The sequence below is a fragment of the Biomphalaria glabrata genome, chromosome 4, assembly GCF_947242115.1.
Source record: "Biomphalaria glabrata chromosome 4, xgBioGlab47.1, whole genome shotgun sequence".
NCBI classification, from domain to species: domain Eukaryota; kingdom Metazoa; phylum Mollusca; class Gastropoda; family Planorbidae; genus Biomphalaria; species Biomphalaria glabrata.
In genome coordinates, this window is record NC_074714.1 from 6,110,121 (window position 1) to 6,228,463 (window position 118,343).

Consider the following 118,343-nt stretch of genomic DNA (forward strand, 5'->3'; position numbering starts at 1 on the left):
CTGTAAGATTCGAGCCGGCCCAATATGGTTCAACGAGCAAGCAGTCAAAAAATATCTCCATCCGAAAGAGGCGAAAAAAAATGTAAAAAGCAGTACATCCCCTCCCCCCCCCAACCCAAAACAAAATGGACATGTTATCCAAATTACAAGCCGACAAGTTAGCTAGTTAAATATAAAAAAAAAGTACTATAAAAAAAAAACTATTCCTTCTTTGGTTGATTTTTTGTTTTGTTTTGGGAAGAGCGATTATTTTGCTCTTAACAACTACTGAAAGAAAAAAAAAAAAAAAAAAGAGGAGCATATTTACTCCACCCCTATGTCCCCTACCCCTCCTGATACAAAACAAAATCATGGTTACTCAGAAAATATAATATTCTAGTTTGGTCAAAAAGTTCCAGACTTGGAAACACAAAAAGTCAAAAGTCTAGACCAAAATACTGGATCTAGTTGGAGGTATTTTATAGAAGATTTTAGTTTGATCATGCAGGTCCAGGCTTAAAAACATTTAAAAACAAGATAGTAGTCTTGACAGATTTCTACATAAGACGGTGCGCAAAATGGCTATTTGTTTATTTAACATTTTAGCGAATGTATGCGGAAATTTCCAATGGCATGTGTTCAAGATCAGACCAAATTTAATTTTAAGATGATTATATTTTCAAAAATTATAACTTTAAACCTATAACTTTTCAATTGTGGTAAATTAGCTAGTAATTTTTACCCAAAAGCAACGCAAAAGCTATCAAATGTCTAGGGAAATCGTTAGAGCACATGTAAAATCCCAGAACCCATGTAAAAATTGGAGCTTGCGAAACATGCCTCTATTGCGCGTCTCTAGAGAAAGCTGACCACATCTTTCAAACTGCATGCTTTGTCTAGAAGTCCAAACAAGATAGGGCCCTACTGGCTCCAAATCACCAACACATCGACTGTAAGGAGAACTGCCTGATCTGGAAACTTCTGCGCAGTTCATCTCAAACACAGCTCTCTGAAACTCTGAACCCAATATCTTGATAATGAGAACCCAGAAGAAAGAGCGCGGTGATAGAAAATGTTTATGTTTTGGTTCAAATTAAAAAGACTAACTACAAATCGTTTTCGTAATGGTAAAGCTAATTCAAGTTGATATACAACTAGACCCTCCGGTAAGCAGGGTCTCACGTTTTCATGAATGGTAAGATCAAAGCCAGCTCTAATAATTGCGAAACGGATTGCACGGGGGCGATCTGGGTAGGAATAAGCATAATGTCAAAATTAAGATTTTGTATTAGAAAACATAAATTTTTATTAAATGAAAGCTGACAATGCCGTTTTGTTTTAAATTGCGAGTACTATTGGCGCCCCAAAATGACATTTTTGTCTATTTTTCTGAAGATTTTTATGAGTTTTTATGAATTATGGGTAACTTCAGGATATTTCCGTGACGTTTTTGTATATTTTGCCATTTCAGAAATTTCCAGGAAGCCCTGGAAACCCTGTTATTATATATAAGAGGCTGGTTAATTCAATAATTTACACATAGATTTAGCGCGTGGGCCTATGAAAGTGCGGGGCCCACTGCGGCCGCATAGGTTGCAGTGGCCTAAGGCCGGCCCTGGGTAAGATCACATCCAAGTATGCCTGGTCTATAAATTTCCGCTGAAAGCCTCACGGTCGATGACTCTTAGATCCAGACCAGGTGTTCGGCCACAGAAGAGAGCGGTGAATACATTAAAAGGACGAAACAAAGGTAGAGAGAGCGCTGGCTGATACGCCGTTCCGTGCAGACAACGGCCTTTTACATCTACAAATATATACAATTTCAACACTGCCACTTTGGACAGTGGCGGCCATCTTTGTGTCAAGTTGTCCAAAGCTAAGGGGCAGAATTCGAAATGAGGGGAACGTGTTTTAAATAGTTTGTTCCTCTATTTGATGACATTTCATCCTACTTTTTAACATATCCCGCCCCCCTGCTCCCACTAATGTGAGAGGAAGTCTTGCAAGCTAGTCTGTCTTGTCCTCATGTCTCCTCAAGCATCCCCAGTACCTAGTTCCCCCTCCCCCCCCCCCCCCCCCATTTAAACGTCTTGCGTTTGATGAATTAATCCTAGGATGAGGCTGTCTGACTGCGGCCCGCGGCTATTAATGTCGACGAAGTGTCAACTGCGGCGCGAAGACACGAGGTGTGCGAGCATTATTGCTTGTCAATCATGAGGGCGCTAGCGGAAGTTGACAGTGTCACGTGACGGGGTGTGGACAGTAGCGCCAAGCACCATTTTTTTTTTTGTTTTTTGTTGGCTACCCCTGATTGGTGGATGAGAAGAGAGCGTACACTCAGTTCTTTTGTTCTTTAAATTTAAAATATGTTGGCAAAAGACTGAGTTTACTTTAAACATACCACATAACTCTCCGTTAGTGTCTCTGTAGGTCTATAGTCCTCTTAATAAGTTTAAAACAACCCAAAAATGCCTTAAAAACAAACAAAACAAGGTTACAAAGACAGTTCGTGTGGAAAGACAAACTAAAAAATCGGCCCCCGAAGTGGTCCACCCAGGCAGGTAAAAAAGCAAGTTTATATCTTGTGTGGTGCCCCAACGGTCCAGCATACCAAGGGATAGGTGAAAGTGAAGGTAAAGTTCGATGTGAACCTGGCCTGATGTCATATAATGATTATCTAATTGATCTCATTGTTTTGTAAGGGGTCAATCTCTTATTCAAAGCCTCAAGAAATACAAATAAAAACATTTCCGTAAACAAAAAAAAAAAGTCCTTTAGTTGGGCCTATGTGTTCGATTACAGATGTGGACACTACAGTTCACGCGATAATATGAAAAACTACTTATTAATTGTTGTTTTAATTATGTTCCACTTTTATGCATACTAAATAGATTGTTCTCTTTAAAAAAAAAAGTAAACATTTTTTTTTTCAAATATATAGTTAGTACGAGAGAACTAATTAGACGTAGCAATACAATGGACCTCATTCACCGAAACGTACGGTCACGTGACAACCATCAACGATTCACTTATGTGTATAGATTAGTACTGGAAAGATGGGGAAGCAATGCGTTGCATTTGACTGTAATAATTATGAACATAAAAAAGATTGTAGAGAAAAAAATAAAAGTTTTCATCGTTTTCCTGTGAACAATCCAAAGCTCTGTTAAGAATGGGTTGTCAAACTGATGGGGAACAAACTTCACTGCAAGTGCACACTCTTTAATATGTTCAGAGCATTCAAAAAATCTAAAACCGTTAGCACAAATGTGTTGAAAATGTGGTATATAGCTATCTCCCTTACCACCTCCTGCGTTTGTTACTATTAATAGTGAATAGTTGTAAAAATGGTGTATTTTTATGAAAAAAACTGCTTGCATAGTTGATTTTAAAAATTTAATTTTTCATTCTGAGAAAAGAAAAAAATAGCTGTTGCATCAGAACTTTGAAAGGTCTTAAATATCATGATGTCGGATTTTCAATATCTTTTCCAGTTTACGAGATTTAAACGGGACGGATAGACAGACCACATAAAACTAATAGCTTCTATACCCCTTTTGGGGGCTGCTAAAAATCTTTTTTTTTAAAAAAAAAAAATAGCTTATCTAAGGGAAAGAACTCTACACTATATCTCTCAATAGTAGAGTATTTCTTCTTCAGTATCAAACAAAATTTATAATTACCACAAATCAATTGACTAATTGGTTATTTTAAAAATTGATTCATGTTAGATTCATTGTTAGCCTCAATAAATAATAGATGAAAGTTTCAACTTTAGCTGAGAATGGATGTGGGAGAAAGAACATGTTCAATTATCTAAGTGAACGAAACCCTACAATACAGGAATAATTTTCCTTGTTGATATCAAACAAAATAATTATCAGAAATTAATTGATAAAGTGGCTATTTTTTATGGATTAATGTCTTGTCTACGCTAATGAATAATTGTACAAAATTTCAATTTGACCCGAGAATGGGTGTGGGAGAAATAACGTGAACAAACTTTTAAAAATTCATTTCCCCTTTTCAGTACAAAAAAAAAAAATAATTACCATTAATCACTACTTAATTAATTGGTATTTTTTAACATCTGTTCGTATTTTGTTAGGGACAATAAATGATTTTGCAAAGTTTCAACTTCATCCGAAAATGGGAAGCAGGAGGAATGACCTAGAGTTCCCTCTCTTAGCAGACAGCTCCATCTACAGCGTGTGACACAGCTGAGTAATGATTTCTTGAGAAAGACAAGGTTATCCTTTCCAGAATCTAATAATATACAGTAAGAGTTGAATCATAAATACTTATATACTTATTTGCTTAAAAACAAAATTTAAATTTATGCTACATAAATCAGTGTAATGTTTATTCAAAAATATTGAAAAAAAAAACAAAAAAAAAAAAAAAACAACCAAAACCAATACACAAAACTTTTTAAAATTTTTTATTTTACACATGGGAAAGACTTTCAGTTAAAGAGAAGGGAGATAATGATGTCATTAAAGTTGTGACAAAGCATCAATGTCCAGAAGATGTAAGCAGTTCAACAAGACTCTATGGGCTGACCGCATTAGATACAACCTGGCATACATCACAGGAAGTAGATGCTCCTCATTACCCTGGAATACAATCAATGGCTTTGATGTTAATTTATACAAATATTTTTACAAAGCTTATATCAACTCAAACTATCTGTCTGGTATGAATTTTGTACACCTTATTTCTCCAACACCCATTCGCTGATCAAGTTGAAACTACACAATGTATTTGTTGTACCTAACAAAACATATATCAATAAAAAAATTTACCAATTAATTATTTTGTTTGGTATTAAAAAAAGGAAATAAATGCTGGTTACTGAGAGATGTGGCTGTATATATGGAAATTTGTAGTGATTACAAGGACTCTTTTCTTATATTAAGACAACACAACAGAAACATACACATCAATAGAAAAGACGCAATATAAAGAGTTCAATAAGCGACTACACATGACCTGTCACATGTGGGTGAATTATAATTGCATATGTATTTTTAAATATGCATAAAGATAACAAATTGTCTAGAGTGGCTCACTTGCATTAGTCAGTCTGACATTGATAGAAAGACTTAACATGAGTTTGGTGGTTTAACAACATAAACTATATTAAAAAATTGAACAGATAGTACTCACAGACAATATATGATATCTACTGTAATGGGCACTCAGACATTTACAAAAGGATTCCAAAAATTTTGTGATCTGAAAACAAGAATAAAAGAGATTTATTTTACTGAGCATTAATTGTTTGCTAAAATAATAGATGACTGACAGTAGAGAAAGAGACATCCTGACAGCTCAAAGACTATATATAAATAACACAGAATATTCCTACATTTTTGCAATAGGGTTTGTTGGACTAGTCCGTTTCGTTTCTTTGATTAAAAAGTATTGGGCCGGAAGTCGCTTTTTTCCCTATATATCTTTGTATTTTTCAGTTCTCTTTTTAAATTAAACTGACATTATTATGCTATAATTTTAAGTGTACCTGATAGAGAAAAAAATAAAATTCTGCACAAAAATACGGGTAGTTGGGATATAACCCGATAGAGGCTATAAAAAGAAAAGACCTGAAACTAGAGCGTGAAACTACACATTTACAGTACTTTATTTGATGAGTATTTTACCCAAGATCTGTGTTGTTTTTTTAGGACTAGCTTATTTCATGTACCCGGCATTTTCCAATACACAATTTCATACACAAAATAATTGTTGAAAAAAATTGTAGTGATTTTAAACTTTAAATGGTTACTTAAAAAGGTGTTACTCTAATCAATTTTGAATATCATTTTGTTATGAATGTCACTGTTTATTTTGTGTCTGTTCTAGTTTCTTAAATTTTTCTTGAGTAAAGGGGTCGTTTTTCTCCTAATGGGTATACCTGATTTCTCCAAGCAGCCTTTGTAAAATATTGATCCTAAATAATGCTATGTTTATAAATGAAAAATCGCATGGCTGCATTATGATGAATGTACGTGTTAGTTCAATATATTTTATATTACTAGGTAACTATAAATAACCGCATAAATAGTTTAATTTTTTTCTGTTAGATAAAGTCATATGGCAAATTTTTTTTTATATCCTAATTCTAAAAAGGAATAATAATAGAATTATGCAGTAAAAATAATCACTAAGTTTTTCTTTTAATAGTTTTGAAAGTCTAACTGAGTTTGTGTTTTTGCAGATGTACACAAGCTACACTATGAGTCAGTCCATCTCTTCTAATTGTTTAGAAATGAGTGTAAAAATGTAGGCTTCGATATTTTTAGCCTGAATTTAAGAAGTTACAAACTTCAAACAACTAATATATTGCCTCTTCCATAAAACTTTGTACTTAAAAAATAAATTTATCCAATGCTCGAAATCCTGCTTGTATACTTAGGCCCTATTTAAATCGATCTGGTATCAATGTATTAAGTAGCAATAACCCCGCAAAAAAAATAAATGAAAGAAGATTGAGATATAAATATATTTTTGTGACGGCACGCACCGGTACAGGGTACCGGCACCTTTTTTCAATGTCGGGAAAAATGATTACTTTTCTTGTAATTCAACGTTAATTGTTAATTTATTATTAGTTGAAAGTTAGGCAATCTATCACTGAGTGCCGGAGCATCTTTTTTATTTTTACAAAAAAAAAAAGCACTTTATATACTTTCAGCCGACATGCCGTATTATTAAAAACACCTCTATGTGAACTTCTCAATCATCTAGAGTCTTTGACAGTCATTATTTTAGACTAAATTTAAGTAGAGTCTAGATCTAGATTTAGTAGGCCTATTATTATATAAAAAAAAATCAGTCATTATAGACATCATTCGTAATTTTATTATTCGGTCTAGGCATTGAAAAGGAAATCTATTAATAAACTATAATAGATCTAAGTCTAAGTACTAACTTATTAAATTCTTCTTCTTCTTCATCGTTCTCATTGTTATGTTGGAGTGTTCATATGACTAGACCAATACATGAGATGAACTGCGCAGTGGTTTCCAAATCAGGGAGCTCTCCATATAGTTTTCTTTCTATTGGGGTGATTTGGGGCCAATGTCTTATACGGGCCTCTTGGTAGAGAGAGCAGTTTTGGAGGACGTGGTCGGCATTTTCTGGTGATACTCCACATGGGCAGATTTGACTGGTTCCAATTTTGAGCTTCCGGAACATGTGTTGTCGCATTCTGTTGTGTCCGGTCCTGAGTCGAAAGATTAGACGTTGGTCTTGTCGGGATAGCTTATAGTAAGCATCATCTTTCTTGTGATTTGGATGGGAGCTCGTCCATTTCTCATTTATTTTATCTACAATTAATTTCTTCATTTCTTCTGGATAGAGAGCAGAGTTTACTTGTGAGTTTGTTCTCCCACTCTTGGCGAGTGTGTCAGCCTTCTCATTTATTAAATAATTTATAAGTCATTATAAGTAGAAGTATTATAATGAATATTGTAGGCCTATAGATCTAGATTGACTAGATTATAGATAGATCTCTAGTTTAGTAGATTAAGTATAGAGTATAGAAAAGGTATTACATTATTATTAGATCTATGTCTTATGTCTATATCTAATAATCTAATAATTAAAAAACTTTAGTCTTTATTAATATCTAGACTTTTTTCTAATAAAAACTGACTATAGGCATAGCATAGGCTAGATTCGGCAATCTAGTCTCAAGATAGAATCTATACTATTATTAGATCTATTCTATTTTTATATATAGATCTAGACTAGAATTATATTATAGATCTAAATATACTAATGGAGAGATGATATGCGGTGTTAGCTAATAGCGTTGCACAAGAAACAAACCTGGGTTTTTTTAAACTCTAATACTTGGTATGTAATAGTAAAACAGCACCTACCTAAATAAATCGTAACTAGCAATCAAAAACCTATATTTATTGTAGTATATATAGGTCTGTGGTTGTATTTTATATAGCCTTCGTAACTTCTTCTATAGAGAAATGACTTTTGTAGTTTCTTTTACTGAAAATTGGGCTATTCGTGTCTGACACATAATTTTTATGTTCAGCAACAAACCCTATTACCAATTTGTCAATTTTTATTATCTAAATGCAATATTTATTAAAAGAAACCTTAAAAAATTCTAAAAAAGAAAAACATAAGTAAACAATGTGTCAGCAAAACCATCATCCAACTATTTTTTTTTTTTGCAAACCTTTAGGGGGCAATGTGGCGGAGTGGTGAAGCGCTTGGCTTCCGCACTCAGATATCTTGAGTTTGAAGCCTGGTGAAGACTGGGATTGATTCTGGATTTTCAGGATGCCTGGTAAGGGTACCTGAACAGTGACTTACACTGGGGAAGTAAAGGTGTTTTGTTGCTAAGCTGGTCACATGACACCCATATCAAACATCAGCCATAGAAATAGATGATCTTTACATTATAATCTCAAAAGGGTATCTTTATAACTTTTGGTATTACCTGTTTGCACTAGGCTAAAGCAGTTTGAATTACGATAGAAAGAAAGCAGTGAAAAAAGAAAAAAATATATGGATCCTTCAGTCTCGGAAGAGATGGATGCAAATAAATAGTGCTTGTGTAAAAATGAGAGCTTCGTCCAAAAAAAAAAAAAAAACAAGACACAAAAAAAAAAAAAAAAAGCATGTGAGCTACTTCTTTCTTCTAAAGAGTCAAAAATCCTAAGTTCCTCAAAAAACCTTGGAGATTCTTCAGAAAGAGCCAAGTTTAAAGACAAAGCTGGTGAGTGGATGTCCATTATGTTTTTGTCTTTGATGCAGAGATGCCTACATGCCAAAATGGAAATGTGTATTCCCAGACCTGTAAATGTGTATTTTGAGGGGCAAATGTGTATTTTCCTAAACATAAAGAAATATACTTAGGAAAGACTAAAACTCTTTCAAGCATGTGACATACAGGAAATGGAGACATCCTAAAGTTAAGACAGCATATAGTTTTATAAGGCAAATATTTTGTCAAAATAATGTCTCAAGTGTATTCCATATTCCATAATAGCGGCAACAGAAAATTCATTCAAAAGATTGGGAATTTTGTTACAAGTGAAATTAGACCTAAACCAGATGTAATGCTTCGCTTAGCTGGATCAGTGACATCTAATTCTATAAAAGTAAATTTGTTTATAGGCAATTTCTTTACAAGGTATCCAGACACTGGAAATATTTTATCTCATTTTGAAAGAAATCAGATTTTCTTCTTTCAGACCATTATTTGCAGAGTTTGTCAACATCTAAAATCACTAATAACAAACATTTTAAAGATTTTTTCCAGGCAAATAATCCTAATTAGTCATGGAACTAGTTTCTAATATAAAAGCTAACTTATTGAGTCTGCTGAATAGCTGTTCCTAATTAGTCATGGAACTTGTTTCTAATATAAAAGCAAAGTTATTGAGTCTGCTGAATAGCTATTGTAAGATAAAGCTATTTATTCTGGTTTTTGATGCTTGAAGTTGTTTTAGAAAACAAACAGACTTGACCTTATTTCATTATTTGAATTTAAATAAGGCCTTCATAAGTGATGGTACCTACTGGTCGCTAGTCACTATAACAGTAGTTTTAAATCTGCCACAGAAGATACGTTCTGCATCAGTTAGATTCCCTTCATCAAGCTAAGAGAGAGATTAAACTCAAGCAATGATTCTTCTATTAAAACCTCAACCCTTCTTACTTCCATCTCAAAAGAACTCTCTCCTGAATTTGGTGGTTTACAAATAAAAAAAAAAAAAAATGCATCTAGATCTAGAATAGATCTTGATTTGCAGGCATAGGGCTATTTTAAAGTTATTTTAACAATCCCATAGAATTGTAGGATCTATCATGAATGTGAAATACTTGATCTAGACTTATACAATGTTAGAACAGCCAAGTTTGTCCCTTTTTTAGATTTCATACAGGATAAGAAAAAAGATCAATAAATCTCTTTATAAAATGGCAGAAATAGCTGCTTTTGAGTAGATCTAGATCTTGAGCTACTAGACATAATAAATAGTCAAATCTATAATTAGATGTACTTTGATCTAGATTAGTTCTAAATCTAAGTCTAGTACACTAACACACCTGGTCACATCTAGATCTTAATGTAGACTTGGAATAATCTAGATCTACTTAGATCTACTATTTAGATTATAATTCTAAATCTAGATTTTGTAAGGGATGCATGTGTAATTAAATGTACTTGAAGTATTTCTAAATACCTTGATAATTCTAGGTGGGTGCGTACCTTGTAATGTGTATTACAGATGCGAGTCCAAACATGAACATCACGTTGCAAATAATGAAAAGGTAACAAACAGGATCAAAGGCTCAATGACCAAGTTCACCCCAGATGAAAATATAAACAATTCTTTAATACGGAATGGGCCACAGACGAGTCCGTCACTAACAATGATGTTAGCCATTTGAGAGCCTAGCAATAACTGATCTACAAGTCTACACTAATCTACACTAAACTAGGTGTCTAACAATTTACATACATTATAGTATAGGTGCCTGACATCGTAAAATATCTCTAGTTTTAGATCCAGTCTAGATGAATTAGAACAAATCAATTAATTCCCATTGAGTTTGAAAACGTATGCTTTATTTAGATCAGTAATATCTAGTAAACATTTAAATCTTCGCGTGTCAGCGCGTGAGAAAAAATAAAGTGATACTATCTCGTGGTAGATCTAATAAGAATAGTCCATTTCCAGTCATTAACGCACTGATCTATTGATGGGGAAATGCGTATTTTCAGATGATAAACCGTGCACGCCTATTGTATTTTCGTGTCCATTAGTGTATAAAATACGCAAGATGCATACTTGTAGGCAACTCTGTTGATGTCATTATGAAAATCTGAAAATGAGATAGCTAATACTTACTTTGTGGGTGTGTATTTTGGCTAAATATTTGCCATCCTTAGGGAACACAACTTCAACAGTCTGTTTTACAATGGTGGGAAACTCTGCTATAAATAGAAATACAAGTTCCCAATCTTCCTGTAAGAAAATATATTAAAGACTGTAGGACTCAAGATTATTTACTACTATATATACTAGAGTTTTTTTTAAAACTATACATTATTAAAAATAAATAAATAAATTTATATAAAATGTATTTAAGATGTATACAAGAACAAATGAAAATAAAAAACAACATTGTAATTAAAAAAAAAAAAAATTATTAAACATAATGTCGTGTTTCCACTTGATTTTTTTTTATTGTCTTTATAGGATAAACAATTTATTTGTAACTGGTTTTTGGGTGAAAGATGAATGTAATGGATACTATAAAGAGTGTCAAGAAACATACATGTCTGATTACAAATGAATCCTAAGAAAAGAAGGAATATATATATAAATAGAAACCCTGACATCTGGAGGCTTCGTCCGGGCAGCCAAACAAGATACTACCTTGACATATTTGAGTGGATTTAAGATAATCTGTATTATTTAACACCAGTGTATTAACCAGTGTACTATTAATACAGTATTATTATTGACATCTGAGGGCCCGTCCTATTTTTTCATCACCTGGAAGTCATTGAACTAGCCAGAGCCTGCAATTTTTTTTGTTCACTGGTTGACCTCTACACACGAGTGTGACTGTTACACACGGAAGTTATTGTGTTATCAAAGTCAGTAAGGTCTTGCTCCCAGTCCAGGAAGGTTGGACATTTACTTCCTGGACTGGTATTTATGCATTTAAATATTTATAAGTTGATGCACTGGTGTTCTGTGTATTACTATTTCATAAGAGTGATATAATTGTGTGCTTTATTAAGTATTAAAGTATTATCGATATTCATGAATATAAGGAGTTAGAGTTGATGTATATTAAGTGTTCCTATTTGATTTAAGCAAGTATTGATGAATTATAAATTGAGTAACCAAGAAAGTATCAAGCAAGTATTATTTAATATTCAAGAAACCCCTAGTGAGCCACAGGAACCAAGTCAAGAAACACAACAACACAAGAGACAAGCAGCATATATATAAATAAAACCCCTGACATCTGGGGGTTCATGGACTATGAAAAGATTTTACAATCACAAGCAAAATACAAAGTACCCCATCCCAGCAAATAATAGAATAAAACAAGCATCTAACCTCTTCTCTCAATAAAGCAAAATTCACTTCATCCACTGGTGGTAATGGGGGATAAAAACCTGTTGAAAAAAACTAGCACAGATAAACAAGAGTTGCCAAACATTTTATTTTTCCATATAATTAATTTATGTCCATATTTAAAAACAACAACAGTTGACCCAAAGTCATGAGCCTTAAATATCTTGAGAAGTGGAAAATGCAGTGCAACCTATGCGGTCGCCGTGGGCCCAGCGCTTTCATGGGCCCCGCCCTAATTCTATGTGTAATTATTAATTGAAAAATATATACGAAAAATTCCTGGAAATGGACTGCATTTATTAAAATCTCCTGAAAAATAGACAAAATTGTCATTTGTGGGTGTCATTCATTACGGAAAATGCCAATCCTATGCGAGATAAAAAAAAAAGGCATTGTCAGCTTTCCTGTAATAATCGGACGAATTTTCCCCTTAACCGGAAGTTCCAATATCTTATTTTCTTTCATAGTCACTGGCATATAAATATGCCATATGTTGCAAGTTTCGTAAAGTAAAGTTAACTTGATTGCAATTTTGTACTTAGTAAAGAATGAATAAAATGCAAAGTCGAATTTATTTTCTAATCCGAAATCTTAATTTTCACTTATTATCCTTATTCCCACCCAGACTATGCTCCGCGCAATCAGTTTCGCATAGGGCCCCGCAATTGTTAGGACCGGCCCTGCTGATGGCTCACAATGAACAGAACAACATCTAATACACAGACTGTACCTAGCATAAGACTGTACCTAGCATACGACTGGCACTCAACAGAGATGTGTGGACAGAGATGTTTTCAAAACCTGCAAATAAAATGACCAGTCTCTCTACCTGGATGTGAGATCATGCTGTTTACCTTTACTGACTTTTTCATTAAACTGATTCAATAGAGCTGCCACTCTGGCCGTGTTGTAGAGAATGAACGAACCAAGCCTGCTCTCTGCTGGTCTGTCAGTTTCAGCAACCTCTAGATGAAGCTAAGGGGGTAGAAGAAGAAATAGAACATAGAACTTCATTTGGCCAACACTGACAAAAACTTCATTTGACCAACACTGACAAGAACTTCATTTGACCAACACTGACAAGAACTTCATTTGACCAACACTGACAAGAACTTCATTTGACTGACACTGACAAAATTTATTTGACCAACACTGACAAGAACTTCATTTGACCAACACTGACAAGAATTTCATTTGACCAACACTGAAAAGAACTTCATTTGACCAACACTGACAAGAACTTCATTTGTCCAACACTGACAAGAATTTCATTTGACCAACACTGACAAGAACTTCATTTGACCAACACTGATGAAAACTTCATTTGACCAACACTCACAAGAACTTCATTTGACCAACACTGACAAAAACTAAATTTGACCAACACTGACAAGAATTTCATTTGACCAACACTGACAAGAACTTCATTTGACCAACACTGACAAAAACTTCATTTGACCAACACTGACGAGAACTTCATTTGACCAAGACTGACAAGAACTTCATTTGACCAACACTGACAAAAACTTAATTTGACCAACACTGACGAGAACTTCATTTGACCAAGACTGACAAGAACTTCATTTGACCAACACTGACAAGAATTTCATTTGACCAACACTGACAAGAATTTCATTTGACCAACACTGACAAGAACTTCATTTGACCAACACTGACAAGAATTTCATTTGACCAACACTGACAAGAACTTCATTTGACCAACACTGACAAAAACTTAATTTCACCAACACTGACGAGAAGTTCATTTGACCAAGACTGACAAGAACTTCATTTGACCAACACTGACAAAAACTTAATTTGACCAAAACTGACGAGAGCTTCATTTGACCAAGACTGACAAGAACTTCATTTGACCAACACTGACAAGAATTTCATTTGACCAACACTGACAAGAATTTCATTTGACCAACACTGACAAGAACTTCATTTGACCAACACTGACAAGAATTTCATTTAACCAACACTGACAAGAATTTCATTTGACCAACACTGACAAGAACTTCATTTGACCAACACTGACAAGAACTTCATTTGACCAACACTGACAAGAACTTCATTTGACCAACACTGACAAAAACTTAATTTGACCAACACTGACGAGAATTCATTTGACCAACACTGACAAGAACTTCATTTGACCAACACTGACAAGAATTTCATTTGACCAACACTGACAAGAACTTCATTTGACCAACACTGACAAGAACTTCATTTGACCAACACTGACAAGAACTTCATTTGACTGACACTGACAAAATTTATTTGACCAACACTGACAAGAACTTCATTTGACCAACACTGACAAGAATTTCATTTGACCAACACTGACAAGAACTTCATTTGACCAACACTGACAAGAACTTCATTTGTCCAACACTGACAAGAATTTCATTTGACCAACACTGACAAGAACTTCATTTGACCAACACTGATGAAAACTTCATTTGACCAACACTCACAAGAACTTCATTTGACCAACACTGACAAAAACTTAATTTGACCAACACTGACAAGAATTTCATTTGACCAACACTGACAAGAACTTCATTTGACCAACACTGACAAAAACTTCATTTGACCAACACTGACGAGAACTTCATTTGACCAAGACTGACAAGAACTTCATTTGACCAACACTGACAAAAACTTAATTTGACCAACACTGACGAGAACTTCATTTGACCAAGACTGACAAGAACTTCATTTGACCAACACTGACAAGAATTTCATTTGACCAACACTGACAAGAATTTCATTTGACCAACACTGACAAGAACTTCATTTGACCAACACTGACAAGAATTTCATTTGACCAACACTGACAAGAACTTCATTTGACCAACACTGACAAAAACTTAATTTCACCAACACTGACGAGAACTTCATTTGACCAAGACTGACAAGAACTTCATTTGACCAACACTGACAAAAACTTAATTTGACCAACACTGACGAGAACTTCATTTGACCAACACTGACGAGAACTTCATTTGACCAACACTGACAAAAACTTCATTTGACCAACACTGACAAGAATTTAATTTGACCAACACTAACAATAACTTCATATGACCAACACTGACAAGAACTTCTTTTGACCAACACTGACAAAAACTTCATTTGACCAACACTGACAAGAATTTAATTTGACCAACACTAACAATAACTTCATATGACCAACACTGACAAGAACTTCTTTTGACCAACAATGACAAGAACTTAATTTGACCAACACTGACAAGAATTTCATTTGACCAACACTGACAAGAACTTCATTAGACCAACACTGACAAAAACTTCATTTGACCAACACTGACAAGAACTTCATTTGACCAACACTGACAAGAATTTCATTTGACCAACACTGACTAAAACTTCATTTGACCAACACTGACAAAAACTTCATTTGACCAACACTGACGAGAACTTCATTTGACCAACACTGACAAGAACTTCTTTTGACCAACACTGACAAGAACTTCATTTGACCAACACTGACAAGTACTTCATTTGACCAACACTGACGAGAACTTCATTTGACCAACACTGACAAAAACTTCATTTGACCAACACTGACAAGAATTTAATTTGACCAACACTAACAATAACTTCATATGACCAACACTGACAAGAACTTCTTTTGACCAACAATGACAAGAACTTAATTTGACCAACACTGACAAGTACTTCATTTGACCAACACTGACAAAAACTTCATTTGACCTACACTGACAAAAACTTCATTTGACCAACACTGACAAGTACTTCATTTGACCAACAATGACAAAAACTTCATTTGACCAACACTGACGAAAACTTCATTTGACCAACACTAACAATAACTTCATTTGACCAACACTGACGAAAACTTAATTTGACCAACACTGACGAAAACTTAATTTGACCAACACTGACGAAAACTTAATTTGACCAACACTGACGAGAACTTCATTTGACCAACACTGACGAAAACTTAATTTGACCAACACTGACGAAAACTTAATTTGACCAACACTGACAAGAACTTCATTTGACCAACACTGACAAGAATTTCATTTGACCAACACTGACAAGAACTTCATTAGACCAACACTGACAAAAACTTCATTTGACCAACACTGACAAGAACTTCATTTGACCAACACTGACAAGAATTTCATTTGACCAACACTGACTAAAACTTCATTTGACCAACACTGACAAAAACTTCATTTGACCAACACTGACGAGAACTTCATTTGACCAACACTGACAAGAACTTCTTTTGACCAACACTGACAAGAACTTCATTTGACCAACACTGACAAAAACTTCATTTGACCAACACTGACAAGAATTTCATTTGACCAACACTAACAATAACTTCATTTGACCAACACTGACAAGAACTTCTTTTGACCAACAATGACAAGAACTTAATTTGACAAACACTGACAAGTACTTCATTTGACCAACACTGACAAAAACTTCATTTGACCAACACTGACAAAAACTTCATTTGACCAACACTGACAAGTACTTCATTTGACCAACAATGACAAAAACTTCATTTGACCAACACTGACAAAAACTTCATTTGACCAACACTAACAATAACTTCATTTGACCAACACTGACGAAAACTTAATTTGACCAACACTGACGAAAACTTAATTTGACCAACACTGACAAAAACTTAATTTGACCAACACTGACGAGAACTTCATTTGACCAACACTGACAAGAACTTCATTTGACCAACACTGACAAGAATTTCATTTGACCAACACTGACAAGAACTTCATTTGACCAACACTGACAAAAACTTCATTTGACCAACACTGACAAGAACTTCATTTGACCAGCACTAACAAGAACTTCATTTGACCAGCACTAACAAGAACTTCATTTGACCAGCACTAACAAGAATTTCATTTGACCAACACTGACAAGAACTTCATTTGACCAACACTGACAAGAACTTCATTTGACCAACACTGACAAGAACTTCATTTGACCAACACTGATGAAAACTTAATTTGACCAACACTGACGAGAACTTCATTTGACCAACACTGACAAGAACTTCATTTGACCAACACTGACAAGAACTTCATTTGACCAGCACTAACAAGAACTTCATTTGACCAACACTGACAAGAACTTCATTTGACCAACACCGACAGTTTCAGAGTGACCTCTAATACATCCTTACACTTACTTCATTATGAGAATCATTTCCCAGCAGATCAACTTTGATACTTGCGCTGGTTAACAAATTGACTCGTCTCACAATCTCTGAGGCTGGACAAAACAATGAAAATAAATAAACTAGCTGATTTCAATGTTTTTTTAGTACTTAAAGCTTCACAGAATAATAATTTGTTTTTAATGAAAAAAAAATCTAATTAGTCAACTCTCAAGTGATGTAACTCAATGAGATTTACAGAAAAAGTTCAAGATGAAAAAACCCGAAATTCAAAATCCCACTCTTCAACGAGATTCGAGCCTAGGACCCAGGGTTCGGAAGCCAAGTGCTTAACCACTCCACCACCAGGCCCATCAAAATGAAATAGTATTCAATAATCACATACCATCAATATCAGGACCATATCTCATCTCTGATGCTTCCTTCATTTGCTGGTAGCGTGCTCTGTAGAAACTTTGAGCAGAGTCTGGCACAGTCTTTCCTTTCTGAATGACAGACCCAACAACAATCTGACTCTAGAAGGAAAAAAAAATTATAGTCATGCATTTTTTGATGTACTGGTATTGGAAAAAAAGTAACTAAAAAAAGTAAACAATTTCCAAGGAAGTTACAAAGTTATTTTGTGTGAGTTTCTAATAAAAATGCTACTGAAACAAACAATATTTGCCTGTGATGTAGAGTTTCTCAAAATTTACCTATCAGTTACAAAGGCCCAATTGAAAAAAATAATAATTCTAAATAATATAAAACATTGTAACTGAATGCTTGCTTAGAAATAACAACAAAACATCTTGTTCTGTAATTGTACGTGCTATTTTGGCCTTAATGCAATTAGAGATGCCTTTCCATGATGAAATTAATACACTATTAACTAGCTACACAAACATACAAGATACTTCATGGCTATATGAAATATTAACCTCTGAAAAACTTTGATCAAGAAGTACTAATCTAATCAAACGAATCTGTTGCTGTCTGTAGGACTGACTTTGAGGCACAATATGCAGACATCCGCAGGTTATCTTGAGACAGAAAAAGTAAAAAATAAAAAAACTACATCAAAACGCATACTATAATTTCAACTTTTCACCAAAACAATAATTTGAAATGTTGATATGAACAATCTTATAATACTCCATAACTTAGCTTAAAGATGGTCCCAAGCCCAGATGAAAAATGAAGAGGGTTGGACATAGGGTTTGCTACTCTAACCTGTTGAAAAACTACACTGGGCACTGAAACAGCAAACAGCTAATCAACATCATCTCCAACAGGACTGTCACCATATTGGAACATGGATGCCAAGCAGATGGGCAAGACATGAAGACAGGTGGACAGACTCGTCCAGAATCAAGATGCAGAGAGGAAGCTGGTTGGTGACTTTTGCCGCAAATTGGGCCACAGGCAGAGATGAGATGAGGTTCTCCATAGATTAATTTGAAAAAGTTTACAAGAATAACTCTTACTTAACATAAGAGATTGGTACAATTTTTTTTGTACAATGATCAAGCTGATCAAGAGATGACATAGAGGCCAACATATGCAAAGCGCAAACAGGGATGTCTGGGTAGAACTTGGCACCACACTTTCATGGAGGACCTCAGAGCAGTGGACACTTGGTGGAAAGAGGCTTCAGACATTGCCAGTGACAGATCTGAATGGTGCAGGAGGATCTAATAGATCTATGCAAGTAAGTAAGTCTAAGTAAGTAAGTTAATCAACACAATGACCAACTGTCTTCAGTATCCCCAAACAAATATTAGGCAATGGGGTGGGGACATAGGACTGAGTCTCATACTTAGCAGCCTAATGAGCCAATTCTTGATGCAGGCTTAGTAATTAAGTGTACCCAAAGGCGACACACCAACCTTTCAAGAGAAAAAGGGAGCGGATCAGGGTACACTGGAAATATTAAGTATCATGATGTTTTTGTAAAAGGTTTTACATATTACGGATGTTCCTTAAGAGTTGAAGATAGTTTACTTCCTAGTCCAAACCTAACGCAGAACGGCAGAGGATGGGAGCGGGCAGGGTTTGAACCTGGGACCATTGATAAATTCAAATGACAGTCCAGCGCGCAAACACACGACCAGGCAGCCATCCATGATGATATGCAATACAAAAAATTATAATAACAGTAGCTCTGGGTGTGCTAAGATGTCCTAAAATCTTGAATTTAAAACTCCAGCATCCTTTAGGATTTTAAATTTCACCATGTTGTGCAGATAAGCATTCAAACATGACTTAGTCATATTTAGTTCACTTAAAATCAGGAAATAGAAAAAAACTTACTCATATTTAGTTCACTTAAAATCAGGAAATAGAAAAAAACTTAATCATATTTAGTTAACATAAATAGAAAACAAACAACAAAAATACATATTTACTTGTCCATGTGTTAAACTTGTTACGGCTTCACTTTCAATCAAAGCATCTTTTAAAAGAGGAGTAGGAGTTCCATCTTCAAAAACTGAGTTTAACAAACAAATACATTGAGCAAATAAATTAAAATAACTGATAGAATTATGTTTTAACTCTCTGCCCTTCTTACTCTTGTCATAAAAGATTAAATTAGTTAAAAATACTAACACATAAACACTTCATGGATATAATTTTTTCAAACAATAGCAATAATGAAATATTCCTAAATGTCTTGGAGTTGGTGACTTTAAGGTCTTTAGCATGCACATTAAACAATTATTTTTTTTTGGCTAACCCATTTTTGATTGTTGGTTCAATGCCACTATTAGAACCACATTAACTAAAACATTTCCAATTCAGACATTATTTCTCAAAAAAATATTAGAAATAAGAAATCTATCACTCTTATTCTCAAGCCAAATATCATTGACACTATGCTTGATCAATTCAGGGGAAACATTTGAGTCATCTTAATAAAATAATTACTGATATATACTTACTTTTTACTTTGTTGATATTTTTGCTATATCCATCTTTCCCTACCCGCAAATCTTTGTCGTAGATAATCCGCTTCAAGTTCAGCATCAAATTTTTAGATGATGCTTCATGTTGATCTGTGGCATTTGCCTGACAATCATCAGTGGAAACAGATGCATCTTCTGGTTCAATAGCCAGACGCTTTGACTCATCGGGGTCCAAGCTCAATTTTTTTAATGAATCCATAAATTGTGATGAGCTGGGAGGCTTACTGTTGATTTCAGTGGTGGCTGCTGGTGAACTGTCATCAGTACTATCAAGCAACTCTGTAATATCTAAGTCTCTGCTAATTTCTTCCACTTTATTTTTGTGTAGGACTGTATAGCTGAAGAAAACACAGCACAATTTTAGCCAGGAGAAAATAAGTAAATATATTGTAGTGTCGGGACATTTTTTAACAAGAAAAACATCAAAAATACTTTACAAAAAAAAAAGCTTTTTTTTTAGCATACTTGTATCAATTAGTTTGGCTCCGTCATGTAATTGAATTTGTAATAGATCTAGACTTACATAAAAAGTTGTATTCAAACTCATGGCTCAAGCCTTCTCAGGCCAACACAGTAACCACTCTGCTATTGAAGAGCTTATGAACACTTATCTATTATACTTATCCTTATACTATCCTATTGTTTTTATAGTCTCGTCCTATTTTTCATATTGTGTTCAGTAAGACTCAGACTACAACCTATAAAGGGGATTAAATCAGCTTATACCACCACTTCTGTTAATTGTGCAAAATTTCAGCTTAATCCAAGATTCGATGTGGGAGACAGAATTAACATGTACAGCCTTTTTACCAAACACACAGACAGGCTGGCATGAATGCATGCAGCCAGAGTGAGTTGATATAAGCTTTGAACAAATTAAAAATACTGTCAGAAATAATACAACATTGGGATTGGTGGACAAGTGACATAAAACTGCTAAGCTAACTGAGGGGACATAGGTTTGAAAAATGGACGTAGAGTAGGAATTATTTTTACAGGTTTTATTGGAGCTGAGTTGTGATTACTAAGCTCCTGAGGCAGCACTTTAACTTCTACAAAATACCCCCCCCATTTCTACTAAAGAGATTGGACCAGAGCATGCATGAACGGCATGCTGTATAAATATACAATAATAATAAAATAATATTTAGAAATACAAAAATTAAATGAACGAACAGGCCCTTTTCATAATCCACATAAAAACTTATTGATTACTATCTTTTCACAAATCAGTTCAGATAATGTAACCATAGAAATAATTATATCTATATTCTATATATGTGTTGTAAGTTAAAAAGATCAAACTGAGTGCTAGTTAGAACCTAAAAAAAAATCAGATCACTATGTGCAAACCAAAAAGTCAGTTAAATAAAAGTAAAACAAAGCATAAACACACGAGCACCTAACGTTAAAAATTACAGACATTCCTTCAAAAGAGATCAGATGTATATTATGTGGTTGGAACATGTAACATGTATTCTATATAAATATATAGCAGAGCTAAAGGTTGTAAGCATTCCTTAATGCATAGGAACACAAACTTTAACACTTGTATAATTAAAATTGCTGTTAAAAGTTTTGGCTTTTGTAAATCAAAATCAGAATTTTATCTGCTTCACTGTGAGCTTAAATCTAGCAGTTACTCAAATTAAAATAAATATAAAAACAAGATATTATAATCACAGATTATCCTTTTTTTTAATCAAGGGAATAAGAATAATCACAGAATAAAAAATATATTTTTTTTAAAATATATAGTGTGTAAGCAGACAAAAAGAAGAGAAAAATGAAGGGTGACTATATTTCACCTTAAACATCTCACCCGTTGGCTTCCAACAGTCGTATAACATGGCTCTGAACCACAAGGAGGCGAAGATCACTCAAAAACATAGAACAGCCCTTTAGCTTATTTGGTGCGTGAAGTAAAATATTTCTTCCAGATGGTGTTTGAAATCCATAAGCTGATCCTTGACAGCCAACCTTATGACATAAAAATCTCAAATAAAAAAATCAAAGTTAAAACCCATATATTTTGAAATTGTAAAATAGCCTCTTATAATTAGGAAAGTTCATTTAAAAAACAAATTATAAATGACTAAGTTAATGTGAAGTTATTAATTACTCAATATTTATATCACAATTAATATTAATAAATAATCTGTCCTTGTATATTGTGGAAATCATTTCTGTGTGAAATTCAAGAAAGTTTCTTTTCTAAAACTTACTTGAAATCAAATTTGCCAATGCTTATTTAAAATATAGATTGTAAATTTCAAGTCAATTTACATATAGTTATCTTAGGTAAAGAACTTCTGAATGGAACAATAAAAAAAAAAAAAAAAAAAACTTTTTTACAAACGTTTTTCTTTATGTTTTATCTGTTAAAATATTAATTTTATTTGTTTGCTTTATAATAGCACAAATAAAAGCTTAAAATATCAACAACAAAAAAAAAATGTGTTCTCTCACCTCACTGAAGACTGTTTTAAAAATCTTACTTCTGTCTAAATAAATAGCTAAGAAGCTAAACTCATCAAATTTGGCATTTTGAATACAATTTTTGTCAAAAGCAAGCATGGATATTAATGTTTCACGTATCTGTAGAAGAAAAATAAAACAATTCATTATTTGATAGATTTACTGGCAAGGTGGTCAGGTGGTAAAGCAATTGGTCTTCAAACCCCTTAATAAAGTTTTTAATTTAGGTGAAGAATGGGATTTTGAAATTCAGGAATTTTAGGACACCCCTTAGTGTACATAACTTTAATGTGGACCAGACATACTCATTTGGGAAGCAAAAGCAGTTGGTCATTAACCTTGTCACATGACACCCTTGATTACAGTAGGCCATAGAAGCAGATAATATGCTTTGCATCAATTGCTCATTATATTGCAAAGTCTGAAGGGGGAAAAGATCTTGTAACTTAATCATAGCATAATTTTAGTAAATGATTTCTCTACAATACATTGAAATACTGGAGAATTACTCATACGATTAAATAAATTAACAGTTAAACTAAGGAGTCATCATGTGTATTCAACATTTTTAACTACACCGTTTTACTGGCTATATGAGGTATACGGATAACTAAAGTAAATATGAGACAATGAAATGATAAAGTGCTAATGTCACTTATGTTGTATAAAACTAGTAATATTAAATTTAAATCCATTAGACTAGCTCTAGATGATTGATCTAGCTAGATTCTAGTCCTAGATCTAGATCTGAGAAATGAAGTAAAGTATGATTTAGACAAATTCAGATTCTAGATTCTAATATAGATCTTGACTAGAATCCATAGATCTAGATCTTATGAATTCTATTATAATTATTAATTTACAGTGTATGACAATCTAATTTATCTAGATGATAATGATGATTGATCATTGACTTTGATTGATCATTATCAAAAAGCATGATCTTATCTAGTCAGAAGTCTAGATCTCATCTAGAAGTTCTAGAGAATTATGGTTCTAGAATTAGATCTAGAAGATATTGACACTAATGATAATCTTATCTACATTATATATACCTAACCTACATGACTGTGACATAACTATCTTGTTTTCTTGTACTTATTATCCTATACTCCTAAGCGAGTGATTCTTGTATGTATGTATTATATATTTATATATATATAAATTTTATTTCAAAAACAGCTCTAACGATTTTCTTTAAAATTTCAAGGTATATTTAAATACACTAAAACATTTGTTTTCAAACAAGAACAACTTTTAATGAATCAATAGGGCTTATTAAACATTTGCGCACCATCTTATTGTAGATTGATTTATTATGGAATTATGGAAGAGAAAAATTTAAATTGAATTTGCCAATGTATGGCAATTGCATTATTAATGCAATATTAATGCCTGCACGTAACCATTTGAGACGTTACGTACAATGCAAAGACATTCTTCCAACCTAATAATAGCCCAATACTTTTAGGCAAAGAAAAAGACTCGACATGAGCTGGGGTTTTCTAGACTGTATCTTATCTTATGAAATAGGCAACAGACGTTAGGCCTACTTTAAAACAAAAGGGTATACCAAAAAAAGATCATTACGTCCTATGCGTGTTCTGTATGGTGACTTCTTCTCTTTTCTAATCGCCATGTACATTGTCATTTAGAACTAAAAGAACATGAAAGCAACTTTTTCGAATTGGGAGCCTTTACCAGTTTACCCGATCCTAAATAAGTACAAATAGATTCTATATTTCCTCGAAAAATTATCAAAAGAGCGAGGCTTGGTCACCTGGTAAGCCTGGTACTAAATTTAAATAACATATTGTTATATTAATAATTTAATTAGATCTATAAATTAATTTATTAATATATTATATTATATTATATATATTATAAATAAATCATTATAATATGTATAATGAATTTATAATAATGCCATTATTAATGCCCATATATATTATATATGATATGATTGAAATTGACATTATTGATATCTAGAATTAGATCTAGTGATCATCTAGTCATTCTAGTACTGAGTGTCTGAATAATTAGTACTAGATATAGATTTAATAGATGTACTAGGTCTAACTAGTCTAAGTGACTCTAAGTCACTCTAACTTCTAAGTCTAAGTCACTCTAAGACCTAAGACTAAGTCTAGACTTCTCTACTCTACAAACTCTATTCTAGACTCTTGATAATAGTTGATTAGTTAGTTACGTTCTAAAATTAAAAGTAAGTTAAGTAAGTTAAGAGTTAAGTTAAGACAGTTAAGTAAGTTAAGTTTAGTTAGTACCTCCGCTACTTGCAAGGGATTATCATTATCAAGTTGAACGCATCCAGCTGGAATAATGATGTCGCCTGACTTCAAGTCTCTTGTTTTCTTGCGTACAATGCCTGACTTAGATCTAATTTTATTAAGATCTAAAGCAAAGCTGTTTAAAACAGCAATAAAATTTAACTCAATGTTTTGCAAAATTTCTTGCGTTATGGAGGACGCCATATTGCTTGTTTATACCGGAAGTAGAATAAAAATTGATCTGTTGCTAACAATAAAACGAAAAAAAAATTCTACACAGGCTACAAATAAAAAAGGTATATTCTAGGTCTAGATCTAGATCTAGAATTATAGTCTACTCAGTCTACTGTCTAGAATCTAGTGAATAAGAAATGAAAGATTCTTTGGTACGCTCTAGCTCTAGATCTAGTTTAAAATCTGCGCAGCCCCAGCTGTGACCTAGATCTAGACTCTTCACTCTAATGATAGATCTAGATCTAGATAGATCTATTTAATTTTGGCAACTTTGCCTCATGATTAGATCTAGTCTACTACTTAGGACTACTACTAGAGTACTATTAGTAAAACAATCACAGTCAATGTCCTTTAAGTAACTTTAAGGGACTTAACGATCTCTTCCTTGAGATTTCATATTCTTCTCAATACTTTCCCCATGCTAAGCCATCAAATACTTCTACTGTAAGTGTTACTGAACATTGGAATGTTTTGTTTCCAAATCTTCAATTACTTCTAAGAACTGCCTTTGGTTAACACCCCTAGTTCTGATAAGTTTGGTTACTGAGATTAATAGGCAAATATGTATGATATTCAATGTAACTTTCCGCAAATGTTCCTGTTTAGAGTTTATGGTTGGGATATTTTTTCTTTAATTTATTAAAAACCTTTGTTTTTTCTCAAAGTACATGCTTCATCTTGTTCAAGACAACCCAACACTTTCAACACAATTCTTCATATTTTGAAATGTGCTTCTTTGTACTTTAATTTGACTGGTTAGTTTCCCCCCATGCATGTCTTCTTCTTGATTTCTCCCTCATCTACATTTAATTGCCATATGCTATCAATTTAACAGCTTCAACTTCATTCTTTCTCTTAGGACACATTGCTCATTATTACAGCTAGATAATCTATAATGTATAAAATTGAAATTGTTAAAACAAGACTAGATTATTATTATTATGCATTTTATGTTTATTAGCATCAGTGGATGGTTTATAATAAATATTATTAAAGAATAAAGTGTTTTCTTGTTTAAGTTTCAGTAACCACAAGCTGCATTCTTCGAACCATTTTTGCCATCAATAGTTTATCACAAAATGATGAAATCAAATGAAACAATTAATAAAACTGAACAGGTCGAATGGAAACAACAAGACCTTGACCTAGTGGCAGAAACGTTGGATATTAAATATCAAGTGAGCTGTATTTATAAAAGTTGAAATTTTGTGTTCTTGTTTACTCAAGTATTAGATAAAATCATTAATTTCTAAGCAAAAGAAATTAAAAGATTTTACTGTTTGATTGGCATCATATACAAAATTTATAAGAAAAAATTGAAGATTTTATTGTTTGATTTGCAGCATTATATGTAAAATTTATAAAAGCTTCTTGGAGCATATAAATAAGAATGTGTTACATGTATTGCTACATGTTTTAATATGTGAAAAGTATCATTGTCTGATTGAGTTTTGTTTTTTGTGTACCATTTTTACAACTTTGTTTAAGACAAATATCTTGTAATCAAATCACAATAAAGTAATCTTTTGTTATCTTATAAATCATAATGAGAGAGGAAAAATAAAAACTTACGTTCTGGTCAGGATATAAAACACTACTTTCTTTCAATCCTGCTGTGCATCTTCCTATTGAGTAGGAGTAACTGTTTAGTTAGTAAAGTAAAGTAGTAAAGTTCCCCTTTCAGATCTTGAGATCTATAGGGCAGAAAATGTAAAGGTCATGTTAATGTGGCCCACAGTTAACAAGGGTGTCATGTGGCCAGCACAACAACCAGCCCCCATACTTTTCTCTGACAAATGTCAGGCAGCCATTAGAGCTGGGTCTACTCAGAGGCATCCAAAGATCACAAAATTAAAAATTCCAGTCTTCACCAGGATTCGAACCTGGGCCCCCCGGTTCAGAAGCCATGCCTTTTACCCCTCACTGTTTACCTAGGTACAAAAGGTTATTATTCTATCTCTCTTAATAATTGTCAACCTATTTCAGCATAATTATTCTGAATAAGAAAAAAAAACCTTTGTCTCTTTCTTCTTTAATATCAGAATGTTGAAGGTAAAGCAATCTTTTATTTATTTAAACAAAATTTTTCATCTTGAAAACTATTTTGACATTTATTTAGGTTGAAGACAATTTGAGTGGAGGTCGAGCTTTGTTTAGTGCATCTATAACTCTGAAAAACAGATGCCCTGTGGTTCTGAGCAGTGCTGGAGATGGCTGCAAACACTGGACCATCTATTTTTCACACCTGCGTATGGTTGAACCAAACTACCTGCCAGCTGACAGCTGCGTCAATCTCGAGTACGCTGGTGTTTCTCTGTCCCACTTGAATGGAACTATATTTAAGCTGAGCCCGTTAAAAACGTTCAAACCGTTACAGGAAGGAGATTCTTTAACTTTTAAATTTAACGCTCAGCATTATTCTGCTGCCAGGTCAGATGTTTTGCCTAACTGGTACTTGCATGTTGAGGGCATGGAGCCCAGAATAATCAAAAGCACTCAAGGAGAGACTCTAGACTTTGTTGGTCCTTACGACACACCAATGAAGTATAAAAGGTTTGACTACATCCTGCCATCAGGGAAACAACGCTACGATGTATATCAGCCTTTTTCTCCAGAAGTAAGATTTTCTCGGTATCCTGAGATTAACATTGAACCCAGCCATCTGAAAACTGTCATCCCAACACCATTTCTTATGGAGTCTAAAGGCAGTGGGCTTGTTAATATATACGAAGGAGGCTGGAGGCTGAGTTCATCAAAAGAGTTCACCAATGAGGTCAAATATTTATCAGGTAATTATATTTTAGAAAGCTTACTTACTCCATCTGTCTGTTTGGTACAAATTGTGTACATGTATTTTATTCCATTACCCATTCTCAGATCAAGTTAAAACTTTGCACAATTATTCATTGTCCTTAACAAAACATGAATAAAAAAAAATTAACCCAATTATTAGTTAGTGGTAATTAGTTAATTTTGTTTGATGTAGATTAGGGAACTAAATCTGTAAGTATTGACCTGTGTCTGTATATGTACAGTTCTTTACTCTACATATGCTTTGTTTTTATTAAAATATTTTTTATTTATTAAATAACATACTATGTGATGGCACCAAGTTAAATAAAGTAATAAAAACAGGGGTTAAATATACAGATTTCAGGGAAAGTAGAGACTATACTCCCCTATACTACTATACTCTTTATGTTGTCTGTTGTATTTATGTGTATTTTTCTGTTGTGTTGTCTTTATATGAGAAAAGAGTCCTTGTAATCACAACAAATTTCCGTAAGGATCAATAAAGCAGTCTTAGTCTTATATATATGTGGCCCCCTTCTTCAGTAGCAAAGCAGTTTCTGAATCTACTTATTGACATGAGATGAAAGCCTTGTCATTAGCTATAGTCAGAAGGTAGTTGATCCGTTTCCCACTCTCAACACAGCTGATGTGTCCAAAGGAACAGCAGGCACTGATGCAGTTCTGGATCAGTGATGTTGCAGCAATGTGTGCAAGCCTAAGGGTCACCAGTTCCTGTTTTTTTCTCAGGGTTGACTGCCAAAACTTTTCCCATTGGCACCTTCTCCTAGGTGGGTAGCTAGCCAACAATCCCCCCCCCCCCTCCTGCCTGTAGCTTACAGATTTTGTTTAATCAGCATTACAATGAATGGGATGTGATATTCACTATCACCATACTGATTTATTTGTAAAATAACATAACTTTTTCTACTACTGTAAGAATAAGCCATATTTGCATCAATAAATTAAATGTTTTAGACTCACAGCAGAAGGAAAAAATCAAACAAACTAATGAATCGTTTTAAAACTTAGATCAATACTTATTGTACACCTCTTCTTGAAGATCTATTTTATGAAAGATGCTGTTCCAAAACATGTAATATCCTTCAAAGACAAATTCCACCTACTAGAAACAGTTACATCATATCTGGATGAAGTAGTCAGCTCTTTTCTTTTCCATTAAGACTAGAACAGAAAGATTTAAAAACTCCTTTATATTCCACTTTCAGCCAGGGTGTTTAAAGGTCATTTGTCGTCACAGAGAAGTACACAGAAGCCTAATTCACAAAGTGCTGGTTGTGTGTGTGTGTGTGTATGTTTTATATGTGAATGTTGTTCATTTTTGCGATTATATTGTTATTGTTATAGTAGTTTTGCCAAGGTGGACATTAGTAGTTAAGCTGAATTTCCTTTTTTTTTTGGACAAATAAAATTATCTTATTATCTTAAAAACATAATTAGTTCTATGATCAATCATCTCCAGACAGGCTAAACATTCCAATAAGCAATCATCTGATGAAAGACGAAGAGAATGAAACAGCAAAGGTTATAGCCCTTAAAAAATGTCATCTGAAGTCTGTGATAAATGAAACTTTGGATTCTGAAGCCTATGAGCTGGATGTTGATTCATCAAGTCAACACATTCAGGTCTGTTCTAAAAAAAATTATTGTCTTTTATAATCTAGACTTGTTTTCGTCTTGTCTTTCTTCTCTTAAATTTCTGAGATTCTGTATACTCCTTTGTTTTTTTATTTTATTTTTTTTTGTATTATCTATCTTAGTCTTAGCTTGTGTTAAATTTGAATTTAGAAGTCTGTACTGTTAATGCCTCTATATAAGGAGTTTATTTTTAATTGCAAATTAAATATAACCATAAAAACTAGTGTCGTCTTCTTGGGGGTAGCTTCCAAACAGAGAGGCCTCAGTTGGAATTCCTGTGAAGAATGGGCTTTTTAATATATCTGTTTTATGACACTCCTGACTCCACTCAACTCCATTGGGCACCTGACTGTTAATAAAAAGTAAAGGAATTTGGTTGTTGTGCTGGCGAAATGACACCGTCATTAACCTTTGACCACAGAAACAGAGAATGGCCTCTATATCATCTGCCCCATAGATCACTAAATATCTGAAATGGGTACTTTACTTACTTCACTTACATCCTCTTGAAAGCAGAGAAAGAAAATTAATCAATTTATTTCAAAAAATTAATCAGTTTAATTTCTGCTATTTAAATGGATATTATTTTACATAACTTCTTCTTCTTTTTCCGCATTCTCATTGTTATGTTGGAGCGTTCAGATGACTAGACCAATACATGAGATGAACTGCACAGTAGTTTCCAAATCAGGAAGCTCTCCATTTAGTTTTCTTTCTATTGGGGTGTTTTGGGGCCAGTGTCTTGTATGGGCCTCACATAAGAGCCTGAAGCTGTTGGACCTAATAACAGCCGACCGTAGGGATGTCACCTTCATCTGGGTCCCCTCCCATGTTGGCATTGAGGGAAACGAAGCCGCAGACAGAGAAGCAAAGAGAGCCCTAAATCATGCGGTGTCAGGAACCCTAATTCCCTACTCGGACCTGAGACAAAGTATTGCCTCTGCCACCTATCGAGAGTGGCAGAACCGATGGGAGGCTGAGACTCACAGTAAACTCAGGCAGATTGTGGCGGATGTCAGGTGGCGGCCCACATCTAAGGGTCTGACAAGGCGTGGTAGCACAACCATGTCCAGACTTAGGATTGGCCACATCTACATCACGCACTCTTTTGTACTGAAGAGAGAGGAGCCCCCACTTTGCGAGTACTGTGACTCTCGCCTCACCGTGGAACATATCCTCGTTGATTGCCACAGATACCAGGATGTCAGGGCGAAATATTTTAGAGCCACTAATCTAAAAACACTATTTAATAATGTCGACCCTGGGAAGGTACTGGGCTTTATTCGGGAAGTGGGGCTATCTACGAAGATCTGATTTCTGAATTTGTGAACATGCACTATTTACATTAGATTTTTACCAAATATTTAAATTTTTACTACCTTTACTATTTTAACTGTGAATAGACCTTGATTTTAATTATATGACTGTATAGAATCTGGCCCTTGTTGTTTAGAGAGAGAGTAGTCCTTAAGGGACTGCAGGCACGACATGGCCTAAATTGTGCCGATGTGCCTCAAATCAACAAACAAACAATTGTATGGGCCTCATGGTAAAGAGAACAGTTTTGAAGGACACGGTCAGCATTCTCTGGTGATACTCCACATCAGCATATTTCTTTGGTTCCAATTTTGAGCTTCCGGTACATATGTTGTCTCATTCTGTTGTGTCGGTCCTGAGTCGAAAGATTAGACGTTGATCTTGTCGGGATAGCTTATAATAGGCTTTACATGACTGTTTTTTCCTATAATCATCATGACTGAAGTGTGCCTAAAGTCTTATTAAAATCATAATTGGAAAAAAACATTTAATGAAATGTTTAATGCTACAACAGTTATACCACTTTATTGTTCAACATATTTAAAATCTAATTCAACGCAAGATAAATTCTAAATGTATGGCTTCACTCAATTTCAAGTTAAATCTTTGAATGTCTTCCAGATTACTGCTAGTACTTCTTCAGGTATATTTTATGGTGCCCAGACATTACTGAGCCTATGTGCAACCACAACTTACAAAGCTGAGGGAATATTCATGGACTGTCGCATAAGGGATGCCCCTCGATACGCTTATCGAGGCATGCATGTAGACGTTGCCCGCAACATGCATTCCAAGGAAGATATTTTTTCAATCTTAGACGTTATGGCCTTGTACAAGATGAACAAGTTTCACTTCCATTTGACAGATGATGAGGGCTGGAGACTAGAGATACCTGGCCTTGAAGAGTTAACAGAAGTAAGTTGATTTATTTACATTAGGGATCAAGTATAATACATTTCACTATCACCTATGAGAGGAATATGGGCCACCAACAAAATAAAATATTTCTCATTAAATTGATTTGATTATTTTTTAATTGGTGAAATTTAATTTAAATAGTAATTAGATCAATACCTATTTAACATATTTGTCTAGTTGAAACCTTTTGTTTCTCTGAAGAAAATTCTAGAGAAAACATCTGTAGAGGAATAGTTTTATAATATTATTATTTTCTAATATAGGCAATTTGAAAATTGTATTAATACTATTTAAGACATTTTAAAATCCATTGAAAACCATAAAAAAACTCATAATCTTTGTAAGAATGTTTGGCTTATAATGAGACGTCAACTATGGTTAGCTTTTAAACCATTTATATGGGTAATCAATTGTTTTAATTTATCAATCAAATAATTAGACTATTTTACTATTAAACATTCATTCTTGAAATTGTTAATTCTAGATTGGTTCTAAGAGAGGCCATGATCCTAATGAGGACACGTGTCTGCTGCCCTTGCTAGGTTCTGGGCCATTTCCCACTGGTCTGGGCTGTGGGTACTACACAGTGGATGACTACAAGGACATTTTACGCCATGCTGAAGCACGACACATTGAGGTGATTCCAGAAATAGACATGCCAGGTCACAGCCATGCAGCTGTCAGGGCCATGAGAGTGAGATACAACAAATTAATGGCTGAGGTAAGAGTTAGCTTCATTAATAGCATGCCTAGAAAATTAGAATTTAATTTGATCATTTCTTAGTGAAACAAAACTTGGTATTCTCCAATTTAAGAAGTTCTACTTTTAAGCACTTTAAGTCTATACTAAAACCATATCTTTTTGAGTGATTCTGATGCACATAAAATACATGTTTGAACTGAAATAAAATTAAATCTAATGGGAATGATTTGCTAATTATTTAAAAGTAGGCTGCTAAATTACTTTAAATTAATTTTGTTTTAATATCAAATTTAAAATTATTGGTTGGTTTCTGTTCTGCTCATTTTTAAAACTGTTATTATATTATTTCTCCTCCAGCAAAAAACAACAGAAGCAGAGCAGTACCTCTTGACAGACCCTAAAGAAACCAGCAATCACCAAGCTCTTTCTGTTCAGATGTTGGCTGAAAATTCCATGAACCCAGGACTGGAGTCTACCTTTACTTTCATTGATAAAGTAGTTCATTGTTTTTATAACCATACTTTCATTTTAAGATATTAAAAATGTCATTCGCTATGTTTTTTTAATTCACAGCTTCATTTTATGTAATCAAAGGCATCCACATTTAAGAATATATGGATTCCTGGTCTTGTGCTATGCACTCTGGACTGTTGTTTCAATGGTCCTGGGTTTGAACACTGCCATACTCTGACGTCCTGTGGGAGGTTTTGTGTTCACATCCGAATTAACATCCAAAACATGTAAAACAAACATACAAATGCTCTACATAGAGCTACATAAGACCTTGACTTGTTATGGTCAGATCCTTTGAGTTGTGAGCCACTAATCAAGAGAGTAAGGCAACTGTCTCTTGCAAGCTTGTGCCAATTATTGCTAACCCATAAATTATGGCATTGTTGTTTGATGTATCTGGTTGATGTGTATGCCTTAAGAATAGTATCAGTTGATGTCTGCCTCAAAACCTACACAATGTCAAATCTACCTAACAAAGAGGCTCTAGTTCAAATCCCATTGTAGGCCAGGAAATTTTCATTGAGATTTGACTGGAACTGAGTTGTGTTTGCAGAGTGTCCAAAGGCAGCATGGAAATCTTTTCTCAGATACCTCCCTCCTTCCACAAAGAAGATTGGACCATAGTGCGCTGAGCATAAAATTTGCATAAACAATGTAATATACAAAAGCAATTAAAAATACAAAATTATATACAGATACTTGATATCAATTAATAGTAAATCTTGCTAGTTATTGTACTTCCACACTAATTCAACTGCCTTGTATCATCAACCAATTTTTACCCATTTAAAATGTAAGGGGCTGATTTTTTTTCTTCAGATTAGCACTTAAAGGTCTTTTTTCGTTCTTCAGGTCATAAAGGAACTGGTAGAAATGCACAAAGACATTCAGCCCCTGAAAGTTTTCCACCTGGGGGGAGACGAGGTGGCCTATGAAGCGTGGGATGACTCCCCTGCATGCCTGGCACTTGTTGAATCAAAGAAGATCAGCTCCAAGGAAGATCTGATGGAATACTTTGTGTCCAGAGTGGCTGAGCTGGTGTATAAGCATGGACTAGAACTTGGAGTATGGCAGGATGGGATTGTATGTACTCATTGGCATATCTTATTTATGATATATATATGGTTTATGGCTTTGTTTTTAGATGGTGATCAGTGGAGGCTTGAATAAAAGGGCTGCCTAACATTAAGTGAAATGCAAAAAATAACAACCACAACCACACAGCTTGCTTTGCTTGATTGACTCCTGATTGAGTTCTAATAGTACTTTTAAGCCAAGTCTAAGCCCATAAGTAACATGTATATGTCACAAATATATCTCATCAAGAACATTGATCTAAACAACTTAAGAATAAGATAAATTATCGTGACAGGTTTCGTAAGATTCCTAATTTCACTGAATATTTAAGAATTTTTGTAAAATTACCTGCTACATTAGGTTTAATAGCAGCTGCTGGCAAAAGTTAAAAATTTTATTATTTGATATTAGGGATAGAAAAATCAGTTAATTGCCCAACAATTATGAAACTTGTGTCCATTTTTTTGCATGTATTAAACCTTGAGAGAAATCTATTGTTCATCTGAAAAGAAGGAATACATGATAAAATAATGTAGAGTTGATATTTACTGAAGATGTATTTTACACACAAATTATTTGGTTTAGATTATATATGTTTGTGTCCTGGAAGTGAATAACATATTTCTCTTTGTCTAAATTGTTCTGCAGATTGTCAAGAACAAAGATCCTTTTAAACTTGGCATTTTCCCTAACTCTAAAGTTCTGGTTCACTTTTGGAGAAACGTTTGGGAAACTGGCCAGGCTTTTGATGCTCACAAACTGGCAAATGAAGGCTATAAAGTAATTTTTATAATTACATTTATTAAAACTTCACGAAATATTTTTTTATGCATCTCATTTTTTTTTTATGCCAGTGGCGTAGCTAGAGATTTGGGGCTTGTCCTCTTTAGGGGCCCCTGCATTTTGACATTCGACATCATGCCATGAGATAATGGCATATATTTAATGTAAAAACAATTTTCAAACATTCATTTGGGGGCCCCACTCAAGTGGGGGCCCAGGGGGATTTTCGAATTTGGACCCCCACCCCCCTCCTTTTCCACCTTAGCTACGCTACTGATTTTTGCTCTTCTTTTCTTAAAAATTAATTATCTTTTATCCTAATACCCCAACACTTTCCTCCAGAAAGGTAACTAGTTTTTCATGGTGAGATTAAAAAGTTTATTTCATATGATAGAAATGATCTTTGTAAATATTTTTTAGATAAATACTAGGTTATGCTTATAAAGTAAGTAAAAAACAAATTTAAAAAAAACTTATTTTTTTCAAGATGCATGTTATTTAATATTTCATCGTCAACTTGATAGAAATAAAAATGTACTGAACTTAGCTTAAAGATTTGAAACGTAAATCTCATCACAGGTTGTGCTTGCTCCAGCCACACATCTTTACTTTGATCACCCTTACGAGCCTGATCCAGAAGAAAGAGGCTTGTTCTGGGCATGTCGGTACATTGACACTCACAAAGTCTTCCGCTTTGTGCCGGAAAACCTGCTGGCCAATGCAGATGTGAAGCTGACTGGGGAGAAGATTACCAAGCTAGATCTGGAACTTCTCAGGGAATCTGATGACTTCACAATATTAAAGAAACCTGAGAATATTATAGGTTTGTCCTAACCATCCTTTCTCCAATTGAAAGATTTATCTAAACTAAATTGTTATTATCTCTTTTATTAGAATTATTTATGAAAATTTCAACTACCGTAAATATATTACACAACTCCAGCTATGCAGTACAATGAACAAATATAATTTTTTTTAATCTGAAAATACATTGTTGTCAAGATATTGTAGGTCTAAAAATATGCAGCTTTTAATCTAGACTAGGTTATAAAATTTTTGAAATTATGGAATTATAAATAAGTGTGTTAAACGGCCATCATTAATTTAGGCTTTATACTCAGTTTATGCAATTTTAAATTTCTGTAAGGAGAAGGTGAAGGTAGCTACTTGTTATGGCTTTACATATATTAAACATAAATGAATAGCAGCACCAGGGACCAAGTTTTTAAATGAGAGAAAGTAGTGAATTAAATGCTGCGAAAATAAGGGACTGCGCCGACCAAGGCTCTGGACCAGAAGAATGTTTTTTAGGACATTCCGATGGTCTAGAGGTTAAGTTCACTAGTGAGTTATCGCTAGCCGGTGTTGTCGTTTCCAGGGTCACTGGTTTGATTATATTATATGGCTCCTTTTGTCTTGAAAGACAATGGATGCGCCCAGATGAGTCACTGGATTTGGTTTCGTCTTTAGGTGGGGCAGAATCTGGTGCAAATTGATTATATTATAGCTCTCCAAATTACTTGGACTGTAAAAATGTATTTAACTTATATGGCAACATCAAATAAATGGAAACATTTTGAGAACCTTTAGGCCAGTCATGCTATTCTTATTTTAATTAAGCTCTTGTACTTATCTATTACTTCTTTTAACCTCAGGATTGTCTATCTTGTATTATATACATCAGATAGTTTGAATGTAATAGTTTGAGGTTAAGATTGTTTTGTTTTGTAGGTGTCCAGGGTCAGATATGGACAGAGCTCGTCAGAACTCAGCAACAACTCCACCAGATGATCTTCCCCAGATTGATAGCCCTGGCAGAGAGAGCCTGGCACAAATCTCCTTGGGAGGCCTTGGATCCTAAAAAAGGGAAAGCCGCCCAGGAGAAGGAGTGGTCATCCTTTGCTCACACGTTAGGGCACAAAGAGCTGAACCGCCTGGAATCTCTTTGCATTCCTTATCATATCCCAGCACCAGGAGCCAGGTAGGAAAGTTGTTTATTTCAGTTTAAATATAAATCAGCACAGTGGCTACAAGTATACCTCAGTAAGACAAGGGTGAAATAATTTCTTTGCTTACCAAAAATATAAAAAAATATAATATAATGCTAAAAGAAATTTGGATCTAAGTATTCAGATTATAGTATACATAACAATGGGCACTACATATTGCAGCTGTGATTAGTTTTGTCTTATTCAGTATCAGAACTAATAATGGTATAAAATAGAATGGACTTTTTAGTTCAGAAAAGGGGAGAGGCATAGAGAAAAGTTAAAGACCTGAATGTATGAATATAGACTGGAATAAAAAAAAATGAATATATTTGAATTCATTATCTTTCTCATCCCCACTCTCCTTTCTTTGTACTATTAATTTTCTAACTCTAATGTTGAAGAACAAAAGTGTAAATGATTTGTCTAGAGACTCCATGGTTGCCTTTGGTGGTATAAAGCATGATTTTCCTTAACTTACACCTGTCCTTTAGTCTTTTGGACCATCTCTCTCCATTCCTCTCTGTCTTTAGCCAGGATGAGAATCTCTTTCATTGACAGGCATGTCTATTTTCTGGACATTGTCTTCTCATCACTTTTGTTTGTCTCTTCATTTCCCTGGTACTGTTCCTTGTAGAAAGGTCTTTGCAATATCTGAGGATCTTGTAATGTAGCTGTACAGTCTTAACTGCATTTTTTTGACAATTATCAGAGGGTCATCCTAGCTCCTGATCCTGTTTTGGATTCACTCATTTGTGATGTGGTATTTGTAGGTGATACTGTAATCCTTCTGTAACATCTTGATTATATGGCTAAGATCCTCCTTTCTAATTTTGCAGTCCATGATTCGCAAGGGTACAAGAAAAATTGCCGCTCATTATTCTGATTTTTGTGCCAAGTGCTATGCCTTTGTCACAATAGGGCAGTTTAATTATATTTTAACCATTTCTGTGGTTAGGGACTAGAAAATGATATGAGAGAAAATGCTGTTTCGATGACAATGAAAAATAAATAAAGCCAAAATTTCTCCTGATCGAATTGAAAATCAAAGAAGACACAGGCAATACAGTAATGACACAAGTATCAAAAACAATGTACAATTCAAACAATAATAGTAGATGCTCCTAGTACGGTGATATTTGAAAGAGTTATTTTTAATGAATAGAATTCCGTAGAAGTTTCCTGACTTGTCCTTCTGACTTCACCATCTATTTGAAATAGTTACATGAAGTTTTCTTGATATAAACTTTTGCTACTATTTCATTATACTTTCTGAGCTTGTTGTGTAGCATATAATATATGGTTTAATGATGGGATCTGGCTTAGTAGCTTGTGCTGTTTCTACACCAGCATGTCTCATTAAATGCAGACAATTATCATATGTATTACAGACGTTACTTAAAAAAAAAAAGATAATTACATCGTACAAATTTCATGTGTCAATCTAGTCATGCATGTTAATCAATGACTTAAACTCTGATTCAAGCAACCCATTCCATTCTCTAATGGCACTAGGGAAGAAAAAGCACTTGTACAAATTGGTTCTACCATATGGAATAAGAAATGTGCCTCTATCTTTGTGTCTTTCTGAGTATTTCATTAGGTTTTGTTTTTCTATTTGTAAGTTATGGTTTAATGTTTTATGTATTATAGCTACTTTACTATTTTTCTTCTGTCCTGAAGCGTCTCTATGTTTAGTGATTGTACTAATGGTGTTACTCTAATCAAATTGGAATATTTGTTTGTTAAAAAATCTCACTGCTCTATTTTGTATTTCTTCTAGTTTCTTTAAGTTTTCTTGAGTTTAGGGATTTTTATTAAGGAGCCAAAAAAGTCTTGGCAATGACTGCATGGAAAAGTAAGATCTTAAAAAAAAAAATTACATTTCAGAGAGCTGTACTCTTTAATCACACAATGGAACGCAACAGTTTATTAAGACAACCTTTCAATTCGAGTGATAACTTTCTTTTCATTCAAATGGTAATAAGTAATAATGCTAATACAGTCATTTTAAAGTCCTTGAGCAAAGCGAAGACATAGGGCTGTTGCAATAGAATGTTTAGTTTATTATGGATATATTTACACTCCTAGCTCCATGGAACACTTTATTCAGTTTTATTACATGAATTAAAAGAAAACGACCTTGAGAATTACAAAATCTGATATTGTAGTGTCTGTTTTCAAGGTTCAGGATTGGGCATATGTTTAGTTTTATGGTTAAAGTTACTTTTAAGACCAGAGTTGTAGTATTCAGTTAGGGTTAGCTTTACTGCTACTGTTGCTAAGTTTAGGCTTATGGTGGTAGTGCAGTGAGTATTATTATTTAACATTGATATAATTTTGATTTTAAAAAATCTTATTATTTCTTAAAAGGAACATATTTTTTTTGTTGTTTTATTTTTGGTATCAGTCATGACATAGTGAAATTGAGAGTAAAATATTCAAGATTGCAAATTCACTTTGTGCTCCATAGTTTTTATATCTTAAAAATTCACAGAAACATTAATTCATATTTATATATATTTTGTGGCAATTATTTCATTTAAAAAAAGCCAGTCAAGCACAAATATATTCTCTACTGTTATTCAAATCTAAATATATAGTTTTAATTAAAGACAATAATTTTCAGAGTGACTGGAGATGGACTGCTGGACTTAAAAAGCTGCTACCCTGGACTGCCAATGTCTTATTCACTAGATGGTGGTGAGTCATGGCAGGCTTATAGTGAACAGTTTGATGTCACAGCTTATGATGAAGTTTTAGTTAGATGCAGGTAGAGTCTTTTTTTTTCTACCACTATTAAGTTAATGATAGTAAAAAATATATAACTCTTTTTTAAGTGTATGTTTAGTCAGCAATGAAGACATAGACCTATTTATTATCATGATGAAGTCACTTAAGTGATAAATAGCCTAAAAATTGGAATGTTTTCTATGAATATCACTCAGGACAACAGAGCTTAAAATAAATAGTGAGATTGGAAGTAAAGAAAGAATGAAATAGCTGCTGCTTAAACAGTAATTATATAAATGTCAGATTCATGACATGCTCTAGATGAAATATATGCCACAAGCAAATGTTTCACCAAGATAATAAATGAGGAGAATTAAAACCAAATACAAGACATAGATTACAATCATGCGTAGCAGTGCCTTGGAGAACCAAATATTGGTATTTAAAATGGATTTGTAGCATTATGTCTGAGGTGTCGTTGATAATAAATACTTCACTGTATCCTAGCAGTCTCAGCAGAACCAGACACTATCCTTAAAATATATTATCCACATTATGGGTCCTTGAATCTGAAAAGTTGTACAAGTAAAAACTAACCCATTGACTTAGCCAGAGGAAACAAAGAACATGGAAATTTCACTTAGCCAAAACCATTACTTTCGGTCTAGAACAGTTTACTCTTTTATAAGTTTTATTGTGTATAGAAATCCAGTTTACATTTTTAAATGTTCTGCATTGAGCTCAGTGCATTGTTATAAACTTTTATTCAAATAATATAATGTTGCTTATCTGTTAGGTCTGACTAAGTATTTTGAAAGAAATATTTAAGTGAAGTGAATAATGTGGTTTAAATGTTGTTGTATTTTCAATTGTCATAATTTAGTGAGTTATAATCGGCTATTTCAGTTCCCACCAAGGCGTCCACCATAGCAGAGTCACAAAACTCACCATCAAGACATATACAGACAGCGACGAACAGAGTAATTAAACGTTATCTCTAAGTCAATGATATAATTAATTCTTTTCCAAATACCTCTCATTTTGTGTGTGTGACAGATACTATTTTATGCATACATTAAGTTCTTCTAGTGAACAATGAAGAGTAATGCCTCTAGCTCTCTAGTCAATAAGATCACATTTGATTGAGAAGTTTCGCTTTTATTTCTTCCTTTTGGATGTTCCATTTGTGGATGATATGAAGTTATACTCTTTTGTCTTATACAGTTGTACGACTGAGTCTATAACTGAATATAATCAGACTTTTTTTTCTGCTTTGTTACTGCACATGAAATTTCAAATTCATTGACAAGAACTTCCATTGTACACCAAGGAAATTAGTTTATTTTTTTTTTATAGAATCATTGTCATTTCTCAACCTAAGATAGGGGGAATCTTGTATAAAAGAAGATGATTATGTCCTACGGAATGTTTAGTTGAAGGTACTTAGAAGACCTGTTTGGGAATGTTGAAAGGAAGAATTGTCATTTTTCAACCTAAGATAGGGGGAATGTTTATTTGGAGGTACTTAAAGGACCTGTTTGGGAATGTTCAAGGGAAAAATTGTTATTTCTCAACCTAAGATAGGGGGAATGTTTACTTGAAGGAAAAATTGGCAGTGTCATTAAAGGTTTGTTTAAAAGACTAATGCTGCAGTTAAAAAATCTAAACATGCTGCCAAGAGGGGAGTGGCAAAGAAACCAGACGAAAAATAAATTGCAAGAAGTTTGTAGAGGAAAATAAAATAAGAGGGAGAATATATTGAAATGAAAAAATGTTTCCAAGGAAACCGGAAGTTACAAAGGTTTAAAAAAAACTAAGCTTTGAAAGAAGTCAGTGGCACACATTATGCTCTGTGTAAGATCCGTATCATCATAATTACATGTAAACTTTACTCGTCATGTATATATAGTACAAATTGAACTGCTGGTCATCATATTATGCACACTTAATTAGAATAATATAATATAATTGTCTTCAAGTCAGAAGATTAATGAGGAATGCAGTATTTCCTGTGGCTATGCAGCATATGCATTTGATTATGAAAATTTGATTTTTACTAATATACCCTTTTTATTTATATATATATTAAAGAAGATCATTGTCAACATTTTGATGCTTAACTACACATTTAAATAAAAAAACAAACATTTAAATGATAAATCCTAAGTATTTATAGGTAAGAAAAAAACAACACTTTACGTAAAAACAAAAAGACATCAAAAATATTTTTCATTTTTTAAATTATAAAATTGTCAAAAGTATACTGCAGATTTCTCTTTTTTTATTTCATAATAGTATTCAATTAACTAAAAGAAATTTTAAAATCTCCACTGCTAAGTGATACCCCTCAACTGCTAAGTGATACCCCTCTGCACAAGTACCATTCCCAGTGATCAGCACTGAGACTCCTTCAACATCCACAGTTTCATCCAAGTAATCATTGATATACTTACATGAAACCAGTGTCGTAGCTATGGTGGTGGTGGAAGTGGGGGGGGGGTGGCGACCCGAAATGAATGTCCAAAATTTGTATTCACATTATTACGCCTTTATCTCATGTCATGATGTTGAATGTCAAAATGCAGGGGCCCCTAAAGAGGCCACGTCCCCGTGGCCCCCAAATCACTAGCTACGCCACTGCATGAAACCACTAAAAGTCAAGTTTGCTAAAATAATCAGTCTCATAGAATATATACACTAGAAACCTACAAAATAGTTTATATTTGTGCAAATATACTCACATGGCCTTATATAATTTGGCTATATTGTAGTAACAATATTTTTCTTAATGGTTTTGTATACTACAATTTGTTTTTTTTTTATGTATTTCTTTTTAATCATTAAGAGTATAACAATTAAATTATAACTTGCCAGTTGTATAGTGATAGTATTTATCTAATAATAGTGATAGTAGTTACCTAATAATAGTGATAGTAGTTATCTAATAATAGTGATTGTAGTTATCTTATTATATTGATTGTAGTTATCTAATAATAGTGATTGTAGTTATCTAATAAGATTGTTAGCATTTATTATACTTATTGTGTTATTTTTTGTTTGTTTACTAAAGAATGAGATAGACCATTACTAATTAGAGTACTTCCATCAAAACTTTGTGAGAGCTTGAAATGTCTCACTCCTGTGACTTTTATTTCAATCCTTTGTTTTTGTTCAAAAGGACAGGACCTTAACATTCCATGGCTGTTGTAAATGTAGTTCCCTTACTGCTTTGTATCAATTGCTCTTTGGGGGGAGGGCATATTGCCTGTGTAGTATAAAACTTATATTTCTCTCTTTATCATCTCAATGTGGACCCTAAGGGACCTTCGTTACCTTCAGTTTACCTTTTATAAAGGTCCAAATACTATTATTATGATTTTTTGTCCTATAAAATTTTTTTTTTTAATTTAGGAATTCACATCGTCTCCTAAATTGATTTCAAATTTTATATTATTGTTTTGATATGAATAAAATATACAAACCAAGTAGAATTATTGTTTTGTAATTTTTAAAATATTTATTGCATGTTATCAGTGTGAATATTTGCTGGCCTTTTAATCAAGACTGTGTTTGATATCATACCATTTCAAAGCTCAGGATCTACATTTGATTTTTTATTATATTTAATCCAGTCTGTTTTCCAGACCAATATGTCTATGTACAGATTTAGAAACTATTTTACTTACTGTCCTCAGGGTAAAAAAAAATATTGAATTATTTTTACTTTTTTTGTCAGTAGAATGTGATGGACACCAGACTCTTTAGGTTTATGTTTGCAACAAAAACCAAATTCTCTAAGACCATTTCTACTAAGTTATTATTTCAAATAAGAAAAGCATTTAGTCCTTCTTGAGTCAGACACTGGACACACTACGCCTATTAGTACTTTTTAATATGTCCTATCACATTAATGTTTTGGAATGATATTTAATTCCATTTCTCTAAACTATTGAAAGTATTTACAAGTTTTTAGTTCTTATTTATCATGTATAGTCAACCTTAAAGTTATCTATTGTAAAAGTATCTCATTCAAGACTACATAATTCATCGTAATGATTAAAATTATTTTTTTAGCTTTTTGTTCACCAGATTACTATATAAAATTAGGATTTGTTAAAATGTGTTTAGTCACACATTTGATGGTAACTATGTAATTATTTATGAAATAAAGTTAATCACTAAGTAAACAGTAATACTTTTTCAAGACTGCAGTAAAATTAGATTTGACAAGTTTCTGCTACCACTACATTCTAGGAGTTTTGATTAAGACTAAGTTTCCTAGTTTATCTTTCCTTGTTTTGGTATTTTGTCAAGCTTAAAGGAAAGCTATTTCAAACTTGCAATTTAATAATAATTTCATAGATCAGCATAAATGAATTTTATGTGAACTGATCAAGTTGAATAAAACATCTAAAACTATAAACAGGTTTTGTGTTGCAATTGTGGTGAGATCATGTTCTGTTCTCATCAATATGAAACTAGCACTGCAGCCACTCATCTAAACCATCTACTAACGTAAGCAGTGGATTATCATACAATATAAATTTGTGTACATTAAAAAATTTTCAGAGAGAACAAACTGCTGAGTGGATTTCATGTCACTCCCCAAACTCATGTGAACCAAAATGTCACATCTGGCAAAACACTGTTTATACTAATTAGGATAGGTAGTAAAAAAAAAATTCTCACTTCATATGATCATCATTTAAGTGAAAGTAAGAGTGTGTAAAGAATGTTTATTTGTTCATATTGGCTAACTCACTTTGTTACTTTAATGAGCCAAATCATATGGGAGGATAATCAGTCAGTAGAAGTGTCTGCATTGAGTAGACAGAAATAAGAAAACCAGGCAATACATGACATAAACAGATATATGTGTATATAGTCAACAAACATGTTTACATTCTTATATTTTGTTTAATCTCATTGTAACAATAGCATGTTCCAACAGTGCAAAACAAATCAACACACAATTTATTTCCAAATAAGAACTTTTTTTTTTTATCATATTTTACACAAACTAGTCACTTGATAAAGTCTTTTTTAATAAAACCAAAATCATAAATAACCTTAATCATATTACTGAAAAATCGGACCAGGAAGAATGGACAATGAAGGTGAAAGTCTTTTTGGCAGAAATAATTTTCAGAATAACCAGAACTGAAAATGACAAAAAAAAAATAAATATGTAAAGCTATTTTACCAGACACTGTAGTCGACAGTATCATTAACTATTGGATAAAGTAATACGCAAATATTAATGAATTATTCTTTTTATCCATACATATTGATTGGAACAGTCAAAATTGTAATTTCAAGAGTGATATTTTCATAGCAGTGCATCAATTAATGAATGGTGAAAAAAAAAAAAGATTGTTTTTTAACAAAAACATAACTCAAAAAAAAATGTATACACAACTGGTTAATTTTACAACTGAACTACGCAGCAACATTCTTCAATTTACTACTAAAATCTCAAAACTATAGGAATCTCAAGTTAGCAGCCAATCATTCCATATGCTGCTGAAAATGGTTTCTCAGAAGTGGAAAGCCTTGGTTGCATCCCCTAGAAAATCATCTATTATGAAAATAAAGAGTTCAGGATTATTTGAAAACATTTAGTCCTTGGCCTGCAACACAAAACAACAAATAAATATCACAAGTTCAAACACTAGTTTCTAAAATTAATTAATGTACAAAATTACTTAAATAGAATTATAATAAATAATCATTGGTTGTGACACTTGACTGTGTACATAAACCTTCACATTGATTTACAGCAGCAGATATGCTCAACATTTATGTTGCATAATTTATTGTGATCAGTTAATCTATTTCAGATTTTAAAAATTATTTTGTACACCAAAATAAATTAAAAGTATATCTTGGTTCTAGAAGACTTCAACTGTATTTACTTAAGTACTGTTCAGCAGGTTTTGGCCTTTCACTGGTCGACTCTTATACTTCCAGACATCCTGTACATAAATAAATCATGAAAACTATAAGTTTAAATTAGGAACAAAGTCAATGGATCTACTTACAACTTATTCCTAGTAGTAAGAAACATTAGCATATGACTTTCATGTTATAACGGCCCAAACAACAAGAAAATCATAAAAAATACTTTAAAAAAAACAAAGCTTATACGAAGTGTAATTATATCAATTAGTTTGGATCAGTCATGTAATATAATTTGTAATACATCTACACCAACAACAATCATCATCATCATCAAACTCCATTTGAGTGAGGGCTTGAGAGGCTTAAATCCTCTCTTGCAAAAGTCCTGGACAGAAACCCTGCTGTCTTGCGTAGTGCGTATGTCACCATACAGGTCGAGAATTTTTGGTTTCCCAGGCCTGTCGAGGCGGAGATCAGCAAGTCTGGGGCAACAACAATAAATCTGTGCAATTAATAATATTTTTACCAATTGTATTCTGTTTAGCGCTATTTCATGCTTTCAGCTTTCTCAGTAATAAGAAAGAGATATCTTATTGGATTTCGCCCAAATAGGTTTTAAAAGCAATAACAAAAAAAAAAAAAAAGGGGGAACGAAATAATTTGAACTTGTTGCTCACACCTCCTCAGGCTGACATGCTAACCACTCTGTCAGTAAGATACTTATGACTAGAGAATACTGTAAAGTTATTGTTTGTTTCAATTTAGAGTGGCGGCCTATATAAAGGGGACTAATTTAGCCTATACCACCACTTCAGTCAAGTACTATTTCTTTTCCTTGTTTAAGACACCAAACAAAATAATTAATTACCAATAGTTAATTAACTAATTGTTTAATTTTTAAAAAATTGATTCCTGTTTTGTCAGGTAAAAGAAATAAGTGTGCAAACTTTCAGCGTGACCTGAGCTTGGGTGTCGGAGAAATACCAAGTACAAACTTTTTACCAGACACAAACACAAAGTGAGTTGATATAAGCTTTGTAAAAATGAGAGTATTGCGTGTTTTGTTTTTTTTGTTTCCTACATTTGAGATTTTCCTTCGAAAATAAAAATGACATCCTAGCCCAGATCACACGTTTATGTGGTGCGGTGTGGTGGCAGAGTGGTAAAGTGCTTGGCAGCGAAACTGATGGGTCTCGGTTTCAAATTTCTGTGACGATTATGTGTTTGAATTTTAGGTCCAGGCAAGTCTAATGTCAAGTCTAACAAATGGTGGTTGTACTGGTCATGTGACACTGTCATTAACCATCTCCCATGCAAACAGATTACATTTACAACATCTGCCCCATAGAGTGTGGGTCTGAAATGGGTACTTTACTTTTTATCAGAGCTCATGTAATATGAAGGATTGCAGCCAACAGAGTTTAACCTCTGGATCATCAAAGTGTCAGTCTAAATCACATATTACATAAACAGGCAGCCATCATATCAATAGAGATAAATGTATTTTACTAAAGAGATAATCAATTATTAACCAACCAATGCTATAATTGATTTCTTCCCAATTTTAAACATGTCACACTAGATATTAAAAAGAGATGATATTAGGGTACCACTGAATAATTTAATGACCCTCATATTTTCTAATTAATAAAAATATGCAAATCTTATCAAAATATTGTTACGAATCTCACTATCCAGGCTCTCTGCAAACTGCACCATACACCACCAACTTAAAGAACTTGGCAACTCAGGGCTCCAAAGTAACGTAACACTTTAATAGTAGAATAAATAACAGCCAATACTGTACAATTGGCAGCACGTAACACAAGACTGTACAAATATCTCTCTGATAACACCGTACCGCCGTATCAACTCTTGCACTGGCCTCTCCGTCTCATTCCGGGCTTGCACTGGGTTCAACAGTTCAGGACTGACTTCACACACTAGGCTCGTTGTGTCGGACTCGATCACAGACCAAGATCAAGACGCCGTTCGTCTCAACTGTACTTGATAGTACTCCGCACTGAACCGTTGTAATGCTCCGTACAGAACCACACCGCTGAACTGTGCTGTAGTCGACCGTGTTCTGAACTCTTGTCGTGAACCTCCTTTCTGAACCTTCTCTAGTGAACAGTCTTGACTGGACACCTCCGCTCTGTATATAGGGTCCCTACTGGCCTTCTCGAACCGGAACCGAACGCTGCTCGACTTTTCTAGGTGGTCAGATGACTACAACTCTCGTGATGCCCCTGAGCTCTGTTCACGACGGCGATCCTTCCAGAACTGTCCTATTGACACTCGACTCGGCTGACCGTCGTAGCTCGTCAAGGTTGACCGCACATCTAGTGCTGGCCTGGGGCGATTTGCGTCGGCTGACTACACACACACCACTACCCCTCTCTGTGCCACCACCAAGTTTAGAACAATATGTATTGCTGGTTATGACAATTTGATAGAATGTATCACAAAAGAAAAGAATGTGCTAAATTTGACTTACAGCAAAAGAGATGTTCACATCTCTACCCAACTTTTTCTTCACAAGTTCTACAACCTCATTAGCAATTGTTTCCTGTTCAGTGCCTTGGACGTCCACATAGTGAGCTATGCCGCTTGCATAATGACAGGAAATAGACTGAAATGAATATTGCTTTGATTATTGTGTGCTGCTAGGTGTTTAAAAAAAAAAAAGTCATTTCCATTTCCATCCCCTCCTCATAAATTAAGCAATTATAAAGTATTTTGTAGGTAACATTTTCTGTGAATAACAGAGCACACTATGTCGAGATATATGTTTCAATGTTTTAAATTACTTTTAAAATTAATTTAAGTTAGGGATTCCAGGCTAATCATAACAGTCCAAAGACTAAGTTTCTATCTTAATCTTACAAGCAATGATACCTTTGGACAACATAATGTAACGTACATAACGTAGGACGTAATCATCTTCTTTTTTGAAGTAACATCTGTATTATATAAGAAGATAATGCATTTTATTCAGTCATTCTAAAAAGGATGAACACAGTGGTTGGTGTGTGGTCATTGTACACTGAGGATTCAACTAGTCCCCTAAGAGTCAGTAGTAATCTCTTTTAGTTTTGAAAATACTTTAACATAAAGTTTTTTAGAATCATTAAAAAAAACATTGGTGGGAAAAAAATGCATCATGCTCTCCTTATGGCATCTAGATATACTACATCTTTAGAGATAGAGATTATAGTAAAAAGTTTCCCCTTTCAGACCTTACCATCTATGGGGCAGATGATTTAAAGGTCATCTGTTTCTGTGGCCCATGGTTAACAAGAATGTCATGTGGCCAGCACATCAACCAACCGCCTTTACTTTTCCCCAACTAATGTCAGGACCCATTAGAGTTGGGTGGACTCAGAGGGGCCCTAAACATACAGAAAGTAAAAACCCCAGTCTTCTCCAGGATTCAAACCCGGAACCCCCAGTTCAGAAGCCAAGCGCTTTACCACTCGGCCACTGTGCATCCATAGAATATAGCCTTTTCATAAAAACAGTGTCTATGTAGTGCTGTAAAAGAACAATAGATAATAGATCCATGTGCTTTAAGCAGGGGTTGGCTACAAAGCAAACCACATTTTTCATGTGACACTATAAAAAAATACCACACTACTTTTATGAATTGTATTTTTCAAAAAGAATAATTCTGGTAATGCACTCAAAGATTATCAAAGAGAATAATGCATAGTATTGTTTCAGTCCACTCCTACCCCAGATCTCCTTGTTGGTCCCCAGTTTTAAATCCAGCCAAAAACCCAATGGTAAAACAGTAGGATTTAGGAAAGAATGACAAAAACTGGGACATGACTCAATAGCCAAAATTATCCCAAAGAAAATCTGGTTGGATATATATATTTTTATCAACATAATTTGGCTTAAAGCTTGGCTTTTCAGATGGAACAAGTAGAAATACTAAGTTGAATGTACTGCCCCATCATTGCCCATGATGCAAGGCAATGGATAAATGATGCTATTAAAATATAGACCTACTTTTCTGAACCCTTTGGATCTGTTAGCTCCAGAACCATGAATAAGAAGTGGATGAAAGAACACTGTATCACCAGCCTCCATTTCTAAGTGATCTCTGGGTTGGCTTGGATCATAATTTTGTATACCATGATACATTTTGTTGACACCTCCCTAAAATAGAAAATATTTCACAAGTTTATAGAAACAGACATTTTTTGTATTCCTGAAGAGATTTGGGCTAAACTTGGAAATAAAATTATTTTAGATCAAACAATAAACAAAATTTAGCCTGGGAACATATAAACTGGTATGTAGCTGGTATGTTATGCTATCTTTTATGTTTGATAAAAAAAGAAATTGTACAAACCTCCCATTTGGGATATTCATGAACTAAAAGTTCCCCTTTATGAGTGCCAGGCACAACTACAAGGCAGCCATTTTCTCTGTTAATTTTCTGCATAGCTGTCCAAGAGCAGACAATTCGGTCAGCAGGTCTGAAAGGGAAATAATGTAAATCTTGGTGCATGGGATGCCTGGATGTCATTTTACCTGCACAATAAACAGAAAACCATGTGATTCAACTTAAAAAAAAAATAATGAGCTTAACTAAGTATTCTTTAATGCTTGTGAAAATAGAATTAGTTTTTAAGTTGTATGTTTAGCTTTATGTTCATTCCTTCTATCTCTAAGTAGAAAAATATAAGACTGTAATGAAATTTCTTTAAGTAAGTAATTGGGTATACATTTTTCAAGAAAAATAAGATATATATATCAAATACTACGGTTAGACAAATATTTACTGGAGAAGAATAATTCAATTTTACAAAACCATAATAAAATTCAATATCATATTACCTGAATCAGGAGGTTTGTTGATTAACATAGTATGCATAGCCATGACATCAGGACCAGTAAAACATTCCACATACTCCACAACCTGAGTATCAAAATAGTTTGACTCAAACATTATTGGAGTTTAAAATAGCACTTAACATATTGACTCCCTAACAAAAAACTATATCTTTATTTTTAAGTGTTTAATTACATTATTAAACAGCTCTTAGCATTAACAGTGAAACAGTTTTATTAAAAATCACAATCAAATAAGATCACATATCAAAGGGGAAGCTATTCTTGAAATAAAAGCAATCAAAACTTCAAAATTGAATGTTATGCTGAAAGGCTTGTGGATGATGTTATAACAAACCTCTGGTAGAGCACAGTAGCTAAACAGAACATCATCATTTTGGAAATCTTGAAATTTAGTAACTGCTTGCTCCCCAGGTACAAACTCTGCATCTTTAATGGCAATATCTCTCATAACTGTCATACCTGGAACAGATATTTCACGTCGGCAGATGCTTGCAAACCTTTCCCTGCAAGTATAAAACTATAATGTAAATTCTAAACGTGACAAATATTCATGAACTTAACCTCTGAGTTACTCGTGCTTGCATTTGTGCTACTATTCGTAATTGTGTTTATATTTGAATTCATATGTTGGTTGTAACCTGTCTGAAATTGTGTTATTGTGTGTTCCTTCTCTGTCACGCTTTAAGTGAAATTAAGATTTACTTATAAGGCAAAGTGTAAATTCAAAATATATTTCAATATTTAACATTCTCGTATTAGTAACAATAACTCATATTATTATTTCAGCAATAATTCTTTTTTTTATATGAACAAGTAAGAATTGCAAACTACAATATTTACCCATAAACTTTCAGTTTTTCTGGAGAGACCAATTTTTTAATGACAAGAAAACCATTCTCCTCATAAAACTGACGTTGTTGTTGAGTGAGCTTGTTATTGTCTACTGTAAATCTAAAAGGCGTTGATACTCCAGACACATTGTTAGGGTTATGTTTTATTGGTTAAGGAAGTTTTATGAGAATGTAATTTACATTACAGCATGACAAAAACATTTCTAATCTACATTACTGTTAGAAAAAATTAAAGTTCCCCTTTCCAACCTTGTGGTCTATATATATATGGCAGATAATGTAAAGGTCATCTGTTTTTTGGCCTATGACTAACAAGGGTGTCTTGTGGCCAGCACAACGACCAACCGCCTTTACTTTTCCCCAAGTAATGTCAGGTACCCATTAGAGCTGTGTGGACTCATAGAGGCGCCCAAAGATCTGAAATAAAAAATCCCAGTCTTCACCAGGATTCAAAACCGGGATCCCTGATTTGGAAGCCAAGAGCTTTAACGCTCAGCCACAGCACCTGCACACTACTCCTAAAAGTGCCTCTAAATTAGCTGGAAATATGGTAACGGAAGAATATTTGGTGACTAATCAAGAAATACAAATGTATATTATGTGGCTCAACAAATAATAATAGACTGATATGATCATTTCATAAAGATGTTGACATGACCTGAAAGACCTGACTATAATATTGTTTGATGCTGATTGATTGATGCTCTTTAATGCATCTTAAAAAGGATACAATAAGTCCATCTGTTCTTTTGGGAAGTTGAAGATGTCCAAAAACTGTTTTAAGTCTCTCAGTCATGGTGATTTACTAGACCTATTGGCTGGTAGGTCCAATTAACATAAGTAAAAAATATTGATGAACATTACATTACCTGACTTAAAGCTAGCTAGATCCTGAGAAAAGTATTAAGCCCGACTCCCTATAAAAGATCTAGACTACGACCTACGTGCTTTATCAAAGTATATGGTTAAAGTCTATATTTTGACCTTTGACTTAATTCTCATTTTCTTAGGTCACTTCCGTTTCAGTCTTTTGTTTACATTTTTACAAATTTGTAATAGAATTTATGGTATTAGATCTAGTTTACGTGACAGCATCTAAACTATTACCTTAGACTTAGACTACTCTAGACTAGACGACAGTCTAAATGACATGAAGAGATAATCTTGTCTAAACCATAGTAAATCTACATCTAGAGTAACCAATTAAATCCATCTGACAACAATGAGGTAGTTCCGGATTTCGCCCGAGTCACGTGACTGTTGTGTTGACATTGTATGGCCTCATTGATTTCATAAAATGGGCAGGCATTGTGCTGCATTTGGTTGCTCTAATAACGACACAAAAATGAAAGAAGATGTATCTTTTCATTGCTTCCCGATTAATGATCCAGAAACTCTCAAGCATTGGTACGCAAAAATTAAGAGAGTTGGTTTTGAAGCTACGAAATACAGCCGCATAGGCATTAAATATGATTAAAGAGCATCAATCTAAACAATTATTATAGATCTAGTACAGTACTGTTACTGATACTGTTACTAGTAAATTATTATTAATATAGATGTAGTTATAGTCTAATAAATTTAGCCTTTTAGGTTACATCTAGTGCTCTAAATCTAGAAATAGAAAATTAGTCTAGTAGAGGTTATAGTTCATTAAATTTTATATCTAGAAAGTGAAAACATGTACCATATTTATTTTTCAGATCGCAGATAACTGAAAAAAGGTGTTATATTAACTCAATATTTTCCTTCATGAAGCCCAAAGTTAAAAGAGCCAAGTCATCCTACAGTTTTAGGTATTGAAATTCTGTCTTGAACCTTTTTTATACACATCTTTTATTATTGTTTTATTATAATACATATAGACTAGTTAGTAAAATATTATATATATGACTGAACAAGTCTTTTTACCAAACAACAAATATGAATGGTTATAAAGCAGTGGTTCTCTCCACACTTTTTAATTATGGCTCTGAGCAGGGCCGGCCTTAGGCATAGGCAAACTATAATAGGCATATGTTTATTTATATATTTTTTTTAGATTTATTAGTACAGATTTCCTAAATAATTATTTTTTTTCAGCGCATCAGTCACAGAACCACAAAGAGAAGTAGGACCATTCTCATGTGATAGAGAGGTGCAAACAGAGCTAAGCACAGAAGACATATAGATGCACTCTTTTTAAAGATTAAAAAACTACAGGACAATATTAGTGAAGTTGAGTTATTGTTAAAAGATCATGTATTTTCCTTTTGCAAATTTGAAACTGCAACTGTAAAATATATTACAGGGTTTTCAAAAGAATATGTTATAATACTTTTTGATTTTTTTCAGTTAGAAGAAGCAGTTGAATCCAAGACAAAAGTTGCTAGTCTCTCAAAGATAAATCAATTTTTTTTTATTTTTGCTTAGATTGAGACATTGACAATAAGAAATTTGTTGGCCATGTTTGTATAGCATTTTCAATAAATTGGTAACAATTCTTTATGACAAAGCTAATTAAGTCAATATTTGTCCGTCCCGAGAACAAATTAAAGCCTTCATGCCACCTGCTTTTCAAAAAAAATTTCCGCCTTGCAGAGTTATCATTGATACAACTGGATTTTATATCACAGCAAGCAAGTTTTAGCACATATAAACACCACAATACACTCAAGTCTTTGATAGGAATAGCTCCTAATGGAGCACTTTCTTTTATTTCTGACCTTTGGATGGGTAGCATTTTTGATAAAGAAATAACATTACGAAGTGGCATTTTGGATATGTTAGAGGAAGAAGATACTGTTTTAGCTGACAGGGGATTTACAGTTTTGGAACCAGAATTCCATAAGCGAAAATTATCTCTTTTTACACCTTTCTTTTTAAAGGATAAAATTCAATTTCCTATTGATGAAAGAAGTGAGAACAAAAAAGTATCCTCACACTGTTGTCATGTTGAGCGAGCAATAGGTCGAAAAAAAAAAATTTAAATACTAGACAACACTATTCCATGCTCACTTAAAAATTGAGAAGAAATATATTTTGTTTGTGCATTTCTGTGCAATTTTACTGAAAATCCTCTGATATGTTCAAGTAATTTATCTTTGTGATTTGAAGACATATGAACATCAAGTATAATGTTATCTACTAATTAAAGAACTTTTATAAGTGTGTAAATAAATAGAAATTTATTAAAAAAGAATTTATAGCAATGTGTAAATTTGTTTTTGTCTGCCTTTGTATGTTTCATTGAACTTTTTTCAAATTTAATGTGTAAAACATGTGACAAACATTGTTCAAGTAATTTATCTTTTTGATTTGAAGAGATATGAACATCAAGTGTAATGTCATCTACTAATGAATAAAAGAACACAGTTATAAGTATGTAAATAAATAGACATTTATTAAAAAAGAATTTATAGCAATGTGTAAATTTTTTTTTGTCTGCCTTTGTATGTTTCATTGAACTTTTTACAAATTTAATGTGTAAAACATGAGACAAACATTGATATCAGCTACTAGTATGATGAAAAAAAAACAGTTAACATCTACTCTTTCTTGTCTGACATTTTCACAAGCATTGGTAGATATATTGAAAAATAAAAATCTGACAATTTGAGAAATTTCTTCTCCTAGAATTCTAAATCAATAGGTGTAGGTTCTAGGAAAAGAGGTTCACAGAAGTCAAAAAATAAACAAAACAAACATTTTGTAAGATTTGAACAAAAAAGCTGACACTGAATCTGGTAATAGTATTTATGGGTTCGTTTTAACCTACATTGGCAATGTATTTGTACAAATTTGTCCTAGCATATGGGACGAGGAATGTGCCTTTATTTTTGTGTCTTTCAGAGTATTTTATTAAATTTTGTATTTCAAGATTATGGTTCAATGTTTTATGTATAATTGCTACTTTACTTTTGAGTCTTCTGTTTTGAAGGCTTTCTAAATTTAGTGATTTTACTGCTCTATTTTGTGTCTGTTCCAGTTTCTTAATGTTTTCTTGAGTTGAGGGGTCCCAAACAGAGGATGCATATTCTATTATTGGCCTAACCAAGGTTAAATAACATTTTAGTTTTATGTTCTTATTTGATTTATAGAAATTTCTTTTAATAAACCCTAATGCTTTGTTTGATTTTTTTTATAGTTTCATCAATATGTGGATTCTATGACAGTTTTTCATTTATTATAACACCTAGGTGTTTTGCGTTTTTAGTCTGTGTTACTAGTTTGCCATGAATAAGATAAGTGGAATTAATTTGTTATAGTTTTTTTGTTACTCTTAACAACTGACATTTTTCTGGGTGGAAAGACATGCTCCAATTTGATTCCCATTTCTGTTATTCATCTCTTTTTGTAAAATATCAGTGTCTTGTGTTGTTTTTATTGTTCTATATATTATACAATCGTCTGCAAATAATCTGACTTTTGTTCCTGAAGTAATGCAATTTGGTATTTTGCAAATATTGTTATTATTAAATTTTTCTGAGGATTTTTCTTCCTCCATTGCACAATCTTAATTCTTGAAACAGAAATATATAAAGTCATTGCCCATCTGTGGTCATGAAAAGAGTTATTTGTTTAGGATAAAAAGCATTAATTTAAAAATGTTTGTTTTGTAAAATGTTTTACATGTTTCGGATGTTCCTTCAGAGTTGAAGATAGTTTACTCCCGCAGGACGACGGGTGATGGGAGCGGGCAGGATTTGAACCCTCGACCATCGATAAATCCGAACGACAGTCCAGCGCGCAAACCTCACGACCAGGCAGCCATCCTTTAGCTCTAGATATATCAATAACATTTACTTTTTCTCAGTCTACTTTTTTTTGTGTGTAAAATATTAAGAAAACAACAAACAATAATATGTAAAAATAAAATTTTATTGGACAAAATGTATAAACTTTTATATTTTATGTAATATTGAATATGGTTATTATATGAAAAAATTATTTTGTCTGAAAAAAATTGAAATGAAAATCACTTGTTTTAATTCTTCACGACCTTTATAGTTATATTTGCTGCTAAAAGAGTTCACCTTATTCTTTGACAACCTGTTACTGTTAGCAGATATTTATTGAGTAAAAATTAATTTCAAACTGATAGCCTTTGTCAGCCAACTAACCAACCACTCATTCACTGTCACCCTTAATCATTAATTTGTAAAAATAAACATCAATACATTTCTGATGTCTGCATGGATTTTTAGAAGTAATGTAAAGGTACCACTTTGGAATATGTCGTGTCAGATGATGTAAAGCACATCTCTTTCTATGGCCAGTGGTTAACCTGGGTGTTATGTAGCCAGCACAACAAAGAATTGTCTTTACTTCCCTAACGTATGTCAGGTGCCCATTCTAGTTAGGTGGGCTCAATGACATCCTAAATATCCTGAGGTTCAAAATTCCAGCAATCAAAATTGAGACCCTTTGGTTTGGAGGCCAAGTGCTTTACCTTTCAGCCACCGGGGCCCCACATGGATCTTTAAACTATGCTAATTATTAAACTTTGTTTTATCTTAGACATGGAAAAACACATTATAGAAACTTTAGTGTATAGACATCATGTCATTCTATCAGAAATAAACTTAAGTTTGATGCTACAAAGAGTTTTCTATATATATATATGTCAATCTCCATTGAAAGTGACTTCAGGTTAGACCACTCCTTGAACTACCTCACTGATATTTGTAGTTGTCTCCCTTGTCCCGCCTCCCTTTCCCCAGCCAAGCAGTCACTTAGTACACCCAAACATAACACTCTCTCCAATGTTATATTTATAGATCTTTTTTCTCATTCCTATCCAAGGTGTAGTGTTATCAAAATGAAAAAAAAAAAACATTGAGTGTTAAGCCGGGGTCAAAGTCTAGTCTGATATCAAAGTTCATGCTAGGTGTGTGAAACTGTGTAAGTATGACCACTGACTAAAGAGATAAGCTAGTTAGTTTCTTTTTTTAGCTTGCAATATTTTCTTTATAATTAGTGTCTTCTAGCTTGAAAAAGTCTTATGTTGAGACTATTGAGTTGACACAGGACTATATCACTTCATAGCTATAGATTTGGTAGAGGAACATAGTGAAGTTTTAATTATCTGAAGGAGTACTGATTAGACACATTTTATTGTTGATCACAAAGATTTATTGCAGTAAAAATTGACAAAGTGAGCTGACAGTTCAAATTAATCTTTCTAGATTGTTTTATATTTGTGTATTAAATTCTACTGGTAAATAAAAAAAAAATGAATCTAAAATTCTGGCACAATACTAAATGGAGTAGTGAACGTTTAAAGATCGTCTCAGACATAGAAGGTCTGGTCCATCCATCAAAGATTGTCTCAGGTATTGAAGGACTGGTCCGTGCTGGAATTAACAAATCTTTTGACCAGCTAAATAACTTGGTAGAGAACATTGCTGTTGGTCTAGAAAAGGTGCAGTATCTACTGTTGATATTTTATTACAACATAACATCAGACATAACATAGTCATAAATTTTGGTTTTGTTTTGCTTTAAATATTTGTGTGTACATCTGCTAGAGACATAGCTAATTATAATAATAATGGCTTTTATATAGCGCCACTATCATGCTTTTATAGCATGCTCAGAGCGCTTTGGTCCAATCTCTTTTGTGGACCAGTGGGTGAGGGGGTAGCTGGGAGAAGGTTTTTCCTTTCTGCCTTCAGGCGCTCAGTAAACACAACTCTGCTCGAACCTCGAGCCCCCATAAGTAGCCAAGCCAAATTCAAGTGTACTTGGCCTCTCGACCACGCTTCCCAATCAAAATATTGCATTATGGAAATTGTGTTCACTTAAAATTTGAAGTAATTCAAACATTTTTCTTAATCAAAAAAATTGTGAGCGTTTTATGCTGTACCAAATGCTCTACTGTCATATTTGCTACATGACATTTAATAGAAGTTGCTGACATTTTATAATGATTTATGTTAGGTATAAAACCTTAGTTTAATTACTATTACTTTATTAGTTTACTTTTTTTTTATTATTTAGTTAAATATGGACCTAGACAGTGCTATAGTAACTTTAGAACAAATTCAAGAGACCTATAAATATTTACGAGCTCAGCGTGACGTCCTGCACACACCAACATTACTTCATGTCCAAAGTTTATTTCCCGAATTACATCAAAGTACAAATATAACAGAAAGTACAGATGATACAAAGTCTTCTGTGAAGAGAAACAGCCTACTGGATACTGACCTGTATATAAAGCTGGAAAGTATGCAAACAACAGGTACAGTGCTTTATATAGAAACAGAAATAACTTTTTTGTAAACTACTGATGTTCCTTCTGAGTTGAAGATTATTTTACATCTTACCATCCCCTCCCACTTTTTCCCTGTGAAATGAACTGGGGGTAGCAGTGGGCAGAGTGCCTGGGGTCATGGAGATGGTAGTCCAGAGCACACACCACACAACCAGTCTGCTATACAACATTATCATTACATTGTGGGTTTCAAAAAACTTTGAATTAGGCAGAGTAGTTGGTGAATAGATAATTTAAAATTATTTTTAAAAATACTGATGCTGTTTAACTTGAAGACTTCATGGAGAATTAGCTAAGAATTAAACACTGAAGCATCACAAGAGTTTTGTTTTTTCCCCAGTGTTAAGCACTTTCTACACTAATGAATACATATTGCAGCAGCTTTTATTAAACTTCTCTAAGTTAATGAAAAATTGTATCACAAAACAGTCTATTTAACTTCTATTAATGGGGTATAATTTTTTATTTTGAATGTCCAGAAAACAAAAGAAATGATTCAAATAAACAACCAAATATTTAGGTACAACTATATATTACATAAAATTTGGACTTGTGAAATTTGCCCTTCCGGAGCATCACCAGAGTATGCCAACCATGTCCTTCCAAGCTGCATACTCTATCAAAAGGCATGAAGGAGACATTGACCCCAAAACCCTCAGTAGAAGAAAAAGTGTATGGAGAGCTGACTGATAAGGAGACCACTGCGCTGTTTATCTCAGATATAGGTCTACTTATCTCAACCCTTTAACACAAAAATAAGAATGAAGAAGACGAAGAAAATTACTTTTACCATCACTTAATTCAGTAACACATCAACATAACATAACATAAGCACAAACAGTAGAGACTAACTAATTATTAAAAATTGTATATGATTTCGACACAAATAATATCTCTAGAAAAACTGAAATGAAAAGTGTTCTCTAAAAGCTTAAAGAATAAATTCTTGATTACTGCATAGCAACTTTTATGCAATAAAAAAAAACTTTTAAGTATCTAAACAACTATGGTGAGCTCTTCTCTCTCAAAATAGAGAAGCTAAAACCTTTTTTATATGGCCTTTGTCAATTCTTATTGATCTTCCATAAATATCTAATTGTAGCAGATAGATTGTTATTTTTTTTTAAAAATGTTTTAGTGATAAAATTATAAGCAAATTTTTTTTTGTTTTAGGGGTCAATAAAATTATGTATCTTTTAAAAAAAACTAGGTTCATTTAAAATTCGAGGAGTTCTGAATCAAATGCGGAAGGTTCAGGAAAGACATGGAAAACAAGCCAAACTTGTAACAATGTCAGCTGGGAATTATGGCAAATCATTTGCGTATGCCTCGCGCCACTCAAAAACCAAAGCCATTTGTGTGATGCCTCATACAGCTCTAGAGAATAAGGTCAAGTACATAGAGGTAAGGTTAACTATTAAGACATTTTTTTTTTAACAATTCATAAAAAATTGAAATGTAACTAAATAGTATTATGCAAATAAATTATTTAAAGAAAGAAGAATTAGTTTCAAAATCAAAGTAAATTGTGTTACTAGATTTTCATTTTTTTGTGAAAAACTTATTGGTATTCTTATAGAAACTTTTTCATAATTTTTTTATATATTTTTCAAAGGGCAAATTTAAAATTACACCACTTTCTCTTAATATGAAATATTTTATAAGACATGATCTCATAAAGAAATAGTTGAAAAGTCCAAATAGTAGAATTAAAAGTTTGAATCTTTAGCATTTGCGACTTATGTAGTTATTTTATTCCTATTAGTATTTTCTAATAATCTTTTCACTTTTTCTGCAACCCTTCATGCTTGCACATACATTCACAGAAGTAATAGTTTTTTAGTTCCTTATAAAAGTAAGCAGTATATATTTTGCTACATCATCTATTTCTTTTCATGAAATTAGAAAATGGGTGTTGAAGTTAGAAAGACCTTGACCTGTGAACTTCAGTCAGAAGTAGACAGACTTGTTGCCGAAGAAGGTTTTGTTTTCTGTCATCCATTTGATGATGTTGACCTCATAGCTGGCTACTCTAGGTACGTTTAATTTTCAACATGTAGTTGAGAACCAGATAGATTTTCTCAATAATTCCTACCCCTTTATGTTATAGTTAAAATTAAGTTTTGAAAGAAAGAGGGCCTGAAATCTTTTATTAACTGTAGGCATAGAAGGCAATGTTTATACTACACTGCTAGATGTAGCTTTTTGTAGTAATTTATAGAGTTTGGTTACTGGATATTTATGATCATTCCTTGTTCAATGAAAATTGTTTCTATGTTATGGAGATTTTCAGAAAATCTGCCTCTCAGACTCTTTCAACCCTTCAACATAAAAATAAAAATGAAGAAGATGAAGAAAATTACTTTTACCATCACTTAATTCAGTAACACATCTTACTTACTTAGGCTTAGGTCCTCCCGCGTCATTCGGCGCATAGGGCGGCAAGCTGTCTCCATAAAGATCTGTCGTTGGCAATGTCTGAAGCCTCCTCCCACCTGGTGTCCACTGTTCTGAGGTCCTCCATGAAGGTGTGGCGCCAAGTAATACGAGGACATCCCTGTTTGCGCTTTCCTCGTATTGGCCTCCATGTCATCGCAACTTTTGGTGTTATCAGTGTTATGTGAGAGTATATAAGCAGTACACTTTACAAGTTTTCATTATAGAAGATCACTACAAACAGAAAAAAGTACCCTTGTTTTTTTTATTTATAAGCTAGCTGATGTGGTGTATCAACCAGTTTAAGATTTTTGTTGGTTTAATGCTGCATGCCCAATTATTTCCACACTCAAATAACAGGCCCTTTAGTAGCTCAAAAAATGTTGCAGCTTAGATTTATACAATACAATTTCATATATACTATTCTTAATCAGAAGTAGAAACATAGGGAATTATGGCATGTATTTGTATTATTCTGTTATTTCACCATCTCTCATCTTTGTTTATTTTTAAGTTATGGAATTCTTGTCTGCTCTATTCAGCTCAGCACTAGAACTTCTTGAAGATGTTCCAGATCCAGATGTTGTGGTTGTTAATTGTGGTGGTGGAGGACTGGTGTCAGGTGTTGCTGCAGGCATCTCTCTATCTGGTGGTAAAGATTGCAAAGTGTATGCAGTGGAACCTGAAGGAGGTAAGAGTCTAACACATCTGGTAATGGCTTCACAGCATCCCTGCTGATCAAACTTAATGGGACTTTTAAAATTTTTGTATTAGGATAATTAGACCTTGAGCAGTCGCCTTTACTTTGTGCTGCTCAGATTAGTAACCTTTATAGAGTTTCAATTCATGGTGTCCTCTTAAGAAGTTGATTTTTAAAGTTTAATTTTGGCTAGTAATTTGTCCATTGTAATGGAGTGTTGTTTCCTAGGTGATATAGAAAGGGAGTATTTAATGTTAGTTGTAGAAAGAGCATTAATTTAATGTTAGTCATGTAGAATGGTTCAAGATAAACGTCACTATCATATGGTGGGCTAAGGATGCCAGTGTGTAAAAATGTGTTTTTGTAGTGAGCTAGAGTTTTTTTGAAAATACCATTTTATATTATTATTTAAGTCTTTCATCTTTAGTTAAATTTGTCTATATTGTAATATAAAATTTTTATTTAGTTTGATTTACAAAGAATGTTTTCAAGTTATTGCAAGTTGTATAAGTTAAAATATAATACGCCTACAGCGGTTTACTTGTCTACCAGCAGTTTGGTACTAAAAGTTAATAAGTCAACAACACCCCTATTTTACTTTAAAAAGTTTATCTATCTTTTTTTCCATGACAAAAAATGGACACTGAATTTTTGACATTTTTTTCTTTTTTTTTTTTTAAAACATTTTCTTTTGTCACCAGCTCCTACTATGTATGAAAGTTTTAAGGAAAGAAGGCCAGTCACTCTTTCAGATGTCAAATCTGTTGCTTCTGGGTTAGCTCCTCCTTATGCAGGTAACATATTTAAAAATATAAAAAAAAGCTCTTAACATATTTGTTTATGTTAAATAAGATTGTTGAAAACCAAGGCAAGGTAACTTTTATTACCATTTTAATATATTTATATTAAGTCAAAAGTACATTCACGATAGTTGGGATAGTTGATAATGCATGATCTCCCCCTGCTAAAAATACGGTTTTCTCTTCTTCCCCGCAGAGGGGGCACCGTGAATCAAAATTTGGCCATAGCCTTGAGAAATATGAGCCAACAGGACAGTGGCCTGTCCTGCACTGTTGGACAGCCTCCACCTCGGGGAAGTGCTGTCAAGTTGCCTCATGCGCTCTAAGACTCCACTGGCTTTTTGGGACTTGTCCCAGCACTCACACCTACAGCCTGTTCAGTGGGTGGAATTTGCCCGTCCTGGTGCGCCAAGGAGTCTGCAATAGTGTTGCCAGTCACACCTCTGTGACTATGTACCCAGTTCATTGTTATAACATTCCATCAACAAAGTCCATTTAAACCCAATTAGATCTAGATTTTTACACCAAGATAGAGGAGCTCGTAATTATCAAAATCCTTGTGTTCATGTTTGAGGAGCTGATTTAGAATATTTTTAGAATGTTCATCCTTCCTTTCAGGTACTATCTGCTACAGACATTGTCGTTGGTTTGTGGAAGACATACTGCTAGTATCTGATGAAGAGATCTTACAGACCATGAGGCTACTTTTCCAAAGAGGAATAATAGCGGAGCCTTCAGGCTGTGCTGCTTTGGCCGCCGTCTTGGCTGGGAAAGTTCCAAACATTGCAGGGAAGAAAGTAGTTGTGTACATAAGTGGGGGCAATATTTCTTGTGCAGAGCTACAGAAACTGATTCCAGAGGATCAATGAACATAGCCTAGGATTGATTGTAGTGTGTCAAGTGTTTTGGGATATTGTTCTAACATTCTAGTTTCAGATCTGTTTTAAAAACTACCATTGGACTCTATTGAAAAATGTTATTGCCTGATGTTTTGTATTTAATGTAGTATAATAAATAAGTTAAATTAATATTGTAGAATGATTCATTACAAATATTGAAAAGTGATTTATATTGATTGCAATGCTGTGATTATGGTGCTAGAAGATTTTTTTTATTCATACAATGATTATGTTGACTATTCTCAGGGAACACATTTCTTTATATAAACCATGTTGTGTATGCAATAAAATGGTAATGTTAACATATATTGTACTATTTACATTTGTATATTAATATAACTTGTAGTTACAATAGTGACTGGAAAAAAGCTATGTATATAAAATACTTTCTTGCGTACATCTAACAAATATCAAACCTCCAACACCTCTTGTTTGCTTTAAGCTTCTTGAAGCTGCTTTTATAAGTGAAAACTGACTCCTGATGCTCCCATGATATAGTTCCGCAGCCTAGTAAGGCAATTCATCCAGGAGTGTGTTCACCCTGTTTAAGTCTCTCTGCCATGTAGTGTTAAAGCTTTAGAAATAAAATCAGGTGTGTAAGCCTTAAATGATACCAACTACTACTTTCCTTCTGACAATTTGTACAACCGAATTTGTGTCAAGTGTAATTCCTGTCAGTTCTTAGGTTCACATTGTCTCAAGTTGAGAGAGGGATCATAAAGTACTAGCAGCCCATCAAACTTGTATCTATGCACTTTGGGGAGGTATCTGATGATGATTCAACCAGTGTTGATGTATGTTCTGGTGCATGCAATATTTTTGTCCAGGTAGAAAGGTGCTATAACAATATATCCCCTTTTTTAATGTTTCACTACACTCATGAATTTAAGTTGTACTTAGTGACTTTAAGCTAATAGTGTCAGACTATAATTACATTACAGCAGTGGTTACCAAGCTGCCTGGTCATGTGGTGTGCACACTGGACTGTCATGTTGATGGTCCCGAGTTTCAACCCTACCGGTTTTCCTCCCCATCTCACTGTAGGAGGTCCAGGCTAGGATATTTATCTTCAAATCTGAAGGAATATCTAAAATATGTAAAACAAACACTCAATTCATGTCAACATTGGTGAAGTTCAAGAAACTTTAGATTGAATCCAAACACAGTCCATCTTTAAAAAAGAAGTGTAACAAAATAGCAATTCTTTTTAGGATAACATTTTTTATGTAATTTAACTTTGAACAAATGTTAGTACAAGGTCTACAAAAGACACACAACATCATAATTTATTATAGGTTAGACAAAATGAATATTACTATATACACATTCAATACAGCAATGAACATACAAATTTTGGCCACAATAATACTGATTTCTTCAATTCCTGTTCCAATGGAACTGAAAGTGAGTTACGTTACTCCTTTTTAAATAAAATAAGAAAGACATACATGATCTGGTGTTATAGACCTATGAATGGCTGTAGGTAGATTTAGAAAAGAAAATTTCTTTAAAGAAAATTTGAAGAAGTGGACAAATAATTCCCATCATCTGGAAGTTTTCCTGGCAGCTTCAGAAACATTTGAGATTTCTTTGTCTTCTTGAAGTAATGTTGGCAACCTATTGACAGAAATTGCAGAGTTAATTTTGTATTACTATTACCCCTGATCTAGACCAACTTAATGAGGAGTCTAATCTTTGCTTTAAAGAGCTAGTAAGCTATCAGACAGTGGTAGACCATACTGAGGGGCTTTCTTAACAAATAGTTTGTAGGATTATTCTTTTTTTTTTCTATCAAAAGTGTCTACAATTACTCACGTTGTATATTTGTTTATCAGTTCCCTTTTCTCTGCCTTGATTTCACTGACGTCAATTTTACCTTCCAGTAAGTCACGGGCAAGTTGTTTGTTCTGATAGTTGGAGTCCCTGCTTAGGGGATTCCCCAATGGGTTATTATCTCTCTGGCGAGCTGCCAAACAAAATAATTCCATTAGACATAACATAAAACTGTTATCTATTAAACTGAGTCATCTAAGCTCTAGAGTTGATCTGATTTAAAAACACTTATCTACAAGATAAACTTTAAGCAAATGACTGATAATTTGTGATGAAACTGACATGAAAAATGACCTTGATTGTTAGTAAATAAAACTCTTTGAAGCTAATGATGCATCAATTAAACTTACGCAACCCAGAAGGTCTACGCAGCATGTGTTCATATTTGTTGTTGTTCATGTCAAGTGGGTTATCAATGATGTTGTCATGCATAGAGAGGAACAAAGGAATGTAACAGATGTAGTCGAGGAAAGAAATCTGAAAAGAAAAACAAATTGAATTTAATTGTAGAAATAATGTTAACAAAAAAACACACAACAATTATAAAAGTATCTTAACTAGTACATTAGGCTAAAAAAAAAGTCTATAGTATAATTTAAAACAACGTAAATAATGATTCAATTTCTGTTCCAATAGGTACAGATCTGTTTAAGTAGTTTCAGTATGAAAGACGAAGAATGTGAAATTTATTAATATATTTTATTATTAATATACTTCAAATCATTAAGTTCAGACAAATACAAAAGACAAAAAGTCATGTTCCAGAAATGTGGTGGCTGCAAATGTTATTCCGCATGACCAAGCCACATTCTTATACTCCATGTTCTACATGTGTGAAGATAGGACTTAGTAGCCATCTTCAAGTCCATAGGACATGAGAATGTGATCATCTCATACCAAGAAGTAGGATCCTTACTTCATAATACTATACAGTAGACATTAGAGAGTCCTGGAACACTAGCAAGGAAACAGAAGCTATAAACTTTGCTTTATCAAGAGAACGATCATTTCCAGACACATCAAAATGACATCTAAGCTGAAAGGTAGAGTACAGATATAAAGTTTGAGCCTTGGTGAATTTTTCTTCCAAATAGGAGAAGAGGCATGTTTTAAAATCCCTTTTCTTAATTAGTCTCTGTTTAATTTAGAAGGTGAGGATGCTAATGTATATATTTTCACATACCTCGTTGTAATAATTTGGCTGCAGCTTCTCTATAATAAATTCTTGTTGCTTCCAATTCAGGCCACCAGCTATCAATTCAATTTTCAGTGAGTCAGCTTTGATGAAGTTGGGATCTCTATCAGCTTTGACATTGGTATAGAACATGGCCTTGTAGAGAGTCATCTTACGCTCGATATCCAAGAGATCACAAATTTCCAGAAGATGCTTACTCACTGGACTGTAAAAATCAAATACACAGTCATAATAAATACAACGCACGTGACTAAAATCCATTTCCGATGTGCATTTGTACTGGCTAATTTGTATAAAAAATATTTAGCTTTTCTTTGAAATGTATTTCAATCAATTTAACAGCAGAGGCCCAAGGAATCCTGCCAGAGCTATGACTTCTACAATTTAAATACTCAGAGATAAAATTTTAGTGCAGCTTGTAGATGCAGTCAAATTAAGAAATTTAGAACATTCATTAATATGAAATGGCACTTAAAATTTTATATCCAATAATTAGATGATGTAACATTTGTTTAGTTTACTCATTTTTATAGTAACCAAAAGTCAATATTTATTATTCAGATTTAAATTTGTAATTGTAGGAATGAGATAATAAAATGTAATGATTTGAATACAATAGCTAAGATACATATTTATATATAAAACATGAATCTCTCAATGAACTTACTCCATTTGAGTGACTCTCTCACACAATGATGAAATAACTGCAAACATTCTGAAAGTCACCTGAGAAGCATCATCAATTTTAAGTACCTGGAAATAAAAAAAACAATTATTTTCCATATGTTAAAGATGTAAACACATACACCCTTCAAATATGTCAAGTGGCAAATTTCAGATGTCAAGTAATTTTCAAAAAAGTAAGTAAAGTAATGTTCACTTTTCAGACCTAGTGATTTATAGGGCAGATGATGTAAAGGTTATATGCTTCTGTGGCCTATGGTTAACCAGGGTGGCATGTGGCCACCACAATGACCAATCGCCTTTACTTTTCCTTGACTAATGTCTAGCACCCATTAGAGTGGGGTAGACTCATACGCATCCTAATGATCCAAAAATAATAAAAAAAAATACCAGGATTTAAACCTGAGACCCTTTGGTTCCGAAGGCAAGTGTTTCACCACTCAACCAATGCGCCTCCTTGTACTTGTTATGAAATTTAAAAGAAAATTATTTGTAGTAAAGCAAATGGTATTTTTGACCATGGGTGACTTGGTGACAACTTAAGTTCCCATGTTACTAATGCTCATCTTTCCAAAATTCAAATTATTTAGAAAATCAACCATCTCACTGACAAAAAAAAAAAGGAAGGGATGTGTGGCTGAATGGTCTAAACCCTTGACTACCTATCAAGGGGGCTCGAGTTTGAGTACCACCTCAAGCAGAGTTTTGTTTGCTGAGCACCAAAGGCAGCAGGGAATCCTCCAAGTATACCTGTGCCCTCTCCCCCCTCAAGGTCCACAAAAAAGATTGGACCATAGCACACTTAGTAAAAAAATAAAAATAAAAAAGAAATTATTAAAATATCAACAGGACTTCACTTACTTTAAAAACATATTCCAGCTGCTTAGGAGTGATATGATTGACACTGGCCACACCTTCAATAGCTTGTTTAGTTTCCTAAAATTAAGATAAAACATTTTTTTTTCTTCTTAATCAAAACTTCATGTGATAATTATTTTGAGGAATTTTAAACAAAATAATATTCTTCTGAAATCTTTGCACACAAAAACTTTTGACAAAAGAGAAAAAAATTTCTTAAAAAGCTTATTGATGGGTTGTTATTGTTTTGTCTCAGAGATGATTTTCTAAAATAATTCAATACATTTTGTTGAAACATTTTAAATACAAAAAAAATGATTTATTTTTCTACAGAGTAGTGGAGAATATTGAAGACTTTCACAATAAACTAAACAATGTCAAGGACATTATTAAAATGAAGAATTGAGCAATACTTTTGACAATAAATCAATACATAGCTGTTGATTTTCCTAGCAACTCTCCATTTGTTTTGAAATCAGTTTTAAATCCTAGAGTGAAAGTATAATACTTCCTCTATATTGAAATTATTTGATGCTATGTACCAAACACTTCCTTTATTTTCTACACTAAATACACCAAGAAGCCATTTATAGTTTTTCTGTCTTGTATGAAAATATTCCAATAGAGATAACATGCAATTTTAAGCATTTAGAAAAAAAATTATAAGAGTTAGGTTAATTTATATAGTGGGAAGCGTGGTCGAGAGGCTAAGTGCGCTTGAACTTGGCTTGGCTACCTAGAAGGGGGCTCGAGGTTCAACACCCGACTCGGGCAGAGTTGTGTTTACTGAGCGCCTAAAGGCAGCACGGAAAACCAACTCCTAGATACCCCCTCCCCCCCACCGGTCCACAAATGAGATTGGACCAAAGCGCTCTGAGCATGCTATAAGCATGAAAGAAGCACTATATAAAAGCTATAATAATAATATAAAAATCGAACTGAACTCTACAAAATTATAACACTCAAATAATTTTTCTGGCTAACCATGGATTAATGTTTTACTTTTTTAAACTTCTAGGTAGCAAAAAATCCTCAAAATGGAACTCTAAATTAAGCAAGCCTAAAAACAACAATAGCATCTCTAATCAAGATGAAAATAGATAAAAAAAGGTTTGCAAGGGCATACCCGTGACCTAATGACTGTGTCAAAGTCTTCATCTTCTACAACAAATGCCCTGGCATAGGATTCCAGCTTCCTGCCATCTACTAGCTTGTAGTGAGACAGAAAGTCAATATCACCATCTGTAGGGGAGATAACAACATACAACTAAGAAGGGCAGACAACAGAAGCAAGTAAATAAGCTATATAATACACACCATCTCTATACAGAACTTGCAGGACTGGGTCATTAGGAAGTGCCTTGTCATTCAGAGGCAGAACAAAGAGCTTCTATTATAATTACCTTGCACTTGAAATTTTTTTAAATTTAGTATAATTTAATAAATTATGGCTACCCAGCTCTCTCAAAGTCAAAAACTTGTAGTTAGCTAGGATATTATTTTAATGAAAATCAAAACCCTTAAAAATAGTTAGATGGTGATATGGGAAGTATTTTAAATTTATTATAGATAATATTTAATATGATATTATGGACAAATACAATTTTGAATTACACAACATGTAACAAGTGATGTGAATTATAGAATAGAACTCAGAATGTTTTTAGGGGTCAATAGTACATACATCTAATTTAACAATGAACAACATTGATGTGCCACTCTGTTTTTGTAAGTAAACTGCTATTTATTTCAGCTGAAGACCTTTTTTGAATATGTCTAGCTTTCCCTTTGCAATTTCTCATGTGACTTGAAGTGTTAACATTTAAAAAATCATACTTAATAAGGTTTTATGGTATGACGGAAGAATTATAGCTACATGAAATTCTATGTATCTCTCTTTAAGTTGTAACAAAATGATAACTATTAAAATGTTGGAAAAAATATTAATAAGGTAGAAACAAAGTGGTTCCCTATGGCGGCCATTCTCAATGCTGTATAGTCAGAAGAAAGCTAGTACTCAAAAAAAGGCTTTGTGGTAATAATTCTTTTCCCAACCTCTTTCATCTAGGTCCTTTGCATATGTGTCATCCTGGAGATTGGACTGGTCAAGGACTCTCTTCATGTGGTCAAGCAAGACCTGTCCACCTCGCTTCATTAGGACATTCACTCTTCTTGTGCCCTTTACTGTTCAAGGAATAATGAATAACAAAAATATGCTTTAGTTACAGATTTAGGAAATGAAGATACAAATCTCAGGCATAAACAAACTCTTGTGATAATCATGTATCAAGTCAGTAACATTGTGTACAAAGTTCTCACACTTTCATGCTGAAATAAATAACTTTTATTTTTGAAAAGTTTATAGTCTCAAGAGCCTTTTTATGATTCAAGGATAGATTCTTGGAATATCTTTCATTTTACATGTTATGGAAGTATACATTTTACACTAAGATAAAATGATAAGTCCAAGAGATTTCTGAGTAGGCTTTAAACTAAATGTCTTGTAGAACTGACTGAAAGTAGGTACTGTTTTATGATCAAAACTTATATTTGACTACACTTCAATCAATGCTACAAAATATATTCATCTCTCATCTCACAGTCCCTTGACTTTGGTCCTAGTTGTCGCTGTGACAGTTCCTGTAACCAAATCCCTCCACTTTTCCCGGTCAGCAGCTGTCCTTAGCAGAATATATTCCAGTGTTTAAAGTCATTGATAAACATGCATGACTAGATTGACACATGAAATGCATAGGAAATAATTATCTTCTTTCTTGAAATGAAATTTGTAATATCCAAGATAAAAGTGACACTTATATATAGAATATATATATTTACAAAAAGGTATTAACAGAATACCATATCACCACTTCTTACATGTAGTAATGTCCAAGTCACTGTCATTTGCCAGGTCATCTGTGTCAGCGTCACTTCCATACTCTGACAGTCTCTTGGTGCCAACTTTTTGTTTCTCATCAAAAATCTCGATATCATCCCCAAACTTTTGCTGTCAAACAAATTCAAACAAATCAAAATGTGTACATTGAACTAAAACTCAAACACAAGAAATAAAGTTAAATAAAAAATTTCAATAATATCATTAACTGTTGAAAAGAAGAATAAAAAGATTTGAAGCTAATCATTTAATCTTTGTTTACATCCAAAGTCAATGGTACATAAAATGTATGCAACAAAATAATATGCCATTTCTGTTTGTTAATAAATATCATTGCAAGCAAAAATATATATGATTGAAAAATTTAATCTAAATCTAACATGGAAAATATTTGAGTCAAAATTTTCAGCAAAGAAGAATCTAACATACTATAAATGATACATTTTATAAACAAAAATTTCTATAAACATTTCTCAATGAAATAAAAACAAAAGAAAACCAAAATGAATTTATATAAATTTAAGTGTTTTTCAGTATAGTACTAACCTTCAGCAGTCTGGCTATCTCTTGTTTAGAAAGAGTAGGATCAATACCTAATTTCCTCAGGTCATCATCTGTCAATTTGGACAAGTCAATCTTTCTTCTGCCTGGCCTCAGTCTTATCTGGTCTCACAAAATAGTTACACATATAGGATACTTACACATATAGCATACTTACATATATAGGATACTTGAGTTAAATTAACCTCTAAAGTATTTTGTGTGATGAAATTTTTGGAACCACATCAAATAACATATAAGAGACAATCAATATACATAGTGACAACTGTCTACTCTATTCCATTCTTTTTTTCCATAGATCCAAATAAAACAAAATAAATCTGCTTTAAGTTTCTTATTTAAAAGTACATAAAGCCTATTTAAAGGGTAGCTGGTGGTTCAAGTTTTTATTATCCTCTAGATTATATACATTTTCTGATACTGAAAACCTCACCACCATCTTCCACTCAATATAAGGAATATGAAAGTTTTATAGTAATAGCTGTTTCACATGTTTCAAATATTTCCTCAGATTTCAAGTTTATTACATCCTGAGTTACAAAAGCACTAAGTTAAGCACTTGGCTTCCAAACCTGGGGTTCTGAATTCAAATTTTAATTTCGATATTTTTTGGGTGCCCCTGAATCTACCCAACTCTAATGGATACCTGACTTTAGTTGGGAAAAGTAAAGGCGGTTGGTCATTGTGCTGGCCACATGACACTCTCGTTAACCGTGGGCCACAGAAACAGATGACCTTGACATCATCTGCCCCATAGATTGCAAGGTCTGAAAAGGAAACTTTAGTCTTACTTAGTTAGCCTTAGTTAGTTACAAGATTACAGAGCTATAATAGAGTAAGCTAGTCATTCCTCTGGTGACTGAAAACCATTGCAGGATCATTAGAGAACATTTTACATGCTCATTATATTACAACTACATTATATTATATTACAACTATATTATATTATATTACAACTATATTATATTATATTACAACTATATTATAACTACAACAGCTCAAAAATACCAGGCAACACTTTGTCACTGCCTAAAGCTTTATTTTTAAAAAATCATTTTTTTTACCTGGCCCTTCTCATCCACTTCAAAATAGTTTCCATCATCTGATCCAGCACCTAATCAAACACAAAAAAAAAGTTAATATGATTCACATTCCTGTTTGACAGGAGCTAGGAATTGTTAGTTTCAAAACAATATTTCATGCCAAATGGATTACATTTTTCAATGATCATTTACTCACTGTTGGGTTTCCCTTTGGTTTTCTTGGTACCAATTAGATTACCATCTTTGTCTGAGATTGAAACAAATTAAATTTATCTATCACAAGCATATTGTTTGCTTAAGGCATGGTGAAAACATAACAGAAATCAGCCAGGATAGCAGGGTTAACAAATCTAATTAAAGAAAAGACTAGATTAACATATCGATACACTTAGGACATACTCTCTTTATTTTTTTTGAAGGAATGTCTGTATCTTATAAGATCAAACAGCAGACATAAAACAGTTAAAGAGGCAAACGTATCTAATTAATTTTTAACTCTTTATCTCTTTATTTTCCACATTCTGACAGAGTTGTTCATTTTTTACATTTGTACATTCTTTTATGTTATCATTAAACTTTAATAACCTTTTTGTTTGTAATCAGAAAACGTTACTATTAATATAGAATTATAGAAGAATGCATGCTCTTTTTAGAGAGCACAAATACAAGTTTATAATACCAAAAATTAATTTAATTTAATGGAGTCAAATCAACGATAGTATCATTAATTAGGCGAGAAAGAGTTAAATAGCAGGTAAGATAATACAAGAAACATTCATAATGAAAAAGTATAAATATAACTAAAACTGAGTAGATCAATTAGGTTCAATAGCACTATATAATTTATATGCCTAAACTAAGAGCTTACCATATTCATATTCATACTCTGAGCCTTCATCATCATCACCCTAGAGAAGAAAACCAAAAAGCATATGCTTAATAAGACAAATTCAACATTTTTAAAATCAATTTATAGTATTCTTAAACAACGCAATAATAAGATAAGCTTTTGAAAGTTAAAAAAAAAAAAGTTCATTTGACAAAAAAAAAAGTGTTTATGGATTTAGATACAACTGATCCAAAAGTAATCAATTGAAAAAGTATTTCCCTACCTTTCCTTTTCTCACTTTTTTTATCAGTTTCCCATCCTTGTCATATATATACTCATATTCTTTGTCTTCCTCTCCAGGTTTCTAAATGGAACAAATAAACATCAGGTAATAATGGAATTAAACACCACCTTTAGAAATGTACTGTATTACATAAGATAAGACTAAACCATAATCTTCAAATACAAAAACAAAATTTAATAAAATACTCTGAAAGACACAAAGATAAAAGCACATTCCTCGTCCCATATGCTAGGACAAATGTGTACAAATACTCCTTCTTCCCTAGTGCTATTAGAGCATGGAATGGGTAGCATGAGCTAGCCAGGAAAACCAGTGACTTGGCAGAATTTAAGTCATTGGTTAATATGCATGACTAAATGCATGACACGTAGGACGTAATCCTCTTCTTTTTTGAAGTAACGTCTGTATTATAAAAGATAAGACTAAACCATAATCTTTAAATCTTAAGTCTACACATTGTACCACCTATGCAATTGCAAGATGGTAGCAAGCTAACAAGAACAGACTAGCCAGGCACCAGAATGTTAAGATTTTTAAAATATGTATACTGAGATCTACTTAAAAATGTATATGAAATCTACATTATTAAGAAAACAAAATTATAGAACACCTGAAAGATGTGAAGCACAGATTTGCATATTAAAATGACACAAATATAAAGTGAGTCATAATTCCACCAATATGACCAACAGGGGAAGTAATTTTCATCTTTATCAATGGTCAGATATTTCAACAGACTCATTCTTTACCTCCCTCAATGGATACAATTAAGATACTCATAAAACTGGTAAACTGACAAATTATCAAATGTTTAAAGAATTACTGTTGAAGGGTCGGAAACTAAAATGCTTAAAGAAAAACAGCATACAGAACAAATTCCTGCTAATTAAAATTTAAAAAGATGGTACAGCTGATACTTAAAATATTATCATACAGTATTACAAAACCGTTACAATGAATGAGCCACAATGGGCGAGGAACCGTTACACTGAAAGGGCCAAAATGGGTATCAAGTGTACATGTTTTCTATCTCAAGACTGTTAAGTATTCAATTTATTAATCAGCCACAATGCTGTATTTAATGAGTTGACTGGAGAAAAAAACAATTTACCTTTCCTTTTCTTTTTTCTTTGATAATATTTCCATGTTCGTCATACTCATATTCATACTCAGAGCCACTGTCATCACCACCCTAGAGAAATAAAAATGGGTAGATATATATCACTATAATTTTTTATTGTTTCAAAGTAATAATTCTTTTAAAATGAGAAATATTTATAAATTTATTTGCATAAAAAGGTGAACAGTTCTATAATGCCATAAAGTTTACCTTTCCTTTCCTAATTTTCTTGATGAGTTTTCCATCTTTATCATAGACATATTCAAACTCTTCATCACCATCCCCAGGTTTCTATTGAGTAAATTCAAGAGATAAAAAATTATGATCACAAACATTTTTAATGAAGAGTAATATAATTGTCAATTTAATTTGAAATAATGCCTGTATTTCATAAGATAATTAATTGAAATTTGTCTAAGAGGTTATCTGCCTTCTCCAAGAGCACAAACTCACATTTCCTTTCTTCTTTCTTTCGTTGATCAAGTTTCCATGTTCATCGTATTCATACTCATATTCTGAACCACTGTCATCACCACCCTGGAGGAGAAATGAACAAACAGTTATACCCATGTAGACATTATTTTATTTAATGTACAGGTGTACACAATTTTATAATTTAAAAAATATATTCAGAGGTGCTTAAAATTTTGTAATTAAAAATATATGCATAAGTGTTTAAAATTTTATAATAAAAAAAAAATATTTTCATAGGAGGTGTTTAAAATTTTATAATTAAAAAAATATATTCATAGGTGTTTAAAATTTTATAATTAAAAAATATTTATTGAAACAAAAAAAAATCTAATGTATGTTCCAGAAAGATTGAGATTCGAGAATCAGTAAAGGTTATGAAAAAAAAAGAAAGCAGCTTACAGCACCAATTCTTGTTTTTTTAATGACTCTGCCTTGTTCATCGTATTCCTGAAAATTCATTAATATCAACGTTAAATTTTAAGCCACCTTAAGAAAAATCGATACACTTATTGTAGACCTCTAAATCTTTATGTTTTTCAAGTGTAACTAAGTGTAAAAGTAAATATCCTTACTTACATAAGTATATTTTCCATCAGATACTATCTTGTTTTTCTTTTTTTTCTTCTTTTCCCCAGTGATTGGATCAATTTCTGGATAAAAAAAAAATCTTTAATCTAGGATTATTATATCAAAACTGTTTTCCATTTCTAAACATCAAATGATTTGAAACTAGCTGAAAAAAAAAGCATCATTAAAAACTTTAAAACCAACTTTACCAACTTAGAAAGTAGCAAAATCTCTGAAGTGGCTTAAAAATGATCTATTTAATTCTGATCTTTTCTATAAATGTCAGCTACAATGGTATATTTTCCATAGAAATTTTTGTTAAAAGACCACTGTAATAAATCTAGTTGACCTAATTAAAAAAATAGGAAAATTTATGTATAAATTGAAGGGAAAAGAAGTTTGGCATGTTTAGTCTATAAATATGAACTTTATTTCAGAAGATTCAATGACATCAAAATAGGGGCTCTTACATACATGTTAAGAGTCAGGAGATCTGTTGTATTAACATCTCATATGTTTATTTTTTCCCTTTGCAACTTCTCATGTGACTAAAGAGGCTAATCCTTGATACACATCTGTGGTCACTGGGACTGTTGTACTTTCACCCTTCTTTCTATTTCTAGTGTGTATGCATTCGTTTGCAATCCAGAACCCTTCCTTTATGCTTGCTCTCCATGTGGATTTATCCAGTGCTTCTTTTTCCCAACTGTTTGTTTCAATTTTGAAGCGCTTCATATTATGTTTGCATATATCAGTATATACCTTAAAAGTTGGCGACCAGCAGCTCTCCTGCCTTCTATTAGGTCATCATACAGAATGTCTTGTGGGAGTAGACCTTGTGGCATTCTGTGAACATGACCAAGCCAGCCAAGGATAATACTACTGATAAGAACAGAGATGTCCTGGCCCCCTGCTCTTCGCAGCACTTCCACATTGGTTATTTTATTCTGCCACCTTATTTGAAAAATATGCCTTAAGCATTGGAGGAGGACGATATTTAGCTTTTTTTTTCTGCCAAGAGTAGGCTATCTATGTTTCACTACTGTATAGTCACAAGATGCTAATAAAATAAATGATATTGATAGGACTTACCATATTCACTTTCACTATCATCTCCATTTTTTCCTTTCCCTTTTTTGGCACGCCTAAAATGAACACAAAGTAAGTACTAAACTCATTCAAGCTTCAAGCAAATAATAATTTGTACATGTTTGATTGTTTTTATATAATACAGCTAAAGGTCCATGTGAGAGGTAAACTCACAGGTTGTGAATGGAAAACTACAAGCTGCCTTTCTGTTCCATTAAATTACTCAGGTCATTAAGCCGTTAAACTAGGGATAGGCTGCTCTAGCGATTCTTTGAGAAAATTAAAATATCTTAAATATTCCAATTAAATAAATAGAAGGCTTGACTCAAGTTTATTTTATTTAAACATAGTCTACATGTATTCTGAAGAGAGAGTTAACCAACAATAGAAAGGAAACTTACTCTTCTGCTTCTTTCTTCTCTTTCTTTTTCCTAAAAGAAAAAAAAAATCACAATTAAAATAAAATTAAGTGATTCTTCACTAGCATGCACTAAACTTCTGTTGCTTAGAGAAAACCAAAAAATGAATCACAGGTACATCAAATTTAGAGCACTACATTGCTTCTTAACCTTAACCATACAGCTATAGAAGTGAAGAATCAAACAGGCAGTAGGCATGAATTTTCTTATATGTGAACAGGTTTATTTATATATAGCCCAAACTGTGAGTGAACTGGCTAGTCTCTAGATTATTAAAATGAACCTATCAGGAACTGACATTATGGTTTGAGAATATAGTAATGTTAACTCCTAAATGATATCTCGATGCCCAAATATATAAGAGATAATGACAGGGAATAATAAAGGTAGATATAGAATGTTACATATAGGCTTATTCTTTAATATCAGTATATGTAATGTACTTAAGGACGGGAGAGATATTCTATTTAAAAATTATATAATATCATATAAAATATGTAATAAAGCAACCTGATGACTATAGAAGTGCATTTAGTTTTTGAGTAACAATCAGATTATCTTTACCATTTCTATAATAATTTATAATTCCTTTAACCTTAGTGTGGGAGTGTTGTTTATTACTGAACAAGTAATAAATTGAGTATAATGTCTTAACAAGACTTAAATTGCCAGATCTTATCTTATATAATACAGACGTTACTTCAAAAAAGAAGATGATACGTCCTACGCGTCATGCATTTAGTCATGCATATTAACCAAGGACTTAAATTCTGCCAAGTCACTGGTTTTTCTGGCTAGCTCAGGCAACCCATTCCATACTCTAATAGCACTAGGGAAGAAGGAGTATTTGTAAAAATTTGTCCTAGCATATGGGATGAGGAATGTGCCTTTATCTTTGTGTCTTTCAGACATCAAAAAGATGTGTCAAAAAGATATTAGTCACTAACCATTTTACACAAGAAAATTCCTTATGTTTTATATTTTAAAGAACACACATTTGATAACTTATTAAAAAGTAACTATTTACTGCAGTTCATTATACAATACTATATTTGAAAAGACAGTTTTGGTTTTTTAATAAATGATCTACTGACTAACAGATTTGATTCTCTAGACTTAAAGTGCACTAAAGCATAAGTTTTCAGGGTGAGTCTGGTAGTAGAGATAATGAAGGCAAGAAGTGCTGAAGCAGTTATTGGAAAGTGTTGGATATTATAATGACAGAAACCAATCCATTAAGCTGATATAAAATAAGCTCAACATTACATCCAGATTATTATAGTGTCAGAAACATGCTCACATTTATTTTGAACATTTAGAGGAACCAGTGAGAGAAACAGAGCACAATATAAATTGGCATATGAAATGTGTTACCCAGGTTTGGGTGGTTATTAGTTAATTTGGTATGTAAATAGACCTCACATCAATACTTTTGTTCTTAATGATATATTCCCTAATCCTGTTTTTTGACATAAGGTTTAATAAACACAAATTAACATTAATATAAATGTTTAATAACTTAGTTTGTTGGTGATGTAAATAGCATCAAATCAGTGCATATAAAATAGTGTGGTTTTGTTTTAAAGTGTCATGCGTGTATTTACATTAAGCAGAAGAACTTGCACTCAACAAAGTTACATACACTGTTAGAATACATTGTTCATTTAACATTGACAGCAATGTTAGAAAGAGTAGTTTTATTATATTCAAACCTTGTTATAGTCAAGTCATACATGTTTTTAAAGTGCTCCTTGTGCATAAGTTAGAAAAGCTCTACAAAGTGTTTATTCACCAAATAAGATTACATCCCAAACATTTTGCTTAGCACATGTTGTTAGGGTTCAAACACACTGTACCAACTTTTCATGGGCCTCCATCATTTCATCATATTTATCCCCATATTTCTCCCTCCGCCTCTTCTCTCGTTCCGCTTTCCTCTTGGCCTTCTCCTCAAAGTACTTCTGCCTCTCTTCCTCTGTCATGTTCTCCAGGTCCACATCCTCTGATATCTCACCAGGCTTCTTTCCTTTCTTTCCTCGTCCTGGTTTCTCTTTCTTCACCCGTATTTTACCACCTTTTCCATCAGAGACTTCCGTGTAAACACTACATTAAGAAGCCAACTGCATTATTCAATTCTTATGTGACAAGCATTTGTATTTTGTAAACTACTCAATTTGTTACCATAACTAATACCAATTGATTTAAACCAATCTATTTAAATGTAAAATGCATGACAAATAACTGAAAGTTAGGGTATTAAAAATTAAAATATTTATCGTTTAGAACCATTTCCATACTTCCTAAAATTTTCAAAATATATAAATTACAAGTATAAAAATAAGCACTAACTAACCTTTCAGAATCAGAATCTGTAAAAAAAAAAAGGATTAAAAATATAACAAACATAAAAAAAAATAGTATTATATATAAAGTACAATATTACTTCAAATTTAAACCCCAAATTGTAACGATGTGAATATTAATGCAGCCACCACTTACCACTACTGATGTAAGATTCTGCTTTACCATGACCTATGACCTTGCCATCAGCATCTCTGATCCTTTTTTTCCTCATAGTTCTCCGAGTCCCCCCTTCACTTGTTTCACTGAAGTAGCTGTACTCACTATCACTCCCATGTTCTTTTTTCTTCTTGGCATTTTTCTTATTTTTCTTGCTTAGACCTCCTCCTTCCAATCCACTGTCAGAGCTAAAACATGACATTTCTATTACAACTCTCAGTTCAGAGAAATATCTAAAACATGACATTTCTATGACAACTCTCAGTTCAGAGAAATATCTAAAACATGACATTTCTATGACAACTCTCAGTTCAGAGAAATATCTAAAACATGACATTTCTATGACAACTCTTGGATCAGAGAAATATCTAAAACATGACATTTCTATGACAACTCTCAGTTCAGAAAAATATCTAAAACATGACATTCTATAACAACTCTCAGTTCAGAGAAATATCGAAAACATGAAATTCTATGACAACTCTTGGCTCTATGAAATATCTAAAACATGACTTTGTCATCTCAGTTCAGAGAAATATCTAAAACATGACATTCTATGACAACTCTTGATTAATGAAATATCTAAAACATGACATTCTATGACGACTTTTGATTCAATGAAATATCTAAAACATGACATTCTGTGACAACTTTCAGTTAAGAGAATATATCAATTCAACACATTTGAGTTTTTGTCTACATCTACTTCAGTTCAATGTTTTAATACTAAAAGTATGCCGTTTGGATATAACAACGGAACTCAAGTTGATTGAATCTATTTTGTGTTAATCCTTTCTTTAATGCTTTCTTTCTGTCCATTATTTATTTTTTCCATTGTTTGATAAAAACAAAATTACAGCTTATTTCTTCATCTCATTTTGATAGCTAAATGCTTTTTCAATCTTACTAATCAACCTTTGACAATCAGTGACTGAACATTCCTTATTATTGTGAAACAATCTGATTCCACACTTTTTTGTTTGTTTTAAACTTCGAGTCTTACTTGTACAGACAAAAATTTGAATAAACAATGAAGCACTAAATGCATCAAGGGAGAAGATAAAGCATTCTATAAACTTTATAATGATCTCTCAGCTGAGCTTTTGTTTAACAAAATAATTCAGAAATTTTTAGCAATCGTAAAATGTTCATAATAGCTTCTTATGGAAGAATTATTTTTTTTTAATCCTTTTGTAGCTCCTACAACAAATTAAAATTTGGAATGCAAATTTTACAAGTTAATTTATTTAAATTATGAATTAATTGTTGACTAAAGCACAGCGGAGAGATGTTGAACAAGCACACAGGAGAAAACGTCTATTGACAACATCTCTGTTACAACATTTATAGTACAACATATAAGAATATGCCGATATCAAACCGCGAGAGTAATTAATAACCTGTGATAGGAGACACTACGGCTGTATGTTCCATCTGCATGCTTCTTTCTCCTTCGCACATGTCGTGTCCCTCCTGCACTGACCACACTGTAGTAGCTGTGAGCACTGTCTGCACCATGGGCTCTCTCCCTACGCCGCCGCCTCCTCCTGGCCTCACCATCGGCATCCTAATTAAAAGAATGTATCATTGTTTGTAACATTTTTATTAAAGATGTTTTATATGTTGAACTATATAAAGCAACATCTTTCTTATCTTATAAAATGCAGACATAACTTCAAAAAAGAAGACAATTACATCCTACACGTGTTCCTAGGTCAGTCTAGTCGTGCATGTTAATCAATAACTTAAATTCTGCCAAGTCATTTGTTTTCCTGGCTGACTCAGGCAACCCATTCCATGCTCTAATAGCACTAGGGAAGAAGGAGCATTTGTCTTAGCTGTTGATCCCATGTTCATTAAAAGAGATTTTCAAACCAATAATATATCTTTAAACATTAAGATATTGTTGAACGTTACAACAAATTTAAAGGTTAGTTTCAGTTTTGAAATTTAAATTACTTGCAACAATATTGATTAAATATTTAAATATTACTATGGTAAAATCTAGGGCCAGAGTGGTAAGCACACTGGCTCTAAACTGAGAAGTTTCATGTTTGAATTCCAGTAAAGACTGGGGTTTGATATTATGGATTGGTAGGGCATCCATAAGTCCACCAAACTATAATATCTTTTTACTTCAAAAAGAAGATGATTACGTTCTACATGTCATGAATCTAGTCATGCATGATAATCAATGACTTAAATATTGCCAAATCCTTGATTTTCCTGGCTGACTCAGGTAACCCACTCCATAGCACTAGGAAAGAAGGAGCATTTTTACACATCTCTCCTAGCATATAAAACAAAGTAGGTAATAGGTACCTCCTGATATTAGTTGAGAAAGGTAAAGGAAGTTGGTTATAGTGCTGACCATATAACACATTAATTATCTGCCATATGCCATATAAACAGATGCCTATGGATTACAAGGCCTAAAAGAGAAACTTTAACATATATAGGAGTCAGTAGTGTATGGTTTTAGTCTTATTTAATTGAGAATTTAATAAGAAGAAAATAAACAGTACTGGATTAAGTGAAAAAAAAAAGAAAAATGGTTAAAACTATAAAATTGATGATGCCTGCAAAAATTCTCAATAAGCTGAATATTGTAGCAGATATACTAAAAGACTTATTGATAATTCAGTTATATGATATTTAAAGATAATTAGTATAGTAAAAAGCATTTCTTTCCTTATACCTTTAAGTATTCTGAAAGTTTTCTGTTGTTAAAATTAATGACTGTTAGAAGAAATAAAATTATTTACTTAAGGTTTAAGTGCTTACAAAAAGTCACACAGTAGTTACCTGGTCACTGTGATAGGACTCACTATCACTATAAGTACCATCAGCTCTCTTTCTTCTCCTTCTGACATGTTTGGTGCCTGGGTAGAATAGGCAAGACACATAATTTTCCCTTTTAGCAGCATATTAATAGTGATAAGATTCTCTTTTTTTTTTAACTAAGCAAGAGTCAAGCAAAATATTGGTGACTGATAATTATATTTAAAATAATTACTTAGCTATCTTTTTTTTTTCATACCCAACATGAAGTAAAAGTTATAGTTTAAAAAATACTGTTACTCTCAAAGCCTACACCATGCACTTAATCTAAATGAAAACATCACTTTAGGATAAAGAATTGGTCACTGTGAAAAATACTGCTGTTACAATGAAAATGTGTGTATTAATATGTGTTAAAAGTGTGTAGCTATATAATGTCACATATTGGTAATTACTAATATGTCACATAATAACCTAAATATGCTTGTATTATATCCTTTAAATTACATATGTTCCTTTAAAAGAGAAGATTATTAAGTCCTATGTGGAAGCATGTGTTAATCTTGATGTGCATGTTGATAAGAGACTTTAACTCTGCTAAGTCATTGGTTTTCTTGGCGGATTCAGGCAACCAATTTCATGCCCTAATGGTTCTAGGAAAGAAAGAGAACTTATATCGATTTGTCCCAACATATGGAAAAAGTAATGTGTATTTTTTGCCTTGAGGTTTGTAACATCAAAATATTTTTCTTGTATCCTGGAAATTAATAAGGCACTGATGAGCACATACTTTCACAGTGATTGCAAATGTACTGTGAACATGTCTTCATTGTGAGAGGGCATGGGCCCATTTTGAACTCAATACGAAAAAGTATTGATCTATGGTGGATGGTTATTCAATAAACAAATTGTGAGCCTTATCTTACCACCAGCACTGTAGACACTTCTATAACTGTATTCACTGTCGCTGTCTTTGTTTCTTTTCCCTTTCTTTCTTCTCTCCCTTTCTTCAGCTGTCTCTTCATCACTTCCATCGCCTCCCTTGCCACCCCGGCCTTTCTTTCCCTTTTTCCCTTTCCCTTCTTTGTCCATGTCTGAGACATTGCCAACTTTCCTGTTTGAAAAAGAAAAAGCAATGAAATATTCACCAGCAATTTGATATTTATTTTTTATCAAACTGTATCAGACAAACTTACATGAAAGACCCAATTATTGCAGCAAGAAAATACAACCTAAGTAGGCCAGTCAATCAATTCAATAGCTATTAGAAATGCACATAAGAATAGTAGTGATGTTTTATTTCATTAGTAGATTAAATGGTTGCCTGGTAGTGAATATTGTATTCATCACAAGTCTCAAGTTCAAGCTGCCCAATACCTAATATTCATTGTTTCTTAAGGAAACTCCTAAACGTTTCTTTTCACCATGACTGAAACTCATGACACCACTGTTAGGGAAACATTTAGATTCACAATCCCACAATCAGAAATGAAAAATATTTAGGCCCTGCTTACTTTTTATATTTTTTGCCAGTGACAGGATCAACATAAACTTCATAGACGGTTCCATCTTTCCCAATGATTCTATCTCCTGCTTTGGCTGAAAAAGAAACAACAAATAAACTTTAACCAAAAAAAAATCACTACAATAAATGATTGTAAACAATATATATATCTGTATCCAGTTGCATTTAATACTCATACATTAATGGTTGAGCTTTTCTTTATTTGAAGTAAATTCTTATATGAATATGTATTGCTTATAAGCAGAATATGTATTGCTTATAAGCAGAAGGCACATTCCTCGTCCCATATGCTAGGACGGAATGGGTTGCCTGAGCTAGCCAGGAAAACCAGTGACTTGGCAGAATTTAAGTCATTGGTTAATATGCATGACTAAATGCATGACGCGTAGGACGTAATCATCTTCTTTTTTGAAGTAACGTCTGTATTATATAAGATAAGATAATATGTATTGCTTATAAGCAGAATATGTATTGCTTATAAGCAGAATATGTATTGCTTTTAAGAAGATTGTTTCGTTAATAATTTGTCAAGGCCACATTCACCTTTTTGAAGCTCCTGGTCATCTTTGTCTGAATACACAGTGGAAGCTTTCTCCCAGTTCTCAATTACCTCCCCTTTCTTCAGGTCCATAAATTTCTTTAAAAAGTTTGGATCCCCTCCGGACTTGATAAACTCATTGTATTCATCTTCCGTCAACATCACCGTCTTCTCTATCAGCCGACCGCTCTTTGTCCTGACATACGTCTTGATAACCTGGACAATACCATCAGCATAGATTTGATTACATAAGCATAGCTTCTATTCAAGAAAAAAAATTGTCTAACGCCAAGTAATTTAGAGTTAGCTACTTATACCTACTGGGATATTAAATCCAAATTAGGAAAAACATTAAATGAAGTAAAATTGCAAAATTAGTGTGTGTATAAGGAAAAGGGGAACCTCAACAAGGACTCCAAACACAGACAACTAAATAACCACACAGCCTAGCAACAATTAGGTACCAAGCTAAATTATCACATAGAAACATCTTAGCCATCTGGCAACATCTTAGCCATCTAGGAACATCTTAGCCATCTAAGAATATGTAGGCCATCTAGGAACTACTTGGAACATCTAAGCTATCTGGGAACATCTAGGCCATCTAGAAACATCTTAGCCATCTAGGGACATCTAGAAACATCTTAGCCATCTAGGAACATCTAGAAAAATCTTAGCCATCTAGGAACATCTAGGCAATCCAGGAACATCTAGGCCACCAAAAAGAGTCAAGTCAGTAGAGTTAACAGAACTTGCATTCACCACCCACTCAACACTGATGCTTAGTTAGTGAAGTACAATATCCAGATACATATTTTTAAAGAATGTAATAATCACAATGATAAAAAAAAATTGAACTAAATTGAATAAATTTGCACCAATAATTAGTATACAAAAAAAACATAGAATTCTTTTGATTTTGATGAAGTTACTGATACTCAAAGCAAGTTACCTTCATAGGATTACCCTCAGGAACTTTTTCCCATGACTCAATAGCACCATCTTCTGGGTTTAAATATTTTTTAAGTATCTCATTTGGATCACCTCCCTTGGCCATCTATAGAGTAAATATGAAGATAGTTATAAGACATTTAAAAATCAATAAAAACACTGAATACATAAAGCTTAAAAAATATTTTGCTGATTGCTTGGGACAGAGTTTAAAATTACTTTATTTTTTGATAGTGGATAATGCATTGTTAAGTTGTAGTACCTCGTTCATCATTCTCTCGTAGTCATCAGCACTGACATATATTGTTTTCTCAATGAGACGTCCACTCTTAGTCCTGATCATTGTCTTGATGGCTTTCATTGGCTCCCCACTCTGCCAGGAGTCTATTGTCTCCCCTTCCTGCAGTGTGATGTACTTCTTGATGATTTCATTCGGATCCTTACCTGCAGAGTTTTAGGGAGTCCATTTAATAACTAGAAATACATTGTTAAAAAAAAAGCATTTAAAAGTTTCCCTTTCAAATGCAACCTATAGGGCAGATGATGTTAAGGTCATCTGTTTTTATGGCCAATGGTTATTAAGCAGGATGTCATGAGGCCAGCACAATGACCAGCTACCTTTGCTTTCACAACTTAAGTCAGGTACCCATTAGAAATGTGTGGTGCCTTAACAATCCCAAAATTCTAGATCCCAGTCTTCAATGAGATTAGAACCCAGGACCTCAGGTTGGGAAGCCTAGAGCTTAACCACTCAGCCACCACATCCCCTAGAAATACATTGGTGGTTAAAAGTTATTGAAAATTTTTGAAAAATTTTAATGGAAGTTTTTTTTTTTTTAAATTGGTATTTCAATAATTAGCTTACATTATAAAAATGTTTCAAAATGTTTTTCCCCAAGTCAACTATAATACTTTCTATACAATTTCTGTGATAGTGAGGAAGGTGTCTTTCAGCAAGCATAATGTTCAACAGACTTTTATCAGATGTAGCTGGCATTCTAAAATCCTGAATACAAAACCTTAATTTGAAGTTTTACCATTCAACCACCTGACCTCAAATGAAATAAAGACTGAAGATCGTGAGTCATGGCTGCAATTTTTTATCTGCATTTGAAAGTGTCATTATGTTCGGCCAGTTCAAATGTGATATAAATTATTTTGATTTCTTTACTATTTAGAGCATAAATGTACTTTTGTGGCTAGAACAAAGAAAAGAATACTATTTATATATATATTTTTAACATCTAAGACTTCAGCACAAGACACTGGAGTCTGTTTGTTTTTCTTTTAAATCAAAATGCTTGTATAAACAAAAACATAATAAAAATCTTAAGCACTGGATTAGATTACCAAGTCTACATGTAAAAACTTGGCTTAAACAGAAACTTTTTTTTTTCATTCTGCCAACTCCATATATGACTTACATATTTAACAATATGTCTATAAAAATTTTTGTTTGACTATGCTAACCTTCCTTGAGCATGGCCTGGTAGTCCTCTTCTGAAATCATAATGATTTTCTCCACCAGGCGTCCACTCTTGGTTCTGACATAAGTTTTGATTGTCCTCATCTTGGCCTCTCCCCATCCCTCTATCTGCTCACCATCTTCAGGCTTCAGGTAGTTTTTGAGTATCTGAAAGTAAAGAATCATTTTGACTTGAAATTGGTGGCTGAATAACTGGTCTGCATAAAGATTTTAAAGATTTTTGTCACAGGTAGCCTAAACATTAAGAACCAAAAAGCCACTGGCAAAAATTTGTACTAAGCAAAGTTTGCTATACTATAGTAAATATTCTTATTTAACCAAGTCGTTAATCTCATTTTATCTCTGGCATTATCTTTTTAAGAACATGTCTGTTATTTCATTATGAATATAAAACTTTAAAAACCAAATTTCACCAAAACCAAGTAATGCTAGTAAAAGAAATTCTTGCAATCTTGTGATGTACTTTTCTAATCATAAAATGCAAGTAATTAAATGTAAGAAAAGTTGACTGATTAAATAAATATCTTCAGTTGTTCTTTTTAAGTGAAAACTCTGATTCTGTGCTGCAAATTGAAAAAGTTTTTGGAAATCAAAGACAATATACAAAACAAAAATTAAACAAAGGATGAAACAAAAGAGCTTACTTCTTTAGCATCTTTTTTGCCAGCTTTAATCGCATCATAATCTTCTTTGCTTACATAGATCAGTTTTTCAATTAATCTTCCGCTCTTGGTCCTAACATATGTTTTGATTGCAACAACCTCATCTTTATCCCAGGACTGTAGGCCTTCTGCTTCATCTTTAGTTAAATATTTCTTGAGGATATCTAAAATAGTAAAATTTTAAAGGATATGTTCTTAAAGCTTAGAAAATATTGACTGAATCAGCCAGAAAAACCAATGACTTAGTAGAGTAGAGTTGCACTAATTAACATACAGGACTAGATCAACAAAATAGGCATAAGACAAGACTCTTATTTGAAGACATGTTTGACATTTTTAAGCTAAGAAAAAGAATAAAACTGAACTCTTTTATGTTAAACATTTTTTTTTAATAAATAAGTATACAAAATACATGTACATGTCTTGTTCCATATTTTAGGACAAATTATTAGAGCATGGATGGGTTTCCTGAATCCGCCTGGAAAACCAAGGACTGGGCAGAGATTAAGTTATTAAATAACTAGGATGTAATTATCATCTTTTTTGGAGGTAACAACTATATTTTATAAGATACGATAAGATAAGAATATGCTTATTGATTTTAAATTAGCAAAAAAATTTAATTCAGCCAAAAATATGACAGTTTTCTATAATGTTTTTGGGATGCTATCTTTTATTGGGCTTGAATCCTTGAATCCCCATCAAGCTAAATTTGGTCACTTTAAAAAAAAACTTTCATGGAAACAGCAAATATTGAAAGAAGCTGATTCCCAAAATGCTGTTAACTATGGCAGCATAGTGTACCATGTCTTGCCAGAATACATGCTTCCAAATAGAGCAAGAGTACCAGGCTAAGTAACTTGTTAGGTGTTACCTTCGTTTAGACTTATACACACAAGACAAGTGTGGAGGGGCCTAATAAACTACACATGAGACAGAGTTTCATTATGATATGGTTTTTATAAACAATTACAGCTGAACAATGAAAGTTGAGACAAAGTGTAAAAAGAAAGAATCTTTAAGAGTACCTTCTACATTCTTGCCAGACTTAAATGCTTCATAATCCTCTTCTGACAGAAAGATGATCTTTTCAATCAGCCTTCCACTTTTGGTTCTAATGTATGTTTTAATGGCTTTAACACCTGTAGATGTCAATGAAGACTTAGCAGTAATAAAATTGAGAGTGACACTGCCATAAGAACTAACATGAGAGTGACACTACCATAAGAACTAACATGAGAGTGACACTACCATAAGAACTAACATAAACTTTCAATTCTTTTTAAAAAAATTCAATGAATCTTACGATGTTCCTTGATAGCTTCAAGCCTTTGCAGTCTCTGTAACTCTTTTTGTCTCTATTAAATGAAAATTGTGAACAATTAATTGTGTGAAATATTTAGATCTACATTTTGCAAGATAAATAACAATGAACAATAGTGTAAAATAGACTAGTCTATAACTTTAAAAAAAAAAAACAAGTTGTTTTGCTGAAAAAAAATATTTTTAAATTTTGATTCTCTAAGTAGCATTTTGTTAAGCTTGTTAGATCTAGATCTCAATGTTTAATGTGAAACAATTTCTTTCTGATTTGCTTTTAAGGTTAGTTATGCCTATACTTTTGCGACTAATTCAATGATGAACAACCTATATGTTCCCTACAATTTTAGCAAATTTATTCTCAAATTAAGCTTGGTGATTGTGTGGCTTCTAACCATGCCTCTAAGCCTGTATCCAAGATATAAGCTATATAGTACATAAACACCCTATTGCTACAAAAGTGGAGATTTACACAAATTGTTTTCAAATGTTATGACTTGAGTAGTAGAAATTTGAAAGATGAAACAAAACTTAAATGCTTTTAAAAACTTTTACTTTTTCATGAAAAATGTATTTCTTTCATTGTCTTTCTTTTTATGCAGTTCTTTTCCCAAGCACATATTAGCATTATTACCTGTATCTCTAATTGCTCTAATAAACACTTGATATACCAGTAGCCATGTCTGTAACCACCGCCAACTCTGATATACTTGTGCTAGGAAAAAGATAAAAAGTAAATATAATTTTTTTTTTACATTTACAACAAGCTTCCGATGCTTATTGGAGACATTTTAAGATGTAGATTTTTGATCAGAGACAATTACAGTTCAGTGGCCTAATATTATGTTATGTTACCACATTGGAATTGATGTGGCATAATTGTAATACTTCTTAAACTGAGCAAAGCTTCTAAGCCTCAACCTGCCGCCTGTGTGAAAACTATTATTAGAAGAGACGATTAGATGAATAGAGAAGCAAAACAGATCACCCTTTGGGGTGCCAAAGGGTGTCCATTGCTATAGCGAGAAAGGAAGAGAGCCCAAACAACCATGTCACTATTTACAAACCATTCCTTGAGGGGCCATTTCATGGAATATGAGGGAATGTTCTCGGTTTTGTCTTACTTCTAACCCAAGCATCTTGGGATACAAGCGATCAGTAATAGGAATGTAACAAATTACATCTGCTTGGATCCCTCCCAGACAGACAGTAGCTGAGACAGCTGTTTAGGTCTAGAGAGTTCCAAGAGTCTTTGACAACTCTTTGGATAATTACAAAAAAGATGAATACTTACTATCAAAATTTGTAAATAATTCTACAATTGTAGGACTCTAGTATTTATTTCTTAATTATAATTTTTTTATTAATTATTGTATTTGCTAGAAAAAAGAGGCTAATCCTTTAGCACTATTAATTTTTTTAAATCAGGTGGTGCATAATCTCAAATTTATTAGACATTTTTACAATACCTATATTTAACTTGTACCTTCATGGATATTTCTGGGTGGGTGGGTCATCTAAAACATGGGTGGACACGGATCTCAAAACGGCTCTAATGGTTTTCCTAGAAATTTGACAGTTGAATTGCATAAAGTGTGTGCAAATATGCTGCAACTGGCATGAATTGCTCCCCCCTCCCCCAAAAAAACAACTTTTAACATCTCTTGCAGGCTAACAGATCAGTGAAAGGAAATGAGAAATGAACATCTAATTTACTTAGACTTGGTACATGCTCCCTACCTTTCCAGTGAAGCTGACTACTTGAACAACCTTTACAAATACAGTAATAAATAAACAAAAAAAATATTTAAAAGAAACTATAAAATATCCTACAGCTTCACATTTTCTATGCGGGACCCGTAGCAAACACTTGAGGCACTCTTCTGAATTGGGCTGAAATAGAAAGAGTTTTAAATATTATTTAAATAATAATCAAATGAACATTGGTAATACCAATTTAGATCTAATTTGCAATACTAGGCTTTAATTTCATATTATTAATAAGGATAGTATAGATACTAGTTTAGTATAGAGTTAAATAGACTATAGATCTATGTAATCTACATGAAATTGACAATTTAATGAAAATACCTTTTAATATTTAGAGTCTATTAGATCTATAAAGACATTAACGAGTTCCAATTCCATTTAAATTAATTATCAATTATCATTTGGGCTTGGCCCGGCTTGGGTGTTGATTACCACTTTTAGTTTTTAGCCTTATTTTAGATTCATTATTAGATTATCTATATCAAACGGAGTAGTTTTTCAGAAACATGCACAATACAGGAAAATTATTTTATGTATTTATGGGTCATGAATGACCTAGTCCTTAAGTTATAAAAGATATACAGACGTTGCTTCATAAAAGAAGCTACATCTATGTAATTAGAATTATGTTAATGTAAGAACTCACAGTTGGAAGATATGGAGAGTCTGCAGAATTTTTAGAAAAGGGCCCAGGACTCCTCCTGTGTCTGGCAGAGTATCGAGCCCTTATGTTATTTGTAAGAGATTTGGAAGCTAACTGTTTGTGTGTTGATCGACTCTGTAGAATAAATCAAAAACAAAATACAAAACTGAACGAAAATATTTAAATGTAAGCAATTATGTGATATGGGAAGACAACATTAGAGAATGGACGAGCCTGCCATTGAAACTTTAAAGAGATTCTGTCCAAGGCAAAAGATAGAGAGGAATGGAAAAAGAGTCTACCAATCATGCCCCAACGTGATACGCGGGAGGAAACGATTAGGCCAAATAAGTAACAACAAAAGATAAAATGTGGGAATGTCTAAGCCAAGGGATTTCGAGAACTTTCTCATTCTACAGAGCGGAGTTGAAAGAGAGCTTCCATGTCCCTGTCGATAATCCAGGCGCCGTTCCTCGAGGGACCGTTACATTAATGGCGAGCTCTGCTAGGTTAGCTTGGTAAACTATATGAAAAAGGCAGGGGTTCCCGGTAGGCTCGGCCTTAGGCCATGTATTCTAGTCCATGAGCCCGGAGTGTCAGACACATTGGAAATAACAGATTTTATATAGACATTGACTTGGATCGCTTTCAGACATGGTAGTTTGTTCAACCAGGCTTGCAAGCCTAGAGGTCGAAAAGCCTCACCTCTTTTGACAATCAAACGGTTCAACGATATTATCTAAATTTTATGGAGAAATAAAAACAATTGGCCAATGTTGCGCTGGAACCATAAAATAACAACGTCATTTCGGTCCTATATTTATTGAAAGCAAGTGTTGATTCCGGTAAAAGAAATCAAGTATAGATATTATTACAAGCAGAAAGAAAAATGCATATTATAAGATATCTTAGCTACTTAATAACCAAATGTTAAAATCATAGTAGGGCCGCTCAATTATGAGAAAAAGGGGATAGACCTTTTTTAAACTGTCAGGTAAAGTTGAACTGAAGGCTGATGAATCTCTTGGCCAGCAAAGTAAACAAAATAGAAATTTTGTTCAAAGACGAATGAACAGAGGTGTTCTGTCAGTGTTTATGTTTCACACTATTTCTAGTGTCGGACACAGGGACTAGAGGAGAAGTGGCCGAAGGCCGAGCACACCGGCAACCCCCGCCATTTTTATTCTCTTAACTATAATAACCATACCATTCATTTAAACGGTATTTTGAGGAATCACGTGTTGCTTGTTGACATGGTTGTTGGAGCTCTATTAAAACCTCGTCAATTGCACTTCTTAGAAACTCCCTTGGGACTTTAGCAACCCATTCGGACTAATCGTTCCCTCTTACGACCGTTTCCACTCGGGCGCCTCTATGAGGCAGGGTAACTCACCGGAACTAAGAAAGACTAGAAGAAGATTCTGATAGTTTTCAGGTTTTCTGACTGGCGGCCTCAGGCACGCAGTCCACCCCAAACTTTAGCCCAACTCAAACTTCAGCCCACCTCAAACTTCAGCCCACCGCAAACTTCAGCCCACCCCAAACTTCAACAGCAATATATGTCCTTACAATGCGCATCTGGAATCTTTTTTATCAGTGTCGATAATAATAGATTTATTAGACTATCCATCTTTACTTTTTTTACTATATATTGAGACTTACATTGAAGATGGTACTTAGTACTGGTACTTAGTACTACTTACCGCATGTCCCCCAGGATTGTACTTGAGTGAAGGGAGATGGTGGTAGACCTTCGCTACACCATACGAACGTGATGGGGGATTTGAGTAGCTGGTTCTGTAATCTGGAATTGGAAAACTTAGATTGCTATGTGTATACAAAATCTTATCTTCTTATATAATACAGACGTTACTTCAAAAAAAAAAAGATGATTACGTCCTACGCGTCATGCATTTAGTCATGCATATTAACCAATGACTTAAATTCTGCCAAGTCATTGGTTTTCCTGGCTAGCTCAGGCAACCCATTCCATGCTCTAATAGCACTAGGGAAGAAGGAGTATTTGTACAAATTTGTCCTAGCATATGGGACGAGGAACAAAAGATTTCATATACCCAAATTAATTTTAGCATTACTAAAGTTTAGAAGAACTATGACTCTTGGCGGATCATATCCATAGTTTATGATCACTTCTCGTACCAAAGAACGCTTACTTTTAGTTTTAATTCTATTTGTTGGTGTGTGTGTGTGTGGGGGGGGTGAGCCTCAAATGATCACATAAGAAGGGGATTTGTAAAAAAAATAAACTATTTCTATATTTTTCTATCTAGGATTTAAGCCAACTAGTTTAGAGAACGCGTGCAAAAACAAGGTGCTAACAATGAATACCATTGTAATTTAAATAGTTTCAAATGGATTCCAAAAAAAAAAAAAAAAGCAAGGACCAATGATTTTTGAAATAATTTAGGCAAACTTAAAATTTATTTTTAGTATGTTATTAGTTTCAGCTTCAAACTTAGTATCTCCATTTAAGTGTGCACTAACATATGGAGTAGTCAGAGCTGTTTAGTCTTATCTTATCTTATATATTAAAGACTTTACTTCAAAAAAAAAAAAGAAGATATTTACGTCCTACTCATTTCATGTGTCAATCTAGTCATGCATGTTGATCAATGACTTAAACTCTGCTAAGTTCATTTCATTCTCTAATGACGGTAGGGAAGAAGGAGCACTTGTACGAATAAGTTCTAGCGTAAGGAATGTTCCTCTCTCTTTGTGTATTTCTGAATATTTCAATTGCTTTTGTTTTTCTATTTGTAAGTTATGGTTTAGTGATTAGTGTTTTATGTATTATAGCTACTTTACTTTTATTCTTCTGTCCTGAAGTGTCTCCCAGTTTATTGATTTTACTAATAGTGTTACTCTAATCAAATTGGAATATTCGTTTGTTACAAATCTCACTGCTCTATTTTTGCATTTTTTCTAGTTTCTTAATGTTTTTTTTTTTTTGAGTTAAGGGATCCCAACCAGAGGATGCATATTCTACTATTGGCCTAACTAAAGTTAAATAGCATTTTAGTTTTATGTTCTTGTTTGATTTGTCGGCTGTGTGACTATTTCGACCATGAATTGCATGTCCATTTAGCTTATTAATTTTTTTTACAAGCAAAGCAATGCTAAGCTATATGGATTGTTTTTACGAAGATATTCATGTTAATGAAACTAATATTGTCACTACTCAACGCTATCACACCGTCATCAAACGGTCATCAAGAATGCGAACTATTTTGTGCACTGTCCTAGACAAGACAAAAGCGTAATCACATAAATATATGTCTATGAGCGTACTATTCTGATGTTGTAACAACAGAGTTCCGTCCAAGTATTAAAGACAAGAAATATAGAGATTATGTGGAAGACGATATAGATATGAACAATAGGATAGTTGAGGCAATGGGCACCATGTCACGGCTGTTGAGGAAAATGTTGTGTCAGGGCTCTTTTACTTGGCTCAAGGGGTACTTAAAACAATATGACTTCGACCCTAACAAAACGGGCTCAACAGAAGGGCAATTAGAAACACTATTATTTGGATCCCTGCAGATCTATAATACACAATAGTTAACATACGTATATGCACTAAATGAACCACAAAACTCCAACTATAAAGGGGAAAAGTTTAATAATTATTTAACAAAAAAACAAAAAAAAAACACCTCCGTGACAGCACACAAACATCAGCCTCTTCTATTTCCGGAAAACAAGTGATCAACTAAAGTCTCTCTCTCTCTCTATCTCATACAAGGAAAACTAAAAACATTTAAAAACATAAAATGTTCACATTCATAACAGGGAAATATAAACAAGGAGATATAACTCTTTCGTACCTACAAAGTAACACAGAAATAACACATTCACTTTTGCCATTACTTGTCTTTGACATGTGGTACAATACTTTGCTGACAATTAATACCAAAGCTCTAGTTTATAGAACCTGGTATGTGGCATTAAAACACGGTCCACGACTCCACATAGGGCCTACTCTGGGTTGGAAAAGAAGCTCAATATCTTCCACCTTAATGTGGATTCTGAAAATATGGTGGCAAGATAAAATCACAAAAGAAGAAATCCTGCGAAGAGCAAAGTGCCAGGACATCCGCACTGCTATAACCGGTAGACGTCTTGGCTGACGTGATTATGTACCACAAATGCCACAGGGTCGACTTCCCAAAGAAATATTGTATATGGTGATCTAAAAGGCAGGAGTGCTGCAGTTTACCCACTTTTAAGATATACTGATGTATGCAAGTGTGACACCAAGCTGCTCAGATTTGACATTAACAGCTGTGATAAAGAGCACAAAATAATCTCACATAAAGGAGAGTCCTGGATCACAAATGGTGAACACAAAAGAAGTAGGAACAAGGTTACAAAGACAGTTTGTGTGGAAACACTAACTCAAAATCGGCCCCTGAAGTGGTCCACCCAGACAGGTAAAAAAGGCAGGTTCTAATATTTTCAGAAAGATCATCTGAATGAATTTCTATCAAAGACAAATGACAGAGAAGAATGGAAAAAGTAGGTTGACAGATCTTGTGTGGTGCCCCAGCGGTCTAGCAGACCAAACGATAGGCGAAAGTGAATGTGAAGTTAGATGTGAACCTGGCCTAGCTGATGTCTTATAATATATATCTGATTGATCTCAATGTTTTGTAAAGGGTCAATCTCTTATTCCTAAAGAAAAAACAAATCCTTACAAGTGTGCCATGGGTAGTATATGACGCTGCAGTTCACGCGATCATATAAAATTATTATTAATTGTTGTTTTAAATTATGTCCAACATATATGCATACTAAATAGATTTTTTCTCTTTAAGAAAAAGTAAACTTTTTTTTTTTTTTGTAAATGTAGTAGTTAGTATTACAGAACTACATAACTTAGCAATAAAAATGTAAAAATTTTTTTGGAAAAAATCTAAAACCGTTATGATAAATGTGTTAAAAATATAGTAAATGACTATCTCCCCTAATAAAGAGCCTCCAGTGTTTGTTACTATTAATAGTGAATAGTTGTAAAAGTGGTGTATTTTTATGAAAAAACTGCTTGCATAAGTGGTTTTAAAAATTATATTTTTCGCTTTCAAAAAACGAAAAAAAAGTAGCCATTGCATCAGAACTTTCAATGGTCTAAAATATTATGATGTCGGATTTTCACTATCTTTTCTAGCTTACGAGATTTAAACGGGACGGACGGACAGACATTTCACACAAAACTAATAGCATCTTTTCCCCTTTCGGAGGCCGCCAAAAAAAGGCTGAAAACGCTGCAACGTCTGGTGATTACAAAAATGTTTAACCTGTGGCCGTGGGTGTGTATCAAGGATTGGTTTCTTAAGTCACGTGAGATGTTGCAAAGGAAAAATATCATTTCACAAGAAGTAAAATGGGATAGATGTGTGATAACAAAAAACATTGAAAGCAACCATGAATAGATAAAAAAATATAAAGGAGAGGATGCTTTCAAAACTATCATTCTGAATTTTCATTTTTTCCCCGTGATCTATATATTCCAAAACTGTCGTATGGACCATATTTCTTTATTGGACTCTTTTTCTCAGAAATTCTTTGTAAAACTTGGCTTCAGTCAGTGAGACAACCATTTCTTGATTTGACCACACAGTGTTTCCTTTCACTGATTCCTTTTCCTTTTTTTGTTTCACTGTGTGTCTCTAAGGTATCTGTTTTTCTACTTCGTTCCTTTTTGAAATAAATCAGGAGCTCGACATGGGAATCATTCGGTGTTTTGTTTATGTCACTTAAGTCTATTATTTACGAAAAGTATTAAAGATTAAACTCTCATCTTCACCGCTTAGGTAGGCCTATTAGTTTAGCACATCTGTTCTCAAACACTTTTCTTTGAACTGACATATTCTCTACATATTGCATTGCATATTAGGAACATTTGACATTTCATACAGTTCATTCGAATGCAAGAGTGATTTAAAGCAGCTCTCTTATCTGCAACTTTCTACAGTTTTGTAAATTTTGTTTTCATTTCATTTTATTTTATCTTATCTTATCTTATATGATACAGACGTTACTTCAAAAAAGAAGATGATTACGCCCTACGCGTCATGCATTTAGTCATGCATATTAACCAATGACTTAAACTCTGCCAAGTCACTGGTTTTCCTGGCTAGCTCAGGCAACCCGTTCCATGCTGTAATAGTACTAGGGAAAAAGGAGCATTTGTACAAATTTGTCCTAGCATATGGGACGAGGAATGTGCCTTTATCTTTGTGTCTTTCTGAGTATTTCATTAGATTTTGTTTTTGTATTTGAAGATTATGGTTCAGTGTTTTACTTTTGAGTCTTCTGTCCTGAAGGCTTTCTAAATTTAGTGATTTTACTAAAGGTGTTACTCTGGTTAAGTGTGAATATTCATTTTATCTTATTGGATGAAATCGTATGAAATCTTCTATATAACCACATCACTTCTTCGCTTACTTGATAATAATAAACAAACAACACTTCATCTTAGTTGTAGAATGCATAGATTAGTTTTTAAAAAGGCACATAATTTTGTCTTGAAAGTCTTCAAAGACATAGACACATTTCTCAGTATTCATAGACATAGATCATTTTCTCAGTCTTCAATACATAATATAATTCTCAATCTTCAATGACATAGCCTGCATATTATTTCCAGCCTTCAAAACGATAACTATAGATCTATTTCTCAGTCTTAAATGACATAGATTGAACTCTCAGTCTTAAATGACAGATCAAATTCTCAGTCTTAAATGACAGATCGAACGCTCAGTCTTAAATGGCATAGATTTAACTCTCAGTCTTAAATGACATAGATTGAACTCTCAGTCTTAAATGGCATAGATTTAACTCTCAGTCTTAAATGACATAGATTGAACTCTCAGTCTTAAATGGCATAGATTTAACTCTCAGTCTCAAATGACATAGATTGAACTCTCAGTCTTAAATGGCATAGATTTAACTCTCAGTCTCAAATGACATAGATTTAACTCTCAGTCTTAAATGGCATAGATTTAACTCTCAGTCTTAAATGGCATAGATTGAGCTCTCAGTCTTAAATGACATAGATTGAACTCTCAGTCTTAAATGACATAGATCGAACTCTCAATCTTAAATGACATAGATTGAACTCTCAGTCTTAAATGACATAGCTCGGACTCTCAGTCTTAAATGACATAGCTCGAACTCTCAGTCTTAAATGACATAGATCGAACTTTCAGTCTTGAACATCATATATATATATTTATATATATATATATATATATATATATATTTTCATATATATATATAAGTCTTTAACGATCTATTTCAATATCAGTACACGCGTATACAATAACCTGAGTGTTGAGACAATGTGTGAGCTATAAGTAAAAACAACTTGTCAATTTGTGGAGGGAATTCGCTGCCATACAAAACACTTAAAGACGTTTTAAAAAAAACGAAGTATTGATATATCAATCATAGCAGAACATGCTTGTTCACAGACTTGATTCCTGGGGGGAAAGGATTGAATGCATTTCCATGTTTGATTGTAGTCGTGTCACTCGACACCGGGGAATATTTGCTTAGCGGTGTTAGCAGTCAAACAAGATTAACACCACCCATTGCTGGCAGGTTGTTTTTTCATTTATTTATTATTTCAAGTATGCTTACAGTGCCACCTGCATAGCCGAAGCTGTTCAGCTAACATTTAGAGTAGGACATTGATCTAAATACTGCAGTTCACTTGAGATTTAAATTTAATGTGGAGTCACAAAATCTTAAAAAGGAACTAAATAAAAAAAAAGAATCATAAAAGTGTAGACTTTGCTAGAGGCATTCTAGATTAACTAGATAAATCAACAAGTGATTATTGAATAGATAACACATTTTCATCTAGTTCTAACCACGTTTAATAGACTGGTGTATTTAAGTAAATCAATATTTGAGAGAATGTCCTGTAAAAGGCTTGTTCTAGTGGGTGCAAACGGGACTGGAGTGGGCATACAATGCGAAGAGCATTAGAAAATATGGCAAAAGAGGCTTTAAGCTGGAACCCACAAGGGAAGAGAAAGGCTAAGAGACCAAACAAAATTTCGAGGACGTCGGTAGACCAAGAAGCAAAGATGAAAGGATGGACATGATTAGGGCCGGCCTTAGGCATAGGTAAACTAGGCAGCCGCTTAGGGCTTCCGATTGGTCGGGGCGTCGCACAGGACTCAAAACAATTTTTAGAGAAGAAATAGCGAGACTTTTCCCCTGTGTTATTGTAAGGGTACACTAGGTTTTAAATAAAAATGTTATTTTAATTTTTCGCTTTTTTTTGCCCCATTTCACTTTGCTTAGGGGCTCCAATTATCTAAGGCCGGGCGTGACAAGGACCAAACAGGAGGAGGGGGGCAAATGTCCATAACTGTTCAATGACACTGTTGCAGCCCTATGCACCTTTGGTCATTTAGTCAAGTAAGTCAAGTGGGCCTACACTACAACTCAAACTTGGCACAAAAAAACTAAGAATCAGCTGCTCTTAGAGTCATTGAGTAGCAGAGATATCACGTTTACAAAAAATCGTTGTGCAGAGGCGTTGCGAGCAGTTTCGCCGCGTGTGGCGGGAACAAAATGTAACACTCTTACCCCATCAAATAACCTCCACTCCACCTAAAAAAAATTGCCTGATATAACTTTGTTATAAATAAAAAAGAAAAAAAATTCTGAACGTTAAAGTAGGTGTAGGAAGACTACAACTCCAGTTTCTGAAATACGATATTCTTCCAATATATTCTACACAGGAATAAAACACACCAAGCCACGACGTGCTGAAAAGAGGTCAGCGTCAACAAAATTGTAGAAATAATTCTATAGTTGATTATTTATCAAGTAAAAACGTCATTGTTATCAATGTTTAAGAAACTATTAAATTAAGTGCATAAATTAGTGTATTGAAGACGCCAGGAGAGCGAATGCAGGAAAACTCTTGGTGACGGAGTGAATTTCTTTTTTTACAACTCCTCTTATCAGCTTACAAAGCTTTCATCGAATCAAAAATAAAAATTAAAAAAAAAAACCTGAGTGACTGGACACGGATCAACTCTAACGATTTTTCGACAAATTTGACAATTTACATATATATTTGTGAAAAAAATACTAGCTAATTGGCCAAAAAGGGAAATATCTGGTTTGACCGTAATTTTTCATCATAGAAATCCTTTGGCTCTTTGGCTTCGTTGATTTCTTATACATACTATAAGATAAGATAAGAAAGCAATCATCACACATTTCCAATGAAGAAGTTTTAATTATAGTAAAAAAAAAAACATCATCTAAACATAAAATTGTTTTTCTTAGATTCAACTATTTTCACAAAATATAAAAAAATACTTAAGACAATATCTCCTTTATCCAACTTATACAGAGATTGTTTTATCTTAACTTATGAATGTTAGACTAAAAAACCACAGGAACATTTTTTACCCCGCTACCTCCCCCCCCCCTACCGAGAAAGAATCCTGGATAAACGAATGTATAGATCTTCTAAACTTGAGACTATTCCAATGAGAGTCCTATGGATCTATACTAAGAAGACGATATGCAAAAATGTTCCTAAACATTAATTTATCAAAATCTTGAATCAACAAAGCCTTACATTCGGAAATTCCCGATCGCGATAGTCTTTTTCAAGAACGCGACAGTCCTTTCAAAAACCGATGTTGGATCTAAACCTAGATCTAGTTCTCTAACCAAATTTTAAATTTATTTAATTTTTAATTGAAAAATGATAACGGTCAAACTAGAGTTGTTCCCCGTGTGGCTAACGAGCTAGTAAATCTTTTCACAGCGATATACATCAACTGTTCAATTTCTAGAATAAAAACTTAGAGCCGTTTTTTTTTTTTTTTTCAAATCAGCGTCCATGTTCTACTTCTACATCCACACGCCTGCTTCGATATTAATAGAGACTTACTTGAATATCCTACCGGTGACTGAAAATAGTTATGACCGCTAGCTCCTGACCCCGGGCGACTTCCACCATGGTCAGATCCTCCAGATACTCTTGCTGGAGCAGGGGTAGCTCCCGGAATAATTGGCAGCGAGATGCCACTCATAGTTTTCTTCACTTCAACAGTGACTGTAACTGTCCGATGACTGTAACTGTCCTGCGAAGGACAGCTGCCGTCTTCGGTCAATAAGTTGGTGTTTGGAAAATAGCCGCTGACGAGTTATTTGTAATCCACGGTACCCACGTAGACGTGAAACCGGAACACAGAAGCATTATGGTGTCAAGCAATCGGTTAATTCCTTTTTGTCCAAGTTACATTGTGCTTGGACGTCTAATGTGGCCACCTGTGAAATGTTTACAATGAGAATAATTACATATATGGCTGATATAATTGTTCTCTTTTTCTATTCGATAATTCTCTCTCTTTCTCTTTCTCTTGCTCTCTTTCTCTCTTTCTCCCTCCCTGTCTTTCTTATCCTGCTCCTAGACATAGTGTTCAGTTGTTGTTTTTTAAATATGAATAATAACAATAAAATAATAAATGTTATAACGTATAGTTTTAGAAAATTCGGAAAAAAACGAGCACAGAAGAATTCATAGAATAGGTTCACATCAAAATGGGAAAAAAAAAACATTAGATTTAAAGGATAGGCTTATTATCCGCTTAAATATACAAAGTGATATCTACTATCCATTGCGACTGTAAACAAACATTTATCTAATTTTCATTGAATTAGACTAAAAATTTTGAAGATCAAGATAAATTTAAACTACTAACAGCTATACAACAAACCAAAGATCACATTTTATTCACTAGCTCAGGTTAGCAACTCACACAATTTTTTAAATACAGAAAGACACAAAGATAAAGGCACATTCCTCGTTCAAATTTCTACAAATACTCCTTCTTCCCTAGTGTTATTAGAGCATGGAATGGTTTGCTTAAGCTAGCCAGGAAAACCAGTGAACTGGCAGAATCGAAGTCATTGGTTAGCATGCATGACTAGATGCATGACGCGTAGGACGTAATCATCTTCTTTTTTGAAGTAACGTCTGTATTTTATAAGATAAGATATCAAACATATCACATTTATTAAGATATGCTGATTCTGCATTTTGAACTAATCAAAAAATAAAGAGACATTGCTATGAGATGGGCTCTAGATCTATACATAGCCATAATTAGGCTTCGAGTCCAAAGATTAATATAGAAGCTAGAAAGCAACATAATGAGTTTCAAAGCTAACGCCTATTAGGACAGAAGGGGAAAAAAAGGACTATGATGCACAATTAAGACATGTAACAGAGTTACGTTCTCTTTTAAAAACACAAAACAACTACTCAGCTGTATTGACATGATGGAAACAAAGAAGAAATTAAAACTGTTATTATCTTAACGACTCAATGTTCACAAAGCCTTGAGGATTGTTGACATTTAAAATGAAGATAAAAATCGCGCAACACACGGCAAACTAAAAAGGCGAATCATCAATGTGTTCTGTGAATCTCTAGCTCTAAAACACAACACCTGAAACACAACACCTAAAACACAACACCTGAAAGTAAAATGACTTTCAAACGTTAATTATAAGTTTATAAGTGCGTAGATCTAAATGTATACATGGAATTGTGAGTAAGGTTTGCTCTCTGCTAGAAACAAGAATGAACTTTACGACCTACTTAACAGAAAGACAATTCCTGGCATATTGCACACCCCTGTAGGAGCCGCGAGAAACAGAGCGTGGAATTCACTAGGCAGAACTAATTGCCACCTACAGACCAGAATAAAGAACCCTGACCAAGTCATTCTATATGCGCCAGTGTTTTTATTATTTCAACTGTGTTATAGTATTTCTTCGTATACTAACAAAGGTCTGTTACTAACATAAGTCTACCTTTGGAATTTCTGTTTGCTGTTTCAGGTTTTGAATGAAAATTCTAACAGAATGTAATATAGGCCTAATGTTTATTTGTTTTATCAATTGAGCTTGACCTAGTAAATGTTGTCATTCTTCAGACTGTGGTCATTCTCTAGACTTAATATAGTACATGTGGTCATTCTCTAGATTTAATATAGTACATGTGGTCATTCTCTAGACTTAATATAGTACATGTGGTCATTCTCTAGACTTAATATAGTACATGTGGTCATTCTCTAGACTTAATATAGTATATGTGGTCATTCTCTAGACTTAATATAGTACATGTGGTCATTCTCTAGACTTAATATAGTATATGTGGTTATTGTCTAGGCACAATATAGTAGATGTGATCATTCTCTAGGCACAATATAGTACATGTGGTCATTCTCTAGACTTAATATAGTACATGTGGTCATTCTCTAGACTTAATATAGTACATGTGGTCATTCTCTAGACTTAATATAGTATATGTGGTTATTCTCTAGGCACAATATAGTAGATGTGATCATTCTCTAGGCACAATATAGTACATGTGGTCATTCTCTAGACTTAATATTGTACATGTGGTCATTCTCTAGACTTAATATAGTACATGTGGTCATTCTCTAGACTTAATATAGTATATTCGGTAGTACATTTGGCCCTGCTCTAGAATTGTCAAGAGGGAGATTCTCTGAATCAGTCCGCCCGATTTCAAGCGCTTTAGTGTATTCGTTCGCAAATTACCAGTGTCTAGCTATGCACACCAATGCAGTAATAATATATTGACAAAGTTAATATTAATATTAACGTTAATATCACTGTAGTATTGATTAGCGATGATTCTGTGACAAATAGATGAATGTTTCGCTTACGTCTTACAGTGTTCTTGAGATAACGGTTTTGTCTAAGAGTAGACCTATGTATAGGTCAGAAACGTAGCCGCTCATAGGGACTATCCATACATGTAACGTAAATCTAGGCCTTTAAAATTAACACACACACACACATACACACACCACACGTATATTAAAGTATTACATCCCATGAAAAACACAAACAAACAAAAAACAGTTTGAGGCCTAACCGTTCGAAGATCATTTATTTATACTATGTGCATCTATAGACAGCAGGTTATCTAAATTCATCACCAATAAAATATTTTATTAAGAAAAGGAAAGAGTAGTCAGGGCTTGTAGTGTTCTGCCTTGGGTGCCCTTCGCTATCGTCTTAGTAAAATATACGATAATTATAAATATATAGGGGGCGTGGTAAAGCGCGAGTTCCAATCACGATGGCAGTTGGGATTTTTAGGACGCCCATGAGTCCAGCCAACTCTAAGTAAAGCGGTTGTGCTGGCCACTTTACACCCTTGATAACCGTGGGCCACAGAAACGGACCACCTTCACATCATCTGCCCTATATATCGCAAGGTCTGAAAGGGTTGATTTACAATTTTGTCTTGCACAGAGCTTGTAGCCTACACCTTATTTCTCCCACTTCCCATTCTATGTTCAAGTTGAAGCTTTTCTAAATAATTCGTTGTCAATTACAATACATAAATCAATATAAAAAATAACTATTAGTTTATTAATTAGAGATAATTAATTGACTTTGTTTTAAAAATAAAAAAAACGAGATAATTGGAGTTCTGATATATATATATAGCAGTAATTGGGCGGTTCTCTCCACATGTAAGCTTTGCTTTTTATAAAATTATTTTCTTTTATATTTAGAAAATATACATTGCCTTTTCTTTGTGTCACTAATAAACGAAACACTTTGTAGCGATACTTATATCACTCACAGTAAACACTACTCTATGTGTTATAAATTTAGAGGTGAAAGATACTAATTTATTTAAATTTGTTTTTCAGTTACTAGTTGATGGTCAAATGTATAGTACACATCAAGACGTTTGAAGCAGACAAAAGAGGCTAAATTCAATCTTCAAAAGGTGATAATATAAAAGACTTAATGACAATGTCTAGGCCAGGGGGTCTCAACCTGTGGGTCGCGACCCCCTTGGGGGTCGATTGACAATTAGCCAGGGGTCGCCAAAGACCATTGAAAAAATGGATTGTTATTGACTATTCTTCTAATGCTGTGCGCGGCAATTCCAGATCCCACCTCATCGTGGTTGTCGCGTGAACACCCCATGTGGGGGTGGCCAAGAGGAACTGGTTTTTGATTACAGGTTTTTAAGGCCAGGTGATCAATATAAAATAAAAACAGCCACACGTCTCCGCCTCCCACCGAGTGGGGGAGCATGGTTAACTTAGTAGCCACTGTATTCGGCTCACAAGGCTGAGTACGGGGGTGAAAAGATCGGAGTCCAGCGTGCTACGATACGGCGCGCCACAAACGTTGGGGGACCTCGGGACCAGTGTTTCCGGAGACACCGGCATCGCACTAAGCCGCCACGCCGACGGCATTGGTAACGAACGTTGAAAGAGACGGTCTCCAAAATTTCCCCTCTCTCGAGGGCAAGCTCGCAGTGCCGACAATGGGTTCAGCGGTCTTGGACACCAGTCCAGGACATTCAGCTATTGTCTCAACGATGGGACAGCCTGTGTGTCTTACATGCAACCAGTCCGCCCCCCCCGGGGCAAATTTCTCTCTATCTATGCAAGTCAAGTCAAGTGTCGAAAACGCGGGTATGAGCATTACCGGTCTAACAGGCTCCGACCACACAACGGCAACGATAGGTTTGTGGTCGAAAAATGTGCTACTATCGGACAAGAAAACGCGGGAGGAAACGGTTTCCTCTGGATGTGAGACAGGTGGCCAGCATCCCTCAGGTACGACGCCTGAGCCCAGCCCACTAACACAGAGCGCCACGATGGCCTCAAGCACATACGGTGGAGTCGTGCCCCACCAAAAGACCGGCAATACCATAGGATGTGAGACAGGTGGCCAGCATCCCTCAGGTACGACGCCTGAGCCCAGCCCACTAGCCCAGAGCGCCACGATGGCCTCACGCACAAACGGGGGAGTTGTGCCCCCCACGAAAACCCGAAAGGTGACCGTACCAGGAGGCAAAGCTAGAGGACGTGGTACACCCTCATTCACCAGAACCCGAAAGGTGAACGCACCAGGAGGCAAGGCAGGGGGGAGTGGTGCCCCCCCACCCGGTTACGACCGAAGCAAACAGCTACGAATTATCCACCTCAATCTGAATCGGCAGTTCTCGCTGAAACGGATTGAGGTCTATACGATAGCAGAGCAATACGAGGCAGATGTCCTACTGTGCCAAGAGACTTTACGCTCAGACGAGGGGCCACCTCTTCTTTACGGCTTCACAGCCTACCGGTGTTCCTGCTCGAGGTGCCAGGTACTTGTAACGTTCGTACGTAATACGCTTACAGCCCGAGTAGTGGAATCCAGCGCCCCTGCGGGACCCGGTGGGACAGACACTTTGACAGTGGAGGTGTACAAATATGGTCAGCGATTCACATGCGTAAACCTATACAATCCACCTAAGTCTGAGTTGCAATTCAAACTGCAAGAGCCTTTTGGTACAAGGATGATCGTTGCGGGTGATTTCAACGCTAAGTCCCCAGCGTGGGGATGCGCGGACTCTGATGTCCGAGGGCGCCGGCTACTTGAGATATGTGACGAAACAAATCTGGTTGTTTTGCAGGGCAAAGACAGCCCCCCGACCTTTCTGCACACCGGGCATGGGGGTATGTCGCGGCCAGACTTGTCCCTGGTGTCAGCTGACTTAAGGTCACAGTCAAGAGTGGACGTGCTCAACGATGTCGGTAGTGATCATCTGCCGGTCTTGGTCACAATCGAACTCGGAAAGCTCAATGTGAGTACCCCATATACAGAACCAAAATGGGTGTATAAACGCGCTAACTGGGATCTGTTTAGGAGTGCATCGGATGTAGCTCTGGACGGATTGGATATTCAAGCAGATTGCATTAACCGGACTTACGGACTCTTTGTCAAAGCCATCTTAGGTGCTGCTCGAAAAGCTATCCCGAGGTCCTACGGGGGGCGCAAGTTTAGTCACTTTTGGTCTCCCGCACTGGCACGCCTAATCCGACTAAGGCGGGCTGCACGAAGGCAGCATAGTCGTCGAAAAACCGATGAAACCAGAAGAGCTTACAACAAGCTAACGGCGGAGGTAAAGGAAGCCATTGCGGAGGGTACGAGACAGAAATGGGCGAAGACATGTGCTAACCTGGATCTTGCGGACGGACGACAGGCATGGAAACTTCTCAATAACCTAACCAGGGCGAAAGAACCAAAAGCAGCTGCGCCCCTGCAAACGGCTCAAGGCTTGGTGGTCACTGACTCTAAACGGTCGGACGCTCTAAACCATGCCTTTGCGGCTATCTCTAGGACGGGTGAGAGGAGCGAAGTGTCGAAAGCTCTAGACAGCATCAGGAAGGCGAAAGCGAAACGCAGATATGTCTATGGTGAGGACGAGACGAGCACATTCATCAACTCTTTTACCTACGGAGAGCTAGACATTGCACTTCGGAAGTGCAAGTTGCGCAAGGCACCGGGGCCAGATGGGGTCAGCAACGAAATGCTGAAACATCTCGGTCCCATAGGCAGAAGGAAACTGTTGGATTTGATCAATCGTACTTGGACTAAGGGGGATTTCCCCAAGGCTTGGCGAGTGGCAACGATTGTTCCCCTGCTCAAAAAGGGGAAAATCCCAGATCGTGCAGAAAGCTACCGACCCGTCTCGTTAACGTCCAACGTCGGGAAGGCGGCCGAACGCATGGTCAACAGAAGGCTCACATGGTTTCTAGAAACGAAGGGTCTCATTGCTCCTGAACAGGGCGGGTTCAGGAGGCAACGAAATGCGATCGATCAAGTGACGTTATTCATGCAGAAAGTGGCGGATGGCTTCCAGTGGGGCAACACAAATCGACCTGGTCAGTCGACGCTAGCGGTATTTATCGATCTCAGGCAGGCCTACGACAGAGTATGGAGGCCCGGCTTGTTGTTGAAACTGATGAACTTAGGTGTCGGTTCACATATGCTTAGGTGGATCCAAAATTTCCTCACGGAAAGAACGGTACAGACTCGTGTTGGTAAGCACTTGTCGAGGAAACTTCCACTTGAGCAGGGGGTGCCGCAGGGATCGGCACTCAGCTGTACGCTGTTTTTGGTCTTTATCAACGACTTGCCGGCTCTTTTGAAATGTCAGAAGCTGTTGTTTGCAGATGATATCGTGTTGTGGGAGTCAGGGAGAGACCGTCAACAACTCATTGACACTCTCCAGCAGGCATTAACAACTATATCCTGCTACGCCAGAATGTGGAACCTTGAGGTAAACCACTCGAAGTCGGTTTACTCATGGTTTACGCTGGGCCGTGATATATTGAAGGAACCTGTCGAGCTTAGAATGGATGGCAAGATTCTGGAATGGGATAAAAAGCCCAAGTACCTTGGAGTAATTCTCGATCAGAAACTGACTATGTGCGATCATATTCAACAGGTAAAAGAAACAGCTTCCGAGAAGTTGAATATCGTAAAGAAACTAGCTGGAACGAAGTGGGGAGCGAGAGCTGACGTGCTGAGAGGACTGTACATGGGTGCAGTACGCTCTCACATGGACTACAGTCTTCCTGTTCAGGTCTGGGCCTCGCAAACGACCTTAGCAAGCCTAGACTCTGTCCAGAACCAAGCCATAAGACTAATCTGTGGAACCTTTAGGACAACGCCAATTGCCGCTGGCGAGATTATGGCAAACATCCCACCGTTGAAATTGCGCAGAGAACGAGCCGTCATACTAGCTCACGAGAGATATATGCGGCTGGAAGATGGATGCCCACTCAGAAGTCTGGTTGACAACTGGGAGGGTAGGAGACGCCTCAAAAACCGGCCTTGTTTCATGCATGTGGCACGCGGGCTGGTCAGAGAGGCGAATCTGCCGGTGGAGCGGGCTGCTCTTTCCCCGTCCGGTTCTATCTTTCCGATGGAGGCTCTCGGCATGCCGACGATACGGAAGAGCCTACTTGACCCAGTGGTGACGAAGCAGAGTCCAACCACACGGCTACTACAAGCAGCCAGAGAGACTATCGCATCATATCCAGCCGGAGTAACCACCATCTACACAGACGGTTCTGTGCGGACGCTCGAGGGAACTGTGAAAGCTGGGTACGGAGCGGTAGTTCGACTCTCTGGCAATCCCGAAAGTGACGAGCTCAGTGGTCCCTGTCAGCAGAAAAGCAGCCTCGAGGCTGAACTCGAAGCAATGTTCCAAGCACTGGACTGGGTGGCTACGATGGTACGTAACGGGACTGCGTCAGCGCACGACGTAGTTCTTTTCACGGACTCGGTGGCCGCACTGGAGGCCATAGAACGGCTGGATGAAGGTGCTAGAAGGGTATGGGACGTCCTAACGGTCGGAGGGCGTCTCCTACGATTCGGCGTGAACGTTACTTTGCAATGGGTGCCCGCCCATTGTGGGGTGGTCAGCCACGATTTGGCTGACCAGCTCGCGAAAACCGCGGTCGCAACGGCGCTCGAAAATGATGAACCGTACTCATATGAAAGTGTACGATCCCTAGTCAACCAGCGCATGTTGACACTTTGGCACGACGGCTGGGATTCTTCGGACAAGGGGCGTGAGCTTTATCGGGCAATGAGGAGACCAGACAGAAGGGATGCATGGTGGCAACTTAATCGTGCGGAACAGGCAGTCCTAGCCCAGTTCCGGGTCGGCCATTGTCCAATTGGTGCTTACCTCGGACGATGGAAGGAGAACTACGACACACGGTGTCGCCATTGCATGGAGGACGATGAAACAATAGAACACATTCTTTACGAATGCAGAGTTCTGCACGAAGGACGATTGGGACAAGCTATAGATAGAGAAGATACTGGTTCATGTACGACACAGAGGTTGTCCTTGTACGGGGACAAGGGAACCTTAAGACTCACTGCTCGCTTCCTCTCACGTGCTCTAAGGGAGTAACTCTCAGCATGTTTTTCGTTGTCAATGGGGTTTCTGACTCTAATGCTGTGTGTGTGTGCGGGGGGGGGGGTCGCGGCTAAGTGGGGGATTGTAAAAAGGGGTCGCCGAGCATAAAAGGTTGAGAACCGCTGGTCTAGGCAGTCAAGGTTATAATAAACAAAATAATTATTTTTATAGACTGCAAAGTGACTTGATGATATTAAAGCAAACTAGTTCCCAGCAAAATAAAAAATAATGTCAGTGCCCAAAAAAAAAAGTAATTAACTAATTCAAAGATTAAAATGTGGATAGTTTGGCTTTTCAAAATAGCGACAAGTCAATTGGTGACGGATTAAACCGAAGCGTTGTTGACACAACAGAGAACGATGATTTAAAAAAAATCTATTGTTAATGGAAGAAATCGATTTAGGCTCCTGCAATATGAGGCTAACAACAGCGTTCAACCATGGAAAGCTTTACTGCTCGTTAGCAAAGGCTCAATCCTTTGTTTGTCCAATGTTTGACATGTTTCGGATGTTCCTTCAGAGTTGAAGATAGTTTACTTCCTAGTCCAAACCTCCCACAGGACGACGGGGGATGGGAGCGGGCAGGATTTGAACCCTCGACCATCGATAAATCCGAACGACAGTCCAGCGCACAAACCACACGACCAGGCAGCCATCCGTTTACTCAGTGGGGCTTATTAGAGTTGTTGTTTTTTTTTTGAGGGGGTCCTTCCATGTCATTTTCGATAGCGCATTAGTGAGACATTTCCTTATTGATATCACAACGGTGTGCTGACTTATTACATGCATTAGACTATAGACTAAAACTGTTAGGATTACATTAAAAACTGTTAGAATAATATTTTAATTTTCTTAAATGTAATATCGTCCAAACTTAAAACCTCCTGAAGAGAAATTAATCCTTCTTAGATATGGCTAAATATGTAGGGTTTTGCCTACTTTGATAATTGCACACGTTATTCTCAGATCAATTAAAAACTTAAAACAATTATTTATTTTACCTAACAAAACATGAATCCATTACATAATTAACCCATTAATCAATTATTTATTGGTAATTAATTATCTTATTCAGTATTTAAAAGTGGAAATAACTTCTACATTATTGAGAGAAATAGTTGTAAGTGTGGAGTTTTTTTTCTCTCGGATAAGCATTGTTTCGTTTTTTTTAATGTATTTTTATATTTTGCTTGTTTTTCTTGTTTTGTCAAAAAAAAAAAAGAAGTGTGTGAAGGTGTGTGTAGTTGTAGGTGTGTGAAGGTGTGTGTAATAATACTGTGTAGTTGTAGGTGTGTGCAATAAAATTGTGTAGTTGTAGGTGTGTGAAGGTGTGTGCAATAAAATTGTGTATTTGTAGGTGTGTTTTGGTGTTTGCAATAAAATTGTATAGTTGTAGGTGTGTGAAGGTGTGTGTAGTTATAGGTGTGTGAAGGTGTGTGCAATAATACTGTGTAATTGTAGGTGTGTGAAGTTGTGTGCAATAATACTGTGTAGTTGTAGGTGTGTGCAATAAAATTGTGTAGTTGTAGGTGTGTGAAGGTGTGTGCAAAAAAATTGTGTATTTGTAGGTGTGTTTTGGTGTTTGCAATAAAATTGTGTAGTTGTAGGTGTGTGAAGGTGTGTGTAGTTATAGGTGTGTGAAGGTGTGTGCAATAATACTGTGTAGTTGTAGGTGTGTGAAGGTGTGTGCAATAATACTGTGTAGTTGTAGGTGTGTGCAATAAAATTGTGTAGTTGTAGGTGTGTGAAGGTGTGTGCAATAAAATTGTGTATTTGTAGGTGTGTTTTGGTGTTTGCAATAAAATTGTATAGTTGTAGGTGTGTGAAGGTGTGTGTAGTTATAGGTGTGTGAAGGTGTGTGCAATAATACTGTGTAGTTGTAGGTGTGTGAAGGTGTGTGCAATAATACTGTGTAGTTGTAGGTGTGTGTTCAAAAAAATGTCTAGCGGAGAGAGTAGGCCCATGTGGTAAAAGGGATTTGATACTTGTCAGAACTAAGGTTGAGTTCCACTTTAAGAATAATCACCAAAAAAATAAATGTAAAAAATAATTAGAATAAAATAAAGTGTCTATCAAGAAAATCTGTGTGTGGGGGGGGGGGGGAGGATGTAGTGTAGTATTGTCACTCAATAAAGTAACCATTAATATTTCACATAATCCTTTTGTGAATTTACATGAAGCATACGTGTAATGATAAGAATTTGTATGTATAATCTCCACACAGGCTGATAAGACGTAACAATTTAGACTATCCATTATAAGAGTTGAATGGTTCATCTAAATTTAAACAGATTGGGAATGAAACAATATTTATAAGATCTGGACTGGAGATAAGTCAGCACTGGTTCACACAGTCCTCATTTAATGTGATCTCAGTCATAACAATCGATAAATCTACGGCGCTGATCACACTTTAAAGGTAGTCGATAAAATGCGTTGTCTTGCGGAACGACCCGACACAGTGATCAGAAACATGCAATACAGTAGACCTTACTAGGTCCTATATAGCTTTATAACTGGGCTGCCTATAACGTAGGGGTAAAGTCAGAATCAAGGAATAAGGACTTCACACTTAATAGATGACGTCTTGTTGACTCTTGTGCAATATTTTATGACCTAAAAAGCTTAAGCGCCACTACTTAATAAGTTAATTGATGTAAAAAAAAAGTGCATTATTTTCTTTAAGTTTAAATAATCCAGTTCTGTTAATGTGTGTTAAATCGTTTTCAGATTATAAAATATTGAGCCCAGACATAATCGGTTGAAATAGTATGGTAGTGATGTAGGCTACTAGATCAAGATCCATTTCTTAAATGTCAAGAAAAAAGAAATGTTAATGTGTAAAGTACAACACTATTGTGTTTACAGAGGTCCAAAATGAAGATTATTACTTCCTAGTCCAGACATTGTGCAGTAGTGATAGATGATAGCAGATGACTGGGTACGAATAACTAGGGCCTACCTTCGTGACGAAAGTCCGATACGCATACCTCACGGTCGGGACCCAGATTTTCATAAAAGGCGAAAAAAAACTATCAAAAAGCTAGCATTTCTGTGTTTATCGGTGTACAAAATAATGGAAGTGTTTTGTTTTTTTCGTGCACTTTTAAGCACTGCAGAATCCGATGTTGTAAGCCAGTGACGCCCAACCTTTTTCAGCCCGAGAGCCAAATAAGTCCTCTACACTCTTCTCGCGGGCCACATCATTGCGAAAATGGAAATGCAATAGAACAGACGATATTTTGATTAGAAACAAGTTGTAACCAACATTATTTCTATAGCAGCTAGTTGGATATTCCAATTAGTTTTACCGAAACCAACTTCTGAATGACAGGCTGCAATGTAAATACTCCATTAAAACAGACATACTTTGCGTATTTTGTACAAAAAAGTAAAAACTGTTCACTTTTTTTTAAAATTGTGTACACTCAAAGCCAAGTTTTTGTTTGTTCAGCAGTCCCATTTCATCAACACTCCAATGTTGAACAGCAAGCAACCACTCACGTTGCTACCAAAGGAAGTCAACTAAAAATGGCAAGGACACGGTACTATAGTGTGATCAAAATTTTTGACGGGCCGGATAGACCTGCATCGAGGGCCGCATGTGGACCGCGGGCCATATTTTGGGCATCACTGTTCTAAGTTCTTCTATATATAGAACAAAATAATTTCAATATGGATGAAACGCCAGACTTTCACTCTCTAGCTTTAAACTTATATTTAAAAAACAAAACTGTAACTAACTATCGGCAATAAAGGAAATGTAATACAAAGATAATTGCCAGGCATTGAGATAGTGCTAAAGTTATAGCTCAACTCTCATTCATAGCCCTACATTTGGCAACAGTGAAGTTCGATTTAGCACTGACATTGTTTCGTTTATCAGGAAAATCTCCTATTGAATTATAAAATCAACGAATGAATTAATACTCACTCCCCATTGATCTCAGATAACATGCTACACCACTTTGAAGAAGAACATTAAGACCTATCTGTTTAAAACTTTTTAAGGTTAATTGTCATTATAGCTGACGTGTTTGTGTTTGTAATGTTATTACAGCGCCTTGAGCCTACATTTTGTTTGTTAGCAGCGCTTTATAAATAAAATTATTATCAATTATTGTTATTAATACTATTTCCGAATTATTTTTGTTGCCAGAGAAGCTGTGTCGGTGATATTTGTTGACCTATTGGCCACCAAACGAACAAGGTCATCCACCACAATGAGACCTTACGCTACAACTCTTAAACGACCGACGCCGTGATCTTGTAAGGACTAGTTGAAAACTGGAACGAAGTTGAAATTGAGAAGACTTCGACAGACTTTTTTAACGATGCTCCCTGTCTATTGCGACAGACGCTGTCAAACTGACTCTTATGGCATGTGTAGGTCTGATAGTTTGTAGTTGGATTCGCCAATAGCGTCAGTTCTTTCTTTAAGATTGACATTGTTATCTGATTGTAGGTATATTTCCACTGAGTAGGCCTAGATCTAATTGAAAGGTGGGAAAAGTGTTATACTATATGCTAGCCACCTGACTGAAATTGTCACTCTCAACTCTACCAGGTAACAAGGGAAACATTAATACTTATTTAGCGTGTTAAATGAAAAGTTAACCTTTCAGACCTTGCGATCTATAGGGAAGTGTTGTAAAGGTCATCTATTCCTGTGACCCACGGTTCATGAGGGTGTCATGTGGCCAGCACAACGACCAATCGCCATTAGGCCTTCTTTTCCCCAACTGATGTCAGGTACCCATTAGATCTGGGTGGACTCAGAGGCCCCTTAAAAATCCCAGAATTAAAAGCTCGGGACCCCTCGGTTCGGAAGCCAAGCGCTTTACCACTCAGCCACCGCGCCTCCATTCAGCTAGTTGAAGTGTTCTTAATTACTGTAGGTACACTATTTGTAGTACTACTAATTCTACTTATCACGGCTTGGAACCAAGTTTGTTTTGAAATATTTGAGGGTTTTTTTTTTTTAGTGTAGATTTACTCCTGCAACTAATACACTTATTTCAATTAAGTCTCACAACTGTTGCCGCTATTTGGAAATGACTGAGAGCTATATAGAAAAAGAGCATCAAGTCATTTTCTCTGAAACTTTTGAAACCTTACACAAATAAATCCTTTCCTTGACATACGAAATTCGTAGGATGTAATTATCTTTCTCGTTTAAATTATCATCAGTAATATGTAAGATAAGATATAGGCTGTAGATCTAGATGCCATATAAAAAAAAATTAACAAAAACTATTCAGAAAGCTTTTTTTTTATTTTATTAAATATTTCGTTTAATGGTGATCAATCGATACTGCTACCAAGGATCGACTTCAAACTTAAACTTTGTGGTTGGATCTTTGTGAGCTGGTGACGTGAAACGAAATGATGACTGAACATACACAGAAGAAACATAGTCTTGATTAGATCTTCTTCTTCTTCGTTCTCATTGTTATGTTGGAGCGTTCAGATGACTAGACCAATATATGAGATGAACTGCGCAGTGGTTTCCAAATCAGGCAGCTCTCCATATAGTTTTCTTTCTATTGGGGTGTTTTGGGGCCAGTGACTTATACGGGTCTCTTGGTAAAGAGAGCAGTTTTGGAGGACGTGGTCGGCATTCTCTGGTGATACTCCACATGGGCAGATTTCACTGGTTCCAATTTTGAGCTTCCGATACATGTGTTGTCGCATTCTGTTGTGTCCGGTCCTGAGTCGAAAGGTTAGACGTTGGTCTTGTCGGGATAGCTTATAGTAAGCGTCATCTTTCTTGTGATTTGTATGAGAGCTCGTCCATTTCTCATTTATTTTTTTTACAATTAATTTCTTCAATTCTTCTGGATAGAGTGCAGAGTTTATTTGTGAGTTAGATTAGATCTAAAACAAAATATTTGCAGACTTTTTCACCTTCAATCGTAATTGTTGTTTTTTAAACAGTAACAACAAAATTTGCCTTGTAATCTGCGATAATTTCTTTTTTTTTAAAATGTATATAATTTAATAATGGAAAAAAAAACTCTTTTGATTTTGCATAAAATCTTGATTATTTTTGGTATTTCAAGTTGTTGTTTTCCAGGACGAGCTAATCGATAGTAATTTAAATTCTATTGGTTTGTATGTACTTATAGCGAGTCCAAAGTCCACGTCTCTTTGAGACCCACCGATGGACAAAGAGGTTAATCCCCATGGATTCACTACTTCCTCAGCCATTATTTTACTTCATTGATCGAACTATCGGTGCTGGTGATCGATCATATTTTGTTTGAAGCTTTGTTCATATTTTAATTCTGTGGTCACCTAATGGATGAGCGTTTCATTAGATTGCGGTAATGAGTGGGGAAAAGGGCGATAGAGAGAATGAGAGAGAAAGAGAGAGAGAAAGAGAGAGAGAAAGAAAGTGATTGTGTGAATTGAAGAGAGAGAGAGAGAGAGAGATTCGTTCGAGAGATCAAGAGAGATTGAGAAACGAGTTGGTAAAAGACATAAAAAGAAAAATAGAGAGAATGAAAGAGAGTAAATGTGACAAAACGACAATAAGTGCGAAGAGAGAGAGAGAGAGCGAAAGAGCAAAAAAGAAAGAGGAAAAGAGAAATAGCAAAAAAGAGATAGGCCTATATTGTGAAAAAAACCGCTACTGCAAACGAAACAGAGAGAGAGAGAGAGAAAGAGAGACAGAGCGAATGAGATAAAAAGAGTAAAAAGAAAGGAACAAAGGAGATACATTAAGTAAAAGAGAGAAAGAAGGATCGATAAAGAGACAGTAAGCGTAAAAGAGATACAGAGAGCGAAGAGAAAGAAAAAGAGACAGATAGGTGGAGAAAGAGAGAAAAGATAGAGAATGATAAACGGAAAGGTTGAGGTAGAGAACAGTGAATAAAAGTCTAGTCTTACATATACAAACAAACAAATACAAACAAGTAACTCGCTTTCGTACCTGAACCAAAGTTTCTTGTCCAATATTGAAATATACCGGCATCAACTTTTTAATTCACCCCAAGTGAACAATCTTTTCAACTCTCTATGACTTATGACACAATCTCCAAAACATCTTGTTACAAAAATAAGAATAGACCAAACTCGTGTCCCTCTACACACTTCCTAGCGTAACCGTCGAGGATCTGAGCTGTCGGTCGAGTGAAGAATGAATATATGCAGCCTATTAATTCCTCGTCCATAAATCAATAGTGTACTATAATGACGTATCTAATATATGTACTGAGTATAGATAGGGTTGAAAAAAGGGGGGGGGTGTAGATTAATGCCAGTGGATTTCACGTAAGCTTAGGCCATACACTGCAACAAATGATGTGTCTTCCAATAGTAACCAGGAGACATGGGATCTTTTGTACCTAAACTGTTGAGGAGACCCCCTCCCACCCTCTCCACAAACACGCCAACCGTACCCCACTCTGATTCAAGCGCCAATATCAGGACTGGGGGGGGGGTATCTGCAAATGTATTGCTGGGATTACGTCCTCGATTTTCTTGTTTAATTCTCTAAAGAATGGTTTCGCTGAAAGGGGGAGATAATACCAATATTAGTTGTATAAAATTTGAATTAAGTGGAATTACAGTGGAGTCCAAATTAAATCTGATATGATGCACACTTCTGCTCTTTTGATCTGCATATTGTGTTGCTTTTATGTATTACAGAAATAATGTGCAGAAATGGGTTGGGGCAATGGCGTATAAACAATTAGTGAGCGTGGGGGTGGTAGCGTAGGCCTATGTATTTTATTAACTAATACTATAAGCTACCGACGATCAATGAATTTAAGTCATTTGATGTTTGCGCAGTTAAACAGTGATGTCACTGAGATTATGAATTTAATGAAAGCATACTGCATATAAAAAAAATCAAATTAAACACAAATAAGCGACAAAGAAGGACAAAGGCAGAAACACTCGCATCATGGAAGATGCAACGCACTAAGTAGGTAAACACATGCCGAATTTATTTTTCTAGTTATAATCTATAT

The 118,343-nt window shown here is 34.4% G+C and overlaps 5 protein-coding genes across 10 annotated transcripts; 2 read left to right on the forward strand and 3 right to left on the reverse strand.

Moving 5' to 3' along the window:
• Positions 1-4,403: 4,403 nt before the first annotated feature.
• Positions 4,404-25,266, reverse strand: LOC106061674 (DALR anticodon-binding domain-containing protein 3-like). The gene is made up of 13 exons (XM_056026554.1): positions 25,031-25,266; positions 22,737-22,865; positions 22,090-22,247; positions 20,244-20,605; positions 19,710-19,792; positions 18,243-18,344; positions 17,708-17,837; positions 17,335-17,417; positions 12,968-13,088; positions 12,096-12,154; positions 10,869-10,985; positions 5,149-5,217; positions 4,404-4,595 (listed from the first exon to the last, which is right to left on the reverse strand). The coding sequence occupies exons 1-13, from the start codon at positions 25,235-25,237 to the stop codon at positions 4,476-4,478; spliced, it is 1,740 nt and encodes a 579-aa protein (XP_055882529.1). The 5' UTR covers positions 25,238-25,266; the 3' UTR covers positions 4,404-4,475.
• Positions 25,267-25,290: 24 nt separating this feature from the next.
• On the forward strand, positions 25,291-41,853 carry LOC106061658 (beta-hexosaminidase-like). 2 transcript variants are annotated; one of them, XM_056026553.1, is made up of 13 exons: positions 25,291-25,329; positions 26,287-26,445; positions 27,387-28,056; positions 29,541-29,704; positions 31,655-31,948; positions 32,436-32,672; positions 33,012-33,149; positions 34,020-34,250; positions 34,893-35,024; positions 35,607-35,850; positions 36,759-37,008; positions 39,645-39,788; positions 40,655-41,853. In XM_056026553.1, exons 2-13 carry the CDS (start codon positions 26,347-26,349, stop codon positions 40,734-40,736), a joined length of 2,685 nt encoding a protein of 894 aa, XP_055882528.1. In that variant the 5' UTR covers positions 25,291-25,329; positions 26,287-26,346; the 3' UTR covers positions 40,737-41,853. The 2 variants fall into 2 exon arrangements, with proteins under 2 accessions (XP_055882528.1, XP_055882527.1); XM_056026552.1 differs by lacking the exon at positions 25,291-25,329 and adding an exon at positions 25,330-25,419.
• A 2,792-nt stretch (positions 41,854-44,645) lies between these two features.
• LOC106061655 (phytanoyl-CoA dioxygenase, peroxisomal-like) lies at positions 44,646-52,442 on the reverse strand. The gene is made up of 8 exons (XM_056026567.1): positions 52,097-52,442; positions 51,356-51,504; positions 50,850-51,018; positions 50,498-50,579; positions 50,010-50,191; positions 49,664-49,813; positions 48,147-48,281; positions 44,646-45,723 (listed from the first exon to the last, which is right to left on the reverse strand). The coding sequence occupies exons 1-8, from the start codon at positions 52,160-52,162 to the stop codon at positions 45,664-45,666; spliced, it is 993 nt and encodes a 330-aa protein (XP_055882542.1). The 5' UTR covers positions 52,163-52,442; the 3' UTR covers positions 44,646-45,663.
• A 137-nt stretch (positions 52,443-52,579) lies between these two features.
• On the forward strand, positions 52,580-63,765 carry LOC106061673 (uncharacterized). Of its 4 annotated transcripts, XM_056026562.1 has the most exons (10): positions 52,580-52,773; positions 53,070-53,162; positions 53,449-53,583; positions 57,151-57,249; positions 58,348-58,591; positions 59,835-60,028; positions 60,530-60,660; positions 61,603-61,751; positions 62,462-62,554; positions 63,179-63,765. In XM_056026562.1, the coding sequence occupies exons 5-10, from the start codon at positions 58,354-58,356 to the stop codon at positions 63,427-63,429; spliced, it is 1,056 nt and encodes a 351-aa protein (XP_055882537.1). In that variant the 5' UTR covers positions 52,580-52,773; positions 53,070-53,162; positions 53,449-53,583; positions 57,151-57,249; positions 58,348-58,353; the 3' UTR covers positions 63,430-63,765. The 4 variants fall into 4 exon arrangements, with proteins under 4 accessions (XP_055882537.1, XP_055882536.1, XP_055882535.1 ...); XM_056026561.1 differs by having other exon boundaries at positions 53,449-57,249; XM_056026560.1 differs by lacking the exons at positions 52,580-52,773; positions 53,070-53,162; positions 53,449-53,583; positions 57,151-57,249 and adding an exon at positions 57,282-57,769.
• An 895-nt stretch (positions 63,766-64,660) lies between these two features.
• On the reverse strand, positions 64,661-117,531 carry LOC106061672 (uncharacterized). Of its 2 annotated transcripts, XM_056026555.1 has the most exons (41): positions 117,299-117,531; positions 101,480-101,859; positions 93,231-93,331; positions 91,531-91,662; positions 90,948-91,007; positions 89,749-89,829; positions 89,101-89,152; positions 88,823-88,936; positions 87,777-87,958; positions 87,117-87,279; positions 85,909-86,090; positions 85,648-85,752; positions 84,701-84,911; positions 84,147-84,231; positions 83,559-83,746; positions 82,657-82,733; positions 81,252-81,418; positions 79,831-80,039; positions 79,685-79,700; positions 79,192-79,434; positions 77,314-77,343; positions 76,916-76,968; positions 75,833-75,906; positions 75,656-75,703; positions 75,236-75,319; positions 74,993-75,073; positions 74,774-74,854; positions 73,642-73,722; positions 73,398-73,437; positions 72,726-72,776; positions 72,551-72,600; positions 71,472-71,588; positions 70,907-71,036; positions 70,085-70,213; positions 69,156-69,271; positions 68,033-68,107; positions 67,155-67,240; positions 66,476-66,692; positions 65,643-65,769; positions 65,275-65,425; positions 64,661-65,076 (listed from the first exon to the last, which is right to left on the reverse strand). In XM_056026555.1, exons 2-41 carry the CDS (start codon positions 101,619-101,621, stop codon positions 65,004-65,006), a joined length of 4,404 nt encoding a protein of 1,467 aa, XP_055882530.1. In that variant the 5' UTR covers positions 101,622-101,859; positions 117,299-117,531; the 3' UTR covers positions 64,661-65,003. The 2 variants fall into 2 exon arrangements, with proteins under 2 accessions (XP_055882530.1, XP_055882532.1); XM_056026557.1 differs by lacking the exon at positions 79,192-79,434 and having other exon boundaries at positions 117,299-117,530.
• Positions 117,532-118,343: the final 812 nt, after the last annotated feature.

Bases quoted from the DNA above. Each gene is read 5' to 3' on its own strand.
- LOC106061672 (XM_056026555.1), bottom strand. From the start codon at position 101,621: ATGAGTGGCATCTCGCTGCCAATTATTCCGGGAGCTACCCCTGCTCCA. The intron at 91,008-91,530 runs GTGAGTTCTTAC...TTTCTATTTCAG, and splicing joins ACTCTCCATATCTTCCAACT to CCCAATTCAGAAGAGTGCCT. The intron at 87,959-88,822 runs GTACTCTTAAAG...TTACTATTTTAG, and splicing joins GTCTGGCAAGAATGTAGAAG to ATATCCTCAAGAAATATTTA.
- LOC106061674 (XM_056026554.1), bottom strand. From the start codon at position 25,237: ATGGCGTCCTCCATAACGCAAGAAATTTTGCAAAACATTGAGTTAAAT. The intron at 19,793-20,243 runs GTAAGTATATAT...TGTTAAACTCAG, and splicing joins AAATATCAACAAAGTAAAAA to TTTTTGAAGATGGAACTCCT. The intron at 18,345-19,709 runs GTAAATATGTAT...TTCTGTCTCAAG, and splicing joins CAAGTTTAACACATGGACAA to ATAACCTGCGGATGTCTGCA.
- LOC106061658 (XM_056026553.1), top strand. From the start codon at position 26,347: ATGATGAAATCAAATGAAACAATTAATAAAACTGAACAGGTCGAATGG. The intron at 28,057-29,540 runs GTAATTATATTT...AATCATCTCCAG, and splicing joins TGAGGTCAAATATTTATCAG to ACAGGCTAAACATTCCAATA. The intron at 31,949-32,435 runs GTAAGTTGATTT...TGTTAATTCTAG, and splicing joins GCCTTGAAGAGTTAACAGAA to ATTGGTTCTAAGAGAGGCCA.
- LOC106061673 (XM_056026560.1), top strand. From the start codon at position 57,581: ATGAATCTAAAATTCTGGCACAATACTAAATGGAGTAGTGAACGTTTA. The intron at 57,770-58,347 runs GTGCAGTATCTA...TTTATTATTTAG, and splicing joins TTGCTGTTGGTCTAGAAAAG to TTAAATATGGACCTAGACAG. The intron at 62,555-63,178 runs GTAACATATTTA...CCTTCCTTTCAG, and splicing joins GTTAGCTCCTCCTTATGCAG to GTACTATCTGCTACAGACAT.
- LOC106061655 (XM_056026567.1), bottom strand. From the start codon at position 52,162: ATGACTGAGAGACTTAAAACAGTTTTTGGACATCTTCAACTTCCCAAA. The intron at 50,580-50,849 runs GTTTGTTATAAC...TTTGATACTCAG, and splicing joins GCTACTGTGCTCTACCAGAG to GTTGTGGAGTATGTGGAATG. The intron at 49,814-50,009 runs GTTTGTACAATT...TTTCTATTTTAG, and splicing joins ATGAATATCCCAAATGGGAG to GGAGGTGTCAACAAAATGTA.